The sequence below is a fragment of the Panthera tigris genome, chromosome B3 (assembly GCF_018350195.1).
Source record: "Panthera tigris isolate Pti1 chromosome B3, P.tigris_Pti1_mat1.1, whole genome shotgun sequence".
NCBI classification, from domain to species: Eukaryota; Metazoa; Chordata; class Mammalia; order Carnivora; family Felidae; genus Panthera; species Panthera tigris.
Genome location: NC_056665.1, coordinates 889265 through 1011092, shown reverse-complemented (window position 1 = coordinate 1011092; position 121828 = coordinate 889265). Strand labels below are relative to the sequence as shown.

At 60.6% G+C, this 121828-nt stretch overlaps 1 protein-coding gene and 1 pseudogene across 9 annotated transcripts; both read left to right on the top strand.

The window, feature by feature from the left end:
• Positions 1–16879: 16879 nt before the first annotated feature.
• RASGRF1 (Ras protein specific guanine nucleotide releasing factor 1) lies at positions 16880–119454 on the top strand. Of its 9 annotated transcripts, none has more exons than XM_042987862.1 (27): positions 16880–17419; positions 42813–42919; positions 49099–49246; positions 60661–60753; positions 62838–63091; positions 69531–69610; positions 71266–71459; positions 72007–72116; positions 75164–75282; positions 76824–76984; positions 80046–80109; positions 81911–82047; positions 84123–84205; positions 89964–90212; positions 93657–94030; positions 95861–95986; positions 97302–97472; positions 97982–98088; positions 98348–98460; positions 100214–100274; positions 103316–103419; positions 104546–104630; positions 107434–107631; positions 111416–111495; positions 116951–117068; positions 117927–117995; positions 118982–119454. In XM_042987862.1, exons 1-27 carry the CDS (start codon positions 17144–17146, stop codon positions 119072–119074), a joined length of 3774 nt encoding a protein of 1257 aa, XP_042843796.1. In that variant the 5' UTR covers positions 16880–17143; the 3' UTR covers positions 119075–119454. The 9 variants fall into 9 exon arrangements, with proteins under 9 accessions (XP_042843796.1, XP_042843799.1, XP_042843797.1 ...); XM_042987867.1 differs by lacking the exon at positions 16880–17419 and adding an exon at positions 25561–25582; XM_042987868.1 differs by lacking the exon at positions 16880–17419 and adding an exon at positions 31171–31192.
• Positions 77498–77651, top strand: LOC122240003 (annotated as a pseudogene).
• Positions 119455–121828: the final 2374 nt, after the last annotated feature.

Sequence of the window (121828 nt, the reverse complement as noted above, 5' to 3'; positions counted from 1 at the left end):
TCTGAGCCTGGCTCGGCTGGAGGGAGGGGCCGCCTTCCCCGGGGCCGTAGGGGAGGGTGGGGGGGCTCAAGCCAGCATGAGGCATGGGAGTGAGCTCGCACACAGCAGGACACAAGCTTGGCGGAGGTTCCTGGCCCACGCAAACCCTGCTCGCCCTGAGGAGGGCGCCCCAGGGAACGACGAGCACGGAGACGGGCAGCTCTTACCCATTTTCGATGTGACTTACAAAAATAAATACTGGGTCAGTCCTTAAACCGCTACAAAGAGACGGCTGAGCCTTCTGATTTATGGGGCTTCACTCAAGGTTCCCGGCCCAGGAGGGAAAACGGAAGGTGGTGTGGACCAGTACCACACACACTTGCACAGAACCACTTTGCAAAGCGCTTCCGTTGTCCTCGGGACCTTGCCAAGCTGGCTGGAGTCCCACTTCACAGATTTGGATGCCGAGGGTCAGAGAGGCCCAAGACCATCTGGTCCGTTGGTGCAGGACAGACAGGTGTTCCCCTTCTCATCTTGCATCGGCCACACTCAGAGTTCTGTCCCCTTTAGGGGGACACACCCACCCGGGTTTGCCAGGAACTGTCTCACTTGTAGCTCTGAAAGTCCCGTGAACCCTCGGTCTGGGGCAAACAAGAGCAGCTGGCCACCCCAGTCCCTCGTCCTACTGTGGCTGCACAAAGTGCTGTGGGACTCAGGAGGCGAGGAAGTACTTTTGGCCTGGACAGAGGAAATCAGGGAAGGAATCCTGGAGGAAGCCCCCACGGGCTAGATCTCTGAGGCCGAGCTTGAACACACAGGGAGGTGGGGGGTGTACAAGGGGGATGGGGGTGTAAGCACCTCTCGGGCAAAAATAAGAATGATGTAAACACTGAGGGGTCTCTGAGTCCGTGGGGGGCTGGGCGGCTGCAGTTCTGCCTAGGACTCCGGGAAGGGAGGGGCCACCACACCTGTGCTCTCAGGAGGACATCGGGAGCTGGAGAGTGCTAGAACACCGCCAGTGTTCGTCCTCACCTTCTTCCTTGGCGATAGAAACCTGCTTTTAACAGCAATATCTGCCCTGCCTGATGGCCAGTGACACACACGTGTAGGTCACTTAGTTCTAGGATCCGACACCTTTAAAAAGATCAGGCAGGGGCGCCTGGGTGGCTCAGTCAGTTACGTGTCCGACTTCGGCTCAGGTCACGATCTCACAGTTTGTGGGTTTGAGCTGCGTCAGGCTCTGGGCTGACAGCTCGGAGCCTGGAGCCTGCTCAGATTCTGTGTCTCCCTCTCTCTCTGACCCTCCCCCACTCATGCTCTGTCTCTCTCTGCCTCTCAAAAATAAAGAAATGTAATAAAAAAATTTTTTTCTTAAAAAAAAGATCAGGCAGAGAATGCCCCTTTGCTTCCTCCTATTTTTCTTCCTGCTTGGAACTTGAATGTGATGGCTAGAGTGCCAGCAGCCACCTTGTGACCTCGAAGATGCGTGCAACATGCTAACAAGGTGGGAGCAGACAGACGGAACGAGGCCGGGTCCCGCACGGCTGTGAGCCACCAGACCCACCCCGGACCACCTACTTCCAGCCTTCCTTTACCTGGGAACGAAAGCCCTTACGGATCTCGACCACGGGAGGGAATTCTCTCTTTATTGGCAGCCAAAGATAGTTCACCCAGAGAATAGCTCAAGCAAAGTCACTGCGACCAGAATGCACACAGCCTTTGAAATCTCCAGGTTACTACTCCCCCAGGGTTTAGCCAGATTTCTGTGGATTTTAATTCTCTTTCAGCTCTCCTTCTCTGCCTTCACTCCTGAGCCTTTCACTGACAATCCACAGTGGTATGCAATTCAGTCCTGAGACCCAGGATCACGTCTTGTTTTGCCCCTTGTGATGTGAGGGTATCTCCTTAGCTTTCCCCAGTTCAGCCCCGGGCACTGAGGACCTCAGGGAATGGGCGTACAGAAAACAGGAGTGCAGTCTTGGCTTTTACAAAGTAGACTTTGGGACTCGTTTCAAAGACATCAGAAAAAGCTGTTTTGAATTTCAAAAGCCTGGGTAGTGTGCATTACCGTGGAATTTCAGACCCAAAGAGCTTTCCAAGAGGAAGAAAAAAGAAAGAAACAACAACTCCCAACAGCCAGATGACAGAGGAAGAACCCAGGCCCCTCAGAGTTCCCAGCAGTAAGCTGCTGGAACACAGCAGAGCGATGCCTTCCAGATGTTGTCAGAAAGTCATCTGCAACCTAAAAGTCTGTTCCCAGCCAAATTGCCAACCAAGGAATGTCAGATCAAAGACACTTTAGACATCCCAAACCTCTAATATCCTGTTCCCCACACAACCCTTTCTTTGGATATCAACTGTAAAACAGGAAAGAAAAAGACACAGGATCCAGAGAGCAGGTGGAACCCACAAGTGCAGTAAAGGAAGGGCCAGGAAAGTGTGTACAGTCGGACTGAAGAGGGACCACGAGATGGAGAGAACGGGACGGGCCGCAGCCACAGACCCCACAGACCGGGAGAAAACCCCAGCCAGTTCTCAACTGCAGGACAAGAGGCTGAAGGGCTGCAGCCCTGGGACACTGGCCTGGTTGCCCAGCTCGGCTACTGCTATTTGCATATTCATGAGGCGAGAGGCCACTAGAATTGGCCACCCTGGTGGTAGACAGAGCTCCTGGGGGAGGGGTGAAAACGGGAGGGTTAAGTGCACGCCTCCCAAAACCAATCTCCTGTTTTCTGTACACTTGTCCCCCGGGGTCCTTAGTGGCCGGGGCGGGGCGGGGCGGGGGGGGGGGGGATGGTTCAGAGATACCCTCACATCACAAGATCCTGGGTCTCAGGACTGAAGCCAGTACCACTGGGGATGGGCAGCGAGGGATACCACATCTGTTTAAACCTGATTTTTAGAGACCTGGTAAATGGAGGGGTTGAAGGTAACTGAGGACGTGGGGAGAAGTGGGCCAGTACTGACTTTTTCATCCGTGTGCATTCCGCGTATCACTAAAAATAAGTCGCGGCTTCAGGAAACCTATAACAAAAAAGGAGCGTGGGCTCTGTAACATAACACACAACAAATGTTAACTCCCCAGAGAGCAGCAGGTATCCTCTCGCTGCATCCGTAATCTGTAATAAGAAAGGGTAATAAATTTGAATTTACCAAATAAAATTCTAATCAGTGTTTTGAAAGCCAAGGCCCTAAAGGCATAAACAATAGATTTGGAAACAATTCTGATGATGCACCCGGGCCAGGTTTTTGTTTTTGTGTTGTCTTTTGTGCATTTACATACACTTTAAACTCTTTATTCCGAAATCATTATAGACAGGACGCTGCAACAATGTTATCTAAAGTCCTAGCATGTCCTTCACCCGGTTTCCCTCAAGGGTTACATTTGTGTAACCACCACTGTGACCAAGATACGGGACTATGTCCCCACGGCAGAGACTTTTCTCCTGTTTCCCTCCCGCTCCTAAATGCAGGCTGACCCTAAACTGTCTTCTACCTCTGTAGTTTGTCACTCTGAGAACGGTCTAGAATGGAATCGTGCAGTACGCGACTTTGACATCATCTGTGTTCATTCAGCTTGAAGTTCTGGGGTGCTGGGTGTTGGATAGTTTGTTACTTCTTACTGCTGAGCAGTATTCCGGTAGGAACATGTCACAGTTAATTTGATCGTTGTCACTGAAGGACATTCTGGTCATTTCCTGTTCGGCGTTACCGCAAGAAAGCTGCTGTGAGCATCTCTGTGCAGAGTTTAATGTGGACTTAAGTTATCATTTCTCTGGGACACATGCCCCGAAGTGTGGTTTCTGGGTCATGTGCTGGGCACAGAAATGATTTTGTAAGAAACCACCAAACTCTTTTCCAGACCAGCCGGACCGTTCTCGGCCCCCACCAGCCGTGCAGGAGACCTCCGGTTTTTCTGCATCCTTGCCAGCATTTGGTATCGTCACTGTTTTTTGTTTTTACTGTTGTCACGGGTGTGTGGCAATACCTCATCGTGGTGTTCCCTCGCGTTGCCCCTGCGCCCAGCCACGCCAAACCACGTCGCCCATCTTTTCAAGGTGCTTGTCTGCTGCCCACAAGTCCTCTTGAGCACCCTGTCCCTTCCTGGCGCCTAAGCATTTCCACTTGTGTTGTTCGTAGCTTGACCACTGAGTGCTGAGAGGTTTTCTTGTAATATTCAAGATAGGAACCGTTTGTCAGCTGTGTGGTTTGCAAATATTTTCTCCCTGCTTGGAACCTATCCCTTTATCCTCTTGACAGAGTAATGTTTAACTGTCATGTCGTCCAATGTATTGGTTTTTCTTTAAGAGATTGTTCTTTTGTTGTAGAATCTGAGAACTCTTCACCGAGTTCTGTGCCCTGTTTTCTCCTGAAAGTTGTATGGTTTTACATTTGTATCTATGATCCATGTTTTAAGTTCATTTCTTTTTTTTTAATGTTTATGTATTTTTCAGAGGCAGAGAGGAACAGGGTACAAGCAGGGGAGGGGCAGAGAGCGAGGGAGACACAGAATCCGAAGCAGACTCCAGGCTCCGAGCGGTCAGCACAGAGCCCGACGCGGGGCTTGAACCCACCAACCATGAGATCATGACCTGAGCCGAAGTCAGACGCTCAACCGACTGAGCCGGCCAGGCGCCCCAGGTTAATTTCTGACACACACGCGAGGTTACATGGAGGTTTGCATTCTTGCCCACAGCCATCAACTGCTCCAACACTCGGCAGAAGAGTCACCTTCTTCTGCTGAATTGCTTTTGCGCTTTTCTCAAAAATCCATTCGCTGAACCTGTTTGGGTGCATTTCTGGATCCTTCTGTCCGCTGTAACTGTCCGTCCACCAACATCACACGGCTGTCCGGTGTCCCGAAACTGGGCAGAACTGATTTCTTCCACTTTCTTCTTCCTCCTGTAAAGGTGCCTTAGCTGGTCTGGGTCCTTTCACGAGTTAGTTTTAGCATCCTCTCGTCTGCACTGCAGGAACCCCAGCTGGAACTCTGGTAGGGATTGCGTCACACCTGCGTGCCAGCCCGGGGGAGAACCGGCAGCCGACAAGGTGGAAAGTTCCAGCCCACGCGCAAAGCGCGCCGCGGCCTAAATGCACTTGGTGTCTCCCATCATCCTCTGCAGTTCCAGGTATAACACATTCTGAACGTATCTCGTTAGACTTGGAACTAACTGACCGTGATTTACAGCTAATTTTGTAGGCTTTTGGCTCATTTTCTGTGTCAACGTGACAGGGGCTGAGGGACGCCCGCAGAGCAGGTAAAGCACTGCTTCTGGGTGTGTCTGTGAGGGTGTCTCTGGGAAAGATTAGCATCTGAAGCAGCAGAAGGAGTCAAGATGGTCCCCCTCATCGGTGGGGCTGGGCACCACCCGACCCACCAGGGACTAAATAGGACAAAAAGGTAGAGGAAGGGTGAGTTCGTTCTCTGCCAAAGCCAGGGAATCATCTCCTCCTGGCCTCGGACACTGATGCTCCCGGGTCTTGGGCCCTCGGTCGGACTCAGACCGGGATTTACACCACAGACGAATACGATGTTTTCTCTCTCTCCCTCTCCCTCCCTGTTTCTCTCTCTCTCTCTCTCTCTCTCTCTCTCTTCCTCTCTCTCTCTGTCTCTCCCTCTCTAGCTATTGTGAATGGTATTGTACTTTTGATTCGGGTTTTCATGTAGTTAATGCTATTTTATAGAAATACGATTGACTTCTACATGTTGTTTTGGATCCTACAACCTTTACGAACTCACTTCTCACTTCCAGGGCTATTTTCTCTTTGTAGATTCCCTGGGGTTTTCTACGTGGGCCTCGTGCCATCTGCAAATAGGTACAGTTTTGTGCCTTCCTTTCTGATCTGTATGACTTTTATTTCCTTTTCTGGCTTCATTGAGCTATGTAGAACTTGCAGTACTGTGTTGAATTGCTAAGAATTAACATCAGTGCTACACAATCTGTTCCGGAGAAGAAGAGAGGACACTTTATAAGACCAGTATTACCCTGATAACAAAATCAGACAAATAACAGTTCAAAAAGGGAAAACTACGGACCAATCCCTTTCATGAACGTCGACACAAAAATCCTTAATAAAATACTGACAACTAGAAATCAGCAACACGTAAAAAGAATTGCACACGAGGACCAAATGGGGCTTCCTCCAGGGATGCCAAGTTGGTTCGATATCTGAAATCCCATCAACCATATTAACAAACTACCATGTTAACAATGCACCATATTAACAGACTAAGGAGAAAAATCACATTTTATAATCAACCGATACGGAAAAATATTTGAAGAAATTAAATTCTCAACACTTTCAGACCGTGTGACAGAATCTCTCAGAAAACCAGGAATAAAGAGGAACTTCCTCAACCTGATAAAGAACATCCATATTTTAAACACACACACACACACACACACACACACACACACACACACATACACGGCTAATATTAGACTCACTGGTGAAAGCCTGAATGTTTTCCCCCTGGGACCAGGAACATGGCAACAACAGGTACTCTCACCACTATTATTCAAGCTGGTGTATATTTCTGAATACTTTTTCCCATTACATAATCCCTGGGCTGGAAGACAAGGAGAATTCAGTGGCGATCACGAGAGTCAGATGGGGTGGGCCCGCAGACGGAGGGCGTGTGGCCACCACACTCCTGGACACAGCGCCCTGACAAGAGGAAGTGGCAGAAACACTGTATCTGTTTGAGGGAAATCATAGGGCCCAGGGAGGCCTGTGCCTCTTTCCCAGGTGGAGTCTGGGGAGTCGGGTCTCCCCAGAGTGTCTGTCTGCCCCACCCGGCACGGGGCCAGGGCGGCAGAGCAGAGCTGACCCCGTAGGGTGTCTAGGCAGCCATCTAAGGAAGCTGGGGGGCTCTCCACTCCCCGGAAGCAAAGCAGGGGAGGGGTAAGCGAGACCAAAGTCTCTGCCCCGAGGTGCACAGAGCTGCTGGGAGAAAGCAGCATCTGAAAAGCCCTGGGGTCAGGGAAGAAGGAGGCACAGTGGTGACCCTGTGTATTGGCGACCACGGTCCAAACAGGACCCAGGGCCCCCCAGTGGATGCTCGGCGGCCTGTCAATGCCGACGACGACACACGGAAGGCCTCCCACCCTCGGGTGCTTGGTCTCCGAAGGCCACCGCCACCCAGAACGTACACGTGATACTGAAGAAAAGGGAAGTGAAGCTGCATACACTGAACACGGAACCAACTGGATTTACCGACCAATCAGAATCAGGCTCAAAATCGAAATGAAGTTCCATTCTAGGGAAATACGTGCTTGCGCGTGTACCCCCGTGGCCTGCGAGCTGGGCGGCTCAACTCATTTGGACGCAGATTTGCCACCATCACTTGGCCACCGAGAAAGAAACCTGGAAAGCCCAACGCTGAGATGCCAGAACCCTCGGATCCGGATCCACGGGGGGAGGTGCCCCTGGGCCGGGTTGGGGAGGCGGGAGCCCTCGGGCTGAGGGAAAGATGGGGGGGGGGGGACGAGAAGACCCTTACGTTCCAGACATGATGAGAGCCCAGCGCCTCTCAGGACAGGACCCCAGGGGCCCACGAAGCCGGGACGACAGTGTTAGCCCCTCAAGGGAGCACAAGGCCCCCTCTGCCTACCCGTCCACACTCTGCACCCAGAAATGCCAGGATCCAGTCCCCTAAAGGGCAAAGTCCATGCCTTCACTCAAGAGGCCCCGCGGCAGAATCCTCACCAGGAAACAGCGAGAAGATTCAAAGGGATTTCACAGCCTGAAGCAAAAACCTCTGGCCTCCTGCCTGGATCTGCCCAGGTCTCAGGCGGACATCCACTCACCTCAGCAAGCAAGAGTCTCCTAGGAGATTCAACCTTCTTCCTTGACAGACAGCAGACGGCAGCCAGTGACCCAGAACAAAACACAGATGTGCCCAAAGCGCAGATTTTGTTTTGGCACAACTCTGAGCTCTGTCCTCAGCTTCCTGCACCGGGGCCCTTAGTGTACCGCTGTCATATCCGTCATCGAAGGCCAGACAAAGCGGCCCACCGCAGGCTCTGAAATCCTTCCCCAGGGGTCAAGGGCGCTTTTCCCCACAGCACCTGGCGCAAAGCTCTGTGGACACCCTGAAGTCGCTGAGCCTGGGCGTTCGAGCCATTCCGGGAGTCCCCCCCCCCCCCCCCGTTCCTGGGCCTCCGTTTCTCCACCTGTGAATAGGGTGGGCAGGACAGGGGTCTCCCAGGGCCCACAGCGTCAGCACGCGATGTCCCCAGACTTAGCCACAGCCGGCACACCCCGAAGGCAGAGCCATTCTGCACACTTGCTTTCAGCTCTACTAACCAGCGTTCTTCCGGATGCAAGTGCCAGAAAATCCGACTGGTGGAGACAAAAAGGAGAATTGGCTGTGGCGACTTTAACTGAGAGGCAGACTGAGGTCCAGCCGGACCCATGCGGTTAGTCAACACCGTCAAGACCCAGTCTCTTTGCTTCCATCCACCATCTCTGCTTTTTCTCACGTCGGCTTCCACCTCACCGAGGGCGGCAAGACCGCGGCCAGCGCCGGCAGGGGCACACCGCGTGGTTCCAGCGTCCCCAGCAGCAAAGACCACGCGGCTCCCCTAGAATTGAGTTTCTTTGGCTCTGATTGGTCGGGCTTGGATCACATGACCATCGCTGGCCCATTCACGAAGGCCCGAGGGATACAGTGTTCTGATTGGTCGGGCCTGGACCTGGGGGTGGGGTCACTCTTCATCCTACCGAGTGGACGGAGGACTCGGGAAATTCCTGCAAGAGATAGTGTCACCGGAGGAGGGAATTCGTGTCAGGTGGCGGGGTGGGAGGGAAGACGTGCATTCGTCCATGCCATTGGCCTTTGACCTTCCCTAGGATGAAACCCCAGCCTGGACTCCTGCCATCTTAGTCTTCCGAAGCCCCGCAGTGTGTGCCGCCTGCTCTGGCGGCGAGGGAGCAGGGGTGCAGAGCCCTGTGTCTCCACCCGCAGAGAGGACAAGAGTTTCCAGTGACCCCTCCCCAGCCAGCAGCTGGTGAATGGCCAGCTGCCTGCCCGGCCACCGCGGGCATCCTGCAGAGTTATTTCCTAAGTAACCATCCACTTACGGCACCTCAATTATAAGAAAAAATTCCTTCGTTGGTTTTTCTTTCTTGCTTGCTTTCTTTCTTTCTTTCTTTTTTTTTTTTTTTACTTGAAACACCAAATCAGCCTAATGGTAATAGATTTGTTTTAAAATCCCTCTGAATTCCCTTTCTTAGAGGCCTCTCTTATTTTAGACTGCACAACAAGCCTACCCCAAAGAATCAATACAAGGCCTGGGAACAACTACTCTCACCTCCTGATTCAGTAAAGCCTCTCCTCCAGAACATTCTAGAACTCTATAACTGTGCCATTCTGGGGAGGTGAACCCTGCAAACAGCTGAAGATTTGCCTTCTCTCTTAAGCACCAGACATTTCTGATTGCAAGTTTTTCTCAACAGTCTGCACACGCACGCCCCTGTCCTATTTGTTCACTCCAGTAACTTCTCATCACAAAAAGTAGAACATAAAGATAAGAAAAATATTGAATTAAAATGAGATGCAGAGCACATATGCCTACTTCCCTTCCCACTCCCCCTAAAATGACTCAAAAGATCAGATTAGCTGGGCCTGATTCCAGTGAAGGGGGTGGTAAATCTTTGACTTATTTTTTTATATTCTCCCATGTTTATAAGTCAATTCTAGGCTATATATGTAACACAATTTGATCCAAAGAAAGAATAGTGGGGAGGCAAGACTGCAGGGCAAGCCCCCCAGAGACCCGAATTCTGCTTCTAGCCAGCCATGAACTTCCTGTGTGGCCCTGAGTGCATCACTTCCCAAGCAAAAGATGAGGAGGTCGGCCTGACTTATTCCCCAGTTTCCCACCGGCTCTGCATCAGTTAGGATCCAGCAGGAAACAGAGAGAACATTCAAATTGGATCATTCGAGAGAAGCACGTAATAAAGGGACGATTTCCAAAGGTCAGGGCTGGGAGTAGGGAAGCCACCAGAGATAACGCTCTTCCCGGGAATGAATACCGCCGTCGGTCCCGAGGAGCAAGGGAGAGGGCAGCCACTGGTACCTAGAGACAGAGCTGGCAGGAGGGAGGTGCCCCCAACCTACTCTCGCTCCCTCCAGACAAACCTGTCTCTTGGGCCAGACCCAACCAGATGCCCTTGAGCTGATACCAGGGACTGCTTCCCACCCCCTCCCCCAGGGCGGGGAGCTGCCAGACAAGAGCTGAGTGGTACCCGGAGGTGCCCCGCACAGACTCGTGCACCTCTGTCTGTAGTGCTGTGCTCTGTGCTCTGCTCGGTGGGGACAGACAGATGCTTCTCCCAACTCACTGTCAACCACATACTTGGCTCCCTCGGCGGCAAACCGTCCGCCCCTCATCCTCGATGGGCCAGGAAGCCAAGTTCACTGGAAGGTAGAATGCAGTGTCCATGTTCAGGGGATGGAAAGGGCGGGGGCGGGTGTGTGTGTGTGTGTGTGTGTGTGTGTGTGTGTGTGTGACTCTGGGAAGTTGGAGCGTTGCAGCACGTGGGCACTGTTTTTATATTTGCTTCCAGTGCCACTGGTGCCAATCGTGAGCGAGTCCCGGGGGGGTCTGGACTGCCACGGGGACACTGGACTGTGAACACAGCATTCCTGGGCCTGCTGCTCGCGACCAAACACGTCTGCCGCTTCTGTGCCCAACTGCCCTGAACAGAAACTGGAATTAGAGATTTGTTCCTGGAGAATACAATTTCTGAAGTGACCTGCTGGACATTCATCAAACTGTATACCTTGTGAACAGAGCACGTGCCCTCTTTCCCAGGGCCCGGGGGGCAGTCACAGAACTGACCACTTACAGGACACGAGAGAGACAGAAATACATTTCAAATGTAGACAGAGTACAGACCACATATAATTACATTAGGTTTAATGTTTAAACATATGTTATCTATTTTATACAGCATGTATGTTTTACGTATAATATATATAAAACATATTTTATATATGATTGTATAGCAATCTCATTGGGTCTGGAAAAAATCTGCACTTAAACGAAAGTGCATGGTCTTAAATACTAACCAGAAATGATAAAAATAAATAAGTTACACACTCAAGAGGTTGAGGGAAACAACAAACAAATCTAAAGAAAGCAGGAGAAAGAGTTTAATAAAGACACGGGTGTATACTAACAAACTAGAAAAACAGAGCTAACAAATACATTTAAAGACTTCACAACAATAATAAAATTAAAGCCTTTTCGGGGAAAGACAGGTAATATAAGACACAAAATCAGTACCTATGAAAAGGGAAACACGGACGGAGAAAACCAGAATAGCAAGTCAATGTTCAGTTCAGTCTATGATTTTGGAAATGATAAATCACCAGGATTGACTCAAAAAGAGACAAAATAAAACCATGATAATGTAAAAATTCACCAGGGTTAAACGGGGGTTTTCTAGGAAATACACACATACCTAAACATTGTAAATGTTTTCCAACTGCCAGATTGGCAAACCCAAAGAGATAAATTAAAATTTTAAAAACAGGAAGAATTCAGGATAGTGGTGGCTTACAAAATAAATGTATAAATGACAGTAGCTTTCTTAAATACTAATAATGTCCAGGTTTTTAAAATATAGAAAAAAATCATGTTTATTAGAAGCCACAAAATGTAACTCCCAGAAATAAATCAGACAGGAAGTATACAAGACAAATATAACAAAACGTGTACAATTCTACCAGAAAACTTTAAAGGACAAAGATTGGAGTAATAAACTTTTTTCTTTAATAAGAAGGCAAAGCATCGTGGGGCGCCTGGGTGGTTCAGTCGGTTGAGCATCCGACTTTGGCTCAGGTCATGATCTCACAGCTCGTGGGTTCGAGCCCCACGTCGGGCTCTGTGCTGACAGCTCGGAGTCTGGAGCCTGCTTCGGATTCTGTGTCTCCCTCTCTTCTCTGCCCCTCCCCTGCTTGCGCTCTGTCTCTCTCTGTCTCTCAAAAATGAATAAATGTTAAAAAAAAAAAACTTTTTTAATTAAAAAAAAAGAAGACAAAGCATAGTAGAAGTATTAATTCTTCCTAAATTAATAAATATTTTCAATGTAATTCCAGTAAAAATCTCAGTGAGACTCTTCTAGAATGTGACAAAGGAGAAATGAATTAATCTTTTTTTTTTTACTCAGATGTAATTGATATGTAATGAATTAATCTTGATGAATAAACGCAAATGATATTTAGAAACACTTTAAAAATGAAAAGTGAGGGGCACCTGAGTGGCTCAGCCAGTTGAGCGTCTGGCTCTTAATTTCGGCTCAGGTCATGAACCCAGGGTCATGGGATCCAGTCCCCTGTCAAGCTCCACACTGCGTTGAACCTGGAGCCTGTTTGGGATTCTCTCTCTTCTCTCCCTCTCCCCTCCCTCTTCTCTTAAAAAAAAAACAAAAAAACAAGAAAACAAAAAAACAAAAAAAAAAACAGTGATGGGGGTTGAGCACCGCGTCAGGCTCTATGCTGACAGCTCAGAGCCTGGAGCCTGCTTCGGATTCTGTGTCTCCATCTCTCTCTCTCTCTGCCCCTCCCTGGCTCGTGCTCTGTCTCTCTGTCTCTCAAAAATAAATAAACATTAAAAAATTGTAAGTGGAAAAAATGAAACCATAAAAACAGAAAGTGTGGACAGATATGTTTCAGTGTTGAAGGAATTGGTACAAGGATGGGAGAAGGGGGTTGCTGCAGACAGGGAGAGTCGAAAGTCAGAAACCATAAGGAAAAATATTTGTCTATACAGTTCAGACTGTAAAATTTCTTACAGCCTGTATAAAGACATACACAATATACAGGCATAGTAGATATATGCAAGATTAAGGACAATCAACAGACTGTGGAAATTATTTGCAACGCGCACTATAGCTGATGGCTAAGCTCCCTCCTATATAAAGGACTGTGGCAAATCAACAAGAAAAATATTAACACATCTGGAAAAAGGTGTTAACAAGAAATTCACAAAAGAAGGAGTGCAAAGGATCATAAACATTTAAAAATGTCTTGGGGCGCCTGGGTGTCTCAGTCAGTTAAGCTGACTCAGTTGGACTTCAACTCAAGTCATAATCTCACGGTTCATTGGTTCGAGCCCCACCTCAGGCTCTGTGGTGACAGCTCAGAGCCTGGAGCCTGCTTCAGATTCTGTGTCTCTCTCTCTGTGCCCCTTCCCCACTTGTACTCTGTTTCTCTCTCTCTCAAAAATAAACATTAAAAAATTACAAAAAAAAGTCTAACCTCACAAGCAATAAAAGAAGTAAAAATGAATACAAGAAGGGGATGTCATTTTGCCCTTTCAAAATGGGCAAATTTCAAGAGGTGCATACCACGGCCATCCAGGAGTGACAGGCGGGTGCTGATGTGGGCCTCCCATCCACCCTGGGTAGCCACGCAGAGGAAGTAACCTCCCTGGAAACCTAGTATGATATGTACCCGTGTTTCAAACGCACGTTCCTTGGCCTAGAAATACCACTTTCAGGAATTTGGCCACAGGGAAGGAAATGTATACACAAAGATATTAACTGCAGTGTTATTTCCAAAAAGTACGAACGGAAAAACAGCAGAAATGCCTAAGCATGAAGAATCTGTTCATTAAATTCACGGTAATATGAAAACTTGTCCCCACACACTGTGAAGTGAAGGGAGCAAGCGAGATGGAGATTTTAAATAGCCTGTGTTTGCGGAAGCCCATTTCGGTAAATATATTAGCGTAGAAAAAAGTCAAGAAAATTAGATAGCGAAAAAAAAAAAAAAAAAAAACAAAACCAAAGAACCGTGGAAGAGTTGTCCTTTTATTTTCCATGTTCATGTTTGACAAAGAGCCTTATTACATCTACCATCAGACAGAATAACACAGCTATCGTCCCCGGCTGGGGAGTGAAGGTGAGAAGCCCTTGGGTCCGCACGCAGGTGCCTGGCAGAACCGGCCCCAGCGGTAGAGCAGCAAACCCTCCTGGCCAGACCTCCATTTCCAAAAACGCTTCCGAGTCCACATACTTACTTCTGCATTTCCTTTAGGTGACGTGGAAGCTGTGTTTTTTTAACACGGTGCCAGAAGAGCAAAGCTTCTCCAAATGCTACACCTACCCGCTCACCACTCGCAGGGCATACGTGTGTGCACACAGACGCACACATACAGCAGCACCCAGAAGCTCCCATGCACACAGCGGAGGGCGCACGCAGGCCCCGGGAGTCCTCGGGCACCCGGGCCCGAAGCCGGGCGGACCCACAGACCAGCCAGACCCACAGACCACCCATCGCAAGCAACGCGCAAGCTGACTTCGTGCAAAGTGCAGTAGAAAACCTGCCGGGAGGACTTCGCAGGGGTCTGGCCAGGCCGAAGTCCCTGTCATCTGCTGGCCATTTCTTTGTGGGGCCATCAAGCCCGCCAAAATGCTCCTTAATGCTCCTTCATGCGTCCTCGTGTACAGAGACGTGTCCCCAGACTCAGGGGAAGGTGTTCCCCCCCGGGGCACACTGAGCGCGCTGTGGGAGAGGAGCACTGGAGGCCTGAATATCAGGGCGCAGGGGCTGTGATCTGTGGATCCCTGCGTCCCCAGCGGCCCAGGCTGGGGGCTCTGTGAGCGCTCCCGGGACAGGCTTGCATGAGGGAATGAACGAATGAATGGGTGGATGAATGAATGAACACCTCCAAAGGCGGTCTGCGGTCCAGCCAGGTCACATCACCAGCGAGCTCACTCACACGCAGGCTCTCAGACTCTGCCCGCAAGGAGGGCCTATATTTTAACAAGACCCCTGGCGATTCCGGTGCCCACGACAGAATCGCTGGGTCCTCCGCATGCTGGTGGGTGTCTAACTTTGCTGCACATTAAAACCAGCCGGGAGAGCACATAAACCACTCACAGCCTTTTGTGGCTGCTTGTCACACACCCCAGGTGATTCCTGTGTGCAGTCTCAGGTGCCTTAGGGTCTCTGTCACAGTGGCTGCCCTGCAGGCCCAACCTGGGCTCTGGCCCACCTGAGAGGTCCTGCCCCATCTTAGGATAAAAGCCCCACCCCCCAACCCAGGGACTACCCCCTCGGCTGTACACAGACCCTGGGGACACAGGACGCAGTTCAAACCCCAGCTCTGCCCTCCGAGCCTCGTTTTCCCCAACTGGACGACAGAGCTGGTGGGGGTGGGGGCACCTACCCCACAGGGTGGCCGAAGGGTTTAAACGACTTGACCTATCTGAGGAGTGCCCTGACCAGACTGCCCCTTCCCTGGAGTTTCGTGGGCCTCAGTATCAACAGGCCCAACGAAGGAGTTCAGATGAGAGCTGGGGTTAAGAACCTCACTCCTGGAAACTGCTTCCCCAAAGAGGGCTAGAAAGAAGCAAAGGCGGTCACAGCGGAGGGTCCCTCTGGGGAAAATGAAGACTGAACCGGGAGGCTTAGCCATCTCGCCTCTTTTGTTTTTATTATTCGTGAAGAGAACCGGCTCCTTGCAGAGTCCGCGCGCGGGGAGCGTGGACGCTAAGAGGGCGCATTGAGGTTAACACGGTCTCGCTCCCCAGCGCTTTCCCCGGAGGAGGGCAGGCCGGAGCCTGGTGCCCAGGACCGCGCGCGGCGTCTCCTCTGCGCGGAGTCGGCGGGCCTCCTCCCCACGGCTACCTGATTCCTGGGCCCCTTCCCTGCGCCAGCCCAGGGCGGTGTGAGCGTGTGTGTGAGCGTGTGTGTGTGTGTGTGTGTGTGTGTGTGCGCGCGCGCGCGCGCCGGCGGGGAGGGGTGCTCGCAGGTTCGGTGCTGTAAGATGGTGTTCCTCCCTCCTTCCTTCCTTCCTTCCCTACCTCCCTCCCTCCTTCCTTCCCTCCCTCTTCGGGGCCGCGCGGCCGCCCTCCGCCGCCGCCGCCAGCGCGCTGGGCCGGGCCGGGCGCCCCCCTGGGTCCCTCTGCGGCAGCCGGCGGTGCGCGCTCCCCGCCCCGGCGCCCCTCTCGCCCGGCGGCCCGCGCGCCCTGCCGGTGCAGCATGCGGGCGCGGTGACGTTCCCGGATAAATGCCGTGTAACTGTGTAGGCGAATGGGAGCTAAAAATAAGAACGGAAAATCTATCATTAAGGTATCATTGCGCCAGCGCAGCTATTTGAAGGCTCCCATGGTCCCCGGCGCCTGCGTTTGAAACCCGCCTTTAGGCTTTGGGGGGGTATTTGCAGAAAACTCCCGGCGGCGGCTCGCCAGCTAGACCTCGGGGGCGCAGGGGAGGGGGGTGGCGCCGGTAATTATGGCAACGCGCAAAATGAAACAAAATAAAATGAGCGCTCACCTAACCCCTCCCCCACCGCACCCCCTGCGCGGTCCTCAGGTCGCTGGGGAAGCCGCCGGGTGTGCGGCTGGACCCTGAAATGAATGTGACCCGGCCGTTTACGCAAAGAATAAGACCGAAAGCTCCTTCAGAGCTATTTCGCCAACCACCACCCTCTTCCATCCACATCGGATTAGAAAAATAAAGTACCGGGAGGGAGCCTTTGGAAGAGAAAATGAAAACTGGGACTTAACCCCGGGTCGCCAGGGCGCCGCGGTGGGGCGCAGAGAGGCAGACTCCCAGGATGGCAAGCCTCCGGGGTTCCATGGGGTTAAACGAAAATTGATCTGATTTGGTTTTTAGCACCCGAAGGGGAGCAGGGGAGACCGCGGGGACAGGGGCAGGGTTTGCGCGTGTGCTTGTGCGTGCGTCCGCGTCCGGGGAGGGGGAGGGGGCGCCAAGGTGCAGCCTGCGCGCCGCTCTGCGCCTCGGCGGGCTGCGTGCGTGTCTCTGTCCGCGCTGCTCACACGGGCTCTTCGAGGGATCGGCGTCACATGACTCCGCCTGCCCCTCGCCCGCGCGCAGCTCGCCAGTCCCTCAGTTTGCCCGGCGCCGGGGGAGGGTCGGGAGGCCTCTCCGGGGCCCGGGGGCGCCGCGGGGCGGAGAAGAAGTTCCGGCGGGGAATGGTACATCTCTCTTCCAGAAGCCGCGGCCCGGCGCCAGCTCCCGGAGTGTAGCTATTTGGGGGGAGGGGAGAGCGACCAGGAGCGAGCGAGCGAGCGAGCGAGCGCCGGAGAGAGGCAGCGCGCCGCGCGCACGGACGGGGGGCCGCGGGGTGTCGCGCGGAGAAGATGTAAGCGCGTGGGGTCTCGCTGGCCTCCGAGCACCATGCAGAAGGGGATCCGGCTGAACGATGGCCACGTCGCGTCCCTGGGACTGCTGGCGCGCAAGGACGGCACGCGCAAAGGCTACCTGAGCAAGCGGAGTTCGGACAACACAAAATGGCAAACCAAGTGGTTCGCGCTGCTGCAGAACCTTCTCTTCTACTTCGAGAGCGACTCGAGCTCGCGGCCCTCGGGGCTCTACCTGCTGGAGGGCTGCGTCTGCGACCGCGCGCCCTCCCCCAAGCCTGCGCTCTCGGCCAAGGAGCCGCTGGAGAAACAGGTGAGGCCGCCGCCGCGTCTGACCTCCCAGCGCCCCCGCCGCGGCCACCCTCGGCACCCCGGGGCCTTCCGCCGGCCCGCGGCGCCCGAACTTTGGTCCCTCCCCTCTGGGCGCCTTCGGTGCGAGCGGAGGCTGGGCCCTGGCGGGCGGGTGACCCCGCGGCGGGCAGAGCGGGCAGGGACTGCGGGCAGGGAGTAGGCGCGGGCTGCGGCTGCCCTTCACCCGGAGAGCTCCGTGGGAGGCGGGGACACAGGGGCCGAGACGCGGAGGCGCTGGGGGGCGACGGGGTGCGGGAGGAGACGGGGTTCCGGAGGACTGGGGAGAGACGATGAATGAGGACCGACATCCAGCCAGCAATGGTGCTCCCCACCCCCACTGCCCCCCCGCGGCCCCCGACAGTCTGCTCCGGGCCTGGAGAGGGCGAGACGGAGGCGTCCGAGCGCCTGGGTCCCCTGCTCCACCGCCGCTCAGAGTGGAGAGCCCGCCCTAGCTCTGCCGAGTTGGGGGGTGCGGGCCGCTGGGGTCGGTTCGGTGCCATCGGGCGTGATGAGCTCCCGGCCGGCCCCAGGCCCGAGCACCAGACCCGGGTGTGCCAGGAACCCCCTCTGGCGCGCGGGGACCAGGGCCAGGGCCGCTGCGGAGGCCGCGGGACAGGCGGGCGCCGCTCTCCTCCCCCTCCCGCTGCGACTCCGCCACCGCCGCAGTCCCGCTGCCCTCGCGTTTCCCGAGCTGCAGGGCTACGGGGCCGGGCCTGGGTTTGCCCGAGGGCCAGGGCGGGGTGGGGGTGCGCCTCTGGCGTGGAGGGAGGGAGGAGCGACCGAGAGCGAGGGCAATTTTTAAGCTCGATGCGCTCTCCAGAGGCGACTGCTCCGTTTCCATGCCTCTGGGAAGGGAAAGTCGAAGATAGTGGTTCCTAAAATGTCATCGCTGGAAGGGACCCGAGATCCGTGGGGGCTCCAACCAGCTAGCTGTCGCCTGGAGGAGGACGCCGAGGCCCACAGGGAGAAATTTACTTGCCCAGTGTCATACCACCAGTCGGTGGCTCAGGCTCAGAAAAGAGCACTGGGTTCTCAAAGCCACTGCTGCATGGAGACCAGTGGTGACGGAGTGGCCCAAGTGTCAGGAATAAAGACCCTGCTCGAACCGGCCCACCGTGTTGTGGGGACGGGTCTGAGCCCGGCGTCTGCAGTACGCCCCTTTCTTCCCTGCCCTTGTCTGCTGGCGTTGGATGATTTCTGGGGACTGGGAAATGTGGGCAAGAATATTCGAGGGCCCATCTCTGGGGACAGCAGGCCACACGGCAGGGAGAGGCTCGCCGATGGCAAAGCTGAGCAGAAAGCAGGCAGCTCCTGGGCTCCAAGCACAGATGGGGCCTAGAGGACTCACCTGGGAGAGCCAGACCCAGGCTGGGCCAAAGACGCCGCTCTCGGCCCTTGATAGGCTGTCTTCACGGGCCTTCCGGAACATTGCCAACCTTTGCCAGCCCAAGTCCACCTGCGCCTGCCGGCAGCCTGCAGCCCCAGGCCCAGCTGGAGCCCACCTGCATCCGCCACACCAGAGCAGAGCGCTGGACAGGGGGGTGGAGGAAGCTGAGTGGCTGTGAGGCTCACTGCCTCTGTTCTCAGCCCTCGGAAGCCGGAGGCAGGCCTGAGACTGAATCTCCGCGCCACGACCTCAGCGCACACGCTCAACTTCTCTGAGCCTCTGTTTTGTAATCCAGATAATGGAGATAACAGCACCTACTTTTCTGAGATTTCTAGAACGCGGGCAAATAATGTATATGAAAGCATGCTCACAACACGTTTTAGCTGGATCTAAATAAATTGTAGTCGGATCTCCATTACCCACTTGGGCAGGGAATAAAGGCCAGACACAGAATGTTAAAGCTGAAAGGCAGCTCAGAGAGAGTTCACACATAGCCAAACGGGACCAGCGAGTGGGGGTCACCTATCCCCACAGAGTAAGTCAGGGCAGAATCGGACCTAGAATTCACCCAGTGTCTAAGGATTCCTGAAAAGGAGATCTTGTGTTGATCCCAAATCAGTCTTGGCTCAGGTAACGAATCATGCTAGCAGCAGATTTTGGACGGGACAGGAGTGCAAAACCCAGAGATGATATGCTCACATGTTAAGGGCTGTGTCCCCAGAATGCCACCGATCGGGCATCCCCAGATGTGTTCAGAGAGCGGGCTCGTGGCGTGAGAAGATTGGGAGGTGACGATCTGATGCGGCCCAGCTCCGGTGCAGATTCCGTTAGGGACGTGTGCTTTGGTCTCAGGCACTTGCATTAGATGTCCCTTCTGTCCCGCTGCAGAGCGGGAAAAGTCCACTCGCCTTCTCTGGCCTGTGCGTGTTTGTAAGAATTTATAACGTTTCGGTTCTAAATTTCAGAGTAAAACCGATAGTCTCAGCAGCTGACCCGTATCTCTCATCGGGTTGGGTGCCCCATGGCACCACCCCGCGGGGCCCCAGCGTGCGAGCCTGGCTCCCAGCCATCCCGTCACCGGGCCTGCCTGGGATTTGGGCCCACAGGAAACCCGGACTCGGAACCGGCTGGGCGTGTGGTGGGGTGCCCTGGTCAGGGCCTCGGAGGTGCCCAGGCTGACCGGACCGGCCGGTATCTGTGAAGCCGCTGTGTTAGCAGGATGTCTTTGTGTTGGGTCGAAGCAGGTGGCCTCCCCCCGGACAGGCAGGAATGCGTCAGGGACAGAGCACATAGTAGGTGTGCAGGGAGCGCCTGTAGAGCCGAACTCGGGGTCTCTCATGTGAATTCAACGCTTCGTGCCCTGGGGCCTGCCGCGTGCTAAGTCCAGGTCCTGTCGCTGTGTCGCGGGCCTAGGAAGCTGGATGGTCACGGCCCCCAGACCCTAAATACGGGCACTCGCCTGGTGCAGATTCTCCAGCAGGACGGAATGCAGGTGCTCTGGGAGCCCAGACCCCAGCACCAGGCTCAGCCTCGGGGGATGCCCTGGCCTCTGGCTGCTTCCGTGCGGGTCTGACCGCACCTCATGCAGCCCCGGTGTGCTGGAGCCCTGACCTGGGACCCCACACCTCATGAAGGCGGACTGGCACAGCCGCCGTCTCCTCCTGCCCTGCTCCCTCAGTGCTGACTTCCTCTCCTCCTGGCCCCGGTGCCCTGGGCTTCGGGTTTGGATTCAGCCTCCCTACAGGCTGACCCTTGGTGTGGGAGCCGTGCTCTGGCCTTGAGCGCCCCACCCTCGTGCTGAGCCCTCTGAAATACAGCTTCCGGCCTCAGCTTCTCACCAGGCGACCCTGACCATCCAACCCCAGCCCCTTCCTCGCCCCACCAACCACAGAGGGTCCAGCCGCGGGACCCCAGGCTCTTCCCGATTCACTTAGGACAGATGGGACATGGAAGGGACACAGACCCCTTCCACGGGAACCTCAGCACCGATGTGGGCGGAGGCTCCAGAGGCCGGGGGGTGGGGGAGCCCAGAGCACCGATTGTCCCCCCTCCCCCCAACCGGGTGCCTTTCCCCGGAGATAAGGTGGAGCCCCATTCCCGCTCCTCACGGGACGTGTTCCTGGTCGGTCTGGAGCGTTCACATCAACGACAGTCCTAAAGCTGCGAGCGTGCCCGATTTACAGATGGGGAAACTGGCTGGCGGTGCCACCAGCAAGGCGGGGGCCGAGCTGAGACTCCTCGGGCTCTCCCGGTCCGCAGCTACGCCACCGTCTTCGCCACGAAGCTTGCCCTCCCGTTGCTCTAGCACATTCAGCTTCTCGGCCAATCAGAAAACTGCAAACCTGGAGGGAGGGGGTGAGGTTGTGCCGGAAGCAGCCCCCTGAGACGCAGAACCGGGGCTCGGACTGCGGACGCTGGCACCTGCAGAGGGGCCCACGGTGCGCCCCCCCCCCTCTGACCCGGCAGGTGCGGGGCCCCAGGGTTAACTGTGTGGGGTGCCCGTTCCATCCCCCCTACGTCTCTAGAGCTGAAACGAGGTTGAAGAGCCTCGGTAATTATACCTTAACTGGGACAAGGAAATGCCAGGTCACTGCTCGTCTGCTTGGTGACAGTGGGGTGATGGGACCGGACCAGAGGACACACAGCTGCACTAAAATACACTACAGTGTGTGCAGCAAACATTCGGGCTCGAGGCGCCAGACCCGGGCTCAGTCCTGCAGCTACAGAGAAAAATAAAGCTTAATGTTGGTCTTCAAAGAGCTCGCGGTGGGGTGGGGAGCCCTCCCCGGGCTCACTCCCATAGTTACGGCCAAGTGTTGGGAGCTCTCCCTCCCCTGCTTCGTGCCCATGGGGTCACTGAACACCCTCGCTCACGCTGTCCCCCTCACCCCCCCTCCACACAGCCCCCACCAGGGTGGTCTAACCGCATGTCAGGTCGCGGCACCAAGCCTGTGAGGCCATCAGTGGCTCCCGTTGCCTTTAGGAAAAAATGCGAACTCCCAGCCATGACCTGGGGCACCCTCGGGACCCAGCCTCTGCGCCCCCAGCCCTGCCCCACCGTCCACATTTTGCCCCTCCACACCCTGCACCAGCCTCTGCTTTCCTACCTCAGGGCCTTAGCGGATACTTCCTCCGCCTGGAATGACCTCCCAGCCCAGGCCCTTCAGTGACCAAGTCCTGCCTCCGAGGTCTCAGCGTAGAAGCCACCTCCTTAGGCTTCGCTCACCACACACCGGGGCTTTTCCCCATCCACGCCATTGTCACAGTCTGCAAAGACCGTGTGTTTGGCTGGTGGTTTGTGAGTGGACACCACCCCCAGGACGCAGGTGCAGGAAATCGGGGGAAACCCCCCCAGAACACAGGTGCAGGAGATCAGGGGACATCCCCCCCCCAGAACACAGGTGCAGGAGATCGGGGCCAGCCAGGGCAGAGGCCGATGGGGCTGTCGCAGCTAGTAGTTGGGGGGCTTGCTGAACCCCGGGCAGCAGCCGGGTCTTTACAACAGAGACTGTTTACAGACACTGGGGTGCCCCTGGCAGGACCTGCGGTCCAGCTGGACAGGGTGGAACCTGACGTCCGACTGCCGACCTCAGCCTGGGGCAGACGCGGTGCCACCAGCAGAGAGAGACACGGGAGGGGAGCAGACCCGGGGTGGGGGGTGGTGGATGATGGCGAGTCCATCCCAGGAGGTCAAGGGTCAAATGTGAGGTGACCCCAGGTGTGGTGACTGCAGGTGCAGTGACCCCAAGTGTGGGGAGGCTACTTACAGAGACAGAGGCCGCCAGGCAAGCAGGGTAGGCGCTGACGGGCTGGACTGCTAGAAGGGGGCGCTCGGAGGGTCTGGCTGGACCAACACGTGCCCGGCCTGGCCCGTCCACTGTCCCTGCCCCCTCCGCAAAGGCAGCCAGCACCGTGGACGCCGACTTGCCGGGGTGCCCGCACCCACAGCTCGGTTCCTGACGCTTCCAAGAGAGTTCTGTCACTGCACCCTCGTGGAGGGAGGACCGGGGCCCGGAGCATTTGTCAAGGCCCGAGGGCGGAGGTCGGGTTTGAGCCTCCTGTGCACCCGGTGACTGTGACGCGACACACAGGCCCCTCTCCTCGGCCCCTAACCTACGGCTTCCCTGCCATCTGAGGAGCCCTGGGGCTTCTGCAGGGACCCTCGGTGACCACCATCAGGGCAGTGGAGTGGGGGCCACAGCCCTCACCAGAGGGAGCAGCCCCACTTTTAACCAGTGTCCGTGGTAGGGGCCCACGTGAAACATCCTCTTTATTAGTGGCTTCAGGAAGTTTCATCTTCGCCCAAAGGCAGCGCTCTGTGGCCTGAGCGCTCGCGTGGAGTGAACGTGGACTCGGCCGTGGGTGACCTTGTCGCCGAGCGCTTCCCAACGCTAGACCAGCGAGCACAGGAGAGTGGGGAACACGGTTCGCGGAGCAGCTCCGATCCGTGCCGGGCACCAGGGTGCGGTTTCACGTCCGGTCCCTGCTGAGTCCTCTCAGCAGCCCCTGCTAACCCATTCTCGAGACGACAAAACTGAGGCTCAGAGACGTCAGGGACTCCCTCGGGATTACAGAGAGCGTGCGGCAGAGCCGGCAGGCGGACCCGGGCCCCTCGCCCGCCTGCCTCCGGGACCTGAGCCCTCCGCCACGCTCAGCACACAGGCCTGGGCCGGGGGCGGTGGTGGAGTTTACCATTCTCTGCCAAGAAAAAGAATCAGCAGCAAGTGAAAATATGTCACTGTCGCTCCGGTGACTTCTACGAAGCAGCTTCTGTTTCTGCTTGGGTGGGAGCCTCGCAATTCGAATCCCACGAGCGTCAAGGCCAAGACAGGCGTCCACATCCCACGGTCCGGTCTCCCCGGAGCCCGTGGGAGCCCGGAGCCGGCGCCCATGTACACACAGCCAAGAACGGGACTCAGCCCCCCGATGTGTATGCGGGAGCTCCGGGGACACGTGGACCCGGGAGGGGCCCAGACGCCTCCGCGTGGGCACCTGTGGTGCAGTGGGCATGCCCACCCCCTCCCCAGAGAGGGGCACACAGCCCCTCAGATGCAGAGCCCGGTCGTCAGCTGGCTCGCTGAGGACGAGCCACCCCGCCCAGGCAGGGAGGCAGCATTAGGTGGTAGCCACGGGCTTCGAGCCGCGCGGACCGGCGTTCCTGCAGGCTCTGCCCCCTCGTAGCTGGGGGTGGTCACGCTCCCTGAGCCCCGGCCTGCCTGCCTGTGAGGTGGAGGCCGTGATGGAGCCTCCCTCTGCCCCCTGCTCTGAGGCTTAGACCAGTGGCTCTTTGAAAAGCGCTGGCACAGCCCAGTGGGTCTCGTCAGTAAGCGATGGCTGCTGCGGCTTCGGGTTCCGCCTGCGTGACCAGCCTCTCGCTCAGCGGAGCAGCGACCCCGGGGCCTGGCGGCTCTGACGGGCTTGCAGCCAGGGACAGCAGGCCCTGAGCCCGGATATTAAGATGGGTGGGAATTCTTCACACGGAGAGCCTGGGCGCTTCTGGGAAGGTCTCGGCAAGTCTGTCCCCGGTGCGGGGACGGGGAGCGATGCCCGCGGGAGCTCGTTCCATCCCTGCTGGCCACCCCGGCCCTGTCCATCTTGCCCCCTGCGCGTCTCACACCCACCCACTTGGCGTCTGCCTCCCCCAGCTCCGGTCCAGGCTGCCGTCCCCCCTCACCGGGACGTGGGGGTGGCCTCCGGGCCGTGCGCTAGTCAGGACGGGCCGCGCTCAGCTGCCGTAACGACCGCCATCTGCGTGAACGCGGGAACGTGTGTCTCTTGTCGGTGCCTCTCCCGCCCCGTGCGCCTGGCGCCGTGATCACTGGGGGCCCAGGCTGATGGAGATTCGTGCTGACTCCTGCCCCCGCGGCCACCCAGCCGAGGGGAGGGCGGTCACACCCACCCCCCCCAGGAGTGACCCGCTCTGGCCTCAGCTCAGTGGACAGGCAAGTCACGTGGCTCAGCCCAGCGGCAGCAGGCAAGTGTCACGGCCTCCTGTGCCTGCGGGCGGAGCTCCGGTGTCCCCGCCGTCTGCCTCCAGCCGCTGTGTCCCGCAGGCCGTCTGCCTGGGTGCAGCCAGAGCATCCGCGACACACAGTTCCCACTCACACACATTCCCAGCAGCGGGGGGAAGGCCAGGCGCCTCACGGCGGGCGTAACGGCAGGAGGCGGAAGCCGGGCTCAGCCCGGTGGGTTCACACTTGCAGGGGCAGGTCCGGGCCAGGCCTCCCCTTTTCCTGATGCTCAGTGACCGTCATCCCTAGGCAGGCGCCAGGAGAAGCACTTTGGCCACCGGGTTTCCCCTGAAGTAATGAGGAAGAGAATTCTAGAAGCAGAAGTGGCGTTCTGTTCCGCAGAGTTGCTGGTGCCTCCTGGGAGCCAGGCCCGTGCTGCCTGGGGCCAGGAGGACGGGACAGAAGGAAGGGCCTGCGTCCTGGGCCACCGTCCAGTGAGGAGCCCCCCCCCCCCCCGCCTCCGGTAGACAGCGGCAGCACAAGGGGGGGCCAGTGCTGGTGCAGAGCAGAGCCCGGGTCTGTGGGAGCCCAGCCGGGGGGCAGCAGGGCAGCTCGGGCAGGAAGGGAGCCGTGGGACATCCCGTGGAGGCCGTAGGGGCCCCCTGAGGCCTGTGTGCCCGGCTACTGAGCCGGCCCTTCCCCCCAAGAAGTTTCCCACCGGGTTCCTGACGGAGGCCAATGCCACACTGGAGCCTGTTCCTGAATTCGGCAAACGTCCTGAGATCTGGTCGGTGGCAGGGCCAGGCCGGGACGGGTCTGCGGGGGGGTGGCGATGGACTGAAAGATGTTCGTGCCGGACCAGCCACGCAGGACCTCCGTGGCCCTGGCTCCTCGGGCAGGAGTAGCTTCAGACAGAGACCACCCGGCAGTAGAGGGTCGTGGAGGCTGACACGGGCCCCAGGCCTCGGGCTGAGCACCGCCTAGTTCAAGGCTGACTCTGAGGGGGGCCGGCCCTGTAGCCACTCATCCCCGTTCTGGCCGGGCCGGCAGTGAGCCGTGAGGTGTCGGCAACAGCGGGCCTCAGTCCCGGCTGGGGAGGGCCTCGGGGACACAGCCCAAGCCCCATGGGAGGCGGGAGCTGGAAGGGGCCTGAGACAGACACGTGGCCCGGGGACCGGGCAGAGCCCGGTGCGTTAACCAGGCCCTGGGAGGATTCCAGCTGGATAGCTCCGAGGCCCCTCGGAGCAGGGGCAGGATCCAGACCCCTCTCCAGCCGTATGGGACGGGGCGGGGCATCAGGAGCGGGACAGCTGGTCGGTCCAAGGAGTGATGCGGGAGCACCGCCGGCCCGGGGAGGCCAGTCCTTCCAGTGAGCAGGCCCGCTCGGGAAAGCTGTACTGGTGGAGTGCCGTGTGGCGGGCACGAGACTGGCGTGGCTGGGGCAGCAGCCAGCATTTGAGGAGCGAGTTCTGTGCCGCAGAAGCAGTGGGGGTTGGGGGGAGCCGAGGACACTCCGGGGAGACCTGGCCCGGGTGGGACAGGACCTTTCCCTGCAGGGGCCGGGGAACAGGGCGGCTTCCCTGGGAAGTCTGACCATGAGAGGTATGGAAGGGACCTGAGGGGGAGCCTGGATGGACGGCCCTTATGCGGCGGGGGGGGGGGATCCAGGCCAGGGCGTGTCCACACACGCACACACATGTGCACGAGAATACTCGGGGTTCTCCGGCACAGCCCCCTCTGGACCGGGAAAAGCAGCATCCAGCAGAGAGGTCCGGCCGAGGCCCGGGGCCAGCTGGACCACAATCCCGAAGGAGGAGCGGGAGGGATGAGCCAGGACCTGTTGGGGGACAGGGCAGCAGAGTTGAGCAGGAACGGTGCCTCCGTCGCTCAGCTAGAAGCAGGGGGCAAGCAGTGGGTCTGGGCTCTGGCCAAGCAGGATGGAGACCGGGGCCAGGGGGAGCACAGGGGGCACTTCAGTGGTCCACGTGGGCGGAGCTGAAGCCTCGAAGCAGGGCGTGGCACGGGATGGGGGAAGGCACAGCGTCTGGAGATTCCAGAGTGAGACCCTTGCTGGCCAGCTGAATATCAGGAATGAGAAGAGATGGGAAGCGGAGTGTTGCACGGGCCGCCAGCCATTGCCTGCTCGACCTTGGCACACCTGCGACCCCTGGGTTCGTGACCCCCAAGCCTCTCGAGTACGCACTCGCGCAGGGGGGGTTTGGGATCAGGGTGGGCATTTTTTATTTTGAAACAACAGTTGTGGGCTCTCAGGGCTCTGGAGGCCAGCGGTCTGAAGTTGGGGCCTTGCTCCCTCGGACGTCCCAGGGAAGAACTTCCCTGACCTCCTCCAGCTTCTGATGGCTTCTGGCAGCCCCCGGTGCTCCTTGACCCACAGACGCAGCTCTCTGACCTCTGCCCGTGTCTTCACTTGGCTTTCTCCCTGTGTGTCTTTGCCCAGCTGTCAGCGCAGAGCCCGACGTGGGGCTTGAACTCAAACCGTGAGACCATGACCTGAGCCGAAGTCAGACACTTAACCGACTGAGCCACCCAGGCGCCCCAAGACCTTATTTTCAAATAAGGTCACAGTCACAGATTCCAGGGGGTTTTGGAGGCTGCAGTCGCACAGCTCGCGAACGCACACGCATGTGTGTTTCCTGGGAACTTGCCACCAGTAGTTTGATTAGACCCCCCGCTTAGACTTGCAAAGGATTTGATTGGTTCGAAACCCATTATTAAGCACTTTTATGAACCACGAACTCTCACATTATCTCTGTGAGGTGGGCGATAACCTTCCCCGTTTTGTGAAAGAGAAAACGATCTGATCGATCTTCAGAATCTGAAAACCAAAGGGTTCCATGGTGGCGTAAGTTCCAGGAAATATCCTTCGCCGCAGGACTGCGTGGGGCCTTTACGATGTGAGTAGGCCTCCGGGGGTCCCCGAGAACCAAGGACTTCCGTCGTGAAAGGCCAGTGCCCCACCCCTTACGGCCAGCCCCGCCGCCCAAGCCTGGGGAGCACAGTGTCACCTGCCTTGTGGCTTTGCTGGTAATTAATAAGCCTGGCTCCCGTGCCACGGTGACAGATGTGTGACAGATGTGTTCGGTCACCCATTCAGCAAATGGAGGCTGCTCTGTGCCAAGGCCAAGGCACAATGCCGAGCTCCAGGGGCATGTCTTGGTCAGGAATCGTTTAGCGGAAACAGGAGCTTGTTCAGATCAGCTTAAGCAAAGGGAAGGACTTTGTTGGAAGAGCCACCGTGGTGACCCGTGGAGCCTCGGAGAAAACCTGTGTGCGGCCTCCGTGGCCTGGACCGGGAACACGCCTCTGCCCAGCCCCCTCGCTACCCAGTCCCTGTCCCCGCTTCTCTCTGAGACACTTGTTTCCTTCTGTGCCTTCTCTCTGGCTCTTGGCGGTCACCATGCACAGCTCATCAGCTGCCTCTCCACGTCACCGTTGCAAACACCTGACACCCTGGGTGTGACCGCTGGAGCACCTGCCCACGGCCGCCCCAGGGCTGCGCTCCCCGTGGGCGAGGGGCGGGCAGCGGGGGCAGTGCTTCTGCCGGGGCATTGCCCCCTCGGGGTTCCCAGCACTGGGTGGACATCGAGACTAGCCACCCCAAGCCCATCCCCCTGCCCGGACCCTCTGCCCCTGGTCCTGCTTTAACAGGTCTCAGGAGGGGCCTGAGTGTGCGTGGCCCAGAATGAGCCTCTCCGCTCTCCCGGAAAGACCACTACAAAGCCATCATCACAGGGGCGCCCAGGGGGCTCAGTTGGTTAAGCGGCCAACTTGATTTCAGCTCAAGTCATGATCTCATGGTTCGTGAGTTTGAGTCCCGGGTCGGGCTTCACACTGATGGTGCAGAGTCTGCTTGGGATTCCCTCTCTCTCTCTCTTTCTCTGCTCCTTCCCCTCTCTCTCTCTCAAAAATAAACAAACTTAAAAAAAAAAAAAAGACAAGCCCTAAAGTACAGGCTTTTAGTACTCAAAGGCAGCCTAATCATCCTTATGATTAGGATGGCGGTAATTATAAGGGCCCAGGGGTGACAATACATTTAGATTGACACAGAAGTACTCGCCCGTCTGCGTCCCTCGCGGGAACTTAGGTGCCTCTTAGCATAGGCGGGCAGGTGTAAACCCCCTGCTTGGATCAAAAATTTTGACCGCCTTAAGCCATATGAGGATCACCGCGGAAATCGAGTTAGAGCCCACTCGAATCCCGTAGCTTATGCCGTGGGACTACACATAGGGCAAGTCAGGCGCGTGCCCCTGACTCCCAACAATCATTCCAGTCAGTTCAACAGACAGACACACAGACACACATCACATCAGGACACGGGTAACAATGGGCATGCCTACTGGTTTTTCAGGCGCCCGGAGATGTTTCTTAGCACTCTGGACTAATTTATACAGAGAAACTGGACGTCCGTAGAGAAAGTGAAAGTGGTTAACTCGCAAGCGCGTTGGGCGTGAGTGGCCCACAGAAAAGAGTCCTGATGGGCCAAAAAGGCCCCCCCGATGGGCCAGAAAGGCCCCCTGTGTCAGTGGACGTCTCCAACTGACCCCGGCTGGGTGCCCTATAGCGCGTCCGCCAGGGTCACACCAGCTTCCAGACAGAACCGGTTCTCCAGAGAAAAAACACAGATCAGAGAAAAGGAAGAACGTTAGAGCCGGCTTACTTACCGATCGATCGGAATCAGATACGACCCGTTGACCAGAAGTCTGGTGGGCTCGGGGGAAATCTCGGTGGGACCTCCAAATGTTATGCCCGAAGTTCTGAAACCTCCCACAAAAGACCACCAGAGTCGTTAGTCAAAGCCAAGCGGCAAGGGTCGTTTATTGCAGGTTCGACCTTGGACCTCCACGCACTTGTTGCCGGTGTCGCTAAGAGGCAAGGCTGACCGATCGGGACCAACAATCTTGATAAGAGTGTGGCCGACCCATCGGGACCAACACTCTTGACAAGAGTGTGGCCCCGAACAGCCGGGGTACAGAGTTTTTAAAGCCGATCACATTGTTTTATCATTATCTGGGAACAGAACAGAGAAACAGTTTCCAGATGAGTTAGAAACAGTTGCCAGATGAGTCAGAAACAGTTATCGAATGAGGTGATTATTTTAGACTTTCTGCCGCTAAGTTGCAACCAGTGGATCTCCTTGCCCTTGTCTCTGATGCTCTTTTTTGAGGTTTTGTTTCCTTCATTGATAAGCCTGATTCACAAGAGTGTGAAGTATGATTTACAAGAGTAAAAGCAAGGCTGTTATCTTTTGACCTTCAGTGTCAGAACAAAGTTGTTATCTTTCAAGCTAAGCGTTAGCTTTACAGTACAATTTAACCCTTACAGTGCAGGCTGATAATGGCTTTGCGGGGGGAGAAGAGGGATTGTGGGAGCGCCTGGCATTGCAGAATGAGCAGGAAAGAGACGAGCTAAGCTCTGGGTCCAAAGAGCAGCAGGCCTTCTGAAGGCCTTTCACGTTTGTCATCGACAGCCGTGAGGTGACCAGTGTGCGGGCAGAGAGTGAACGCGGGAGAACTTTGTTTCCCACGATGGATACCACCTGTGTGCCCCTGTGGCGCCTGTGTTCCCGTGAGAGAGAAGAGGCTGCCCCGTGTCCCCCGGCTCTGAGCACCGCCAGACGCGCCCGGCCCTGCCATCTGGGGGGGGTGACCCTCCGTCCTGCTTGGCCCAGGACTCCCGTGGTCGGCACTGGAGGTCTGTCCTTCGGGAGCCCCTTGGTCGGGGGCAGCGTGGGGCAGTGGTCACTCTGCCCGCCAGCTGGGCGTCCTGCTGGGTGTCCTGGACGGCGGAGAAAGCTGGAGGCGGGGGCCCTGCCAGCCACCCCACCCCCAGCTGCCGGGAGCTCCTGTCTGCTCAGCCGCCCTGGATGGTAGAAGGTTGTGACCCAGGCCTGAGGACGCCAGGAACACCGTGCCTGGGCAGGATGAGAAGTAAACCCAGCCCCCGAGGGCGAGCAGGCAGTGGGAGCCATTGGGTGGGCAAAGCCCCTGGACGTGGTAAGGCCCCTGAAAGAATCCTGGAGCTGTTGTAACGGTCTGGCTTTGAGGCTCAGAGTGTTTCTGGATCCATCACAACCTTCAAGTCAAGGTGCCCGCCTCTTCAGGTCTAGGGACGCTCTGGTCTGTCCTGGATGTGGAGGCCCCCGCGTGGACTTCTGGGCCCTTCCCTGCAGCTCTGGACGCTCCCGGGGTCGCTCATCGAGCCTGCTTCCGTAACAAGGTCAAGTGTGGTCCAGTGGCAGGTTCGCCTCCATGGCACCTGTGGGTCTGTTCCGGCAGCTCCCGTGAGACCTGTTAAGATTCTGTACAGAATCCTCCTCCCAGAGGAGGCCCCAGCTTTGTGTCTGAGTTTATCCCGTATCCTCGATGACGTGTAATGTGTGAGTACTGACCCCTCCCCACACGGCGTCCCGGGGAAGCCACACGTGTGGCCCTGCATCGCACCGGAAAGCTTTGGGGTGTCCCCACCGCTGATTCCAGAACGATGCTGCTGTTCTGTAGAGGGATCCGTCCCACGTGGTCACGTTGTCGTGGTAGGTGTGACGCGGGTCCTGCCCTGTGGTCATTTTGAGGCCCACGTATTATTCTGGTTGAGTTCAGACTTTGGGAAGCCCCAAACTGGTCCTGCTTGGTCGGGCACCATTCTGGGTGTGCCTGACGTGTGGTCCTGGTCACGTCCCAGTGGGCCCCTGGCCCCAGTACGTGTGCCGTCCACCCTGCAACTCTGTGGGGCCCACCTCTGGCCTCTGCTTGGCCTTGTCTCTCTGGGAAGGCCCAGGGGTGGTTCTAGCTGTCAGGGCCGACCTGAGGTCTGTCTGAGCTTGGATCCGACACCATCTGAGGCTGTGGGACCATCTTAAGAGCTCGGTGGTCCCCGGGGTCACTGTTCCTCCCTAGAAAAGGCTGATGTTGGCAGTGTTTATCCAGAACCCCAGAAACACCCAGCTCCCTTCTAGACTGCCAGCCGCGTGAGCTTCTCAGGTAGTTGGGGATAGGACATCCTGGTTCTGGAAGACTCCGGTGAGCTGGGCTGGTCCCACTGACCCCGTGGATCCTGGGACCTGAGCCAGAGCAGGTCGGTGAACCCTCCCTCGCCCAGCCCGCGCCCTAACCGCAGACCATACTGCTCCGGGATCCGGAAAGCCTGTCCCAAACCCACCCGAATGAGCCAGAAAGGAGCTGAGGGAGCAGAGAGTGAGGCAGAGGCAGAGCACATGTGTCCAGACTTCTGCACCAGGAGGAGAGAAACGGGGAGCCCCTGATCTGACCGCAGCCTGTCACCAGCCTGAGAGGGAGGAACTGACCAAGAGGGGAGCTGTGCGGGGTGCTCCTTCCTGCAGCCCCGGCCAGCCGACCTCACCTTCCCTGCAGAAGGAGGCAGAGAGGTGTGGGAGAGGGACCCGGGGAGGGTGGAGACCCAAGGGGCAGGGACAGACCCAGCGAGAAAGGGGCAGAGAGGTGCACGGATAGGACAATAGATAGAGGCAGAGAAACGGAGAGAAGATCACAGAACAGCAGGGAGGTGATGGCTTCCCAGCCCCGCGAGCGACGAGGCGGGCTCCTCCTGGAACATGCCGGCGGGACGCAGCCCAGCTCCCTGTCCAGGCTGCTGCGGTGGAACCGGGCTGGGCCCCCAAACCACCCACCACCCCCCTCCCCCGGCACCTCTGGTGACCACCAGTCCGTTCTCTACTTTTCTGGGAGTTTGGTTTGGCTTGGTTGGTTTTTTAGGTTCCACTTTTCTTTATCCGTTCATCCTTTGATGGACACCGACGTGGCTTCCGTGTCTTGCCCGCCGTACGTGACGTTGCCGTGAATGTGGGGGTGCGGGTGGGTTTTGGAATCAGTGACTTTGTCTCCTTCCGATAACTACTCAGAAGTGCAGTTGCCGGATGGTAGGGTCGTTGTTTTTCCAACCCGAGGACCCTCCACACCGGTCTCCACGGCGGCTGCACCGGTCTGCGTTCCCACCCACAGTGCGCGAGCGCTCCCTTTCTGCGCGTCCTCGCCAACACCTGTTGTTCCCTGTGTTGTTGATGTTCGCCATTCTGACAGGTGTGAGGTGGTATCTCTTTGTGGTTTTGGAAAGAGAACGAGCAGGGGAGGGGCAGAGAGAGGGAGAGAGGGAATCTTAAGTAGGGTCTGCCTGACACAGGGGACTCGATCCCACAAATGACAAGATCGTGACCTGAGCCGAAATCAAGAGTCTGACGCCTAACGGACAGAGCCCCAGGCACCCCTGTGCAGAAGCTTTTTATTGTGATAAAAATAATCACAATTCGTTTATTTATTTTTGCCTTTATTCCCGTTGCCTTTGGAGTCAGATCCAAAAACACACCGCTGAGAGTGAAGTCAAGAGCTTCATGACTACATTTTCTTCTAGGATTTTTATGGTTTCTGGTCTCACATGTAGATCTTTAATCTGTTTTGAGTTTATTTTTGTGTGTGGTGTAAGAAAGTGGTCCAGTGTCATTCTTTTGCACGTGGCCGTCCGGTTCTCCCAGCACCGTTTGGTGAAGAGGCTTTTTCTCATTGCACATTCTTGCCTCCTTTGTGGTAGATCAATTGACCACGTGAGCATGGGTTTACTTCTCCCTTCTGTTGATTGATCCGCATGTCCGCCTTCATGCCGATAGCGTAGTGTTGGGATCACCACAGCTTTCTAATACGGTTTGGAATCAGCCAGCGTGATGCTCCCAGCTTCCTTTTTCTCAAGACCGCTGCGGCGACTTGTGATCTTTCGTGGTTCCACACGAATTTAAGGATTGGTTGTTCCGTTTCTGCGAAAAATGGCATCGCAGTTTTGAGAGGAATTGCATTGAATCTATAGATTGCTTTGGGTATGTGGACATTTTAACAGTATTAAGTCTCCCATCCGAGACCGCGGAACGTCTTTCCATTTCCTTGTGTCGTCCTCAGTTTCTTTCTTCAGCGTTTTATACTTTCCAGAATATGGGTCTTCGCCTCTTTGGTCAGGTTTATTCCTGGGTATTTTATTATTTTTGGTGCAATTTGTAAATGGGGTTGTTTTCTTAATTTCTCTTTCTGCTGTTTTAATATCGCTGTGCAGAAATGCAACAGATTTCTGTACATTGATTTTGTATCCTACGACTCTGCTGAGTTCATTTATCAGTTCTAGTAATTTTTTGGTGAAGTCTTTAGTGTTTTCTATATAGAGTATTATGTTATCTGCAAATAGCGAACGTTTTATTTTTTTCCGTATCAACTCGGATGCCTTTTACTTCTTTTCCTTGTGTGGTTGCTGAGGCTGAGACTTCCAACATTGTGTAGACTAAAAGTGGTGAGTGGACATCTGTCTCACTCCTGACCCTCGGGGAAAGCTGTTTTTCACCACTGAGGATGATGTTAGCTGTGGGTTTTTCACATGTGGCTTGTGTCATGTGGAGATATATTCCCTCTAACCCTGCTTTGTTAAGAGTTTTTATCATAGATGCATATTGAATTTCTTCAAGTGTTTTTTCTACATCTATTGAGATGATCATGTAATTTCTATTCCTCATTTTGCTAACATGCTCTATCACACTGATTGACTTGTGGATGTCGAACCATCCTTGCATCCCTGGAATGAATCGCACTCAGTCGCAGTACATGATCCTTTCAATGTGTTGTTCATTCAGCTTGCTAATGTTTTGTTGAGGATTTTTGTATGTATGCTCATCAAGGACATTGCCTGTGACTTTCTTTTTTCGATGGCGTCCTTGTCTGCTTTTGGCATCAGGGTAATGCTGGCTTGGGAAAATGAGTTTGGAAGCATTCACGCCTCTTCAATTCTTTGGTAAGAGTTTGAGAAGGATAGGTGTTAAATCCTCTTAGGGGCGCCTGGGTGGCGCAGTCGGTTAAGCGTCCGACTTCAGCCAGGTCACGATCTCGCGGTCCGTGAGTTCGAGCCCCGCGTCAGGCTCTGGGCTGATGGCTCGGAGCCTGGAGTCTGTTTCCGATTCTGTGTCTCCCTCTCTCTGCCCCTCCCCCGTTCATGCTCTGTCTCTCTCTCTGTCCCAAAAAAAAAAAAAAAAAAAAAAAAAAACGTTGAAAAAAAAATAAATCCTCTTTGAATGTTTGGTGGAATGCACCAGTGAAGCCTTCTGGTCCCAACTTTTGCCTGTTGGGGGGTTTTGATTCCTGATTCAATCTCCTTCCTGTAACTGACCCATTCAGATTTTCTGTTTCTTCATGATTCAGTCTTAGAAGACTATGTTTCTCGTAATTTACACAATTTTCTAAGTTGTTGATTTGTTGGTGTATAATTGTTCATAGTAGTCTCTTACGATCCCTCGTATTTCTGTGGTATCAGTTGTAACTTCTCTCTTTCGAAAGTTCCTGATTTTATTTGAGTCCTCTCTCCTTTGTTCTTACTGAGTCTAGTTAAACGTTGATCAGTCTTATTTGTCTTTTCAAAGAACCAACTCTTCTTTTCATGGATCTTTACTATTGTTTTTTTAGTCTCAATTTCGTTTATTTCTGCTCTGATCTTTATTTCCTTCCTCCTACAACTGCTGGGTTTTGTTACTCTTTTTCTAGTTCCTTTACGTGTAAAGTTAGATTCTTTACTTGAGCTTTTTCTTATTTCTTGCATCGCTACGAACTTCCCTCCCAAAACTGCTTTTGCTGGATCCTGTAGATTCTGATATGTTGCATTTTCGCTTCTATTCACCTCAAGGGTTTTTTTTTTTTTTTTATTTCTTCATTGAAACATTTGTCGTTCAGCATTGTGTTTAATCTTCACACGTTTGTGGTTTTTTCCCGTTTTCTTTTTGCAAGCGATTTCCAGTTTCGTACCATTGTGGTCTGAGAAGATGCTTGACATGATTTCAATCTTAAATTCATTGACACTTGTTTTGTGGCCTAACATATGGTCTCTCCTGGAGAATGTTCTATGTGCACTTGGCCAGAATGTGTGTTCTGCTGTTTGGGGATGGACTGTTCTGTGTAGAGCTATCAGACCCATTTGGTCTAATGTGTCCTTTAAGGCCATTGTTTCCTTGTTGATTTTCTGTCTGGATGATGTATCCATTGATGCAAGTGGGGTGTTAATGTCCCCTACCGTTAACTGCATTGCTGTGCATTTCTCTTTTTAAGTCTCTAGTATTTGCTTCATGTGTTTATGAAGCGTATGTTGCATACATAAATATTTAAAATGTTGTCTCTTCTTGCTGGATTGACCCGTTTATCATCAGTAATGCCCATCTGTGTCTGTAATCATGGGCTTTGTTTCCAAGTTTCTTCTGTGTTAGGTAAGTGTAGCTACCCCAGCTTTCTTTTGGTTTCCATTTGCATGAAGCATCTCTTTCCATCCCTTCATTTCCAGTCTGTGTGTCCTTACATCTGTCTGTCCTTACATGTTATAGAGAGCACATAGGTGGGTCTTTTTTTTTTTAATTGATTCAGCCACTCTGTGTCTTCTGATTGGAGAATTTAGTCCCTTTTTGTTTGTGGTACTTACAGATAGGTATGTACTTGTTGCCATTTTGTTCATTATTTTCTGCACATCTCATATTTCCTCTCTGTTCCTCCTTCTCTTCTTGCCCCCTTCCCTTGTGGTCTGACGCCTTTCTATAGTGTTACGTTATGTGGTTACCATGTGACCTACATACATCAGCCTACAGACACACCTTGGAGATACTGCGTGTGCGGTTCCGGACCATGGCGATAAAGTGAATGTTGCGATAAAGCGAGTCAAATGAATTTTTTGGTTTTCCAGGGCATGTTAAGGTTACATCTACGCCGTCCTGCAGTTTATTATTTCTTGGACATGTGCGATAGCACGATGTCTGAGAAAACAATGTACTTACATAAATTTTAAAGTATTTCTAACCAATGTTAACTCTCTCCTGAGCTTTCAGTGAGTCATAATCGCAGATCCCCGCAATAAAATTAATAGTAGCGAAAGAGCTTGAAATACCGCAAGAATTACTAACAGGTGACACAGAGACCCAAAGTGAGCAAGTGCCGTTGGGAGAATGGCACCGATGGACTTGTCTGATGTGGGCTTGTCGCAGACCTGTAATATGCAAAAGTGCAAAATGCAGTAAGCAGAGCACAGTGAAATGAGGTGTGCCCGTGTGTGTGTGTGTGTGTGTGTGTGTGTGCACCCCAGTCTGGTTTAAGTAGCTAGCAATTTAAGTTTGAACACATCCTAAAACTTAACATTTTTACACCCTCTCCCCCATGTGTTAGGCTTTTCATGTCACGTTTCACATCTTTTTTATTTTTACCCCTTCCCTCGTTGTTGTGGTTGTAGTTATTTTTACTGCTTTTGCCTTTAACCTTCATTCCAGCTTTGTAAGGGATTGAGCCGCCGTCTTTACTACACGTCTACCTTTACCGTGAGATTTGTGCTCCCACGTGTGCTCTCATTCCCCGCTAGCGCCCTTGCTTTTCAGCCCAAAGAAGTCCCCCGAGTGCCTCTTGCTTGGCCAGTTCCGTGGCGGCGAGCCCCTGTGGCTTCTGCTAGTGTGGAGAACGTTCTCTCCCCTCAGTTCTGAATGACGACCTTGCAGGCTGGCGTGTCCTTGGCGGAAGGTTTTTCCCTCGGCACGTCGACTATACCCCGCCACTCCCGCTGGCCTGCGAAGTTTCTGCTGAAAAATCTGTTCATAGTCTTGTGAGGTTTCCCTTGTACGTAAGAAGCTGATTTCTCTTGCTGCTTTGAGGACCCTCTTTCTCTTTAACTTCTGATGTTTCCGTCATAGTGTGTCCCAGTATGGGGCTCCTTTGGTCACCTTCCTTGGGACTCTCTGGGCTTCCCGGACCCGGATGTGTGTTTCCTCCCCCAGGTCAGGGTCGTTCACAGCCGTTATTTCTTCAAATGACTTTTCTGTCCCTTTCTTTCTTCTTCCGGGCCCCTTACTACCCAAACACCGTCCCCCGGGTGTCATCCCCTGGGTCCCTGAGCAATCTTCCTGCTGCTCTTTTCCAGTGTGTGCCTGGCTTCCAGATGACCGGTCCTGTCTTCCGCTTCGTCCGCCGTGTTGTTGAACCCCTCGTGTGTTGTCCAGAGTTACTGTATCCTTCCCTCCGTGACTCCTGTTTGGTGCCTTCTTGTGTTTTCTCTCTGTTGAGGCTCTCACTGTGTCCCTCTGCTCTTCCCAAGATCAGTGAGCCTCTCCGGGACTGTTACTCTGAGCCCTCTATCAGGTAAATTAGCTGTCTTAGTCTCACGAAGGTTTTTTTACTGGAGTTTCATCTTGTTCTTTCTTTGGGAACGTATTCCTCTGTGTCCTCATTTTGCCTGGCTCTCCGGGTTGGTTTCCACGTATTAGGCAAAAGTGCTCTCTCCTCATCCTGAAGGGGTGGTCACGGGAAGCCCGGGGTGGGTGTCAGTCTGCTGTTTGCACGGTGCCCCGGGGAGGTGGCCTGCCAGGAACGTCTCTCCGATTGTTTCAGTCCTGTGGGGCCCAGAGCTGCAAGCCCCCCGGCCACCAGAGCCACACATCCAGGGGACACCCCCGTGGAGACTGGGCACAGATCTGTGGTGGGGACGTGGGGGCAGAACACGTCGGGGCAGAACACATCAAGCCTACCTGCTGGGTTCAGTGGAGCGGGGGCCACGGCCTCCCCTCACTTCAAAAACCCCCGGGCATTCCTAACTTCGGCTGTTCTCACCCCGTCACCGAGATCTCTTCTCCCAACCTTGCTGCTACTGTGAGGTCTGCTTCCCCTGGAGAAGCAGCCCCGTCCCTCCGTGCTGGCAGGGGAGGTGGAGAAGAGTGGGAAGTAGGCGGGCACAGGGACAGTTGTAGCACCCACAGTGCCCATCCCAGGGTCTTGCCTTCCCCACCAGGGCCCGGACCCCTGAGAAATGCAGCCACGCCAGGCAGAATGGCTGGCACAGAGCAAGTGCTCAGGGGGCATATTGGCAGTATTATCGGGAATAGTTTTTAAAAATTTTTTGATGTTTATTTTTGAGAGGAGAGAGAGAGAGAGGGAGAGAGACAGAGCATGAGCAGGGGAGGGGCAGAGAGAGGGAGACACAGAATGTGAAGCAAGCTCCAGGCTCTGAGCTGTCAGCACAGAGCCCGACGCTGGGCTCGAACTCACGGACTGTGAGATCATGACCTGAGCCGAAGTCGGATGTTCACCCAACTGAGCCCCCCGGGCGCCCCTATCGTGAATATTAATAAGAGTAAGGGGACGAGGACCACAGACCGCAGGGTGCCTTGTGGAGACATCATCAGAGCCCTGGAGCGGGATGTCCCTTTCATGTGTCTGTCCATCCTTTCCTTCCTCAGCCATTTGTCAGCACTTACTCGGTACCAGACTCTGTGTGGGGCTCCGGAGTACCCAGAGGAAGGTAGCCAACCCCGGCCCCGGCCTTGAGCAGTGCACGGCCCGTGAGTCAGTCAGGCGTGAGACCCTCTGGAAGGAGGGGCCTCAGGGGGACGCCATCCTCAGTGACAGAAGGACGGGGGCCTAGCAGACACCCCCACCCGGCCAGGCCGAGATCCAGACAAGTACCTGGCGCTCTGTGTGTGTCCTGGCAGACACGGGGCCACACCTAGGCCCCCAGGCCACACCTGGGCCACACACCTGAGCGGGACAGAAGGGCGCCAGGCCAGAGCCTCCCCAGGGCCTCCCACGGGCTGTACGGGGAGACCGGGAGCCGGCCCAGGCCTGTCCTGAGCTCCAGGAAAGATGCAGAACACTCACCTCCAGCCGGGCTGTGCCCTCCTCCCCCCTACCCAGCAGATGGGCAGGCACACGTCCATGAGGACAGAGACATAGATGGTGCACGTGTACAGGGAGATCACGGAACTCAGAGACACAGACGGCCCAGCTCGTCCACCCAGCACCGCGCCCCCCATCGCGGATGAGAGCCCGAGCAGGACAGAGGAAGGGGCCCAGCGGCCCCGAGCCGCACGGTGGGTCAGGCTCCACGTCCGGTGCCCATTCTCTCCCAGGAGGCCACTTGTCCCTTAACTTGGGGCGTGCCCCTCCCAATCCTGGAGAGAACGCCGGATGACGGGGGAGCCCTGGACTGCGGCCCGGCGCCCCCCTGCGGGAGCCACATCACGCCTCCCACCGCAGCCCCTCCGAGGGAGGGCGGTCACCGTGTCGCAGGCGCCTGCACACCCACGGGCCACCCTGGCCGCACCTGCCTGGGACCGGCCTCCTTCCAGGCACCACACCGCTGGCGGTTTACTGGGTCTGTCTGCGCGCGGCCTAGGCCCTCGTTCAGCCTTGCTCGGTTCTCCAGATTCCTTTCTTACTAGCATCTTCCCGGAACCTGGAGCTCACCAGCGTGGGGGCTTCATTCTTTCCCAGCGGATTTTACTGCCCCTGTCCGCTTTGTGTCTCCGTCCCTGCCTCCCTTCTCCGTCTCCCTCCATCGCTGTCTCCACTCTGTCCCCATCCTTGTCTGTGTCCCCCGCCCCCCAGGCCCCACGTGGAGCACAGTCTGGTTCCTGAGCCGCCCGGAGTCAGGACTGGGGATGACTCAGGTTGCTGGGAGCAAGTCTACCGTCCCCTGGTGAGCACTGGCTGCTGGTCACCGGGGCCACGTGGCCGCATAAGCCAATGTCAGGGGGGAGGCTGGTGGGCACACGGGACCGCACTGCTCTCCCGTCCCCTGGGCCACTTACTCTGCAGCCGGGGCCGCAGAAGCATCGCCGGCCGAGAGCAGCCGTGTCCCGGAGGGGGCCTCGGGCAAGCCCCCGCTCCCTGTGACATGGGGGCGGTGTGCTTTACCCCAGGGGCTGTGGCCCAGGGAGGCCGTGCTCTCCGCTGGCTCTCCCTCCTCCAGCTGAGGCTCCCCAGGCTGCCCGCGCAGCAGGCCCTTCGGCCTCTGCCCCGAAGGCGCCCCGGGCCTGCTTGTTAGGAGACACGGTGAAGATTCTGGGCTGTGCCCGCCCCTGAGGCCCCCACGCCCAGCCCTCCACCGGCCGCTGCTTGGTCACTCAGGGTCTAGACAGGGTCTCCAAAGACAAGACGCACGGGACCCGCGTTAGGAGACTGGCCACGGCCACGCGACTTCACCCGGAGCAGGGGTGACAGAGGCGAGGCCTCACAGAGGCTGAGTACATGAGGGGTATGCTAGCCCCTTGCTGTGGAGGTGACGGGACGGCGTGGGGAGGAAGTCTCTGGGGACAGACCCTTCTCCGAGGGGCAGAGAGTCGAGCATCCGCATGGCTCCAGAGGCGTCTGTGGTGGCCTGGGTTCAGGCCCGGGAGCTTCCTCGCGGCTAATTCCCTGCTGAGGGGGGTGGCGGGGGTCACGGTACCCAGGCTGGCAAGCGGCCGAGTGTTCTCTAAGCTGGGCCGATCGGGAAGAGGCCGCTGTTAGGGGAGAGGGGCCTCAGCCAAACCCCTCACTGCCCGCAGCTCTGGGGGCCCGGCTCCCGGGGCTTTGCCAACCCGGCCCCTCCCCGGGCAGGTCCACAACCCCCCCCCCCACCCCAGCGGCTTGGCGGGGAAGGAGACCACTCTTGCCCTGGGAACAGGGCCTGGTCCCATCGGTGGGCCCATCCAGCTCCAGAACATCCCCCCTGGGGACCCAAGGAGACCCACCCTGTCCGTCCCCCGTTTCTGAGTTAGGACCCGAATCTCACCCGCCTATAAGCTGCGTAGCTTTTCCGTCTCTACACCCAGCGCCAGGCCCCAGCTTGTGTGTCCTCCTGGCTTCTCTGCTTTCCAGCTGTGTGGCCTTGAGCAAGTGGCTTGAGCTCTCTGTGCCTCAGGTTCACCCCCTTGGTGAGTGTGGGACTCCGTGAGATCGTGGGGGGACAACCTGGGGGTGCTCACCGTCTCTCGAGAACCACCTGTGGCTGCCTTCCTTCTTCACCTGCTTCTCCCTGGGGGCAGGTGGGGGGCGTGCCCACCCTTCCGAATTCAGTTATTCGAGGCTGCAGCTGACAGTTCCTTCCACAGCCCCAGTTGTCTGTTTCCTAGGAAACAAGTGAGAGACATGGAGTGTGCAACAACACGCACACACACACACACACGCACGCGCACAGGCACGCACGCACAGGCACACCCTGGCTGCCACCCAGACTGACCCTTAACAGAAATACAGGAAATGTCAGCAGAGGCTAAAAATAGTTTACGCATCGCACCTCGGTTGCGGGTCCCTCCCGCCCCACCCCGACCCCCCAAACCTGCCCCTTATCCTGCCCCTCCCCCTCTGTGGCCCCCCCACCTGTAGTCGCTCCAGCCAAAGACCTGAGTGTCGTCCTGGCGACGTCCTCCCAGCCCATCCCCCTGCTGGGCACCGCCACCCGGACCCTGCCGCCTGCCCCCCTTGCCTCCGGCATCCCTGTTCCTGCCGCCCCTCCCGCCCCAGCACACCAGGCGCAGACGTCTGTGCCGCCCCCACACTCTGCGTCTAGCGACCGTCACTCCTGGACCAGGGCCCCAGCGCTGGGCAGCCCTCCTGCTGTCTCTGGACCGATCAGGGGACAGCCCCTTGTCACCTCCATACAGCAGTGAGTGTGGCTGTGGCAGTTGTGCTCGCGAGGGTCCCGGGCATTGTTCTGGGGGTTCACGCACTTTAGCTTGTCCAACAACATAACAGACATGGGTCCGCTGTTGGTTCCTCCGCTTCCCAGGAGCCCAGGGACGGGCCGCGAGCTTGACCCGCCTCCAAGTCCCCTACACCCGACAGAGGTGCTTCCTGGGGCCGCTCCTGTCTGTTCGCCGCTGTAACCCCAGCACCAGAAGAGTGCTTGGTACACTTCCGTGCAGTGAATCGAGGCACGCTGCACCCAGCGGGCACCCACTTCCCAGGGGGTGCTCTCGTGGGTTTCCTCTGCCGTCCTCCCAGCATACCTGGCGGTTGAAAAGTGGCTTTTCTGCAGTTTGTTGGCAAACGGGACTTTGGGGGCCCCCCGCTTGCTTCTCACAATATCCAAAGCATGGGGTCTGTTAACATCATGAGTCTGGGCCCGGCTGATGTGGCAGCAGGCACTTTGCGAAACAGACTGATAGCAGCAGACGTGGCTGCTTCTGTGGACACCTGGTAATCAGAGATATCTTCTTCTCGGTGCAGCATTATTTCACGGTCAACTTCAGCCACGAGAACCAGAAAGCCCTGGAGCTGAGGACAGAGGACGCCAAGGATTGTGACGAGTGGGTGGCAGCCATCGCTCATGCCAGGTATGTCTCACCCACCCCACGGTCCTGGCAGAAGAGGCAGAGCCCAGGGACCCCGTCTAGAGCAAACCCAGGCCCCGGAGTGGGAGGGCGCGGAAAGGAGGGGAGCGGAGAAGGAGCCTTAAGGGAAGGCCTCTTGGGAGGGGGCGCCCCTCAGAGCCCCGAAGCTCCGGGTCTGTAGCTCCCTCGGGTGCCCCAGGAGCCAGATGGGGACAAAAGCAAAGGGCTCTAATATATGCTGCAGAGAAAGTGGGGCTCCACGCTGGATTGAATCTTTTGGGTCCTGGAGAGGTGACAGGCTTGTGGTCTGGCGTGTGGCTCCACAGCTGACAGTCCCCTGGCAGAGCTGAATACTGTCCGAGGGCAGGGACAACCGGATTCACCCCTCCCAACAGGTGATTTTTATGGCTCAGTAGAGAGAAGTGTGTTTCTGTATCTGTCTGCCTATTACATGCAAGGTCCTGAAGGCAGAGACCAAAAGCGATCCAACATCCCCAAGACTTATAGAGGCCTAAGCAAGTGCTCAGCAAGGTGGATTGGAAGAAGGCAGGGGTGAACGAATGGATAGAGGGTGGATGGGAGATTGGATGTTGAGTTTGTGAAAGATGAATGGAGGGTGGATGGGTGATTAGCGGATGTGTTTAAAGTATGAGTGATGGTGGATCCATAGACAGCTGGGGGTGGATGGGTGGGTGGTGGGTGGATGGATGGATAGGTGGGTACATGTAAGGATGATTGGATGGATGGATGGATGGATGGATGGATGGACGGTGGGTGGGTGGAGGGATGATTGGGTAGGTGGGTGGGTATATGAGTGGGTGGATGGATATGTGGATGGACGGATGGATGGATGGACGGTGGGTGGGTTGGAGGGATGATTGGGTAGGTGGGTGGGTATATGGGTGGATGGATGGATGGACGTTGGGTGGGTGGAGGAGTGATTGGGTAGGTGGGTGGGTATATGAGTGGGTGGATGGATATGTGGATGGACGGATGGATGGATGGACGGTGGGTGGGTGGAGGGATGATTGGGTAGGTGGGTGGGTATATGGGTGGATGGATGGATACGTGGATGGATGGGTGGATGGATGGTGGGTGGGTGGATGGGTGGATGAATGGGTAGGTGGGTGGGTATATGGGTGGATGGATGGATACATGGATGGATGGATGGATGGATGGATGGGTGGATGAATGGTTGGTGGGTGGATGGATGGATGAAGGGGTAGATGGGTGGGTATATGGGTGGATAGATAAATACGTGAATGGATGGTTGGATGGATGGATGGATGGATGGATGGATGGTGGGTGGATGGATGAATGGGTAGGTGGGTGGGTATATGGGTGGATGGATGGATGGTGGGTGGATGGATGGTGGGTGGGTGGATGGATAGATGAGTGGATGGAAGGATGGATAGGTGGGTAGATGTAAGGATGATTGGATGGATGGATGGATGGATGGATGGATGGATGGATGGACGGTGGGTGGGTGGAGGGGTGATTGGGTAGGTGAGTGGGTATATGGGTGGATGGATGGATACCAGGGCCCTTCCTTGAGCTCTGGAACAAGTGAGCTGACCAGAAACCCTTTATTGCCACAGCACTGACGTTGACTTTGGGGTCAGGCCATCTCCAGCCCTGTCCTCAAGGAGTGTCCAGCAGTGGAGACCAGGTTCTCACACATGAACCTGTAGAGTCAGGCTCCGAGTGTGGTGCTGGGCAGACAGGTGTCCCCCAGGGATGTCACGGTCCAGTCAGGAAGACATTAGACACATTCACAACTAGCTCTGGTACCTGACAGCTGTGGTAGGGACGAGGCACCACGCAAAAGAGATGTTACTTCTATTTGCAGGGGTTGGAGGAAGCTGGAAATAGGGTGACGCGCGACCTGAGCTGGAGGACTAGGGTCGTATCTAATGGGTTTAACTGTGAGGACTTTGGCCCCCAGCCCCACCGCCAAGACACTGATGTAGGAGACTTCCAGAAACAGTAAAGACACCGAGTGCGGGTGTTGGAAGGTGGACAGCCATACCCAGTCTTGAACACCCAGCCGAAGTTTTTGGCTTTTACTCTGTGAACAGTGGGAGCTATGGAAGGTGTTACACCAGGGGAGTGACACGATTAGAGCTACGGATTTGAGTGGAAATTGCCAGTGTTGGGGAGGACGGATTCACGTGGGAAGAAGCCAGACTCCGAGAGACTCGGGGGGGGACGTCAGTCTCCCCGACACTGACCTAGAACCAAGAGCAGGGTCTCTAAGTGTTGAAGGGTTAGAGAATTCTGATTCGTTGTACATTCTGATGAGCAGGATTACGCTGACTTAGAAAATCAATTAATACAGAAGTGTTTTAGAGACAGGGAGACGCTGCTGTGTGTGGAGTCCAGCCTGGAAGAAACGACAGCCTGAGGTGGCAGATGCTGGACCAGGGTGGGGCCCCATCATTCACACACACGGGCAGGCGCGGGAAATGGCTCAGCCACTTTAGAAAATCGGAAGGCCGTTGCCTAAAAATTAGCAACTTAGAAATTGTCAGGACTGTTGTACGGCCAGCAATGCCACCGTTTGGTATTTGTCCGGGAGGAACAGAAGTGCCCACGAGAAGTCTCGCGTGCTAATGTCCTTAGCGGCTTTGTGCGTGATGGTCCCCAGACTAGAAACAGCCCGGGTGTCCATCAGCAGACAGACATACAGACACGCCCCGGAGCATCCACTAGACGGAATACCGCTCCGTGATGGAAAGGAAGCCACCACAAACCCGCGTAACAAAACGGATCAACGTCAAAGTCAAAGGAAACAGAGCCAGACACAAAATAATACACACCGTGTGATTCCAGTTACGTGAACTTCTAAATCTTTTTAATGTTTTTATTTATTTTTGAGAGACAGAGAGCTTGAGCAGGGGAGAGGCAGAAAGAGAGGGAGACACAGAATCAGAAGCAGGCTCCAGGCCCCGAGCTGTCAGCACAGAGCCCGACGCGGGGCTCAAACTCACGGACCGTGAGATCATGACCTGAGCCGAAGTCGGACGCTCAACCGACTGAGCCCCCCAGGCACCCCAACTTACGTGAACTCCTAAAACGGGCAGAGCTAACGTGTGGTGAAGGAATCTGGACAGTAGTTGGGGGTGGGGGGGTGGCTGGGAAGGGACGTGAGGGAACTTCCCGGGTGATGGGAACGTTCTTTTATCCCAGGTCAGGCACGCACTGATCAAAACCACTCAGACCTCGCACTTAGGGTCTGCGGTCTCCGTTCTATGCATGTTAAACCTCAAATTTTAATTATGCAGTCCCTTGGGGCGCCTGGGTGGCTCAGTCGGTTAAGCGTCCGACTTCAACTCAGGTCACGATCTCACGGTCCGTGAGTTCGAGCCCCGCGTCGGGCTCTGGGCTGATGGCTCGGAGCCTGGAGCCTGCTTCCGATTCTGTGTCTCCCTCTCTCTCTGCCCCTCCCCCGTTCATGCTCTGTCTCTCTCTGTCTCAAAAATAAATAAATGTTTAAAAAATAATAATAATAATAATTATGCAGTCCCAAATCTCTGACCTGCCTTTTCTGTGACCAGCAGAGAAAACTCCCTTTTAAATGGTTCAAGTGATTAGGTCAGGCCCACCTGGACACCCTCCCCATCTTCCCGCCAGCTGTGTCGTGTGTCAGTTAACGTGACCGAGGGAGAGGGGTAGCAGCCCACCCGATTTATGGGCCTGGGGCTTAGGAGGGCTTATGCACCAGGCCCGACTTGCTTCTCCGCTGTGTAACTAGGGGGAGACTACAGACCCTGAGCTGTAGTTAGCTCCAAGTCTAATACATCGTGTGTGTGTGTGTGTGTGCATGTGTGTGTGTGTGTATAAGAGGGAGCCTGACGGCCTCCCGCAGCTATATCTGGTAGTAAGTATTTCTGCCGGTATCTTATTTATATTTTGTTTACATAACAGATACATTGTACACACAAAAATAAGCGCTGGGATGTATGAACGGCATGCAGGGACACTGTGTACTCTCCTGCATATGTGACGTCCCAGCGTCGGGGGGGGGGGGGGGGGGGAGGGGGGCACCTCTGAGCTGTGCGCGAACACCCGCGTGTGCATCACCCACACATCGGGAGGGGAGCTGTGTGCCGCCGACGGCCGCGCGGGCACGTGCAGACCCGTCTAGCTCCAGCCTCCACGCTAAGTGACTGTCGTTTGGTGCGAGTCCCATCCCTTCTCCGGGCCTCAGTTTCTTCATTTATAAAATGAGACGGTTGGTCTTTCGGGCTTCCCGAGCCCCCTTGCAGCCCCGAGTCCGGGTCCGTAAGGACGGTGCTGCACAAAGAGATACTCAGTACCTCGTCTCTGGAGGAGGTGGGGGGAGGCGGGAATAAGGGAGGAAGGGAGGCAGAAGCCGCCCAGACAGTCCTGCAGGGGAGATCTCGCTCGGCTCCGAAGCGGAAAAACTCCCTGGATCGTGTCTCCCTGGAATGAGGAGGCCCCTCCGTGCTCCCGGCCCAATTCCCCTTGCGAGTAAAGTCGACTGAGCCTCTCGGGAAGTGGGAGAAACTTTAAAACCGAATATTCTGGCTAACGTTCATGTTTGGAATGGAGGCACAGAATCATTGGAATCAAATAGTTCCGCAAACCAGACGCCCCTCACAGAGCGTTTACCTTTAGACGGGGCGGGCCGGCGAGGGCGCAGCTGTGCTTTCTGGATTGGGGTGTCCCCCAGATCCGCTGCCCCCTGCCCCCCCACACCCTCCCGCCTTCGGGCTCAGCTGAGGGAGCCTCCTCGGACACCGTCAGGGGACCAGGTGCGCCCCACCACCCCCGACACAGCCCGTTTTGCAGAGCTGTTCCCCACCCACGGCCTCTTGGGGTCCTCCTGTCTCTCGGGGCTTGTGGGGAAGCTGTCATTGTCCCATTTCGGTCTCAGAGCGCCTGTGTGTGGCTCCTGAGTCGGTGACAGCAGCCAGCACCCACCCCGCCGACCAGCCACACCCAGGGCAGCCGGAAAGTCACATCAGAAGATGCCAGATGGAAAGGCGTCCCCTCGATTGGGCAAGTGGGAGCCAGCTGGTGACCCCCGAGAGGGACCCAGGTCCTGTGGGCGCTGGTGGCCGACCCAGGCCGGCCTGGGCTCGGAGCGAGGGCAGGAGAGACCGCGCGGACGATGGGGGAGGGCAGGCCACTCTTTCCACAAGCCTGCAGAGGTGGGAGGGGGCTTGGTCTGTGCTCCGTGTGGAGGACAAAGCCCATGGAACAGGGGCCGCTGCTACTACAGAGGGAAAGGCAGGGTCTGGGGCACGGACACTCGAGGCCCAGATGGGACTTGGGCTTGGGCAGGGATGCCAGGGGAGGGAGGAGCTGGGGACCCAGCACAGGAAGCAGGGAGGGGAAGATGGGGACCCAGCACAGGAAGGGGGAGGGGAAGATGGGGATGGGGCTTGGGAGGGGACCCGAGACCCCAGACCTTCCCTCGGAGTCGACGTCTGGCTTTCCAGTTCCCTGCCCTTCTGCCCTGTGAGCTGCACCCCTTTCCTGGAATGGGGTCTCTCCCCAGCTCTGATACCTGCAGATGGCCATGATTGTGCTGTGGGGAGTCAGGGAGAGCTGGCCCAGACGCAGGTGACCTGGCCCATGACCTTGGGTGTTCCAGGCTCCCCACCGCCCCTCCTGCCCCCAGTTGTGATGCTCTGCAAATGTGAGGTGACGCCTGTTAATCTGCACAAATGCTGGGCTGTCTCTTCCGCCCCCTGCTTATCCTTTGGGGGGACCTCTGACCTGTCCCCACTAACTTTCCGGCTTTGTTGCCAATCACCCCCACACAAGCCTCCCAGCCAAGGCTGCCCTCGGATGGGCGCGTGCCCAGAGCGCCGGGTTCGTCATCAGAGGCCCGGGCTGCGGGGACATAGTCCGGGTTGGAGACGGCATTTCAGCTGGACCCGGGCTAGCCTAGGAAAGAGGACGGGGCTAGCACAGGGAGGGCAGGGGAGGTGGATTCCAGACAGGAGGTCTGCCCCGTGCAAAGGCCTAGAGCTCCTGGCGGGAGAGCGGGACCCGTCGGACCCAGAGGTTGGAGCGTGAGACGGGCTGGGGAGGAGGCGGCCAGGCCGGGGCCCCGGGCGCTGTGTCCTGAGTGGGGGGGGGGGGGGGGGCCCTTGGGCTGGATCTCTAGGGGTGCTGGGGGCTAACCTGCGGTGTCCATCTGTCCACAGCTACCGGACCCTGGCCACGGAGCACGAGGCACTGATGCAGAAGTACCTGCACCTGCTGCAGATTGTGGAGACGGAGAAGACAGTGGCCACGCAGCTACGGCGGCAGATCGAGGATGGGGAGATTGAGATCGAGCGGCTGAAGGCGGAGGTGACCGCTGGCAGGGCGCGGAGGGGGCCGGCGGGGGTCCAGGCCCCAGACCGGCACCTCAGAGCACCCTGGGCTCCTGCAGGTGGGGCGGGGAGGGGGGCGGCGGGCCGGTCTCCAGATGTAGACCCAGCGATGCAGGCGGAGCGGGAGGGGCGCGTGGTCGGCTCTGGGTTCGAATCCCGCCTCTGCCACTGAAGACGGGCAACTGGAGCAGGCGCCCTAGGCTCCGTGCCTCAGTTTCTTCATCTGTAAGGTGGGCTTTTCGCCAGCACCCAGCGAGGTTGTGCGGATGGTGCGAGGTCACGAGGGCACCGGGGGTACTATGCCGAGGACCACGCTGAGCACTCGGCGGGGGCCCGGGCCCGGTCATCGGAGCGTGCGCTCCCGTGTCAGCACCACTGCCCTCTGCCCGTCGCGGGGAGCACTCTCACGGGGTCGTCGGGCAGCCGTCTGGAGGCTGCGCTGCTGCTGGACGGGGCCCGCTAGGCTTCGATCCCGAGTGTCGTCTGTGAAGCAGTTTCTCGTCGGAAACGCGGAACCGGGGCCTCCAGCATCGGAACCTGCACTCCCACGGCCTCCCAAGCAAGCCCCTCTTGCGTGAAAGCGTGGGAGATGCTCTCGGCCCTTAGGCACCCTGCCAGCCGTCTGCCCAGCCCAGAAGGATCTGATCCCTCACCCCACAGCACACTTGGAACCGTCTGGCCCCGTCGCACAAGAGCCGAGGACTCGAGCGGAGGAGGGGACGGGAACGCGCAGACTCTTGCAGCCAGAATCCGCTGCGTAATTTCCAGGGCCCAGCGCAAGGGAAGTAAGCAAGGCCGTGGCTAGGGCTGGGGGAGTCCGCCCCCGTCCTACGGCCCACCACCCCAACCCAGGTGACCCCCAACTTCAGCCTCCACCTCCCCCAGCCTCTGCACCATGAGGCGCTATGTTCCCAGATTAGGGGGTCACCCACCTGGTGCACTGGCTGCTGTCTCCCGGAGACACCACGGGCCGCGCCCTCTGCACCTGCACCCAGGCCCCTGCGGGTGGCCCAGGGTCTCCAGTCTCCCCTGCTCCTGCCACCCGTTGCCTCCAGGGCACAGGGTAGCCATGGTCACGGGTCCCAGGGTGCCAGGCTGTGGGGAGGGGGCAGCTGAGAACCCGTCCCGGGGAGGCAGGAGCACACGTGAGCCGAGGCCCCAAGCACCTGGGGTGTGCTGCACTGTCCCATCTGATGTCACCATAAAGCACAGATTCCAGAAGGAAATTATTAAGAATTTCAAGATGGCAGCTGCACGGGTCCCACCGCGTGCCCGCGAAGCCAGCTCTGCCTGGGACGTTCACAGACTGAAGGTCACCACTTCCGCCTTGGTGCTCGGCGGCCAAGCTGCCCGGTGCCCTTGGAAGTTGAAATTCAACAAAGTTTCGGGTTCAGTATTCCTCTTCCCATCCTGCACCAGGCACCTGCAGAGGCCCCTTCTCAGTCCCTCCGTGACCAGCCACTCAAGGAACCAGGTGCAGAGACAAGTCACGTGCCTGAGCTCACACAGCTGGGACCAGGGCCCGGGGCCGCCTGTCCACTTGCCAGCGTGTCCACCCTGCCCGGAGCCCCTTCCCACATGGCTCTGGGATAGGAGCTCGTCCTGTGTCTCAGCACCTGGTTCGTTCTGGGATCGGCCGCACCCTGGAGGCCACTCCCGGGAGCTCCCCAGCCCGGCACACATCCCCGAATTGGGGCTCCACCCTGTGAGGAACCAGAGGCCTGGCCCCAGTCCTATGTCACTAGATTCACGAGCAGGGGTGTCCAGGTGCCACTCACTCATTCTCTGACATGAGCCTGCAGCCACCTGCCCACAGCTGCGGCCTCCGCTCTTCCCCCAGGCCCCTCCCCAGTCAGCCAGGACTCTGGCACCTCTTGGCCACAGCACATCCTGGTGCTCCTGTTGGAATGGCCCTGTCATCCCACCTGCCCTGCCTCATGGAACCCTACCCAACCAGCACCCCCTCCCAGGGACCCACCAGTCCAGCACCCCCTCCCAGGGAACACCCCCAGTCCAGCACCCCCTCCCAGGGACCCCCCCCCCAGTTCAGCATTCCCTCCCAGGGAACACCCCCAGTCCAGCACCCCCTCCCAGGGACCCCCCACAGTCCAGCACCCCCTCCCAGGAAACACCTCCAGTCCACCTCCCAGGGAACACCCCCAGTCCAGCACCCCCTCCCAGGGACCCCCCCCAGTTCAGCATTCCCTCCCAGGGAACACCCCCAGTCCAGCACCCCCTCCCAGGGACCCCCCACAGTCCAGCACCCCCTCCCAGGAAACACCCCCAGTCCACCTCCTAGGGAACACCCCCAGTCCAGCACCCCCTCCAGGGACCCCCCCAGTCCAGCATTCCCTCCTAGGGAACACCCCCAGTCCAGCACCCTCTCCCAGGGACACCCCCCAGTCCAGCACCCCCTCCCAGGGACCCCCCCCCAGTTCAGCATTCCCTCCCAGGGAACCCCCCCAGTCCAGCACCCCCTCCCAGGGACCACCCCCAGTCCAGCACCCCCTCCCAGGGACCCCCCCCAGTTCAGCATTCCCTCCCAGGGAACCCCCCAGTCCAGCATACCCTCCCAGGGACCCCCCACAGTCCAGCACCCCCTCCCAGGAAACACCCCCAGTCCACCTCCCAGGGAACACCCCCAGTCCAGCACCCCCTCCCAGGGAACACCCCCTAGTCCAGCACCCCCTCCCAGGGAACACCCCCTAGTCCAGCACCCCCTCCCAGGGAGCACGCCCTAGTCCAGCACCCCCTCCCAGGGACCCCCCCCAGTTCAGCATTCCCTCCCAGGGAACCCCCCAGTCCAGCATACCCTCCCAGGGACCCCCCACAGTCCAGCACCCCCTCCCAGGAAACACCCCCAGTCCACCTCCCAGGGAACACCCCCAGTCCAGCACCCCCTCCCAGGGAACACCCCCTAGTCCAGCACCCCCTCCCAGGGAACACCCCCTAGTCCAGCACCCCCTCCCAGGGAGCACGCCCTAGTCCAGCACCCCCTCCCAGGGAACACCCCCTAGTCCAGCACCCCCTCCCAGGGAACACCCCCAGTCCAGCACCCCCTCCCAGGGACGCCCCCCAGTTCAGCATTCCCTCCCAGGGAACCCCCAGTCCAGCACACCCTCCCAGGGACCACCCCCAGTCCAGCACCCCCTCCCAGGGAACCCCCCCCAGTTCAGCATTCCCTCCCAGGGAACCCCCCAGTCCAGCATACCCTCCCAGGGACCCCCCCCAGTCCAGCACCCCCTCCCAGGGACCCCCCAGTCCAGCACCCCCTCCCAGGGACCCCCCCCCAGTCCAGCACCCCCTCCCAGGGACCCCCCCCAGTCCAGCACCCCCTCCCAGGGACCACCCCCAGTCCAGCACCCCCTGCCAGGGACCCCCCCGCAGTCCAGCACTCCTCCCAGGGAACACCCCCAGTCCAGCACCCTCTCCCAGGGACACCCCCCAGTCCAGCACCCCCTCCCAGGGACCCCCCCCAGTTCAGCATTCCCTCCCAGGGAACCCCCCCAGTCCAGCACCCCCTCCCAGGGACCACCCCCAGTCCAGCACCCCCTCCCAGGGACCCCCCCCAGTTCAGCATTCCCTCCCAGGGAACCCCCCAGTCCAGCATACCCTCCCAGGGACCCCCCACAGTCCAGCACCCCCTCCCAGGAAACACCCCCAGTCCACCTCCCAGGGAACACCCCCAGTCCAGCACCCCCTCCCAGGGAACACCCCCTAGTCCAGCACCCCCTCCCAGGGAACACCCCCTAGTCCAGCACCCCCTCCCAGGGAGCACGCCCTAGTCCAGCACCCCCTCCCAGGGACCCCCCCCAGTTCAGCATTCCCTCCCAGGGAACCCCCCAGTCCAGCATACCCTCCCAGGGACCCCCCACAGTCCAGCACCCCCTCCCAGGAAACACCCCCAGTCCACCTCCCAGGGAACACCCCCAGTCCAGCACCCCCTCCCAGGGAACACCCCCTAGTCCAGCACCCCCTCCCAGGGAACACCCCCTAGTCCAGCACCCCCTCCCAGGGAGCACGCCCTAGTCCAGCACCCCCTCCCAGGGAACACCCCCTAGTCCAGCACCCCCTCCCAGGGAACACCCCCAGTCCAGCACCCCCTCCCAGGGACGCCCCCCAGTTCAGCATTCCCTCCCAGGGAACCCCAGTCCAGCACACCCTCCCAGGGACCACCCCCAGTCCAGCACCCCCTCCCAGGGAACCCCCCCCAGTTCAGCATTCCCTCCCAGGGAACCCCCCAGTCCAGCATACCCTCCCAGGGACCCCCCCCAGTCCAGCACCCCCTCCCAGGGACCCCCCCAGTCCAGCACCCCCTCCCAGGGACCCCCCCCCAGTCCAGCACCCCCTCCCAGGGACCCCCCCCAGTCCAGCACCCCCTCCCAGGGACCACCCCCAGTCCAGCACCCCCTGCCAGGGACCCCCCCGCAGTCCAGCACTCCTCCCAGGGAACACCCCCAGTCCAGCACCCTCTCCCAGGGACGCCCCCCAGTTCAGCATTCCCTCCCAGGGAACCCCCAGTCCAGCATACCCTCCCAGGGACCACCCCCAGTCCAGCACCCCCTCCCAGGGAACCCCCCCCAGTTCAGCATTCCCTCCCAGGGAACCCCCCAGTCCAGCATACCCTCCCAGGGACCCCCCCCAGTCCAGCACCCTCTCCCAGGGACACCCCCCAGTCCAGCACCCCCTCCCAGGGACCCCCCCCCAGTCCAGCACCCCCTCCCAGGGACCCCCCCCCAGTCCAGCACCCCCTGCCAGGGACCCCCACCAGTCCAGCATCCCCTGCCAGGGAATACCCCCAGTCCAGCATCCTCTCCCAGGGAACACCCCCAGTCCAGCACCCCCTCCAGGGAACCCCCAGTCCAGCATTACCTCCTAGGGAACACCCCCAGTCCAGCACCCCCTCCAGGGACCCCCCCAGTCCAGCATTCCCTCCTAGGGAACACCCCCAGTCCAGCACCCTCTCCCAGGGACACCCCCCAGTCCAGCACCCCCTCCCAGGGACCCCCCCCCAGTTCAGCATTCCCTCCCAGGGAACCCCCCCAGTCCAGCACCCCCTCCCAGGGACCACCCCCAGTCCAGCACCCCCTCCCAGGGACCCCCCCCCAATTCAGCATTCCCTCCCAGGGAACCCCCCAGTCCAGCATACCCTCCCAAGGACCCCCCACAGTCCAGCACCCCCTCCCAGGAAACACCCCCAGTCCACCTCCCAGGGAACACCCCCAGTCCAGCACCCCCTCCCAGGGAACACCCCCTAGTCCAGCACCCCCTCCCAGGGAACACCCCCTAGTCCAGCACCCCCTCCCAGGGAACACCCCCTAGTCCAGCACCCCCTCCCAGGGAGCACGCCCTAGTCCAGCACCCCCTCCCAGGGAACACCCCCTAGTCCAGCACCCCCTCCCAGGGAACACCCCCAGTCCAGCACCCCCTCCCAGGGACGCCCCCCAGTTCAGCATTCCCTCCCAGGGAACCCCCAGTCCAGCATACCCTCCCAGGGACCACCCCCAGTCCAGCACCCCCTCCCAGGGAACCCCCCCAGTTCAGCATTCCCTCCCAGGGAACCCCCCAGTCCAGCATACCCTCCCAGGGACCCCCCCCAGTCCAGCACCCCCTCCCAGGGACCCCCCCAGTCCAGCACCCCCTCCCAGGGACCCCCCCCAGTCCAGCACCCCCTGCCAGGGACCCCCACCAGTCCAGCATCCCCTGCCAGGGAATACCCCCAGTCCAGCATCCTCTCCCAGGGAACACCCCCAGTCCAGCACCCCCTCCAGGGAACCCCCAGTCCAGCATTACCTCCTAGGGAACACCCCCAGTCCAGCACCCCCTCCAGGGACCCCCCCAGTCCAGCATTCCCTCCTAGGGAACACCCCCAGTCCAGCACCCTCTCCCAGGGACACCCCCCAGTCCAGCACCCCCTCCCAGGGACCCCCCCCAGTTCAGCATTCCCTCCCAGGGAACCCCCCCAGTCCAGCACCCCCTCCCAGGGACCACCCCCAGTCCAGCACCCCCTCCCAGGGACCCCCCCCCAGTTCAGCATTCCCTCCCAGGGAACCCCCCAGTCCAGCATACCCTCCCAGGGACCACCCCCAGTCCAGCACCCCCTCCCAGGGACCCCCTGGCTCACCACCCCTGCTCCCCGACATCCCCACACCCAACCTACTGGGGACTTGGAGGGCCAGGCTGTCTTTTGTCACTCTCCCTCACACCTGGCACATAGTAGGTGCTCAGTGAATAAATGTGCGTCACACTCCGCTGGGCCCTGGAGGTATGGAAGTGTCCACCCCTGAGGTCTAACTGTGGTACCATGAAATCGGCATTGTGATAGAGCTTGTGGTGTGAACCAGGCAGAAAGTGAGTTATTTTACATCCAGAGAGGGTATGGGTCCATGTTGCATATGGTGTTAGAAGGATTTGCACACCAGAGAAGGCGAGGGTGCAAAGGGCGGGGTCCCCTCTGTGGCTGGGGAGCAGCAAGCAGGTCAGTTTGTGTGTGTGTGTGTGTGTGTGTGTGTGTGTGTGTCAGAGGCAGCAGAGGCCCCACATGGTGCGAATTTGGAGCAGAGCTTCCTCTGCCCCCTAGTTTTCTGGGGCAAAACATTCTTCGAAGGGACTTTGAAAGAAAGGCCGTCCTGGTAAAGCTCTCAGGCTGTGGTCTCTCTGTGTCTCACACACAACGTCCTGCAGGCCAGGGGGATGCAGCCTGTTTGCAGGAAGTAGGCCGTGAGGGAGGCCGGAGGCACCGAGAAGCCGAGCGAGTGATGAGTGACCCCCCCGGGAGGAAGACAGGCCTTGGAACTTGAGAGCTGGAGGGATCTGAAGACGCTGAGCCCACAGAAGAGGAAGGGACTTAGCCAAGGTGGCTCCAAGGTCACCCGAGTGATGGAGTCCCGGCTCGGACTTGGCTCCCCTGGTTCCGGACCCCTGGCCTGCGTCTGCCGGAAACTTCCTCCTCCTGAGGAGCCGGGCCTGCAGGACGGGTGTACGTTCACCCGCCACGGCGTCGCCTGCGTGGCCCCAAGCCTCCACGGTCCCCCTGACCTCCCACGGCCAAACAAAGCCCGGCGCCCTCTCTCGCACGTCCCGAGGGCCTGCGGGGCCTCGCCTTCTCCCGGCCACCTCTTGGTTCCAGCCGGCTCCCCTGTCCGCAGCAGCGGCCCGAAGGCAGCCCTCGGTGGCCACCACGCACCCCGTCAGGGTGGCCCGAGTACCTCGGCGGCCACAACCCCTCATCGCGGGGGCTTCAAGCAGGGAGCACGCACCCAGGGTCCGGCGTGGGCCCTGCTCCCGCGCTCTCACCAGAGTCGGGGCCACGGCCACGGGCCCCGGGCTCACGCGTGGGAAGGGGAACACCTCACACTTCCGGGGACAGAGGCGCATCACAGGACCACGCCCACCGTCAGGTGGCAGAGGACCGAGAAGCCCAGTCCTGCGTCGTCGAGCGGGAGACCCAGAGTCTAACGACTGCCGGACTGCTTCCCCCTTCGGTCCCCAAACCCCGATGCAGCTGGTGTGCAAAATACGGAACAGACTGTGCAAAAGGTTGGACACAGCGGCGGGTTGGGGGGCTTCCACGGCCATCGAAAACCGCTCCCAGACAGGTAGAAGACACGGCTGCCCTCACAACCTCTGCCCTTCCGGTCACTCACGGGGGTCTCTCACCCACCTCTCCCCTGCAGCTACCACGCCCGTCGCCCACCCCGTGGCGCGTGTGCACCGGCTCTTGCCGGCTTGCAGGAACTTGCTGTTTCACCTTCCACAGTTACTCAGGCTGGCTTCTCGACTTTGGCAGCTTAAGACGGGCCACGGTGGGCGTGTTTCCCCCATGGAACTCGGCACGTGCTGCCTGTCACAGCTTTTCTTTCAGAGAGCTGGTCATCAAACATTTACCAGCACACCAGTGTCTTATTTTGTCTCGGGGCCAGCTACATAATTTGTGGGGCTCAAGGCAAAATGAAAACGCGGGGCCATCAGGAACTTCCAGACAGCAACAGCAGAGCCTTGACCCAAACCTGGGCCCTTAGGGTCCGGGGCTCTGCTGCACCGGTCACACGCCGGGAAACCAGCCCTGAGGCCGTGCGCACTCCCCCCTCCAGCCCCGCAGCCGTGTTTCCCTGCAGATCACGCCCAGACAGAGCTCCGCACCATGCTGCGTACCTCTGCTGGGTCTCTGGGCTCCCCTGAGCACCTGTCAGGCCACAGAGCTCTGAGGACGACCTTCTACGACAGAGGGGCATCTCTGGGATGCTCAGCTTGGCTCCGTTTCCTTGCTTCGGTAGCTGTCTTCCCTCCATTTCCGGTTGGAAGTAAATTTGGAGCGCTAACGTAGGGCCTACAGGGCAGGGTAGGAGTTTGGAGGCCGTCGCCATATTTTACTAGCCTGGAGCACTCAGTTATAGGCCCGGAGCACCCAGGATCCTGGAGTCTGACTCTGGAAGAAACCGCTGAGATCTTTGGTTCAGGGATTCGTTCGGAACCAGTCTTGCAAACAGACTTTGACGTGGACCCCCACCGCGTGAGACGGGTCGGCGAGGACACCGCTCTGGGGGAGCAGGACAGTGCCGTGTGACCCCTCCCCGCACAGGGCCCACCTCCCTGCCTGCAGGCTCGCTCCTCGCCTCCCCTGCTGCCCGGTGCCCTTGTTCACACCGCCCCCTCTGCTGGACGGGCTCCATCCCATTGCCCTCCTGTGGGACTTCTATTTGTCCTTCAAAACCTCTTTTGGATGGCCCCTTGCTATTTCCCTGGTGAGACCCGCCCCCCCCCCCCCCCCCACTGCAGGAGCTGCACGCCTCCGTTCTCACCTTGTCCTGTTGGACAGTGAGTGACCTCTGGGGGCGTCTGACCCCCTTGTTAGGCTGGGAGCCCCCAGGGGGATCTGACTCACCTACTTCCAGCTGTGTCCCACCAGAGCCCAGCACAGAGACGTCCCCAGGACGTGCTGATGGGCTTGGCCCGGGAGGACCAAGGTGGACGCCTGTGTGGCTTAGAAGAGGCCAGAGGGAGTCGAGAGGGGAAGAGAGAGAGCTGGGCTGTGCGGCAGCTGTTTGAAAACCAAGAAATACAGAAATCGTTAGCAAAACCTTGGCTGTTTAGCAAAAAGCAACACCGTGGGCTCATTCCGCCGTCAGTTGCCGCGCTGACTAAATGCACTCTGCACCAAAGACCCCATCTTGGGGGCGCGGTGGGGCGGGCGCCGGTGCTCAGGGCCCCAGAGCGTGTGGCAAGCGAGAGATTGCCCCCGATGGGCCGAGCAAGCCAGGCCGCAGGGTCGCAAGTGGGCAGGGCGAGCGAGACGCCGGCGTGAGCCCGGCCGGGCCGGAGCGGGGTGCGAGCCAGCGGGTTGGGGTAGGAGCCAAGGTGCCAGCTCTCTGTGGCCATCGCTGATGAGGGTCAGCCGAGCAGGCCCTGGGTGCCCACCAAGCCATCCCCAGAGGGACCTGCCCGGTGGGGAGAAAGGCTGCCTCTGTGGGCCCACTGGGGCCGCTAGCTCCTGGCAGGGAGAAGCCACCGCCCAAGACCTCTGCGGGGTCCCTGGGCTCGCGGCTCCCCAGAGTCCGCCCCCCAGGGCTTTCTAGTGCCGCCTGTGCAGCGACACAGTGCCTGACCTAATTGTGTCCATTTTTCGCCCTGGCCCCTGCCGAGGAGCCGTCCTGGAAAGCGTCTCTCCGAGAAGAGCACCATCAGTTTTAAGAACAGGCTACTTACACGCGTGCGTGCACACACACAGACGCACGTCACCGCTGTACAGAGAAAAGGGTACCGTGTGCAGACGGCCGCTGGGAAGCGATAATGTCGGGCCAGAGGTGGGGGTGTTGACCGGGCATCCCCACGTTTCTGAGCTAAGAGCCTGTGTGTGCGTGCCTGTGCGCGTGCGTGTGTCCTCAGCCCTCTGGCGTATGGATCAAAGAGTCCGCCTCTGCCAACGTGCAGATGTTTGCAGAGAGCTGAAAACAAGCCGGGAGGGGTGGGGGGAGGGGGAACGAGAGGAAGAAGGGTCCGCGCCGGCCGGAATGCTCCTCGGATATTTTCAGCCACTCCGCAAGCAGAGGCTGGGGTAATTTTAGCAACCGGGGCGTGGAGAGGGGGTGACTGCTCCGTTTTGCTCCAAAAGTGCTCAGTTGTGAGAACCCATTCATCCCGCGGCGCGGCTCGCGGCCTGGACGGGACAGAGCCACACGCCCTGCAGAGGGCGCTGTGGCCCGGAGCGTTTGTAGGTTCCCCTGCGCGGCCGCCCTGCGTTCCTGTGCCTGCCGTTTGTTTGGTGGCTGCGGGCCTGATTCCCTCGCGTGGACGTAGCCCGCAAGCGTGTGCTGAGCGCCGGGAGCACTCTGATGAGAGTGGCAGGCAGAGACGGGGGATGCCAGCTCTTGAATGGGGGTCCACAGCCCCAGTGAAAGGCGCCCGGAGTGGCGGGAAGAAGGCTGGAGGGGCTGGGTCCCCGAGGCACCCCCTGTCCCGGGCCCCGCCCCTCGGATCTGTTCTTGCAGCTCTGCTGACATCGGCGGGATGGAGGTGCTGACGCACGATCCCCAAATCGGCCGGGTGGAGGCTTTTTAGGGCAGCTCAGACGTTCCTTCCGCGGGGCTGTCCTGTGTTTCCAGGCCGGCGGTTTCCACAGAGGCTCCCGGTCGGAGAAGTGCTTCAGGGCTGCCCAGGGGAGGGGACAGCCAGCCGGCCCGGCTTTGCCTCCGCCACCTGCTTTTCTCTGACGGCAGCAGGGTTTTGTCGGAAAAACTAAGGGGACCACCCAAGTGTCCGCTTACGCGTGAGTGCATTGCCAGGTGCGGTGTGCAGACAGCACAGAACCCTATCCAGCCTTAAAGAGGAAGGAGGTCCTGACCCCTGCTGCAGCGTGGACGAACCCTGACGACGTGGCAGCAGGTGGACTAAGCCAGACACAAAAGTTCTGTAGGGTTCCACTTCCACTCGTGACAGGAGGTCCCTAGAGGAGTCAAGTTCACGGAAGACGGGACCTAGACGGTGGGGCCAGAGGAGGGGGAAACATGGTTTAATGGGGTCAGAGTTTCAGTGTGGGAAGGTGGAAAGTCCTGGAGATGGACAGTGGGGACAGTGGCACACTGTGCTTCATGCCAGTGACCTCTGCACCTGAAACTGGTTTAAATAGTTGTTTTATGCTGTTTTGCCACAACAAAAATTCAGAAATAAAGGGGCTGGTGGTTTGGGCTGTGGGGAGGAGAATCACAGATTGAGGCCAAAGCTGCCACATTGCACTGGGGTGCCCGCCGCCCGGAGAGCGCGGGGGCCTCTCGCCAGGAGCTGGGGCCTGGGTGTGCAGGTGGGCAGCCGCACACAGAGCCGGGGACAGGAGCCCTCGATGGGCTGGGGAGTGGCGGGGGCCCCCACTCACCACCGCGCCCTTGTCTCTTACAGATCGCGACTCTCCTCAGGGACAACGAGCGCATCCAGTCCACCCAGACTGTCACCCCCAACGATGAGGACAGTGACATCAAGAAGATTAAGAAGGTGTGTACCGTCCTCTTTTGAGAGCTTCCCGGCCCTGCCCGGGGTGGGCACTGTCACCGACTGTCTTTCCACCCCCAGGGCCGGCTACCCCCTCCTCAGCCCCGGCCTTGGACTGGATGCACTCTATTTATAGGTGGGGAGGGCAGGTTCCAGAGCAGAGGGAGTGGGTGGGGGGCCGGGACGGGAACCCAGGCCAAGAGGCTGTCGGCCAGGAGCTTCTCCCACAACACGGGACAGCCTCCTAAGGCCACAGTCCCCTCCCCACGCAGAGCCTTCCCCTCATGGCTTTGGTCCCCAGCACACCCCGGATTGGAAGTCCACGGGGCCCCAAAGCTGACCCTGCTGCTGTGATCTGTGGGAGCCCAGATGGCATGGGGACCCGCCCAGTGGCTCTGGGTACTGACCCAGCAGCCTGGGGCAGCAGTGGGGGCAGGTGCAGGGGGAAGTGTGTGTGTTTGGGGTCTTCAACCCACACGGCGTGGGGGTCTTTTTTTCTTTTTAGTTTGTTGCCAGTGCTTTAGAAGCTAAACGATCTGGATTTTGTTTCTCAAAAATAGAAGTAGCCAACATTCATTAAGCATTTTCTATGCATCAGACCCTTCACGCAGAGCCCTCTAGGGTTTTGCCATCATCCGCATTTCACATGGGGGGCAGCTGAGGCGCAGAGAGGCAAAGCCACTTGCCCAAGTCACACAGCTGCTTGTGGGTGACGTTGAAACCCCAGCCTCCAAGCTCCAGAGCCACCTCCTCTGTCCCCGGGACACACTGCTGCCCATGCAAGCCCCATTAGTCCCCACCAGCTGGCCTCCTGCGTCGTCGGTGGGACCTGCCAGGCCCCCTCAGGCACTAGGCTTTGCCACCAGGTCTGAGCCGAGCCCCACCAGGCAGGGCTCCCCTTTGCTGGGGCTCCCCTGGGCTTCTCTGCCCATTTGGAGAAGCATTCTGGGTGGAACATCTCCCTGTGCCTGCCGAAATCCCCCTCCCTCCCTCTATCTCCACCCTCCTGGAGCCTCAGGCGGGCCCTTCCCTCGTGGAGAGAGCCTCTGAGTCTAGAAGGGGGCGGTCTGGACTCAGGGCCGGCCGCCTCTCCAGGGCAGACGCCCCCCAGCCACACATCCACATCCTGACTGTCCGCACACCTTTCCACTGAGGTTCTGATGAGCACCTGTGCCTGGCCCCCAGCAGGCGGTCCCCAGGTCCCCAACCCCGCGGCAGGAGCCAGGTGGTGCCTGGCCTGGAGGCAGGTGCGTCGGAAAACAGTCGTCTCCGTGGCCATGAGTCAAGGTCCTCTCCCAAGCTCTTGCCAAAGCGGCTGCGCCCAGCGGCCCAACTACACGCCCGCCAAGTATCTGTGCCCATCTCGCCGCAGAGGCCAGAGGAGGGCTCCAGGCAGGCCCTGCTGAGGCCCCAAGCACCAGATTAACCAATTTGCCACATTCTGTTCAATTTGCCAATCGCCCTCTATCCCGATGAGCGTTAATTGAGGCTTCTAGGCTTCCAGGCCAGTCGTTGGACGAGGTGAGGAGTGAGGGAGGCCCAGCACGGCTTGGCAGGCGTCTGCCCCCAGCCCCTCCTGTGACAGGGACTCAGGGCCACACGTCCCCTGCCTCTGAGGCGAGCTGGGGGTCTGGGGAACATGCAGAGGTCGGGGCGGGGCCTGGCACCTACATTTCCAGCAAAACTCATGGGGCAACACGTGGAGTCCAGGCACCCCCTCCTTAGCCCCATCATGCGGATGGGAAAGCAGCTTATGGGACCCGGCGACTGGCCCAGGGTCTCGCGGGCAGGCCAGGCCCTGGTCCCGGCTTACCTCCCTGCACACCCCACCGTGGAGGAGGCAGCGAGATGGGGCGCCCGACCCTGCCTTGCCTCCCGATGGAGCCCCCCCTGTCCTGGGGCCCTCACGGTCGAGCCCCCCGACGGACCCCAACGCCGCCCCCCCCCCCAGGGCCCTCGCAGAAGAGCCTCCCCCCCACGCCGGGCCCCTGGCGGCAAAGCCCCCCCGACGGACCCCCAACCCCCCTACCGGGGCCCTCGCGGCTGAGCCCCCCCCGACGGCCCCCTCCCCCCTGGCCGCCCCCCAGGTCCAGAGCTTCCTGCGCGGCTGGCTGTGCAGGCGCAAGTGGAAGACCATCATCCAGGACTACATCCGCTCGCCGCACGCCGACAGCATGCGAAAGCGGAACCAGGTGGTGTTCAGCATGCTGGAGGCCGAGGCCGAGTACGTTCAGCAGCTGCACATCCTGGTCAACAACTTCCTGCGGCCGCTGCGCATGGCCGCCAGCTCCAAGAAGCCGCCCATCACGCACGACGACGTCAGCAGCATCTTCCTGAACAGGTGAGGCGGCCCCGGAGGCGGAGGGCCCCTGAGCCGCCGTCCGCCCGTCACCGTCACGGGGGGCGGAAGTCGCCCCGAAAAGCGTGGGCGCGGAGCGCGGGTGGGTGGAGGCGCGCCGCCGGGACGTCGCGTCCGGAGACGCCTCTGATCGACGGAGCCTGGGGGCGGGGTGCCGTCGGCATGGAGCGGGCACCTGCCGGGGCGCCGGACGCCTCCCCACGGCGCCCGCCGGGCCCCTCCCCACGGCGCCCGCCGGGCCCTCGGCTAAGAATCGTTCCGCGCAGACGTCAGCAGAGCGGCCGCCGAGCGCGTTTCGAATCGGCCTCCGGACGCGGCCGTCACGGCCCGGAGGCCGGGCTCCGTGCCAGCGGCCGTCTCTCCCGGAAGGGGACTCTGGCGCCCGCGTGGGGTTGGCGGCGCCCGGGGGCGAGCCAGCAGCGGCTCTTCTGCCGTCAACCGCGTGGTCGGGGGAGTTTCTCCAGAAATGGTTTAGATGAGCTTCTCAGTGGGTAGTAAAGTTGAGTAAACGGGATAAAAACAGGGGAAAAAAACCAGACCGCAGTTTATAAGCGATTACCGCCCCCCCCCCCCCCCCCCGCCCAGGAATTACAGCGGGTCACCGTGTGGCCCCTAGATGTTCATTCAGCTGTGACCCGCCCAAAATACGCCCGGCGCAGCCTTGTCACTGGCCGAAACCGGCCCTCCACCGGCAGTCAGGACCCGGGGTCCCCGGGGCCACAGGGCCCGGGGGGCGGCCACGGTTGACGGAGAGACGCAGATGGGGGTCAGAGGTCCAGCTGGAGAGGCCCAGAGTCACTGGGGTGGGTGGGCCTGAGGCCGAGGATGTGTCCCCAGCACCGCAGTGGGGGCGGGAAAGAGACCATCCGGGAGGGGAACAGACTTCAGCCTCCTAAGACCTTCCAGAAACCGAGCCACTGGGCCTCACGAGGTTGCTTTTGAACCTGGTAATGTCGAACACGGGTTTTAAGCATTGCGTAAATGCTTCTGTTCATTTCTTGAGACAGAGAAAATGAGTCACTATCTTTTTCTGAAATCGGGTAACACTGCAGAAACTACAGCTGGATCTTTCAGGCGCGGTGGCTTGCCGGGTGTCCCGGGCAGCACAGCACCGTCCGCGGACACGCGCCGTGAGCGCCTGCGCGTCTCCATCTCGAGGTCTGGGGTGGAGCCCAGGGAGCTGCCTCTCCAGCAGGGTGACAGGTGCCGTGGGTCACGGGCCACGCTGCGGCGGGGAGCTTCACGTAACTGCGGGTGGCTCGCTGTCCTGCAGGCTCCATGAGGCCCCAGGTGACCTCCCCGAACAACTTGGGGGGTTGGGGCGCACACCCCGAAATCCACATATGACTTTGGACTCCCCGAATCTTAACTACTAGGAGGCTGCCATTGACCCGAATTCGTGCTGGAAAAGTAGTCTATCTACGTGTATTTTGTACACCACACGTATCACGTATCGTATTCTCACGACGAACAAGCTAGAGAAAAGACGACAGTGTTGGGAACGTCACCAGGAAGAGAAAATACCTTTGTGGCCGGACCGTGTTTATCAGAGAAGTCGCACAAAGTGGGTCTGCAGCCCACGGGTCAGCCGGGCCTGGAGGCGTCGTTACATCCGTGTCTCTCACGGTTGTGGCCAAGATTGCAAGTCTTTGGTGAGCGTTCATCACAATCACTGAGAGAAGGGTGTGCTTTGGTACTTCCTTCACCTTCCCGTGATTTTGTCACACTTCACCTGTCTTTAACGGCGCCCGTTTAGCCTGGAATCTTCCGTCAAGAGTATTCGCATCAGCTCGTAGCCTTTGTTCAGAAGTCGTTTGAAAAAACTATCCTACGGTTTTATATTTTTATCATTTAATGACTGCACGGATCAGGCCGGGTGCCTTTACCTGAGAACAGACAGGAAGGAAGGAGCCCCCTCCTCTCCCGGTGCCAGAAGGTCCCCGCAGGCCCTGTGCCCCCCGGTCGGCAGCGGGCCCCAGGCTGACAGGCACTCGCCTTCCGGGTCTCACTGATCTGCTCCAAACGGCAGCAGCCTGATCAATTCCTAAGGCCTCCAGAGCGCCGACCTGATCGTCAGCAGGGGCCGGCGGAGAAGCATACAGGTGTCGGGGGGTCCAGTGAGAGGTCCGTACGGGGCACCCAACACAGAGCCCCGGTAAGGTTGCTCAGTGGGAGCTAGACGTTGAGGTCACAGTAAAGCCCCCCCATGACGCCCCTGCGGAGAATGGAACCCACGGCGAACAGGGAGGGGGCACGTCCCCCCTCCTCCTGGAGGCCAGTGTCATTCTAGCACCCAAAACAGGCAAAGCATCTCTCCCACCAGATCTCATAGATACAGAACATTCCAGATTGAATCCAGAATTACATAAAAAGAACGGTACGTCATTACACCGAGAAGGCAGGGCTGGTTCAATATCGAGTCGGTCAACGTACTCTGTATTTCTGTACTATTTTCAGTAGGAAAAACCAGTGAGCCTCGGGCCCCTGCCTCCCACCACAGCGCAGAGGTCGGTGTCTCACAGGCCAAGGGCAGAGGCCGCCCACTTACCAGAAGACATTTGCACGTCACTTTCTGCTGGAGTTTCAGGCTCAAATGCACAGCCCCGTTAGAACCGCGCTGCTGACTGGGTAGCGTCGTCGGCCGGAGCTTGGGAAGAGAGCGCCCCTGGGCACGCAGGTGGGCGATCGGGAGGATGCCGCAGAGTGGGGAGGGGCTCGCTGTGCCTCTCCACCAGGGAGGAGAGATCTTTCACACAAAGCGTGTGGCGGGTTTGTTCAGCCAGACCACAAGCTTGCAGACTGGCGCTGTTTCTCCGTGGTGAAAGCCACGCCCGGCCCCCGGTGCCGGGCACCACGGGCGATGCCGGTGAGCAGGGGCATCCCGCCAGGTGACAGATGGCTTGTCACCGAGGCCGCTGTGACTGGTGAGCAGGGCTGCCTGCAGTCCCGGGTCAAGAAGGACACTGGGGGGTCGGGGCGTGTGCACCATCGATGAGCCACGTCTGCGCGGGAGGGACGTGCTGGACAGAGGCAGCTAACTGGCCATGAATGGGCAGAGGGCAGGGTGGGGGTGCAGGGGCCAGGCCCCGCCCACTTACCTTGCATTGGCCTTGGGTGAGTCACGCCTTCTGGGCTCCGGGGGCGCCGGGTACCAAGAGCTCTTCCCAGGTGTATCCCGCAGACAGGTCACTGCCTCTTCCTTGAACATGCCTCCCACCCTGTGTCCTGGACGGGTGTCTCCACTCTGCCTCCATGTCTTTCCTTGGCTCACGTCCCCATATCCCTTGCCACCATCGGCTTGTGTCCCTGCTTATGTGTCCCCAGGGTCCTGTGCTGCCCTCGGTGGCAGCCATCACACTTAAATAATGACTTACTCCGTGTCTGAGTCCCGCTTGCCGTGGGTGAGTTCAGGGCCATAGCATACAGCTGTACCAGTTACGCACTGCACAGCTCAGGGACACTATTCACGTGGACCAGGGATCAGCACACCTTTTCTGTAGAGGACCAGACAGATAGTTTAGACCGTGTGGGTCATGCAGTCTGTGCGGAAACTAAGCAGTCATGGGCGATCCACGAATGAATGGACGTGGCTGTGTTCCCCTAAGTCTCCGTTTATGGACACTAAACTGTGAGTGTCACGTATGTTCCCGTACTGTGAAATACTATTTTGTTTCTTTCCAGACCACTTAAAAATGTAAAAATCCTCCTAAGCTTGCAGGCTATACAACAACAGAGAGTGGGGCCACCCTTGGATGGAAAGGTTTTGTGTCCTAAAGTTGCCGCGTTCACCCAAGATATTCTGTAAATGCAACGTAATTCCAGTCAGTGCAGGATAGCAAGCCAGTCTTCAAGTTCAAATGAAGACGTACACACATATAAGTAACAGCGTTTTAAAATAAGAACAAAGAGGGGTGCCTGGGTGGCTCAGTCAGTTACGCGTCCGACTTCGGCTCCGGTCGCGATCTCACGGTCCATGAGCCCCACGTCGGGCTCTCTGCTGACAGCCCAGAGCCTGGAGCCTGTTTCAGATTCTGTGTCTCCCTCTCTCTCTGCCCCTCCCCCGTTCATGCTCTGTCTCTCTGTCTCAAAAATAAATAAACGTTAAAAAAAATTAATAAGAGAAAAGAGTCCTTGGACACGGCTAGGCCATTCCCAAAAGAAGGAATTCAGATGGCCGATACACAGGAAAAGTGTTTGCTGAACGTAACAAGGCTTTTTTTAAAAGCAAATCAAAGCACAATGAGATCATTTTGTTTTCCTGTCAGGTGGGAAACGATGGTAATTTCTAGGTAGTAAGATTACAGGTGAAATTCTCACAGCATATACTTTTAAAATGGATGCTTTGTCAGCTATATTTTTATAGTCCCAGCTTATGACGTTCCCAGCATGCTACTACAGAGGTCTGTGCAGTACTGGACTTCCAGAAGGTGCGTTTCCTTTTCGGTGCAGCCTGAGCAGTTGTCGGCTGCAGGTGCCTGGGGGTGGCTCCCCCGAGGGTTGCTGTGGCAACTCCAGGTAGTCCAGAGCCCCCGGGCTCCCTCAAGATCCCCTGAAAGTCCCCTAACACCCACTCTTCTGTCTCAGATCAGACAGTCTTCCCTTCGTGCATTCTCACACACCCTTGGGTCAGTCTCTTGGTTTTGAACTGCCCGAAGGATCTTCACATGTGGCCTGAAGGTTCTCAGAATTGGTATTTGTACACTCGACAGACTAGTTCAGGGGCCACAAAGAGACGGAAACCAGCCCTTCAAAAGTCACTGTAGGGATTTGCCTAAAAATAAAAAATGACTTCGGACCAGGGTGTGGCCCCTGGTCAGGGATCCGTGTGTCCCCACACCTGGGGGACCATTCTCGTGGGACTTCAGGGAGATGACAGTCAGGTCTCCCTCATGACCACGCTCAGAACGAGAACTCAGGTGTTCTCTACGTGGATTCTTGATACGTTCCCCCGGTGCCACGTTTCCCTTCCAGTCTGTGTGTCTCGTGGGTATGATGGGGTCATGGGCTTCGCTGTTCAGCCTGAAGGCGGTGTCTGTCTCTGTCCCCGACTCCCCCACCCCACCTGCCCCCGCTGTCTCTGCACTTCCCTCCCAGCCCTCCTTCTCCCCCCTGGGGTCACAGAGCCCCCTGCCTATCAGAGCCCCTCTATACATGAGGGGTACCCCACGTTCTGCTCCCCACGTCCCTGCGCCCCTCAGCACCCTCCACCCCGGAGCGAGACCCCAGGGCACGTGGTGCTGGGAGAGGGGACAGCTCCTGCACCAGCCCCCCCCCCGGGGGGAAATACCCGGTGCCTGGAACAGCAGAACAAGGGGGCGGGGGCGAGAAGAGAGCACAGACACAGAGAACATTCCGGGGAGAGGGAAAGCGGGGCTCAGAGGCTCCGGCTGCCCCAACCCTTCCTCTCTGGGCCTCTGTTTTCCGGTCCAAGAATAGGGTGTACGACCTTAGCATCCTACGGGACTCCCCGTCTGGTTCAGCACAAGCTCCAGCCGCTCTGGGGAGACCCTCCACCTCTCCCGGGGGGAGGGGGAGGGGAGGAATGGTTGGGGGGAGGGGCTGCAGGAGGAAGCAGGAGTCTGTCCCCGAGGAGACAAGCTGTGAGGACAGACTGGGCTGTGTTCTGGGGCCAGCTGCCTGCAGAGCCGTGGGCGGGGAGGGGGTGCCGGAGGGAAGCCAGGGCCAGTGTGGCTGCCGGGAGAGCACCAAACTGCCAGCACAGCGCACATCCCCCGGCACGTCAGGGGGCGACGGAGCTGGTGCTTGGGGACACTGGGTCTTTTGCTCCCTTAACTTTGCCCCAAAGGGTGGTGGAGAGTGAGCGGTGACTGAGTGCCCCCCCACACACTGAAATAGTCCCGTTAGTGGCAGGTGCATCCCGTCGCACCTCCACGTTTTGTGTGAAAGACCTGAGGATCAGAGACGTTCGGCGTCTTGCTCCAGGTCACACAGCCAGGGAAGGGGCCTAGGCAGAGTGCAGCCCTGCTTCCTGTGGGTCTGAGGCCACAGCCTGTTTTGTACATCCCTTGGTGGCCTTTACTCCACCAGAGCCCCCCCCCCGTGTGACCCTGGGCTCCTCCAGGGGTCCCCAGGGGGCGCTCCCAGCAGGTGAGAACTTGGGGGCACAGGGAGGCAGGGAGCCAGTGCAGCGTTCAGGCTCCCGGGGCGCGGCCCCCACTTGAGGCCGAAATTCTCGACTGCTTTTTAACAAGGGTCCTGGTGTTCGTCCCACACCGGGCCCCACGGGTGACGCTGTCCGTGCTGACGGTGTTTGCACTGAGGTCTCAGGGGAGAAAGGGGCTCGCTTCCAGAGCCCCGCAGGGTCCTCAGGGGGCTGGCTTGGGGCAGGGGCGCGGCACCCTGGAGGGGCAGGGACCCCCCCCCACCGGGGCGGGGCTCACCCCGCGCTTTCCCCTTTCAGCGAGACCATCATGTTCCTGCATCAGATATTCTACCAGGGCCTGAAGGCCCGCATCTCCAGCTGGCCCACGCTGGTCCTGGGTGAGTAGCTGGCCCTCGCAGGGCCCCCGGCCGCCCACCTCCCCCCAGGGCCCTTGCCGGGGCCGCCGTCCGGGCCGGTGGTGCTTCTGTCCTGGAGCAGCCCCCCCCCCAGAAACCCACCGAATCCCCCAGAGGGAGAAGAGAACACACGTGTTGGCAAAAACTGCATTTCTAGGAGGAAACGGCGTATTTTTAGGTACTTATGTACTTTTCCCTTTTAAAAATAATATCTGTGTACCCATTTGAGAAAATTTGAGAATCTAGAAAAGTAGAAAAGGTTTAAAAATATCAATCATCGTTCTCCTTCCAAAGATAAGTGCTATAAACATTTCAGTGTGTTTTCTTCCAATTTTTTTTCTATGCAGAGATCTTGGGTTTTTTTGTCCCCATTTTACATAATTGCAAACATACTGAATTTAGATTCTGAATCTTGCTGTTGTTTTATTTATTTTTATTTTTATTTATTTCTTTATTTTGCCTAACTTCATAGCACCAGTGTTTTCTTACTCTGGAAGCATCCTTTTTGCTGGGTTCGTAATGCTTCGGTGCCCATTGCTGGCTCAGAAGTAATGATCTCTGCCGGTGACGACTTCTCCTTACTATCAGTTTCCAAAAGTAGCATTACTGACCCAAAGCTTCCCCGCCCTCGGGCCATGGACGCCTCTGACCGGGCAGGCGCTTTCTCTTGTGTTCTCAAGTCAGAGACCCCCACTGTCCCCAAGGTCAAAATCAGAGCGGCCTGGACAGACGGGGGCCACCCCTCCTGTCCTTCCCAGTCGAGGATGCCGTCCACTGGGCAGAGGACTGCCCCGTCCAGCAGCCCCTGCCCAGAGTTTATGACCAGGACGCATGCTTTTCTTTCTTAATGGGGTTGAGCAGCGGTTTCGGTGGGTCTGTCCCACCCGGCAAGTGTTGAGATCTAGGGAGAGTGGTTGGGCTTTGGGGGGCTGGGAGGGCAGGAGGCCGGCGGGGGACCCACCTCACCGAAGCGGGTCTGGAAAGATGGGAACGGAGGGACACGTGGGGGAAGGGACAGGCTCAGGTGGGTGTGTGGTGTGGCAGGAAGCCGTGGAACATGCGGTCAGAGACCTGCTTCCACGTCTGCCACAGAGTCCCCGTGTGACCTCGGCCATCACTTGTGTCACAGGTGGGACAGGCTAGGAGGGAGGCCTCCTGGGAGCCCTCGTGTGACACGGTGAGGGAGCCAGGGCAGGGGGCAGTTACAGCGGAGGCTTCAGCCGACCCCACAGAAACTCCAGAGCTGGGGTGACTCAGAGATGTCACAGACTGAGGCGGGGGCCCCCCCTTCACACCCCACCCGGGCCCGCCGTCGGGTCGAGCAGGACTTGGGCGAGGCCGCGTCCCTCCGCAGAGAGCACCTCCAGGCAGGCCTCCCGGCTGGGAGCCATCAGGGTGTGCGGTGTCCCGAAGGGGTGGGGGCCCCCGCTGCAGCCCGCTGCTGGCCCTCTGGTCCACGGGGGCCACGCCAGACGGGCCGTCTCCACGCGTCTGCGGTTCGGAGGTGGCCCCGGCGCCTCTCCGTCCGGCCCCGGATAGGGCGGCGGCACCCCGAGGCGGGACCCCCCCCCCCCCGGGCTGGGGTCTGAGCCGGGCCCCGGCCCCCCGCCCCCCCGCTGAGCCCGCCTTCCCCGCAGCCGACCTGTTCGACATCCTGCTGCCCATGCTGAACATCTACCAGGAGTTCGTGCGGAATCACCAGTATAGCCTGCAGATCCTGGCGCACTGCAAACAGAACCGGGACTTCGACAAGCTGCTGAAGCACTACGAGGCCAAGCCAGACTGCGAGGAGAGGACGCTGGAGACCTTCCTCACCTACCCCATGTTCCAGGTGCGGGACGCCTTCCCCTCCTGCCCCGGGTTCCAGGTCACCTCCCCCGGGTTCCAGGTCACCTCCCCCGGGTTCCAGGTCACCTCCCCCAGGTTCCAGGTCACCTCCCCCAGGTTCCAGGTCACCTCCTCCGTGTTCCAGGTGCTGGATACCTTCCTCGCCTACCTCATGGTCCAAGTGGTGCCTGGGGTATGTGGCCGAGTCCGGCCACGGTGAGGAGGGGGCCTGGCCCTGCAGGGCGTGGGGGATGCCCGGGGCAGGCGACGGGGAGCTGGCCCCTGACCCTGGCCGCGCCCCCCGTCCAGCACCGCAGAGCGGGCTCTCTGGGCGGGCGCAGGCCCTGCCACGGGGCCCGAGCCCACCAGCCTCCGTGGGACGCTGCAAGGGACAGAGTGCAGCCAGTTCCCTCCCCAGCCCTGCTCCTGGGAGTCCTCCCAGCTGAGGGCCCTTCTTTCCCGCTCTCTCTGTCCTTCTGTGCTCCTGCTCTGTCTCTCCCTGTCCCTGTCTCCCCATCCCTGCCTCTGCCCCCTGCCCCTTCCCGCCACAGATTCCCAGGTACATCCTGACGCTGCACGAGCTCCTGGCCCACACGCCTCATGAGCACGTGGAGCGGAACAGCCTGGACTATGCCAAATCCAAGCTGGAGGAGCTGTCCAGGTGAGCCGGGCTCTGGGCGCCCCCAGCAGGAACTTCCAGCCCCGGGTGGTAAAAGCTGGTGGTCAGGGTCAGGGTCAGGGTCAGGTCAGGGTTGGGAGGAAGGGGCTCAGCCTACGCCAGCGGGAGGCAGAGCCCCTCGAGCAGACTGACGGTCCGACGCTCACGCCTGAGCGGCCACCGGGCAGGATGGCGTGGCCCGTGTGTCCCCGGCGTGGATGGTCCGGGGAAGGGCACCCACAGGGGCCGTTTGCTCTGTCCTCCAGCGTAAATGTGTCAGCCCCGTGGCTTCACGTGCCCGAGACTCTGGTCAGCGACCCCACACCTGGCCCTCCCTGCCCCCCCCCCGCGCCCCGCCCCGCTCCGTGCCCCATCTCCAAAGCCGGCGAGCCCGCCTTCTGCACGGGCAGAAGCCAAGGGGCCAGTGTGGAGGAGCGGGCTGACCCCTCTTCCGGGACCCTGGGCGTCGGTCTCAGGCCAAACGCCTTGGCTCCCATATGCCCCCTGCACCCAGGCAGGAGATGGTGGCCGGTGGCGGGTGGTGGCCGTGGGGGTGGGGGTGAGGCTCAGATTCCAGGTGCATTTTGAAGGCGGAACCAGCAGGTGTCTCTGGCGAGTTAGGCACAGCCGCAGGGACTGGAGGCCGGGGCTGCTGTTGGCCAGGACGGAGACTGCGGAGGGCGGTTTGGAGGGGAGTCCTTCCTGTTCCTTGGAATCTCCCTGGGGCTGGGCTGGACCTGAGACGGATGGATGGCACAGAGGCAGCCACAGGAGGGGGCAGGGCATTTGTGTCTGGGGGTCAGGGGTCACCAGCTCAGAGACGGGCCTGTCAGGAGGCTGGTGAGACCACCAGGGATGAGGGCTGAGCCCCTGGGGCTGCACCGCGTGGAGCCCAGACCGAAGGGGCCCTGAACCCTGCAAAGGAGGCTCGGCCGGCAGGGTGTGGAGCCCCCGTCCTGCCTGGGCCCCATCAACCATTCGCGCCCTGAGAGGCTTCCCCAGGCTGACGAGGGGCCGCCGGCCGGGCCACAGCTCCCACCTGGGCAGAGGGAGGACGGGCTGGTCCAGGGCGGGGTGAGGGTGTTCTCAGGGCGTGATTTCAGACAAACAAAACCACTGGGGAGTGGGCACCCCGTCCTTTCAAGTCCCAGGGAGCTGTCCCTGCACATTCCTCCCCCAGGAGAAGCCTTGGGGCCCCCGTGAGGCAGCGAGGTTCCTTGTCACTGCTGGGCACCCCGGCCTGTGCAGGCAGGGGTCCAGGAGGCACGTGCAGGTCAAGGTGTTTGGCCCGAGACCCCGACTCCCTTCCCCCGGCGTCCTGAGCACTTGGCCGGCTCTTCCTCTGTCCCAGCCAGTGACCTGCACCTGGGCCCTGAGCGAGGCCCTAACCGCACAGGAGGGAGCTTTCCTGTCTCCATGGCAACAGCCCTGTCACCCCCACCCTGCCTGGGGCCCTGAGGAGAGCTTCCAGCCCCCCTGAGCTGTGCTCACAGACCCCTCCTCAGGACTGGCCCTGCCCTCACTGGCTGGGCTCACAGAGAAGCAGGCACCACCTCCAGCCGTGTGCAGCCTGCGCCCAGACACAGACCCCGGCCCTTCCCCAAGCGCCCCCTGCGCCCGGAAGCACCCCCCGGCCCTTCCCCAAGCGCCCCCTGCGCCCGGACGCAGACCCCGGCCCCGGGCTGGCACGGTCCGATCAGCTGCACCTCGCATTTATCTGACGACAAAACCAGTTTCGCTACTTGGTTATCACCCCTTATTTTTCACTAAATACAGCCCTTTCCCAGGAGAATCTGCACCCTCAGAAAAAAAAAAAAAAAAGGTTCCCTTACCCTTGGCTGCTGAATCCCTTCCGGGGCGCCAGCACAGCCCGACCGGTCCCTCCCGGAGGAGGGCTAGGGCCTGGGCTCTGAGGACAGCATCGCGGGGACACCGAGGCCCGGCCACATGCCCCGTCTGATAACCAGAAGAAACGGATAGAAATATGCGTTCAGGGACCTGTGGTCGGTGACCGCTGCCCTTTGCTGAAGTGCGGGCCGTGAGCCAGACGCAGGGTCAGCACGTGGAGTGCATCATCCCCCGTCCTCGCCCCAGGGTCCTCCCCTCCGGCCGGCTCAGGACAGAGGCGTGGACTCACCGCTCAGCACCGTGCAGCTTCCACAGGCTGCCCCTCCCGCTGTCTTGGGTTCGGACTTTGTAAACCACATGCACTGACCTTCCCTCTTGGCTTCCTAGTTGTGGAATCAGACGAAACGGGGCTTTGTGCCTCTCCTGGAGTACGTGGGCGCTTTTTCCAGACCCCTCCCCAAACTTACCCGTGACCTCCTGACCCCCCGGAAACTCACGGCCCCCTTTTCTGCAAAGCTTATTTAAAAGCAGGTAAATGGCGCCACCTCCTGGAGAGGATGGGTGCCACCGCGGTCAGAACAGGACAAACAAGAGAGACGCCCAGAGTCTCAGAATAATGGCCGGCTTGTCCTGCTTCCCTCCCCGATGGGCTGGAGCCTGTGGACTCAAGTCAGGCTTCCCCTGAGCCAGCTGGGTTGCTGGCACCCCCAAACTAAGTTCAGAACCCAAACAACATTGAGGAAACAACCATATAAAGAGCATTAAAGGAAAGACTAGCAAGTGCAAAGGCCCTGAGGCAGAGGTGAACATGGTTTGTTCTGTGGATGGAAATAAGGCCAGCAGGGGTACATGGGCCAGAATAGTGAACAAGGGACGTTTGCTATGCTCCCATCTTCCTCCACATTCTTCTGTCTGTTCCACATGGGTCAGACTTTTAGATCAGACACACTTGCTTCCTAATTGTTAATCTCCATTTCCTTTTCTCTGAAATAAGAACATTTGCCTCCTTGGGTTTCCAGAAGAATAAAATGAGATCGTGCCTGTCGAGCGTCCTGCACACAGCGGGCACTTGATAAATGCATGCCCTCTCCCCCTTCGTGACTGCAGGCTCAGAGAATCCAGGGGCCGGCCTTTCCTTCTAGGACTGCCAAAGGCCTGGCCATTGCCTCCTTCTGCCTCTGACTTATTTCCTGTCCCTGCAGGATAATGCATGACGAAGTGAGCGAGACAGAGAACATCCGGAAAAATCTAGCCATCGAGCGCATGATTATCGAAGGCTGTGAAATCCTGCTGGACACCAGCCAGACTTTCGTGAGACAAGGTACGTCCCCTGTGCCCTGCCCTCCCCCGCCCCAGGCAGCCCCAGGGACACCTCCAAATGGCACGTCTGCTGAGTGTCTCGGGGCCGCTGGAGGCCTGTGGACGTCGTACCCACACCTGCAGACGCAGACACCGTTGGCCTCCGGGTTCCTTTTCCCCAGAGGGGAACACACTCCTTCCCAGGCGGCCCGGTCTGTCGTGTGTCCCCGTGAACACGGACACCACGTTCTGGGGAGAGAGTAGGGAGCAGAGGACGAGGGCAGGTGCGGACAGGCCTGAATCTAGCGTTCCCAGCCCCGAGGAAGGCGGTGTGGCTCAGTGCCCGTGTCCTCGGCCTCTCGGGGACGGTCACGTTCACAGTGGCTCCCTTTCCTCGCCTGGGAGGTGCAGCCCCACTGAGGGCCGGCGGGGCGGGGGGCTGGCTGCTGGTGCCAGGACGTTGGGGCCTCGGTGCTTCTGAGGGTTGTCCCATCCATAGCCCATGTCCCGTGGGGACCGGCTTGTGCTCGCCTGCGTCAGAAGTCCCTCCGTCCGGCCCTGGGCCTCTCTGGCCAGAGGGATAGCTGCCCACACCTCCTGCAGCCTGGGCAGCTGGCCCTGCAGGTGTCCTCAGCTTGGAGTTTTACTCTAAGTCCCCCGTGTGACCCCCGTGCCCTTCCCCCGTCCATCCTGCCTGAGTTGGGTGGCGCCGGGCCCACGCTGCGGGGCCAAAGAACGGCCCCTCTTGGCACAGGCAGCGTCCCCGCAGACCAGGAATCTGCTCTGTTCCCCGAGCAAAGTGCTTCCTCCTCTCCCGTGGGGCTGTGCTGGACCTGGAACCAGGCGGGGGGAGTAGGCCGGTCCCCCCTCCAGGAGCGGACAGTGTAGGGGATCCTGAGGAAACAGACGCAGGACAGGGCTCCAGGCAGTGCCGGACGGGGCGGGAGGCAGGGTGAGGGGAGTCGGGCAGGCCCTCCTGGGAGGGAAGCACAAATAGGAGTTCACGAGGTGGAAAGGAAGGGCTTTCCCGCCAAGGAGCGGCACTCAGAGCCACAGGTGACCAGCTGAGCTGAGCGAGGAGGGAGCGCAGAAGAGGGCCGGGCAGGTGCCTGGGCAGGAAGGCCCAGGGGGAGGAGGGGGAGGAGGGGGAGGAGGGGCGTGTGGGGCGGGAGCAGGGGCAGCAGGTGACTTCTTCCCCCGGACGGCCCTGCCCGGGAGTGGCCTCCCGCACGCGGTGTCAGGGACGGGGCCGGCATGCTGTGCCTGAGCAGTCGTGTCTGCTGTGGCCGCGGGGCCGTGCCTGGTGCTGCCCCTTCTGCTCTAGAGCCGGCTCCCCACGTGTGCTGCCCCCACCCCCACCCAGCCCTGCGTTCCTGCCACGGGGGACCTGTCCTGGCCGAGGGGTCCTGCAGGGACTGGCTGACCGGGCTGAGAGAGCGTCCGGGGTGCACCTGCTACCAGGACCCGGGACTCCCCCCTCCCGGCATCGTGACCCACCTGAGAGCTGGCCGGCGGCGGGCGTGGCTCTGGGAGGTGGGCTCAGGGTCTGCCCTCCACCCACAGGCTCCCTCATCCAGGTGCCCATGTCTGAGAAGGGCAAGATCACCAGGGGCCGCCTGGGGTCTCTGTCCCTGAAGAAAGAGGGCGAGCGACAGTGTTTCCTGTTCTCCAAGCATCTCATCATCTGCACCAGGGGCTCTGGCGGGAAACTGCACCTGACCAAGGTGAGGGCTGCGGGGGCTGCAGAGGCTCGTGGCGGGCACCACCACGGGGGCCCGGCTGACCCTGACCTGGGGCCCAGACGGCGGGCCGGGAATCAGACACATGAGAGTGCACACGTGTGTGCTGGTCTGACGGGCGGGTCGGAGAGAGCTGGACACAGCCGGGTTTTCTGCTGGAGAAATCATGGGGAACACGGGAGCGCGTGTCAGGCCCCCAGAGGAGCCCCCGACCGCCGGTGCCAGGGCAGAGGGCCCGGGGGTCTAGACAAACCGCTGAGAGGCGCGCGTGTGTGTGCGCGCGTGCGTGTGAGGGGCCGGGTGGAGGACGGCACCTGCTGAGGCCGGAGCAGCGCCCAGAGCCTCCGCTCAGGAGGAGCTCGCGCAGCGGCTCGCGGGGCATCCCAGGCACGACGTGCCAGCAGGAGAGCAGACACGAAGGGCCGTCCTCAGGACCCCACGGCCCTGCAGGAGACCCCACACAGTCTGCTGATCGGCCCGTCCCCAAAGCAAGGGGGAACGCTCGCTGGCAGAGGGATGCCGTGATCGCGGAGGTGGTTCTCCCAGGGGGAGACTTACCCACCACACGGATGTGCTGACCCTGCGATTTCCCCAAACGTGGGGAACTCGACAGCGTAATTTGTGGTCGTGGGGGACTGCACTCCGCCTCCCTGGGACAATTAAGTAGTCACAGAGGGCAAAGGTGACGGGGAATCAGCACCTCAAACGCCTCCTGCTCCTTCACAGACCACAGGGCCTTGGCTCATACTGTCCCCTTCTTTCTCCCCTGGAAGACCGCCTTCCTGTCCTTCGTGGCTACTCAGGTGCCACCTGCTGTCAGCCTGCACCCAGCTTGGCACATTGCTTATCTCACTGCCCCGAGTTCAGGACCTGGCCCCGACTCAGTCTCTCACACGCACGAGAGCCTGAAACAGCCCAGAACTGCCCCTGCCCGTCTCTCCCTCAGTTCCCTGTCTGCAAAGCAGGGGTGACCATCCTCACCAGAGGCCCTGCAGAGGCGCAAGCAGCTGGCGGTGGGGGCGCATCTTCCCGGTCGAGGCAGAGCACCTGTGAACCGCGGTCTCCCAGGGAAGCGCGCTTCGGAGGGTCTCGGGTCCGAACACGCGGCGGCGGCCTAGAAAAGGCCGGAAGGTGCCCTCGATTCAGCCAGAGCCTCGGGCAAGCCGCTCTTCCAGACCCGGGATGCCTGGCCCAGAACGCACAGAGACGCTGTGAGACGCCGTGGCTGCGGGGAACGCACCGCTTATGTTGACACGTGCACAAATCGGCCGTTTGGCTGCACGAGGGGAAGTCAGCTTACGGCGAACGCTCCAGTTTCGACCGAATTCCGGGTCAGGGAGAGCTCTCCGTATTCATTAGCTCCGGAGTCTCGGCCGAGGATCTCTGTCGGGCTGGGGGGACGTTTCCTGCAGGCGGGGGTCAGCGGGGCAGGTCGAACTGGAGACGCCGCCTGAAAGCACGTGTCTTTACCTTTGTCGTATTTTGGTTGGGGGTGTTTGTTCGGGCTTTTAAAGTTTTTCTCAAAAGGAACGCGGAGATGCTCGTCAAGTCCCAGCACCCGCTCCTGCCAGCAGGTGCCTCACCAGGCCTCGGTTAACCCATCTGCGCGATGGGGGTGAAAACACGTCCCTCGGGGATGCCGTGAGCGTGAAGCAAGGGCGTGGCCTGGTGCCTGGGACGCAGTACCTGCTCGGCGGGTAACCGTCGTCGTCACTTCCAGTTACGTGGTCGTGAACTTGTAACGATACTCGTGGTAGCGAGCCCTTGCGTAAGCGTTAGCGTGGGCCAGGCACTCCCCCAAGTGCGCACACTCAGCTCCTGGAACGACCCGCTGAAGCCGATTCGGTTACTTGCCCGTTTTACGGATAAAGGGCCTGAGGCGTCTAGGAGCCCGCGAGCGGCAGAGCGGAGAGTTGGTCCCGGGCAGGCAGTCTGGCTCCAGAGTCTGTGTCCTTGAACTACAGGCTCAAAGTCAAGCTGTAAAACTACCCTAAGGTCTTCCAGAAGGAAGAGAACGTCAGAGCTAGATGGGGCTTTACAGATGATCAAGCCCGGGGCTCGCCCGAGGCCACCGAGCAGCAAAGCAAGAAGCAGAACCCAGGATCGGGGACACCCCGATGCCCCCTCCAGTCCCCCTGCCCCCCGGGCTGCCGTCCCTGCAAACACCTGTGTGTAGATTGAATGTGTGACCAGCGTCTCCGTCACCATCAGTTATTACGTTACTTACCCACTTCTCCGCCCCGTGGGACAGATTACCCACATCCAAGGTCTCAGCTTCTGAGTGAGGAGGCCTGGAGCCCCCGGCTGGGCGGGTGGGGCCCGGGGTCTCTCGAGCTGGCGTCCAGGCCGAGCTCTCCCGCTGTACCAGCCTTCCTGCTGTGGCTCCCCCAGAACACGTGGTCCCAGGGACCCCCGCAGAGCAAGCAGGGGGCTGTGGCTCCCACAGGTGCACAGCATCTGAGACACAGGTGACCGAGTCTGGCCCACACTTGGCAGGGAGGGGAGTGGACCTCAGCTCTGGGGGGGGGCGTCGGCATCCTGCACCCGCGGCTGTGGTCCCTGTTCACCACGGTGCCGGGGCGTCCGATGCCCGGAGGTGCTCCCACTCTCAGGGACCCAGATGCCCCCGATAACGGGCAACCAGTAGGTTGCGACCCCAGCTCTAAGGGTCCGGGTGACCTCAGGCGTGATCCCCGTCTCCGATCTCGTCTCCTCATCTGTAAAATCAGAACGAGACGTGTGCGGAGTCCGGTAAACCCGTGTCCAGGCTGCAGACGTGGAGTCTCAGCCCGGAATCGGGGACTCCGCAGCCCCCGCCCCACCCACCCTTGACCCTCGTCCCTGGAAAGGCCCCGAGACAGTCCCGCCTGATCTGCTTCGTGGGGGCCCCGATGCGAAGAGCACGTCCTTCCACGTGGGAACCAGAGTGCCCACGCGGAATGTGACGCACACACCCTCGAGCTTGTACGGCTGCGCCACGCCCCAGTCCCGGGGCCCTTCACCGGCCCGTGTCCTGGTGACTCGAGGTGGCCCTGCTGTCTTTCAGAACGGGGTCATCTCCCTCATCGACTGCACCTTGCTGGAGGACCCAGAGAGCACGGAGGAAGAAGGTAGGGCTGGGGGCCGCACGCGTGGCCGTGCGCACGGCCGCCCCCACAGACTCTCACCCACCCCAGACCCGCCGGGTCGCGGGGGACGTCCCGCTCTTGGACCCAGGGAAGCCGGGCCCGCAGTGGGAGGGCCTTGGTCCGCTTCCCTGTTCCTCCCACACTCTCCGGGCCCCCTGAGTGGTTGGCGCCGTTCAGTCTGGGGTCACTGCGCTCTACCGAGCACGTCCACAGGTGCCACGCACGGGTCCGCCGAGCACCCCCACGCACAGGTCCTGGGCGCCACGCACGAGAGGCCGGAGAGGCCCTCGGCCTGCTCTGTCCTCCAGTGGGAAGCGCGGGGACATGTGACACCAGCAGGGGGGGGACGCAAGGGGGGTTGCCCCGGCAGTGGGGGAAGGGCTCTGTGGGATTTCCCTCCCCGGCATCCCTGGGGGACGGGGTCATCGTTTTCAGTTATGGGGTGGGGTCACTAGTGCCACTTGATTGGGCTAAGGTTGGTCCTCCTGTCCCTTCTTTACTGCCCCTCCCTCCCCCCGGGGCACAGGACCCTGTGTCTTTACCCTTCCCCAGACTGGGGTGCCCCGGAACAGGGCTGAGCCACCTTGGATCCTGGTCCGGGCCCGGGGCTCGGGCTGGGGGTCTGCCAGGCGCCGGGTGCCTCGTCCACACACACTCAGGCCCGTGCCCCCGGTCAGCCCCGGTGGCAGGGCTCTGTGCCTTCCCTGCACGTCCACTGGAGCCGAGCCAGGCAACCCCCATGGGAAGCATAGGCTCGGTCTGTCTGGAGCGTCCTTGGCCGCGGAACCTTCTCCAGTCGTGGCCTCGGCTGGGCCACGGGAAAGCCCAGGCTTCAGTGCAGTGGTCAGGCCCCAAAGCCACTTTCCTTCCGGGGCCAAGGGAGGTAGAGGCCCTGCGCTGTGCAGCCCCCCTCAGCACCCTCGCTCACCGGCGGGCACCCTGCTTCTCAGAGGACCCGCCGGCATCCCCTCCCCACGTCACCACACGGAACAGGCTCCCCTGTGCCCAGCAGGAAACCCTGAAATCCTGGAGGGTCCCAACTGGAAGGGGCGGGGGCCCCAGAGATGCCACATGGTCTCTGGACGTGCACGGGGGCATCCGCGTCTGGGGCGGGAAGGGCGCCCCCCACGGCCGCGTAGCGACCGCAGGACAGAGCAGGGCTTCTGCGTCGTTCCACCAAGTGGTTCCCCGGTTCACGAGGGCACAGTGAAGGCATCCTAAACTGTGAGCTCGGTCTTCCAGCTCCCAAGACTTGAAGGAAGCTCCCAGGTGGAGAACAGTAACGAAAATGCAGAGAAGGCGCTTTGCTCTTGGGGAGGCCCACACTGAGCTCAGTGTCTGGTCGGGGCCGCGAAAGTGCGAGATCTGAAGTTCCCCATCCAGCCCGGCCTGGGACCACCCTGGGATGGCGGGAGGGCCCGGCCCCAAGGCCGTTCTCGTCCTGGCCTCGCTGCCGCCCTGCGGGGGGTCTCCAGGATGTTGTCGCTCGTGACCTCAGCTACCCCGAGATGTGACAAGGGCAGGGGGGTGCCCACAGCTCTGTTGCCGGACCGCCCACGTGTCGTAAGCTTCTTCTCAGCCCAGGTCCTTGCTTTGTCCGTCTCGAGGGGGCTCCCCTCCCCCCGGGAGTGCAGGGGAGAATGTCTGATACAGCGAGTGGCCAGGTGCCCACTCCCCCCACCACCACTGTCCTCCCGGGGGTAAGACAGACAGGGCCTTGTCAGAGGTTTCCCTACTCAGAGAGGCCCCACTCATGCTAACTCTGTGTTTTGCCAACCGGAAGCCAAAGGGTCCAGCCAAGACATAGACCACTTGGATTTTAAGATCGGAGTGGAGCCCAAGGATTCCCCGCCCTTCACGGTCATCCTCGTGGCCTCGTCCAGACAGGAGAAGGCAGCGTGGACCAGTGACATCAGCCAGGTGAGCAGGGTCACCTGTTCCTGGGAGTGGCGGGGGGGGGGGGGGGGTGGGAAAAGACACAAGTTCCCTCCAAGTGCTGCCCTCAGTTGGCAGAGTGGGAGGAGAACCCTTGGCACCTGGATCTCATGCTACAGTGATGTTTAAAAGTCCGGGTTTTTGAGCTGCCCCCAGGCCCCAGCAGACTTACCGGATACAAGTGCATTTTAGCACATGCGGCAGGCCATTGGTAAGCATCCTAAGCCCAGGGGTGCTGGAGACCACAGAGCTCAGAGAGAGGGGAAAGGCCCCACACGGCCTCGGGTCAGCTACACAGAGCGTCTCGGCCTCCGTCGGGCCTGCCCAAGCGTTAGGGCCGTGAGCACAGCAGGCAGGGAAAGCGCGGGCTTTCCAGGGAGGGGTGAGCAGAGCCAGCAAGCCACGGACTCCTGTGAGACCAGGCAGAGTCTGTCTGGAAGTCAGACAGGGGGTCTGGGACATGGGAGTCTGGAAGAGGCTGTCAGCGCCCTGGGCTCCAGGACAGGCGGTGGGTTAGTACAGCCCCTCCCCGCAGCCAGGAACCCCTTGCCCGCCGTCTGCCTGCGGCCTGCCCTCCGCGGGGTGAGGGAGCAGCGGACGGCAAAGCGGGGGATCCGCTGTCTTTAATGCTGGGCCCCCCGCCCCCGACCGCCCGCTCCCCCAGCTCCCTGGCCTGCTGCCCGTCCGGAAATGCCGGAAGAACGAGGCAGGACAGGGTACCGTGTGGTAGATGTGTGCTCTTTCTGGGAGTGCAGTGTGCCCCAGAGAAACCCGGAAAACCAGACACTAGGAAAGAGTGCTGATCCCAGCAGGCGTCAGGGCCCCCAGCCCATCCCCGGCCCCCCTCATGCCTCTGGGGAGCTCTGTCCACAGCCAGGCGCCCCGAGTTTTGGTGTTGCTGGTAGAGGCAGAGCTGAAGACAGCCTAAGAGCAGCGGGGTGGAGACACTGGGCTGGGCAGTGCAGGGAACAGGAACCTTCCTCTGAAAGTCCCGCCCCCCACCCCCACCCCGCCACCTCCCGGGGGCGCAATTAGTTAAGCCTCCGACTTCGGCTCAGGTCATGATCTCCTGGTTCATGGGTTCGAGCCCTACATCCGGCTCTGTGCTGACAGCTCAGAGCCTGGAGCCTGCTTCGGATTCTGTGTCTCCCTCTCTCTCTGCCCCTCACCTGCTCACACACTGTTCTCTCTCTCAAAAATAAATAAATATTTAAAACTTTTAAAAATAAAAGTCCCCCCAAAGATCTGGGGACCCAGCCTTGACCGGACACTGGCCCCCAGCACATGGGGCAGGGCTGTCCCTGCTGTGCCAGCCTCTCCCAACTTTCTGGTGACTTTGAGCCCCCTCAACACACACATCCTCAAAACCGGGAGATTCTGAACCGAGAGGAAACCCTCCCATGGCAAAGATGTGAAGGTTTCGGGGAGGGGGGCAGTGAGAAGGGAAAAAGTCCTCCCCGCCCCCTCTCCCCCGGAAAAAAGGTGTTTTCATTTGGGTGGGGGCTGCTTCTTCGAAACAATATGGATTTGAATTTTCCGGAGGCTGAAAAGTCAGTGCGTCTTCCCCCGTGCAGGCAGCCTAACCACCCCCTGCCCGAGGTGGGAGCTTGGCCACGGAACCGCCCGCAGCCTCAGAGCATTGGCCGAGGGTGGATGGAGGACCCGGGGTGCAGGACAGCATGTGCACTCAGGGACGTAGGGGGCCAGCCTCCGGCAGGGGGACCCCGACGACCGTGGCTCTGACCTCGCCCTTCACGCTAGACCCCAGAGGTCAGCGACAGACCCTCCAGGTCAGGCGCCTCCTCTTGCGAACAATCTGGCTGCGTAGGAGTCATTGTCCCCACTTTGAAGTCAGGGACAGGAGGCCCAGCGAGGTCAGGCAATCCCCCAAAGGTCACAGAAGGGGAGCTGACCTCCAGACGCGGCGAAGGAAGGCTGCGCCCCACCCGCCCTTGCCTGGACGACACCCTCAGGCGCGCGAGGACCCCGCGTCAGGCTGGGCACGCCGGCCGCCCCCTCGGCGGTGGCCGGGCTCTGACCCTGGGCCTCCCTGATTCCAGTGTGTGGACAACATTCGCTGCAACGGCCTCATGATGAACGCATTTGAGGAGAATTCCAAGGTCACCGTGCCGCAGATGATCAAGTAAGTGCCCGCCAGAGCCTGCTCGAGGCCCGGGCAGCAGCAGGGGCACCAGGCCGGCCGGCCACTGGGCCTCGCCGGGGTGCTGGGCCGCGTCTGTGCGGTTTGGGGCTGTCTGCCTGCTTGTTGGTTTTGACTTAACGTCTGTTTGGACGAGGGCTTTGGCTTAGTTTCTGTTTCATAAAACGTGGATTTTCGCGGCAGGCTGTTTAAACGACGGCACGGGTGAAGCTTCGTGCTGCCTTTTTTTTTCTCAAGTGGCTATTTTTCTTCTTCTAATTACGAAACGAGAACACTGCAGAAACACGGGCCGCGGGGCCGCGGTGTTTGTCTCAGCAGGTGCAGGGGCGAGGGGGCCACAGGCCACACCGTCCGACCTCCCTGGCCACCGGGCCTGCTCCTCCCCCGGCCCCTGTCCTCGCCCTCCTCCTGCCCCCTCCTGGCGGCGGCCCGCGGGTCCCTGACGCTCTGGGGGCCTCGGGCACGTGCCTCAGCCCCGGCGTGAAGGCGCCTCTGTGCGCACGGGGCCGGGGAAGCCCAGGCAGGGTCGTGCGCACAAGGTCTGCTGAGCGTCCGGGCGACCCCAGGAGGTGGCGTTCAGCTCCGTGACGGCACAGCGGGGGCCGGCGGAGCCCGAGGAAGGTGTGAACGTGAGGGCAGCATCCCGGTCCCCAGCCCCGGCTCCGGGTATCACGACGGACGGTGACGTCACGTTTCCGAGCTCGGGCTTCTCGCAAGCGGGAGATGGCGATGCCTCCTGGATTTGTGTTGTTGGGGGTCCGAGGAGGTGCGTGTTTATCCTTCACGTGCAGAGAGCTGGTGGTGGTCCTGCAGTGAGTGTAGATGCCTCCGATGGCCCGCTCGGGGAAGCTCAGGTGTGCCTGAGCCTGCGTCCTGAGCCCGCTCTCGGAGGGCCCAGCGCAGCAGGTCGCTGACCCAACCTGTGCTCTCTGATGCGACGAGACAAAAGGGCTGTTTTCACGAGCAAATTAAAATCACGCGGAATTAAGGCTGAACGTAGAGCGGAAGCCCACTCGTCTGCCCAGGACGCCTCTTGAGGCTGCAGAAGCGAGCGAGGTGTTGCCTGTGAAGGTGAAAATAGTGACAGAGTGAAGGGAACGTCCAAATGGAAGGGACATGCCGAGGGCACACAGCCCCCAGGCTCCAGGAGGAGCGGCCATGGTGGGCGGTCCTGCAAGAACGTGGGAGCAGCAGCGATCAGACGTGCTCTGTGCTCACCCTGCAGTGAGAGACGCGCGCAGGAAGTGATGAAACACCGCCGTGAGTCAGAGACGGAGTCCGGGTGGCGCTGGAGGGGCCAGACGTCTAGTGGCGATGTCACCTGGTGCGGTGGGCAAGACGCCCCTGAGAGGGGACATCAGAGCTGACCGTGAGGGTAGTGGCGGGGAAGGGCGCTCTGGGAGGAGGGAACAGCATGAGCGAAGGTGCAGAGGCAGGAAGGCTCGTGTGTGTTGGTGACAATAAATCACCCCGTGGGGCTGAAGGGAGGGGAGAGGGCGCGTCGTGGAGGTGGCAGCCTGCACGGGAGTGGCGGCTGCGTTCACAGCCAGTCAAATGGTGAAGCGCATCTGTTCTAAGCCCATGAGACACGGGGGCACCTGGGGTCTCCGTCAGTGAAGCGTCCGACTTTGGCTCAGGTCACGATTTCGAGGCTCATGGGTTCGAGCCCCGCGTCGGGCTCTGTGCTGACGGTTCGGAGCCCAGAGCTGCCTCGGATGCTGCATCTCCCTCTCTCCCTGCCCCTCCTTTGCTCACGCTCTGTCTCTAAACATTTACTTTTAATTTCCTAAATGAAAAAATACATGAACACGGTGAGCCACTGGTGTGGCACCTGGTTTACACGGTGTCACCGTCCCGCCCTGGCCCCAGCAGCCTTCCCTGCCGACGGGTCGGCGACAAGCCGGCCCAGGTGGCCCCACAGCGGGGTCCTGGGCCAGCAGAGCGTGAGCTGTGTCTGGCACCCTGTGTTTCCAGTCCCACACAAGCCTGAGTTTCTGGCACGGTCCCCACATCGGACCGTGAGTCAGGAGGGTCCTGACTTGGGGTCTGCGGGACAAAGAGGCAGGAAGTTCGGGCCCTCTGGTGTGTGGCTGCTGGTGGACACGGGAGAGGAGGGTCCACAGCCACGCAGAGAGCTGAGGGGTCCCACTGCTTCAGCCCCAGCTCCCGGGCACTACAGCTCGGCCCCAGCAGGTGGCCTCCAGGACTGGTGGGGTCGAGGTGAGCGCCCTCCCGGGAAGGGGGGTGATGCTCTGGGGTCTCACCAAGAAGTGTGGGGTGCGAGGTCAGGACGTGCTCACGCTGGGAGGGGCGAAGACCCCTTCTCACAGGGGCAGACATCTGGCACATGGCCTGCAAGGGAATCACCAGAATCGGTGTGTCTTTACCGGACTCGCCCACTTTACAGATGGGGAGCTGAAGTCAGGGTGAACAGAGACCCTGTAACCAGCAGCGATGGCCAGTTTCAGAGGAGAAGAGGGAAGGGAGGGGGCTTCTAGCCTTCTCTACCCATCCAGTGGCAGAAGGAGCCCAGAAAGAAAGTGCTAGAAGCAAACAGCTGCCCGAGGGGCCCGGCAGCCCCCGTTAGGGTGCCAGGCCTGTGCTAGGCACTCCGGGACGCGTGAGGTGTCGGCCAGCCGTGCGGGAGCCCCCCAGCCCCAGGCTGAGCCCTTCCCACCTGCAGACACGGTCTCCTGTCCGCGTCTTCCCTCCTTCCGAGCCGGGTGCCTCTCTGTCCACTCGTGTGCCTGACACCCTCTCTCGCCGCTTTAGCCCTTAGCAGAGGTCTGAGCTGGGAGAGACCGGGCGCCTCGCTTGGCTGATTTTCGAGCACCCAGTCTGCTCTCTCCTTGGACTCAGCAGTCTTCTCTCTTGCTTCCAGGAAATCTTTCTCATCTTGGATGATCATGCATTTTCCTGAGTCGTGGCGAAACCCCACCCAAGATTTTATAAAGCGTCTGCCTTTCGGCAAAGTTTCCTTGGAGGGTCCCCTTCATGCGTCTTCAGGAAGGTCTCCGAACCACGTTGCCTTTCCAGGCTCTGTGGGTTTCCCATGTTTTCTCGTCCTGAGAAGCAGTCCCCACTCGATAAAGGTGGTTTGCTTACCTGTGGATATTTCCAACCCCAGGGGCATTTCCAAAGAAGGCCCTTAAAGGACAGCGTCTGCACCCCTGACAGAAAGGCCCCCAGGAGTGCCCGTGACATCCATGGGGACGCTCGATCACCTCCCGAATGAGCTGGGCACCACACAGCATTCTGGGCCCACAAGGCACGGACTTCATTAAATATTTGCAAAAGCGCTGTGAGGTGAATCTTGATATTTCCATTTTACAGATGACGAGACTGAGGCCTGGAGACTGAGTACCTGGTCTGATGCCACACAGGAAACAGGGCTGACAGGTGTCATTTGATTCCAAGCCTCGTGTCCTCCCCTGTTGTGTGACGTGTTCTGGCCGTGACAACCTTTATGAGCTGCATTCGTATTTCTTCAGATTTTTTTTTTCGCGGAAGCCCATTTCGATAAGATTCCCAGGCTTATCCTTTTAGCAACGTCACGTATGAATTTGCTCGTTTAGGTACCCTTCTGATCATATCCCACCAGAACACAGGCCACTTAGGCAGCCTGCTCCCCGTGTATAAGAGCGACCAGATAAGATACGGTCACCAGTGCGGAAGGACCTAGGGCAAACAAAACGTGAGGAAGGAAACCTAGGAGGCCCGGCGGTAAATGCACTTGCTGTGTCCTTGCTGGAGCGAGCAGTACACCTGATCCCAGGCGTCTCGCGGCCTTGACAGAAAGGAAAGTGTGGGTACAGAGATTCGCGGTGTCCAGAAGTGGAAACCACTGCTGCCCCGGGGCGGTCGTGATGGAAATGCACTGGAAGAGAGAGCGCCCTCCTGTGGCCTCGGCACCCAAGGGCGCCGCTGGCTCCCACCGCCCCGGGAGAGGCCGCTGGCCTCGGGCCCCCGCCGCCCCAACCTCAGGTCCCTGCCCCCAGGCCCCCACGGCCTGGTCGGCTGCACCTGACACCTGCCCGAGGACTGAGCCGTGCTGCCTCCAGATCCAATGCGGAAGGTCCCAGAAGAAGAGTGGAATTGCTTCAACTCAGATTCCCTGCCAAGCAGAAATCACTTCAGCCAGGGGTGCAGGACTCCGGAAGGTCTGGTCCGGGACACCTGCCCAGCCCTGCGGGTCTTACTTTTAGGGAAGTACCTGAAGTCCGGCCATCTGCTGCTGGCTAGGGACTGACCTTGATACTTTAATAGGCAGCCGGGCGGGAAGTCAGGGAGGCTGTGACCTGCCCTGAGAGACAGAGCTGCTAAGAAGCCCCCAGGCTGGGGTTCAGGCTTCATCCTTCGTGGCTCTCAGGAGCCAAGGGGGGAGAGAGCGGCCGTGCCTGCTGCCGGGAGAGATCACTGGTAGGAAAAGAAGCAGGATTTTCAGACAGAAAAAAATCAGACTCTTGGAGACATAATCAGTGGTTTGTTTACGTGTGTGGACTCTGGCTCACGGGGGCTCATTGGGGGCCGTATGGCCCCTGATTTTGATTTGTGAGTTCATTTTCTGGAGGGATGTATCTGTGAAGATCTCGTAGGGCCTGGTGGAGAACCACAGCCTGTGACAGCTCTGTATCCCCTGTCTGGGGTCCCCAGACCACAGCGGTGGCACTTGCTTGCGTTCCGGAGCCCCTTGGAGAGCAAGTAGTGTGTTCTCGGGGGTGCTGAGCTCCCCTCCCCCAGAGCCTGGGTTAAAACGGGGAACCACCCTTCGATAGCTTTTGGGTAGATTTTTCGAGGCCACCTTCCAGGGTCTCAGCCTTCGTGGGGGTCTGACTCCAGCTCCCTTCCCTACAGAAACCCAAGACGCTCGGTATCTATGAGCAGCCGATGCCCCAGAGGCACATAAGCCATCAACTGGTTTCCAGATTTCTCTCCAGTGTTGACCTCTGGGAATCCCCCTTCTAGCTTTTTTGCGCTTATTTGGTTTTTACTGAGATGTAATTCACGTAACACGCAAGTCAGCATTTCCGCCCTGCAGTTTAGCGGGTTTTAGTGCATTCACTAAGTTGCGCGAGCTTCGGTACCGCCTCATCGCAGAATGTGCCCGTCACCCCTCAGCAAACCCCATGCGTGCTGAGGGCCGCTCCGGTCTCTGCCACCCCCACCCCTGGCGGCCAGCAACCTGTGCTCCGTGTCTGGACGTGGCCTTCTGGCACACTTCCCATAAACGAAGCCCTACGATACGCGGACTTTGTTTCTGGATTCGTGCACTCGGCCTGTCCAGACCCCGCCGCGCGGGAGCACCTGTCAGGACGCCACTCCTTCTCGCAGCCGAGGGATGCTCCGTGCGGACAGACTCCACTGGCTTGTTCCGTCACCGGCTGGCAGACCGCGTGTTGTTTCCCCTCCGGGGCGGTTTGAAGAGCGGAGCCGTGAACGCTGGTGGACAGGTTTCTGTGTGAACAGATTTCCCTTTTATCTTGTGAGCTCAGCGACACGTGCTTTGTAAGCTGGCCACGGGGCGTCCAGTGCGTCTGGGAGTTTTCCTGACGTCGGGCATGTGGGATGCCGTCCGGAGGAGGCGGCATCTTGCGGGGGGTCGTCCTCCGCACAGGAGGCCCGCGGTCCTTCGGCGCCCCGTCCGTCCGCCCGCCCTCGGCCGTTGCACGTTGGGGAGACGGTGCCGGGTGGGCTCCCGAGCTCAGACCCCGTCTCCCCGCGGTCCTCCCTCGCCCCGCAGGTCGGACGCCTCCCTGTACTGCGATGACGTGGACATCCGCTTCAGCAAAACCATGAACTCCTGCAAAGTGCTGCAGATCCGCTACGCCAGCGTGGGCCGGCTGCTCGAGAGGCTGACGGACCTGCGCTTCCTGAGCATCGACTTCCTCAACACCTTCCTGCACTCCTACCGCGTCTTCACCACGGCCGTCGTGGTCCTGGACAAGCTCATCACCATCTACAGAAAGCCCATCAGCGCTATCCCCGCCAGGTGCGTAGGCCGCCCCCGGGGACGTCGGGGGGACCGCAGACGTGACCTGTTGGGTGCGCGTGGGCACCTCCCGGGGCCGGAGGGCTGTCTCTCCCTCGCCCTGGGGGGCTGACTGCTCCCCCCAGCTGTCTCTCCCCCGAACTGGGGGCTGACCGCCCCCCCCAGCTGTCTCTCCCTCGCCCTGGGGGGCTGACCACCCCCCCAGCTGTCTCTCCCCGAACTGGGGGGCTGACCGGCCCCCCAGCTGTCTCTCCCCCGAATTGGGGGGGCTGACTGCCCCCCCCAGCTGTCTCTCCCCCGCCCTGGGGGGCTGACCGCCCCCCCAGCTGTCTCTCCCCCGAAATGGGGGGCTGACCGGCCCCCCCAGCTGTCTCTCCCCCGCCCTGGGGGGCTGACCGCCCCCCCAGCTGTCTCTCCCCGAACTGGGGGGCTGACCGGCCCCCCAGCTGTCTCTCCCCCGAATTGGGGGGGCTGACTGCCCCCCCCAGCTGTCTCTCCCCCGCCCTGGGGGGCTGACCGCCCCCCCAGCTGTCTCTCCCCCGAACTGGGGGGCTGACCGGCCCCCCCCCAGCTGTCTCTCCCCCGCCCTGGGGGGCTGACCGCCCCCCCAGCTGTCTCTCCCCCGCCCTGGGGGGCTGACCGCCCCCCAGCTGTCTCTCCCCCGCCCTGGGGGGCTGACCACCCCCCCCAGCTGTCTCTCCCCCGAACTGGGGGGCTGACCGGCCCCCCAGCTGTCTCTCCCCCGAACTGGGGGGCTGACCGGCCCCCCAGCTGTCTCTCCCCCGAACTGGGGGGGCTGACTGCCCGCCCCCAGCTGTCTCTCCCCCGAACTGGGGGGCTGACCAGCACCCCCCCAAGCCCCAGCTGTCTCTCCCCCGCCCTGGGGGGCTGACCAGCGCCCCCGCAGGCCCCAGCTGTCTCTCTCCCGAACTGGGGGGCTGACCAGCCCCCCCCCCAGGCCCCAGCTGTCTCTCCCCCGCCCTGGAGAGACTCAAGGGCACACGTTGCTCTCTGCTCCCTGCCCACACCTCTGCACTGCCCTCCTGGAAGCACAGGGCCACCTCTCTGGAAAAGCGGGTGTTCCCCACCTTCCCGTTTGAGAAAGAAAGGGAACGGGAAGAATAACGAGGGTCAGGGCAGTGGAAGGAGGCGGACAGGCAGAGACTCCCGGCCCGTCCCTGCCAGGACCTGCTCTGGAGGGAGGGGGCACACTTGGGCTGGCACAGCACGTAGAAGGCAGGCCACCCTCCCGCCCCCAGCTCAGCCCGCCGGTACCCAGAGAGGCCGGGAGACTCGCCCCAGAGCCCCTAGAAGCGCAGGGCTGAGTGGGGGCCCGAACCCAGGGCCCTGGGCTTCTCAGGGATGCCTGTGACCGTGTCTGTGTGAGTCTGCGTAGCAGGCAGGGGGCCTGCCTTTCCCTCCTCTGCCCTGCCCTGGTCTACCCGCTGGCACCGTGAGCCCCGGGTCCCTGCCGGGGGAGGACCCTGAGGGCAGGCACAGCCTGGGTCACAGGGTCAGCCCTTGCCGGAAGAGCCGGCCTCGGAACCGCGATCACGGGGCTTCGCTGACGGGCAGACCGGTCCTGCTGCTGGACACCCGGCCTCTTAGCTGAACGGAAACCTCCACTCCCATGTCGCCAAACGGTTACCGGTCCGGGGCAGTACTGGGCAGGGCACGGCCAGGGGTGACCCCAGTGTGCCTGCGGCCCAGAAGGGGGTGCGTGGGGAAGGTAGTTAGCAGTCTTCACGCAACACAGGGAAACCGAGGCAGAGTGATGGGCCTGCCCTGCCGTAGACCAAGTTCAGGGACCGGACCCGGACCCCTGAGGGACCTCACTGGTTCAGGGAGACCCGTCAGGAAATGGGAGGGACCAGCAGGTCCCTCTGAATGCCCCTCACCCCCTGGGTGACACTTGGGGCCAGAGCCTCAACCCTGGGGTGATGCTGTGTCCCACCAACTTCCCAGGGCCACCGGGAGGCCCAGCCGGTCCCAAATGAGAGCCCAGGACGTGAGGAGGGGCTGTGAGGCCTGGAGGCCCTACCCATCCCCCCGCCACCCCACACGTCTGCCGCCAGGGCAGCCGATCTCCCAGAGAACACCCGCGGCCCCAGTGCCCGTGCTGCCCTCACCCTCCTCACTGACCACCTGCCCCTGCCCTCAGGGCTGGGCTCACCTCTCCACTCTGAACTTCCGGAACCCCAGCAGTCAGCTTCCAGGGGCCCCGGGAAAGCCGGACAAGCCACCCCGTCCAGGCTGGGACACGTCCACGAGCTGAGGAGGTCGTTCCTGGGGGCCCGGAGGTCTGTCCTGTGCAGAGCACAGAGCAGATACGTTCCACGCGTGTGTCACCCGCTTCCAGCCTGGCCCTGAGGCGTAGAGGCACGACCAGGATTGCTGGGAGACCCGCTTTCCACGTCCTGCCCCGGGTTTGCCCCAAGGCTGGCCGAACGCCCTGGTGGGGCACAGAGGACACGGGGTTTGGAGCCTCATCCTATCTGAGCCTCAGCCTCTCCATCCCTAACCCCCTCAGGACCTGTGTGAGGGTGAGGTCAGAGCACGAGGGGTCACCAGGCCCTGGTGGACAGCACCTCGCCTCAGACCCTGCTGGTGACCGGAGGGAAGGCGCGAGGGGCGCCCGTAGACCCACCGTGCCATGGAAGTGCACACCCCTGCCCAGACCACGAGACGGGACGCTTGCACACGCGCATATCTGTCCACAGCCCGTTTCGTCACACCGCCCCTTGGCCCGTGTCCACGCAAGTGCACCTGCTCGGGGGATTGGCCCGGGTGTCAGGGGTCCCGAGGGTGTCTCCCGAAACTGGCTTCGCCTCTGGGGGCCTCAGCCAAAGGACACACACAGCCAAGGAGTGGGAAGAGCGAGAACAGCAAGCGTGTGTCCCAACGCTGTGTGCCCCCCACGAAAATACTGAGAAGTTTTAGGCGGAGGGCACACGCACGTTCACGGGCTGGGGCTCGCCTGGGGCAGACTTGAGCACCGAATCGGGGCAAAGTTGTTGGGAGCCACCAGAGCTCAGGCCAGAGCTGAGTGGCGTCCCAAGGCCGGCAGGGTCTGGCACCCTCGATTCCGCTCCTGGTGATCCTGGCGTGGGTGCTCCCGGGGGCTTAAATCCTGCCAACACAAGTCAGGAATGTGCGTCAGGCCCGTCCCTCCGTCCGAACCAGCACCGGGAGTTGTACCAGCGACTTATCACCCCCGAGACGACACTGTCCCCTGCCCGGCAGCGTCTATCTGTCCCTCCCTTCTCCTGCCTTGAAATCGTGACGTCCCAGGGTGTGTCCCGCCATTTCAGCGCCTCGCAGGTGGTTCTGGGAGGAGTGTCCCCAGAAGAGAGGTGCCGGGCGCCCCGGAGGCCGGGAGACCCCAGACCTAGGAAGTCAGCCGGGCCCGCTCTGACCGTCTGCTTCCGTCCCCCGCCCGCCCAGGTCCCTGGAGCTCTTGTTTGCCAGCGGCCAGAACAGCAAGCTTCTGTACGGCGACCCCCCCAAGTCCCCGCGTGCCACGCGCAAGTTCTCCTCGCCTCCCCCCTTGTCCATCGCCAAGACGTCGTCGCCCGGCCGCCGGCGGAAGCTGTCCCTGAACATCCCCATCATCACGGGTGGCAAGGCCCTGGACCTGGCCGCCCTCAGCTGCAACCCCAATGGCTACAGCAGCCTGTACTCGGCCGTGTCGCCCTTCAGCAAGGCCTCGCTGGACACCAGCAAGCTCTACGTGTCCAGCGGCTTCGCCAACAAGATTCCGGATGAAGGCGACACGGCCGCTGAGAAGCCCGAAGAGCCCTCGGCTCTCAGCAAGCAGAGTGAGTGGACGTGCGGGCTCCCCCAGGGCGGGAGGGACTTGGGGGTCCCGGCCAGATACTGGAGGCGGGCAGAGTCTGGGCAGGAGGAAGCCAGCAGACAGGCAGGCAGAAACCCCCCAGGGCGTGGCTTCATCCTGCGTCTGTCTGTCTGCGGGCGGGTCCCGGATCTCGGGCCTCCGTCAGGGCCCAGTAAGAAAGGAGTCACCGGACCCAGCTCCTGTCCCCTGGGGTCCACAGCGAGCTGAGGAACAGGACCCCACGCGGAGATGTGTGCACCTGATGTGTTGTGCTGGAGAGATATTCGAGGGGCACAGGGAGTGGGCTGGGGACGCCATCTGGAGAGTCAGAGAAGGCTTTCTGGAAGGCCCACGATGTCTAGACTTTGACCGGGAGGAGGGGGCACGGTCTAGGCAAGGGGATGCAGTGGACAGGACTAGGCGAGGAAAAGCATTGTGTGCTCAGGAACAGCCTGAGCCCAGCACAGCTGGGACCCTGGGTGTGGGGGCAGCACAGAGACCAGGGGCACAGGCTGGCAGCCCCTTCCTCTTAGAGCCCTCCAGACCATTCTGGAAGGCATCTGTTTGGGTGGCTGGTCCGGTTCAGCTCAGCGCCCCCAGCGCTGTCTTGGTGAGCACGTTTGTGCCTGTCACATTTGGAAATTTAACATAAAACAGGCATGCACGCGCACACCCCTGGGCTGGCCGGTCCCTAGGCCCCGAGGAAGGGGCCTTTGAGAAAGACGCTGAGGGTGGTCCGGATTCCTCTCCTGTGCATCAAGAAGGGGGAGGCAGGGAGCGGCCCCGGCAGGGACACAGCTGGGGAGGGAAGCTCCCGGAAGGCTCGGTCACCAAGTGACATTTACCGTGATACATACAGTAAATGGCTGATGGGTGCGTCCGAAGGTCTGTAACCGAGGGACAGCCCGCTGGAAAGCCCCAGATGCCATCCTGTGGGGGCAGAGGACAGGGTGACCATCTGACATCAACCCTCAGTGAGTTCAGGCCTCTCTCGCATTTGGAAACTTAACATAAAACAGTCCTGAAAGGTGATCTCATTCCTGACCAGTGACGGAGGGGCCCCAGAACCTAAGTGTGTACTAAAGTGTCTGTGTGTGTGTGTGTGTGTGTGTGTGTGTGTGTGGACGTTTTCTTAGGGTCTGTAGCTGACTCGGTGTCTCCAGGGCCTCCCCTCCCCTCCAAGGTCTCGCTCACTGCAGCTGGGGAGACCGAGGACCAGAGAGGCGAGGGTACTTACCGCGATGGCTGTTCCTCAGCTGGACTTTAACACACTTCATCCCTTTTCCCCAAAGTGTGTAACCCTGGAGCACCCTGAGTCTTGGGAGACGAACTTTGCACCAAACCGGGACGCTTTGATAGTGACCAAAGGCGTGGGATGACAGGGGCCAAGCAGGGCTTTCTGGGCAACGCAGGGCGGATGGCGTCCCCAAGATGCTTCACACGCACACACGTGTGCTCACGCACATGCACACACACGCACGTGCACAAGGCTGGGACACGGCACCTCGATGCTCGGCGTGGTCCGTGACCAGCCACGGGGCATCCCCCTGGAGCATGTTAACGGGGCGACCCTCCGGGCCCACCCTGACCTCCGGGTCAGCACCGGCACCGTCGTGAGGCCCCCGGGCGTGGGTGTCAGGCTCTGAGAAGCCCACTCGGAAGGCCACGGTGGAGACCCGCGACCCCGCTGGCGTAAGGAAAGGTCCTCGGCGGGTAAATGCAGACCCGCGCAGCTCCGCTTTGGTGCCTGGAGGCCCGAAGCTGATGGTGGACGACTGTGGGAGAAACGCGGCCTCGTCCCCCCTCTCCCCAGGCTCAGAAGTCTCCGTGAGGGAAGAGTCGGATAACGACGAGGACCAGAGTGAGGACGGGGACACGGAGGCGTCGCCGACCAAATCCCCAACGACGCCAAAGTCGGTCAAAAGCAAAAATCCCTCAGGTACAGTTGAGCATTCCGGAGCCATGGACGGCTTCTGGGGGACGAGCGGCCCAGGCGGGGAGGGGACGGCAGGTCACGCCGGGCACAGCGAGCAGGCCTCCTCTCCACGAGACACACGACCCGAGTGCCGGCCGCCGTGTCGCAGCCCCCGGGGCCACTGCAGGGCGGGGACACGGGCTGCTCCTCCCCGTCTGCACGGTCACCCTGACACGGGCGGGCAGGAGGGGCCGGCACCGGTGTGTTCACGGGGGACCCGGGTTCGGGTGTCGGCCGAGCTGCGGGCCGGGTCCTGTCGCGGTCGGGCAGCCTCGTGCAGCGAGGTCGTGCCCAGTTACCGGACGAGCGAGCAGAGTCCCCGCAGGTGTGACCGCCCCCGCCCGAGCCTCAAGGACCCACGATCCCGAGGGCCTCCCGTCGCCATGAGGCACTGCCCACGAGGCACTCCCGCCTCGCCTCCCCTCCCGCCTCCAGCCCTGCAATGGGGTGAGCCTGAGCCCCGAGCACCCCAACCGTCCGGGCCTCCCCCGAGTCTCGGAACCACCGGGTCGTGGACGCCACGGCCCCAGCAGATTCGCCAGAGCGCACATCTCAGAAATAAGCTTTGAGTTTTCGAGATAAAGCATGTGCCCCACAGGGCAGGAGCTCCGTGCTCTATCCCGAAGACGGGGTGCCGTCCCGAGACCTGGAGGAGTTTCCAGAGTCACGGTTGCTGCTGTCGTGGCTAAAACCTGAGTGTCAAGTTTCGCTGGCACACACATAGCATCTCACCTAAAACCACAGACTTGCACGCGTTCTCTCCTCTACCCTTGACCGCTGTTTGAAGTAGGGACTAATGGCCTTATTGTCCGGAGATCACTGAGACCCAGGGAGGTTAAGCAGTTCACCGAGGCCACACAGCTGGCAGGGCAAGGACTCAGAGCACGGGGCTCGCCGCACCCCACCAGTGAGCCCGTCAGTATGAACGACTGACGTCAGACTTGGGACGAGTGATGCGTTCATCCCAAATAGCCTGCGAGGGTGAGAACGCTCACGACACAGTCCTCCAGCGGCCTGGGCCCTGCTGAGCCTAAGAGGTGACAGAGCAGCAGAGAGGAGGGCCGGGCAGCTGGCGGGGCCTTTCCCGCCCCAAGCCGGCCCTGAGGGTGGCCTGCCCCCTCCTTGGGGGATGTCAGCAGCCGCACCCCCACCAGCACCTGCTCGGGGGCCGTGAAGGCAGCCCGCCCGTCCCGAGGCTGCTCCGGCTGGGGACCCTGGTTTTCTAACCGCCGAGAGCCGGACCGGCAAAGGCTGAGGACTGGCCTTCTTCCCTCCACAGAGTTCCCCCTCTTTTCCTACAACAACGGGGTGGTCATGACCTCGTGTCGGGAACTGGACAACAGCCGCAGTGCCCTGTCCGCGGCCTCTGCCTTTGCCATAGCAACGGCGGGAGCCAACGAGGGCGCCCCAAGCAAGGACAAGTACCGCAGGATGTCCCTGGCCAGCGCAGGTGCGTGGGGGCGGCTCTGGGGGCAGCAGTGGCCACCACGGCCCCGGGAGCTGTCCCCCTTTGCCTGTGCGCAGCTCGCCGCCCCGGGGCCTTGGCTGGTGCCGACCCTCCTGGCTCCCTGCTCGGAGGGCCCTGGCTCCGCCCATCTGGCCCCGCCCCCTGGGAGACTTGGACCCATTAAAGCCGATGCCCGTGGGAACCCGCCCCCCACCCTCACGGCACTGGTCCCGTGGCAGAGGTGGAGCGCGGCCGGGAGATCAGAGCTTCCGGCAGCCCGGGCAGAGGTGGGTGTGTGCCCTGTATCCACTGAGACTGCGTGGGCTCCAGTCTCGCTGGCCACAAACCCGGGCGGGTTGTTCGGTGTCTTCCTGCCCCTGCCCCCACGCCGTCCACCCACCAGCCACAGAGCGGCCTGGCTTAGCCACACGTGGCTGTTGAACCCAGACGAGAGCCAAGGTGTGCGTCTCGTCCTCACGTCCCCTCTGACCCTCCGTCACGCCTGCCACCAGGGTTTCCCCCCGACCAGCGGAACGGAGACAAGGAGTTTGTGATCCGCAGAGCGGCCACCAACCGGGTCCTGAACGTGCTCCGCCACTGGGTCTCCAAACACTCTCAGGTGGGGGAGGGGGGCCCCGGCACTGGCCTCTGCGAGCAGCGGGGAGGGCAGCAGGGACACCAGGGGACGGGGACCTGGGTCGCCCCACCTCTGTCTGCAGCAGGGATACCAAGTCGGTCTGCACCCCAGGGTCCCGGCCCCGGGGTGCAGCCTCCAGGGAAAAGGGAGACAGGGCAGAAACACAGCTCGGGCTGGTCAGGGGCCACGGCAGGGCAGCGCTAGAGCAGTGGCCAGCGCCGTGGCCCGTCTCCCCCCACAGGACTTTGAGACCAACAATGAGCTCAGAGGCAAGGTGATCAGCTTCCTGGAGGAGGTCATGCACGACCCCGAGCTCCTGACCCAAGAGAGGAAGGCCGCGGCCAACATCATCAGGTAGGGCGGTCGCGGCCCCGGCCGAGCACCGCCTGCACGCGGCCAGCGGGGGGTGGGGGGCTGGGCGGGGCCCTTCCCGGGCGCGGTGGCCTCCGTCCGGCGTGCAGGGGAGCATCCTTGGGCTGCCAGGGGGGGAGGCACCCGGCTTCTGCATCCAGGCCACCCGGGGTCCGTGTGTCCTTGACCCCCTCTCCCGCCAGGCCCGGGATGCCCTTGTGGCAGGAGCCAGGCTGCTCTGCATCCACACCTGCCAAGTCCTGTCTGGTCTGAGCTCCCTTTTACGGCAGCCCCTGGGGGCACAGGGCTGTGAAGTCTTAGTCAAGGTCAAACAGAATTTTGCCCTCACGCCCCCCCCCCCAACCGCCGGCCTCTCCTGCTGGGCAGCCGGGAGTCAGGCAGCCTGTCTGAGCCGGCGAAGCCGGTGACTCGCTGTGGCCTCGGACGGACCCCTCCCTCGGCCTCCTTTCCTTCCTGTAAAATGGGTGAGCAGCACGCACTCCGGGGGCTGTGGTGAGGCAGGGGTGAGGTCACGCTATCACTTCTGCAGGTCACCGGTGGGTGTCATGCTGCTCGTCTGGCTGACCTGGTCCACCCCCAGCCCTGCCCGGGGGCCAGGGCTCAGGGCTCAGGGTCAGGTTCCTCCTCCCCACTTCCTGCCTTCTCTGCCTGAGGTCTCGGTCTCTGATCCCCACTTGCAGCCACTTGCCTGAGGCCGGAGTCTCCTGCCCTCCTCCTCCCACACCATCCACCTTGCTTGCCCGGGGCCGTGCCGTCGCTTCCCGGGGTTTGAAGTCCCGCAGGGTCTTTCAGGCTTCTCTCACCCTCAGCAGCCCCTGCACCCGCATCCGCACCTACACCACACCTGCACCCGTGTCACCCACACCCGCGCAGTCGGCCCCCAGGCTCTTGGTCTGTCTTCTGCGTGGGAGTGCGCTGGGCCCCTGAGCCCGCCGACCAGAGCCCCCTCCGCCTCGGGTGCAGCGAGATGACCTGGCCAGCGTCGGCGGCCCTGCTGGGAATGGCACGTGCACAGGCCACACGTTCTCTGTGCGATGGCCTCCCGGGCTAGAAGTTTACGTAAAATGCCTTTTGTGGGGCGGACATCCAGTCGGTCCGAGTCTGTCTGCCCACGGCCCGCGGGTCCCTGGCGTCATCCTCTGCCCCCGGCGGTCACAATGCCGTCACGGTGGGAACAAAGCACTTAGGCCTGACTCGATCCACCCTGGCTCCCCACCAGGGCCCGATGCCCACTCCGCCATCCCCGGCCGCCTCTGTCCCTCCGTCCGAAGGGCTCCGCAGCTCTCCTGCCCGCTCTGTCCTCGGGGCCTGGAGCTCCTTCCCCACGTTCATCCTGTCATTCCACGGCTCTCCGCGAGAGCCTGGCTGCAAGCCCGCCCTGGGCCGGGGCCGGGGCCAGAGCTGTGGGGTGGACACATCAGATACCACCCCGCCCTCGGGCTCCTGGCCGGGGGTGGCCCACAGCCTTCCCAACACCAGGACACCGGGGGCTGAGAGCACAGGGGCCTGGGGCTGACGGAGCCCGGGAGGGTCAGACAACGGAGTCCTGGAGGACAGGCCATCGGGGAGGTTGTGGCATGGTGGGCTCACGGCACAGGAACCACAGAGCAGAGGCAGGGGGAGGGGTAAAGTGGGGGGTCTACGGGGCGCTCACCCCGTGGCGATGGGGTGGGGCGCCCTAGAGGTGAGGGGGGTAGGGGCCGCACGGGGCTCACCGTGCTGTCTCGCCCCCTAGGACTCTGACCCAGGACGACCCGGGTGACAACCAGGTCACGCTGGAGGAGATCACACAGATGGTGAGCCGGGCCCCCTGATGGCGCCCAGTCCCGTCCTGTGCCGGCTCCCCAGGGCGGGCGTCCCAGAGCACACAGGCAGATGACTGGGGGCAGCAGAGACCAGTTCTCAGAGTGCTGGGGGCCAGGAGCCCACAAGGAAGGTGGCGGCTGGGGCCCCGAGGACGGTCCTTCCCGCCTCTTCCAGCTCCTGGTGGCCCCACAGTCCTCGGCTTGTGGCCGTGGGTCTCTGATGCCTGCCTCCTCCCTGTCTTTCCTCCACACGTCTGTCCCTGTGTCCACACTGCTCCCTCTTACAGATGCCAGTGCTGTTGGATCAGTCCCCCACCCCGTGTCCTCATCTCACCCGGGCACATCTACGAAGACCTTGTGTCCCAATGAGGTCGCGTCCCAGTTGCCAGGGGTTAGCAGCACCTCTGTTTCGGAGGGAGGAAATTCGGCCCGCGACACTCCCGCCCCTCCTCTCTTCACCTCTGCCCCCGCCCCAGCCCCTCAGCTCCTTCTCTGCTCACCTGTCCCTGGAGGGGGCAGGTCAGAGGTCAGGCAGTGGTCGGTGCGTGCTAGACTGAGACGCGAGGTGCTCTTCCCTACGGCAGCGAGTTCGCATCCTCACCGCGTTCACGACGAGGCGGCTGAGGGTGGGGGAGGTGACGGGCCTCACCCGAGGTCACGGTGTCAGCTCAGGGGGATCTCCAAAGTGGGCGCTGGTTCACACACCTCACCGCCTCATCCCTGAGAGGCAGGTGCAACTCGCCCTGCCCGGAAACGGGGGAGCCCAGGGGAGCTCGGTGCTTCCCACAAGGAGTAGGGGGCTGACGGTGTTCCACGCCGTGGAGGGGAATGATGGTCTCGCGTGCTCCCAGGGCCTGGCCGGGCCCACTGCCTTCTCCGGGTCAGGGATGTGCCCCGTGTGCCCTCCCAGCATGCCACCGTGAGCCACCCCAGAGTCCTGGGCCCCTGCCACCACGGTGGCCAAGGAAGCTCAAGGCAGACTGGTTTTGACCCCCACCTCAGGTAGAGGCGGCACCCCCCCCCCCATGCTGCCTCACCTCTCAAACCGGCTGACTGACCTCCTGTGCTTTCTGCACTCAGTGTGGGGACTCAGGACTCGGGGCTCTGGGCCCACTGCTACCCCCCCCTCCTGACTCCAGGCCCTGGGCATGGGTGAGGCCCCCCACGGGGGAGCACCTGCCTACACGGGGCCCACGTCCTGCCCCCCGAGCGCACTCCGGCTGGTGCCCTCGGGCAGGGAAGTTGTTCATGTACAGTCACCAGATTGACCCTTGGGGCCAGGATGCTGGGTGAACCCTGGGAGACACTGGCTCCTTCCTGGCGCCTCTCTGCAGGGGCTAGACCGCACTCGTCCTGTTTCCCACCGGACCAGAATGTTTGCCTTCAGGAGCGGGAGAGCCCTTGTTCCCGGCGAGCAGCCTGCAGCTCTTGGGAACAGAGCACCGCTGAGCCGCCCTCAGCCCCGCCCTGACTTGTTCCCAGTGCCCTGAGAGCCTGTGGGGGCACAGTCTGTGTGGACGAGGCCCCCATGGCCTCACCAGAGAGCCCAAGGACTTTTGCAGTGAAACTTTGACAGGCCCCGTGACAGGTGGAGGAAGGTGGAGGTCTGAGCTCTGGTTCAGGGTCCCCTTCTTTCCTAGGTGACCAAGAGGGAACAGGGTCCACTTGCTGAGCAAATCTTCTGGCCAAGTCTCTCTGCCCCTGGGCCGACCCCCACAGGCCTCTCCCCAGCGGAGGCCAGCCACTGGCCCTCAGCCCTGATGGATCAGCTATCCTGGGCCTTTGGAAGTGGGCTGGGCTGCCCACCTGCCTGCCGGGGGCTCCCCCACATGAGGGTCCTTCCCCCAAAACACCGCACCCTGGGTGGCATCTACGGCTGCTGTCCCCGAGTCCCCACCGCCTTCCTGAGGACTTGTCATCCCTGATGGCTTCATGTCCCCACACTCCTGCACACAGGCTTCTGGCCTGGGGTGACTGTGCCAGGGGGACGCGTGGCTGCCCCAGCACGCACACGTGCACACGCACACACACGTGCACACGCAGACGAGAGAGTGAGTTCCTCTGCCTCCCTGCATTCTGTCTCTGCCTGGTCCTGTGTCTCTGGTCCTTCTGTCCCAGTGTCTGGCAAGGACCTGGCAGTGTGACCCTCAGTGACGCTGCTCAGGGAGTGGGAAAGAGGGAGGGAGGGAGACTGTCTCGCAGGGATGGCTTCCCCCCTTGAAACGGGATGGACCCCATGCCCTTGTGATGAGTGCAGCTCTGGGGGGCTCAGCCCAGCCCGGGGGCCCCTGGGGAGAGTAGCTGGCCCCTTCGTCCCACGCGGCCTAGTTGGAGGTCGGGGTGATCCTTGCTGCTGGTTCTTCTGCCGGTGGACACAGGCCCCTCCCAAGGCCAGCAGACTCCCTCCCCTCCCTTCCACTGCCACCGCGCCCCCGGAGCCAGCAGACCTTCCATGAGGCCTCCCCATGTCCACCTCTTATCAAATCCCTGCCACGGGGACCTTGGACCCCTCGCAAGTGTTTCCCGTGGCCAAGGGGCCCAGGTGGTGGCACCTGTAAGGGTAGTGTCCATGGAAGCCCCCAGAGACATGAGAACCCCAAGACAAAGGCCAGACAGCCACCTTCTGGGCCCAGGACAGGAACACTGCCCCAGGAGACTGTCACACCTGTGAGTCCACACCTGCTGATGAGTTTTAAAAGGAAAGGTTACAGAAGCGGGTATGGGTCCAGACAGAATCTGAAGGAGGAGACGGGTCGCTGGGAGGTCACAGGCCCCAGGCCCAGCCAGTGACCCAGTCGTGATCCTCGGGAGCCTCTCTTGTCTCATTCATGCTCTGGGGCAAGGTGGACCCGTTGCAGGGGAAGCGGTGACTCAGGAGCACGGGTGCACACTCGGGGCACCGCGAGGTCCCGGCTCCCTTTGCCCTTTCCTCCTCTCCCTCCCTGCACCCGCCAGCCACCCGCTCACCAGGGGTCACAGCGGGGAAGTGGCCAGAAATCGGGAAGGGCCTGACTCAGGACTTGCTCCCTCAGGCAGAAGGCGTGAAGGCAGAGCCCTTTGAAAACCACTCAGCCCTGGAGATCGCCGAGCAGCTGACCTTGCTGGACCACCTCGTCTTCAAGAAGATCCCTTACGAGTGAGTGGGTGCGGGCGCGGGCCCTCCCTCCTCCTCCCCGGGAGTCGGCTTTGGCTGTGCCCCGGGAACACGCGCAGGAGGCTCCCAGAGCCACGTGAATTCTCCGCAGGAGGAACAGAAATGTGTAAATGCGTGTGTCGGCAGGCACGAGGGAGGGTCCTCTTTGCCGGCCCCAAGGGCCCACCTTACTGTGAGCTGCACGCGCACACACGTGCGTGCTTTTCCAAAAGCATCTCCGACTCCGCATTCCTACTCTGCAGGTCTGGGAAAGGAGTGTGTGTGTGCTCCCCCCCTGGGAGCAGAGCGTGGGGACGGCCCCGTGGTCTGGTGCACCTGCCCTGGTTTTCAGTTTTCACGTTTATGTCTGAACTGGGGGCAAACCTCCTTGTGAGTCACTGTTGCCGTGAGTTCCTGCCAAGGGCCCGAGAAGAGCTTCCCGAGATTGGCGTCTCTGGGTCTGAGGCTTCTGGTCCCTGCTTTCCAGAAAGGCGGCCCCGCCTGAAACTCCCCAAGGCCCTCGCTCGCGAGCGTGGAGGGTGGGAACCCGCCTCTTACCCCGGATGCGAAGCAGGTGTCACTCCCGAAAGGCTCCCTGTGGGAGGAGAAGCAGATTTCTGAAACACAGCTCACTCCCCTCCTGCCCACGGCACCCTGCCCGGGTCCCCCACGGTCACAGCCAAGCCCAGAGCTTCCCTGGGAGGCTCGGGCCGTGTGGGGGGGCCCGTGAGGTCGCCGTCCCGGAACACACAGCCGGCTTGGCCTGCAGGCCCCTCTGTCCTTCTACTCGGCCCGTGTTGCGCCTCTGTCCCTGTCCTGCAGACAGCTTCTGCACAGGCACGCGGAGATACGAGTTCTCCGTCACAAGCAGGGCGCAGAGCGGACTCAGCCGTGACCGCGCGCTCGCTCCCACTTCTCTCCTCGTGTCGGCCTCACGACAGCCCCGTGAACAAAATAGTCACTGATCCCATTTCACAGATGAGGGGACTGAGGCCGCGAGCCCAGGGTCCTGTCCTCTCCGGGGCTGTACAGAAAGTTACTCCCTGAGAAAGTAGAGCCTCCAAAGGCAGAGAAAGCAACACCATCATCCGTGCAAACCTCACCCGCCCGGTGTCCTTCCTTCCCTCAGGGAGTTCTTTGGACAAGGCTGGATGAAGCTAGAGAAGAATGAGCGGACCCCTTATATCATGAAAACCACGAAGCATTTCAACGACGTGAGTACGGTGGAGGGGGTGGGGGGGAGGCGGTGCCCTTCTGTCCCGGGTTTTCCTTCCGCAGGCCCCTCAGGGTGCCAGGTGGAGGACAGGTTCCCCGCGAGGCTAGCGCCTGACCGTCTGCAGTTTGTGTGCATCGTGACCCCACGAGCCCTAAGGGATGGGGGCTGTTACCCCCACGTTGGTCTAAGGAAAGCCGGGCTCTCAGGGCCCTTGCCCTGGGGGCTCCTGAGTCATGTCTGGGAAGCAAGGAAAAGTCCTCCCCCAGCACGCAGCCCTGCCCCAGCCCCTGAACCACAGGCCCTTGCACCCAGCCTGGAAAGAGCCCCGAGGGCACCTGCGTTGGCCTCTAAGTTCCCCTGAGCTGAGTCATCCCCCCCAAGGGAAGGCCCTTGAGGAAGGAGCTGCACACGATTCCACTAGTCCTGACCTCCTGGCCAGGCTCCCTGGTCAACACCCGCATCAGGGAGGGTCTGCGGCAGCGGGAGGAAAAGAGAGACACGGCCACGCTGCAGCTTGGGGTCAGGACCCCCGTAGGGCACCCAGCAACAGACAGAACCCAGGCCACACGTCCAGCTAGAGACAGTGCGCGAAGCAGGTGGGCAGGTCCTGGGAACGCGCGGCAGCCCCGGGTGGCAAAACCCGGCCCCTCGCCCTCCCCCCGGCTCCCGTGTGCGCCCAGGACCGAAGTGAGCCAAGGGCGGGGCATGAAACCAGTGTTTGCTGCCCGTGTGCGGCATGCCAGGCACTGTGCCCAGGGCTTTGCAAGCATGGTCTCATTTACCCCTGTTATTCTCACTTTGTGAATGGGGAAACTGAGGCCCAAGGGGGGTCAGTTTCATCCCCAACATCACACGGCAAGACAGCCTGCCTCCGAGGGCCGCCCTCATCACCACCTGGCGTCTGGCCATCTCTCTTAGAATTCGCCCTGTCCCTCACACACAGAATGTGCACCTCCGTGGTGGTGACCATCACGGCCCGTGGCTGTTTCTAGATCTCTCCCCGGCTGGGTCTGCAGCTTCCCACGCCGTTGTCTTACTGAGCGGCACTGACCAGGCTCTCCGGGATCAGGGCGAGGGCAGAGTGGGGGGCACCCCTGCTGCCCGCGGCCCCCTTGCGGCAGACTTGAGTGCAAACATCGATGGTGAATCTTGGTGTTGGTTCTGAAGAGAAAGCTTCTCATTTTTCCCCGCCGAGGATAATGTTTGTCTCTTTATCAAGTTAAAGGAATTCTTTTCTCTTCTTGTTTGCTGACGGTATTTGCCACAGATCGGTACCGAATGTTATCAAAATTGCGCGCATCTATTGAGATGGTCACGGCTTACCTCCTTTAAACTGTTGATGTGGTGAACGACGGTTACAGATTTTTCTCTAATGTTCGCCCTTCCTTTCGTTCCGGGGACAGACCTAACCTGGTCGTGGCACGGCAGACAGGTGGATGTGTGATTTTCCATCTCGTGTCATCTGCATCTGCTTTTGGCATCAAGGTTATACTGGCTTCATAGAGTACGTTGTGAGATACTCTTTTTTTTTTTTCTATTTTCTGGAAGGTTTCACAGAGGTATTCCTTTAAAAAATTAGTATAACTTGGGGCACCTGGGCAGCTCAGTTGGTTAAGCGTCCGACTTCAGCTCAGGTCATGATCTCGTGGCTCGTGGGTTCGAGATGCACGTCGGGCTCTGTGCTGACAGCTCGGAGCCGGAACCTGCTTCGGATTCTGTGTCTCCCTCTCTCTCTGCCCCTCCCCCGCTCTCTCTTTCTATCTCTATCCCTCTCTCTTTCTCTTTCTCTCTCAAAATTAGTAAATCTTAAAATTGTTTTCAAGAGTTACGACATATGTACTATTTCATGTTTTCGTTCCTCCCTAATTCTCTTCAGTGGTTTTCCATTCTTAAATAGTTTTCCAAGCCATCCTTTGGACATACATCCTTCAGAAATTGTATTTGAGAAGATGTCTTGGCAGTAAAGGCCTACAGTTTTCATTCACCTGCACATGTCCTTTTCTTAATTGTTTGTAACAAGTAGTCTTCTTTTTTACTTTTTTTTAATAATTATAAATTCATAGGACGTTTCGGAGAAGAGCACAGGGTGAGCCAGCTGCTGCCCCAGCTCTGTGTGTTTCTTGCTCCCTGACTCCCCAGGTCCCGCCCACATCTGATTTGTGCGTGTGTGTGTGTGTGTGTGTGTGTTCACTGAGGGCAGGGGGACCTCTGCCACTTTATGTGTGAGCCCAGTGATGACACAAGGTGTGGGTCCCCTCCAAGCCCCAGCCGTGTGGGGGAGACGGTCTCGGAGCTGGGCTCCTCCTCATTCTTCCAGGCGAACCGTGCGATCACTTTGTCAGGCCCTCAAGAGAGCTCTCATTGTGTGTTTTATTGGGTCACGTTGAAGTCACGTATTAGTTGAGAAAAATGGCGTATTTATATTCTCCTTTGGGAATTGGATCTTGTTCTTCGTAATCCAAACCTTTTATGACCTTTGGTCAATTGTTTTCATGCAGCGTCTTCGGAAATCCTCAGATATTTAAGTTCTTAGGTAGTTTACACATTCCCCTAGGAATTTTGAGAATATTCTCCATGGTGTTTTCTAGTTGGTATTGCCAGTGTATAGGAAAACTCGTTATTACGTGTCGAGTGTTTAACCAGCCACCCTCATGAGCTCTGTTAGTTGTTCTGGTAGTTTTCCAGTGTATCCTTTTGGGATTTTCAAACGGGCAGTCATATAATCTGCAAGCAATGGTGATTTATCATCTCTGCAATACTTAGCCTCTTGTTTTTTCTTGTCTCATCGCATGGGCTTAAAGATCAGTAACTTGATTGCTTCAGAGATCATCCGCAACGAGGACATCAACGCGAGAGTGAGCGCCATCGAGAAGTGGGTGGCCGTGGCCGACATATGCCGCTGTCTGCACAACTACAACGCCGTCCTGGAGATCACCTCGTCCATGAACCGCAGCGCAATATTCCGGCTGAAAAAGACGTGGCTCAAAGTCTCCAAGCAGGTGCGGCGGGAAGCCGGCGCCATCGCCTGCCTGGGGCCGGGCCGGGGCCGGGGCGCCAGAGTGCTGGCCTCCGGACACCGGAGGTGGGTGGAGGACAGGGTGGAGGCCAGCGCTTCCTCGTAAGCCCTCTTCCGGGAGAACCTCTTCTCCTGTATCACCTGAGACCAGGTATCGGGCCCGCATATGTGGTGCTGGGACCCATGAGACTTCAATTCCCACTTGAGAATTAATGCTCCAAAGACGAAGGTGGAATGGTCCCGATACTCTTGTCCTTGGGTTGGGACAGAAGGGTGGATGCCACTCTGGATCTGCAGGGTCGCCGGGACGGGGCCGGACGAACTTGCAGATCCCTTCCCAGGTCTCTGATTTCTCTGGCCCTTCTGGCCGCCAGGGAGTCCGCTGGTCCCTGTTACCCATGGGTAGTTGGTGACCTTAAATGGGAGCTTGATCCTTATTCACTCAGAACATGATTCTTCCCTGGGAATGAAGTTCCCTACACTGAGGTCACGAGGAGGTCCCCGAGGCCCTAAGAGGAGGGTCAGTGGGGCACTCGGGCCACCTCCTTGGTGCACATGGTGTATGCCCGGACCCCAGCCTGCACGTGTGCAGGAGGCTGGATGGGTGCCACCGAGGGCAGGGTAAGCCTCCAAAGATACCAGTGACTTGGCCACAGCGTCTGGTCCTACGACTGGGTGGGCTGTGTGGGGCCCAGGGTCTCCAGGGCGCCTGTCTCCTCTGGATTTACATACGGTGCCCGCCTCGCTGTTCTCTTTATTGCCTGCCCCCTTACCATCCTCACGCCCGCGACAGGTCATGATTCCGCCCCCACGAGCAGGCATCGGGTCCATACATCCCTCCTCCCTAGAAAAGCAGCCAAACTCAGGAAGCCCTGGGATGCTGCCCTCCCTGCAGTGCGGTCACTCTGGCCCCAGATGACGGCGTGACTGCAGGGTGCCTCCTGCCCCCCGTGACGCCAGGCCTCTTGCCTCCTAACACACAGAGATGCCAGGGCTGGGACGGGCAATGGAAGGTGCCAGCTTGTTAGTGGGCTCCTGGAAAGAACAGAGCCTGGACGCACAGGGACTCAGGCCGCAGGCACATCTGGCCGCCCGTGGCCACAGTGCTGGGAATTCCTGAGCAGGCCGCTGCAGAACCCCCAACTCATCCGAGCCGACTCGGCCTGTCAGGGAGCAGACGGGTCTGTCGGCGGGTCTGATGGCCATTCCAGGCCCGTGTCTTTCTTCTGCCCGTTCTTCAGAACGGTGCTGTCTTCTCCGGAGGCTCCCACCACAGTGGGGGCTCCGTAACTCTTGGCCTCATTCTTCAGCATCACCCTTATTGTAGAGTTGGGAGGGAACCTCCTTAACCATCCCGAAGTCTCCCGCTGTCTCAAGAGGGTGCACAGGGAGGGCAGTTAGAGATCAAGACTAACGGCCAGGCCTGCGTTCTCGGATGTCATTCAGGACCCGGGCATCGGCGATGCCTCGGAAAGCACATCGGGCTCACACGCCCTGTGGCGGCCTCGCCCAGCCCTCAGCTTGCACGTCTGCGCGGCGCCTGGCCCGCACCGGCCCGGGCAGGATTGCTGCGTCTCTGCAGGTATCCCGTGGATACTTGTGACCCCCACCCCCAGGCCCCTGGAACGGCCACGTGTCTTAGAGGCGTGAGGTGTAGCCCCAGCAGATAGTTGTTATCATTGGCTCGAATGTGCCTGAAGCAGAAAAGCATTCTGTCCAGTCCAGGCCAGCCCTTGGCTGGAGCCGAGCAGTCAGGCTCAGTCAGGGACTTCTGGCTCCGTTTCCCTGTTCTCTCCTTCCCTCCCCCAGCCTCTCTGAAAGGGTGTCCCCCTCCAGGAGAGGACGGATGGCGCCCCTCCGTGGGGCGGCGCGGGTGACTGCCGGATCTGCGTGTCTCCTCTCTGGAGGACAGTTGTGTCTCAGTAGGGACAGAAATCTCTCCTCGGCTGCCAGTACTCTGGGGCTCCTCTGGGAGGGAGCAGCCTTGGCCGTCAGGAAGCATTCTGTTTGGTGAAGAAGGAAGATGGGATCTTCCTTCAGGAGGTTCTGTGACCACCTTCCTTCTCAACACAACAAGGCCGGCCCCTTGCTCGGTCTCTGGTTTCAGCGACATGTTCCAAGGGCTCCCTTGTTTCCACCCTCCCGGCAGAGATGCCCAGAATCCCAGGGGCCTGGGTCCCATTGAGCACCAAAGGACGGAAACTCCTGGCCCGGCCGCTTCAAGCTGGAACTCACTTTGTAAGCGGCGGCGGCGGGAATATCCAGGGGCCTCCCAGGCTGCAAAGCTCCTTCCTGGACAGCAGGACACCCCAGAGGAGCACAGATGTGGAAGGAGTCTGAGCGTGCCCATCTCAGAGCCACAGATCGGTCCCAAGTGTCTACCCAGTCCCCCACACACATCAGAATATCCCCCATGTATCCTCAGGACCGCTAGCATGGTGATACTTCATCCGGAGCTAAGTGGCCAGCGGGGCCTACCCTCCCATTTTCCAGATTGAAAGTGGAGGCCAGCCAGGGAACAGGAGCGGTGTCTGTGGGCTTGCGGAGGGTGTGTGCAGAGCTGCTGTGGCCCCAGGGCCAGGACACTGGGCCCCCACATCTGGTCTCCGGCTGCCTCGGGGCCATTCCTCTGCAAGCGAGTGGGGAGGAGGAGGGGGCGGGCCCAGCTCTGGAGAGAGAAGTCTAGAAAGTACAGGAGAAGCGGAGGCCCAGGGCCGCGGTTGACGTGGGCACCAGGCTGCTGCGGGCCGGTACCTGAGGGCGGCTGCGTCAGGGGCACAGAATCACGGCCCGTGGCTGTGTCTCCGCCACCAGGTCCACACGCATTTCTGCTTTGAGCGGGGCTGGTCAGGACCAGCTGACGGCTCCCCATCCAGGGGGAAGCAGACTGGATGGGCCCCTCGAGGACCACACCCCGGTCCCTTCTCCCTTCTGAATCAAGTCTCAGTGTCGCTTTCTGCAGGCAGATTTCTCAGGAACGTCTGGCCCAAAGCTGAGGGGTGTGCTCGGCCCGTGTGACCAGCGTCCCCTCCAGGCCATGTGCGCACAGCTGGCCTCCAGCGCCCGTTCTCGGCCACGGCCTGGATTTTGAGGGCGGGAGCTGGAGAGGTGGGGTCGCTAAGCCACGTCGCTGTTGCATAAGTGAGGGACCCGGGGACCGCCAAGACCAAGGGGCCCCTGGCCGGCAGGGAAAGGACCGCAAAGCCAGACCCTGGGCAGCCTCCGTGGCTCCCGTCTGCTCCCTGCAGACAAACGGGACCCTCAGCTGGGGGCTCACTCTTCCCCATCACGGTCTTTTCTTCTAGGTGATCAGTTCACCTGTCATCTTTTCTCCTGATTCTTACGTTAGTGCGGCGTCCTGAGATACACAGGTGTGGTTCTGTGCCCGCACCCTTGGCCGCATCCCTGGGGTTGAGGGCACAGGAAAGGCCACGGAAGTGAAGCCACGGCCACTGCTGCGCTCTGCTCCGGAGGGCCCCTTGCAGTTACCCGGTCCCACCGCCACCCCGGTATCCGGGTCCGTGTTTGCAAGGGTGAGACCGGCACTCAGACCCCCCCCGTCGCCACCCCCGTGCTTCTGAAGGGTGAGAGGACAAGGGTCCGTGGCTGACTCTTCAGGAGTTGGGGGGCGGTCCCCGGAAACGCCCTGCCCTGCGAGGAGGCAGAGCAGGGGCGGCCCCGGAGCCCGAGGGCGGCCTGTGGACCGTGGGCCGGTGCCTCGGGCCCCTGCGAGCCGCGCGTTAGTAAATGCTTCTGATTCTTTCTAGACAAAAGCTTTGATTGACAAGCTCCAAAAGCTTGTGTCATCAGAGGGCAGATTTAAGAATCTCAGAGAAGCTCTGAAAAAGTAAGTGTGTGCCATTTTGTCACCGTTATTTTTCAAATCGTAGACCGCATTGCGGAGGCCTCCACGCGCCCCGTCTGGCTGCAGCAGGAGGTCCGTGTGTCTGTCTGTCCGTCCGTCTACCCACGCGGCCCCTGGGCTCCCCAGACCTCTAGGGTGGGTCGGCTTGGTCCTCCACTGTCTGCTAAAGCCATCCCAGTCTCCGGGGCAGTTCCCGGCGAGGGGAGGGGCAGCACGCCCGAGTCCCAGCGCGCGGGATGGCCGTGGCCCCAGACGCCTCGACGCTGACGCACACACATCCCCACAGTTCAGTGTTTCCGACATCAGGGAAGGTTGTGAGGTCAAGGTGTTTACTTAATGGGATCGCGTTTTCCCGTTTTCGTTGAGAATTAGTCATGGGAACAGGTGCGGTTTGCACAAACGGCATCTGGGAATCGGAGAACACAGATTTGCCGATGTCGCACCTGACCGCTGGCAAGGCGGGCAGGTCGTCACTAGAGCAGGACCACGCCACGCTGAGGGGCCGTCTCGTGCCACGTGGGCTGTTGAGCGGCAGCCCCGGCCCCTGCCCACCAGATGCCAGTGCCTTCCCCAAGTCGTGACGACCAGAGATGCCCCCAGACGTGGCCAAGTCCCCGGGAGAGGCAGTCGCCCCCGAGGAGGCCCGCCACCGTGAGGCGGGTCCTCCCGTCCCGTTCCTCCAGACAAGGACACTGAGGCGCTAGTGGCCGTCACAGAGCCGTGTGGCCGCGGTGACAGAGCCAGACCCTGGCCCAGGCGGCCTGCAAGGCCAGTGCTCTGCGGTTCGCCCGAGGGCCCAGGCCCTCCCAGCGCATCGGCCTCAGCCCCTTGGGGCGCACGGCGGCCACAGGCTCACGCGCGAGGGCTCTGGGGTCACCCCCGCTCACTCGCTCGCTCGCTATGCGCCCGCGGCCTCTGCGTTAGTCCCTGCCGTCCTTGGCGAGACCCCGGGGCCGCCCCCAGTCCCGGCTCCCTGCAGAGCGCCTCTCCCGCCTGTCGTGCGGAATCACGAGGCCACTGCCCCCGGGGCCCGGGGACCGCGTCCAGCCCTTGGCACACCCGCGCCCCGCCCGTGTGCCCTCATTTCCCTCCCGCCGCACGCGGGCCGTCTTCCACCACCTCCGTGTGCCATTGCTGCGTTCATCTCCACCGTGTTCGTCCTCAGACAGATGCCCCGCCATCTGTGCTGTCTCTGTCACGCTCGGGCCCCCCGGAGCCCGTGGGCTGTGCTTGTGCGGGCCGCCTCACCGCGCATTCACCCACCTGTCCGTCTGCCGGGCACCCTTCCATCCGCCTCCCGCCCATGGCTTCCTTGTCTGCCGTCGCCTCCGTGGCCTGGGTCTGTCTCGGTAACCGCCCCCACCCCCCACCCCCGTCTTCCCTCTTTCCCGGGGGCTCCGGTCAGCCTGTCCCAGACGCCTCTGCTCCGGGCTGCAAGGGGGTGGGGGACCTCAGGCATTCAGGAGCTGAGACCTTTATGCAAACCGGGTTATCGCTTTATGCACACGGAGGCCACGCCCTGCAGGGGAAGGAGAGACGGGGGACGTGGGGCGAATGTGTCCTGCACCCCTTCTCCAGAGTCACCGTAGAGCTGTGCTGTGTGAACCCCGGGGTCCTGTCTCAGCAGAGGGGGGGACAGTGGTCACAGGAAGGAAGGGAGAGGTCAGTCTTGAGCACAGCCGGTGGCCTGCCCGGACGGGGCCTCCTGTGTAGCCCGTCACTGGAAAGGTTTCGTGCCCGCACGCAGGCTAGTGAATGGCCTTTCCCGGCGGAGACTTCACCCCTACGTCCTACTCCCCTCCCCTCAGCCACACTCTTAAATCCCCCCGGGCCCACCGACAGCGCGTGCCCTGTGCGCCCCCAGTCCCCTGCCCAGGGCCCCCGAGCATGCCCCCGTCTGCCCTCCTCATTCCCCGAGCCCAGAGACCACCCTTCCGGTTCCGTGCAGCAAAACGTGGCCAGGAAGTCAAGTCCTCAGTAGCATTTGGTCACCAGCCCCGCTGGGGTCAATTCTGGGATTGCCCACCGGCCTAATCTGAACCCAGCACACGTTGGCAAATCTGTACTCGGGCTCTGCTTTGATGGGAAGCCCTCGTTTGGAGGAACGCGGGGCCACGCTCCCCGCGGGCTGCGGCCGCCCTGAGCAGAGGGCTGTGGGGGACCCAGGCGGCTCGCTGACCACCAGCCCGTCGCCACCCGCCCTTCGCAAGGGACAAAATCCATCCGTGTGGACGCGAGGGGCCCAGGGGTGGCCACCAGGCCACACACTCGTTTCCACCTGTATTTTCTGCTCGTGACCACACAGCAGAGCCTAGTCTCCTGCCGAGACCACAGAGCAGTGGGTGCCCTGGTGGCAAAACGAGAGTGGACTGCGACCCCCACCCCCACTCCTGGCCCCACTGCAATTTTTCCCCCAAAATCTGAGCACCTCATTTCTCGCACTGCATGCCAGAACTGGGGCTCCAGCCCACGTGGCCAGCCCGAGTGCCCCTCACACCCTCTTGGGAGGGAGAGGAGATCCCTAAACAGGGGCAGCGAGGCGTGTGAGAGAGAGGGCCACTCCCCAGGCTGGGACAGGGCGGAGCGAGGAGAGCTGAACTCCCCACGCTGGGGCAGGGCGGAGGAGGAAGGGCTGACCCCTTGGTGGCCGGCCGGTCAGGCAGCCACAGGGAGCTTTCAGCTGCTGGGACCACGTGATCTCCCCTCCCACATGACGTCATCAAGAATTTCTTGGAAGATGGTGGGGGACCCCAGACAATCCCAGGCAAGGCCTAGATGCCAGTGTCACCAGGAGGCGGCTTCCCGCATCCAGGCGCTGCCTGGAAAACCAGAGGCCGTGTTTAGAATGGGAAGCGGGGCGTTTTTGTCTCTTCCCTAAAACAGCAGGTTACAGGCGGGTGAGGGGGTCTGTGAGGAGAGGAAGCCGCCCCGCATCCGCCCTGAGCCAGGGCAGGGCCGGACCCCGCCCGAGGGGGATGAAAATGCCCACACGGGGAGTCCAGAGCCGGCCAGGGGTCACAGGGGCGTGGCCTACAAGGAGCCCTCCGCGTGTGTCCCTTTCGTTCAGGCGCTCCCGCTGGGTCCCCACACAGTGGCAGCCTTCCGGGACCCTCCACAGCCCCGTGCTCCCCACGCCTGCCCCCAGCGCCCAGCGCCACGTCGGCAGCCCCACGCGCCGACCAGCACGGCTCTGGGTCGGGGCCGGTTGTCTGGTTACGCGGATGGGCTTGCCGTGTGCACGCGCGTGCACTAACCGTGTGTGCGCTTCCCTGGGCCCCTCCTTCCAGGCGCCTCGCCCGGAAGGCGGTGACCAGGGACAGAGCAGTGATGGGGCTGTGACTCCAGGCGCCCACCCGCCACCGTCCTACAGAGGGCTCCTGAGCCCGGTAAACGCATCAGGGGATACACGTCCACGATCAGAGGAACCCCTGACTTCCCACCGCTCTGGGCAGTCGGAGACCCTGTACGGCCTCCGGGAACGCTCTGCGTGTTCCTTCCCTGTGGCCCCGGTCCCCCCTCCCCTCCCCCCAAGACGGGGGGTCCTTCCGGCCCTCCGCGTTCCTAGTCACCGTCAAGAGCAGAAATAGCGGGCGAGCTGGGAAGCCCCTCTCGGAAGCCGCTGGCGGGTGAACCCCCCCCCCCCCCCAGCGCTGGCCACAGAGTTGCTTCTCCGTCTCCCGACTAAGTCCCACCTGCCGCCCAGACTTGGAGGATGATGGGCGGGGTCGGAGAGCCTGACCTGTGACAGTCACAGACCGTGTGGTCCCGCAGGACCCTGTGTGTCTTGTTTGTTTGTTTTTTTAAATCACAACCCAGTAAGAACACTTTTTTTTCCCCACAAATACATACATGCAAACAGCAACAAAAGTTTCACAAAACAACATGTGCTTTTGGCCCGTGTAACCAACTCAGATACTTTCTTTTATTCTACTTCTGGGTTGTTGTTGTTTTCGTTCTTTAAAAAGCTGATCAACGCTGAACGTATTTTCACCACCCAAGAAAGAGTCAAGACCTACAGGTCAGAAAACAACTCTGGCCACGGTCTCCCTCACCCCCGGGCCCACCTCCATCCCAGCTTTGCTGCTCATGTGCCGGCGGGATCCGCTCTCCGTAGCTTCCTTATAATTAACTCACGTTTTCCCCGAGGTAAATTGAAGTAAGAAGGAAAAGCGTGTCAGAACAGTAAACGGGGAACCACGAATACGAGGTTGCCACGATAAACAGACCCGGTGAAAACAAAGCGGTTTCTCGCTTCTGGCAGGGATCCTGGTATTTGCCAACACCCATCCTGAGACCTGTTGCCGTTTGTCCAAAAAAGAAAGCAACAGGGGAGGACAATGGCCAGTGTCAGAAGGCGTCAAAGCCGTACGACCGCCGGACGAAAACCGGATGTGTTTTTCCCCGCGTGCAGCCATGCTACTTCATGTAGCGTGGGCGCATCACCTAACCTGACCTCCTAGACCTGTCTGGGCAATCAGCCCCATCGTGTGAGGGCGGCTTGACCCTCGGGTCAAGGGTCACACGCCTAGCAGGCGAGGGGCAGAGGCTGGGTTTCTGTTCTTGCCCCACAGACCTCCCTGCCTCTCCTTCTTCCGGAGTGGCGGGTTGCTGCGTGGCCTCAAGGAGACAAGGTCAGAGGTCGAGGAGCGGGGGTCACCTGCCCCCGCAAGTGCGCGCGGCCAGACTGGCCGTGTCTGCGTGCTGCGCTGCGCTGAGAGGAGGCTGCGGGGCACCGTCAGGGGCACGACCCGGAGCTCTGCCAGAGCACGGTGGCCGCAAGACCCACACAAAATCGGCCCCTTTCTGGGGCCCCGCCCAGAGGCTCCAGGGCGATACCCTGTGATGAAGATGTACCAGCAGCCCCCCAAGTCGGAGCGGCGTGGTCCACCACTGCTGGGTCGTGTCTCCCAAAATGCTCCCTCCGCAAGAGGTCACTTGTTAGGGACGCTGTCCCCCAGCCCCCTGCTTAGAAGCCACTTGTAGGAGGGGACCTCGAGGGCCAGGGTTTCCTGCTCCGGGACCCCGGTGCTCAGGTGGGCAGGAGATCCCGTGGGGCAAGCGGCCGGTCGAGGCAGAGGAGGAGTGTCAAGGAGCAGAACGACACCGGGGGGCTGGGTAGCATGGCTGGCAGAATGGGGTGGGGGCTGGCAGGTCCCCTGGGGGGTGGGTCTAGAGCAGGGCTGCGTGGAGAGTTTCACGGGGGAGTCAGGCGAGGGGGCTGGGAGGGGGCCGGCCGTGGAGCCCAAAGCCTGCATCCGGGTCGGAGAGCGGACGGGTGGGGGAGGGCTTTCTGGCCCGTGGCCCATCGCCCCAGAGGACTGACCCTGAGGCGGCTGGCAACCCCAGGCCTCCAGCACATGCATGCAGGGTGTTCTGTTTCCGTAGACGCCCGTGTTTTCAAATGAAAAACGTTTGTCTAATGCCATTTGCTTCGAAGTTGTGACCCGCCCTGTGTCCCTTACCTGGGGATGTACCTCACTGACCTGGCCTTTATCGAAGAGGGGACGCCCAATTACACGGAGGACGGCCTGGTCAACTTCTCCAAGATGAGGATGGTGAGTTTCCCGGGGCAGGGCAGGGGCGCGTCAAAACCCGGGCTGAGTCCCGGGACCGCCTGGCCTGCGATCGAGCACTCGCACCCGGCAGCCTGGAGCTGGCTTCTCCGGCGAGAGCCGCCGCGGGTCCCGGAGAGGCAGAGAGGCAGACAGCACCGGGCGGGCCCCCGGCCAGCCTTACCGCGCTCCCTCGGACAGAGCCCCCTGAGGGGTCGCCCCCGCTCACAGAGGAGCAGCCTGGGGCTCGCGGGGCTCCGTGGCCCACCCGAGGTCACCCTGCGGGGGAGGGGCAGAGCCGGCCACGCGAAGCCAGTGGCAGACAGAATCCGTAGGCAGCCCCTCCCGAGTGGAAGGAGAGCGCCGGGCCGGTGTCGTGGCTCCCCCCCGCCCTTTCTCACGACACCCTCGAATGGGTTCTGCGTGATGCGGTTTCCAGTCGACACGGGGCTCCCTAGGAGGGCTTCTCTGTCACCCGCAAGCCAGAAGCACCGTCCTGGTGACAGGACGGGGCCCCCGCACCCACGCACAGTGGGCACGCAGAACGTGGCAGGTGCCCGGCTTTTGCCGAGACGTGGGCACCGTTTCGGGATGTTGGACAGCCTGCCCTCTCCGACCGAATGGTGCTTTTTCTGTCACGTAATCGACCCGTAGACTTTTTACTAGTGTCCCCCTGGACACGGATCGCTGGGGCGAGGGAGGCCGCGTGCCTCCACGGGGGCTCTCGGGAGGCGGCGTGTGTGTGAGCTAAGAGACCGACTTCGGGCTTGGCTGCCGGTGCCCCGTCCGTGCCGCGGAGCGGAGGGGCTGGGGGAGCCCGAGAGAGCAAACTGTCTTCTTGACGTGTCCTCGTCCTCGCAGATTTCTCACATCATCCGGGAGATCCGCCAGTTCCAGCAGACTGCCTATAAAATAGAACACCAGGTGAAGGTAAGCCGGACGCACTGTCCCCGTCACCCGGGCCGTCACTCGGGCACGCACTCCGTCCGTCAGTCCGTACCCCTCCCTGCACACCCAGCCCCTCTCATCCCCCGACCCCCCGGGGCCCCGCGCGAACGCCAGCGTCTCCAAGAAGCCTTCCCTCTGCCCCGACCGGCGGGGACTTCTCCCCGCTCCACGGCTGGCGCTGAGCTTGCCGCTCCCGTCTGATTTGCACCTGCCCTGGGACGGCTGGAGGTCCCGTCTGGGCCCCCTCCCAGCCAAGAGAGGCAGCGTTTACAGCATCTTTTTGGAAAGTGACGCCCCCTAGTTACAAAGTTCAGAGCTGGGAAGGGCTCGCGGTGGAAAGTCCCCCGGCCGAGTGCAGCCGTTTGTGGTGTGGTTTTCCTCCTGCCCTGGGTTTCGGAGCAAAATAATAATAATAATAATAATCACGAGGCTTTGGTTCCAAGCAAGCGACAACTGAGAGAGCCTTGAGGAGAACTTGGCGAAGCGGGGCTGCCCGTGCGGCTTGGGAGCTGCCCCTCGAAGCACCTTTACTTGTAGGAATCCAGCAGGTGACGCGGGAGGGCGGACGGAAGGGTGATTGTGTCCGCTCCGCGATCCCGCCCCGGAGCGAGCCGTGCGAGGCCGGGAGCGCGGCCTCGGTTTCCCCTTTCTCCTCTCGGGGTGAATGTCGCTCAGCCTGATGTGTATTCGGCATGAACGCTGAAAGAACACATGACCCCCTCGCCACCTAGGTCCTACGACTGACATCTTAGAGGGTTTTTTCCAAAGTACGAGCCCCAAATGCTTCACCTAGAGTTCGGCCAAGGGTGACGTCGGCCACACGTGACTTCACGTCCCCGTCAGGCGGCAGTCAGTAATAATAGCCGGCCCACGTGAAGACGCAGCGCTGGCTCAGACGCGTTCGCCCCACCCCCGCGGGGGCCCCGTGTCCCCACCGCCTGCCACTTGCCCCGCCTTCCTCTCGCCAGGTGACCCAGTACCTGCTGGACCAGTCCTTCGTCATGGACGAGGAGAGCCTCTATGAGTCTTCCCTGCGAATGGAGCCCAAACTCCCCACCTGAAGCCGGCCCGGCCCGGCCCCGGCGCCCCACGGACACACGCGGTGTGATGTGTACATAATTGTCTGGTTCCTGGATTCTCCTCTTTAGTATGTGCTTCTCCAAGAATACCAATCCGTTCTCGTTCTTAGATCCCCGTAGAACCGGAACAGGAGCCTCCGCTCCCGCCCCGCCCCCAGCCCCCGCCCCCCGCAGTGCCTGTTTCTTTCCAGCCGCGTCCGTGGCCTTCCCAGCCCCCCACTCCCTCGGACGGGGAGACGGAGCCCGTGCAGACGCCAGCCTGGGCGCCACCCGCTTCTGTCCTTCCGCGGCCCAGGCCTCCCCCCCCGTCCCCGGGCTGAGGCGGCCCCCCCCCCGGGTGCCCTCCCAGCATGTTCCATGTAGTCGTCATAACGGGGGGGTGGGGGGGTGGGGGGAGGCGGGCGGGGACCGCACCCTGAAGTCCAGTCATCCACGGATCTTCCCGCTGACGGCGATGCCAGTTTCCAAAGCAGCTTTTTCAGCCAAAACCACAGGGGTCAGAACTCTCCGTCTCCCGGTAACCTGGACGGAGGGGGTCCTCTCCGCTGAGAACCACGCCCCGCGACACCAGCACACCACCTTGTGCGGGCCCCACGTGCTCCCTGCTCTGGGGACCACACCAGGGTCTCCGTGAACCCGGCCGAGGCCCCGGAGCGTCCCCAGGGGAACGGAGTCACGACGCAGAGTCGCATCGACTTCTGCCGGCCGCTGCCCGGCATCCGCCGCAAGTCGGGGACCCAGAGAATGTCACTCGTCTCGTAGCCGCCTCACGGTCACCGCCAGCTTACGTTGAGATGCTCCGAGTCTGTTCGCTTTGTGAAAATAGTGCCACGCCGTAGAGCTAGGAAATCAGTGAGTGTCTGTGTTGCACACACCGCAGTCCCGTCCGAGCGCCTTCCAGCAGGAGTCCGGCAGCGCCCGTTCCGCGAATACCCCCACGTGCTGTGACGCCGTGCGGCGGGGAGAGCGCGGTCAGCTCCGCGCGGCTGGCGTGCCCCAGGACGGCACACAGGCTGCTCCTGCTGTAAGCAATACCTTAGTGGTATGAGAATTCTATTCCTAGTCCTAAAATATTTCCACTTACAGCTTGTTTGGAAAAAAGAAATTTCCATTTTTGTAAAAATATATGTTTCCTGATTACCTCTTGCTAATAAATTTCTTCTATCTCAGGGTGAACAGTGAGTCTCGACGGGTTTCATTCGTGCACTCAAGGGGAATCTGAGGAGCACTCGGTCCTCACTGGAGCCCGGGCAGGGACCGGAGGGACAGGAGGGACACAAGCCCTGCCCTCGGGGACACGCGGTCTGCAGTCCAGTTGTCCGCTGCCCCGGAACAATCGCGCCGAAATTTAATGGCTTGAAACAGTTTCTGTTACATTTCAAAGTCTGGGGGGCCGACGGGGTCCAGCTGGAGTCTCTCTCGTGAGGTCACGGTCACGGCAGCTGGGGCTGGGGGGGTCATCTGAAGGCTCGACTGGACGCGGGGTCTGGGACGGCGCTCTCCGTGGCGGGAAGGTGGTGCTGGCTGGGGGCCGAGCTGGGCTGTCCCCCTGCCCCCGCCACCCACACCGGGCCTCTGCGTGTGGCTGGGTTCCTCCCGGTCCCAGAGCCACCTTCCAGGAGGCTGGGGAAAAGCTGAAGGGCTACTTGCGACACAGCCTCAGAGCTCCCGCAGTGTTCTATTGATCCCACGCCGTCCCCAAGGCCCGCTGGGTCACCAGGGGATCGAGCTGCGGGAACAGAGGATTTGCAGCTTCTTCAAGTCACTAGAGAGGCCACTTCAGCCATCACAGGAGGGGACAGGAAGGGCCTTGGGGGGCAGCGGAGGAGAGGACGTGGGGGAGGGTTCAGAGAAGCCCCGCAGAGATGGAGGGGGCTGCGAGCAGGGGCGACCCGCCAGGCAGGCAGGGAGGGAGCGCACCCCAAGCAGGGAGGTTAGCGAAAGCCCAGAAGCGTGAGCTCGTGTCCTCGTCCGGGCAGCAGCTGGCTTGAGGGGCAGCACAGAGGTGGAGGTGATGCGGAGGAAAGCAGATGGTGGGAAGCCGGGAGAAAAGAATTCCCGGAGGGGAGGGCAGCTCCCGGGTGGGGCCAGTTGAGGCCTAGGACCTGCCTTGTGGCTGGGACATGGCCCCGCCCCCCCACCAGCGCCTCCAAGGGCGACAGGAAGGTGAGCGGGAGTGCACCCCGCCCCGGGTCCACCCCCGATGCCTCCTCACGGTCACTCGTGGAACCTGGGCCCAGAACGCTGCCCTCAGGTACAGGCATGGAGCCTGAGGTAAGGCGGGACCCACTTCCGGAACCTCCCAGGGCCACGGCCCCTGGGACCTGCTCTCCAGGTCCCCCAGACCCTTTTTATCCCACTTCTACTGTGACCCAAGCGGGGGCGCCTCTACAGGGACAGGGCCTGGTTTGGACAGCCAGCTTCACCACTCGCCTGCGGGGGGGCCCAGCAAGTGACTGAACCACAGGGGTGGGGATACTTCATCACAGAATAGAATTAAATGAGCTAATACAGCTAAAGCGCTCGGCACGGAAGCAACGGCTGATGGTGGGGGCAGCACATGACAGGGTCCCAGAAAGATCTCTCGTGGTAAGCCACGGCAGCAGCTGTTACCGTCTGGAGTAAAGGCCGAGCTGGGGCTCCGTGGGCCCGGCCCACCAGCCCAAGTCCCCGAGGCCCAGGTGTGTGCTGAATGCTGTCTCCTCCTCTGAGGTCCTGGAGGGAAGGAGGAAACCA

What these genes read in the sequence shown, in the direction of transcription:
- RASGRF1 (XM_042987862.1), top strand. Translation starts at nt 17,144, where the DNA reads ATGCAGAAGGGGATCCGGCTGAACGATGGCCACGTCGCGTCCCTGGGA. An exon ending in GCCGCGGCCAACATCATCAG is followed by an intron (nt 98,461 to 100,213) that starts GTAGGGCGGTCG and finishes CTCGCCCCCTAG; the next exon opens with GACTCTGACCCAGGACGACC. An exon ending in CCACGAAGCATTTCAACGAC is followed by an intron (nt 104,631 to 107,433) that starts GTGAGTACGGTG and finishes ATGGGCTTAAAG; the next exon opens with ATCAGTAACTTGATTGCTTC.